At 47.0% G+C, this 131423-nt stretch overlaps 9 protein-coding genes across 13 annotated transcripts; 4 read left to right on the top strand and 5 right to left on the bottom strand.

The window, feature by feature from the left end:
* Positions 1-17665: 17665 nt before the first annotated feature.
* MMP19 (matrix metallopeptidase 19) lies at positions 17666-23591 on the top strand. The gene is made up of 9 exons (XM_022571915.3): positions 17666-17938; positions 18231-18316; positions 19211-19341; positions 19588-19803; positions 20268-20513; positions 21097-21222; positions 22037-22201; positions 22364-22491; positions 22672-23591. Exons 1-9 carry the CDS (start codon positions 17849-17851, stop codon positions 23104-23106), a joined length of 1623 nt encoding a protein of 540 aa, XP_022427623.1. The 5' UTR covers positions 17666-17848; the 3' UTR covers positions 23107-23591.
* LOC111173902 (transmembrane protein 198-like) lies at positions 23389-28236 on the bottom strand. Its single transcript, XM_022571919.2, has 5 exons — positions 28059-28236; positions 26785-27044; positions 25605-26186; positions 25002-25159; positions 23389-24879 (listed from the first exon to the last, which is right to left on the bottom strand). The coding sequence occupies exons 2-5, from the start codon at positions 26957-26959 to the stop codon at positions 24742-24744; spliced, it is 1053 nt and encodes a 350-aa protein (XP_022427627.1). The 5' UTR covers positions 26960-27044; positions 28059-28236; the 3' UTR covers positions 23389-24741.
* Positions 28237-28749: 513 nt separating this feature from the next.
* Positions 28750-35941, top strand: DNAJC14 (DnaJ heat shock protein family (Hsp40) member C14). The gene is made up of 8 exons (XM_022571913.3): positions 28750-28974; positions 29121-29638; positions 30085-31550; positions 34251-34357; positions 34565-34684; positions 35037-35197; positions 35301-35403; positions 35613-35941. Exons 3-8 carry the CDS (start codon positions 30141-30143, stop codon positions 35821-35823), a joined length of 2112 nt encoding a protein of 703 aa, XP_022427621.1. The 5' UTR covers positions 28750-28974; positions 29121-29638; positions 30085-30140; the 3' UTR covers positions 35824-35941.
* An 846-nt stretch (positions 35942-36787) lies between these two features.
* Positions 36788-39417, bottom strand: ORMDL2 (ORMDL sphingolipid biosynthesis regulator 2). Of its 3 annotated transcripts, none has more exons than XM_022571926.3 (4): positions 39289-39417; positions 38202-38376; positions 37881-38032; positions 36788-37275 (listed from the first exon to the last, which is right to left on the bottom strand). In XM_022571926.3, the coding sequence occupies exons 2-4, from the start codon at positions 38373-38375 to the stop codon at positions 37140-37142; spliced, it is 462 nt and encodes a 153-aa protein (XP_022427634.1). In that variant the 5' UTR covers position 38376; positions 39289-39417; the 3' UTR covers positions 36788-37139. The 3 variants fall into 3 exon arrangements, with proteins under 3 accessions (XP_022427634.1, XP_022427632.1, XP_030618920.1); XM_022571924.3 differs by having other exon boundaries at positions 38202-38482; positions 39289-39414; XM_030763060.2 differs by having other exon boundaries at positions 38202-38457; positions 39289-39381.
* A 97-nt stretch (positions 39418-39514) lies between these two features.
* SARNP (SAP domain containing ribonucleoprotein) lies at positions 39515-91657 on the top strand. Of its 3 annotated transcripts, none has more exons than XM_022571923.3 (11): positions 39517-39756; positions 52695-52794; positions 55442-55488; positions 55715-55782; positions 59421-59472; positions 60312-60385; positions 60836-60864; positions 64049-64074; positions 65586-65654; positions 79554-79622; positions 88353-88442. In XM_022571923.3, the coding sequence occupies exons 1-10, from the start codon at positions 39721-39723 to the stop codon at positions 79575-79577; spliced, it is 525 nt and encodes a 174-aa protein (XP_022427631.1). In that variant the 5' UTR covers positions 39517-39720; the 3' UTR covers positions 79578-79622; positions 88353-88442. The 3 variants fall into 3 exon arrangements, with proteins under 3 accessions (XP_089776972.1, XP_022427631.1, XP_022427630.1); XM_022571922.3 differs by lacking the exon at positions 79554-79622 and adding an exon at positions 91365-91657 and having other exon boundaries at positions 39521-39756; XM_089920846.1 differs by lacking the exons at positions 79554-79622; positions 88353-88442 and adding an exon at positions 73464-74460 and having other exon boundaries at positions 39515-39756.
* Positions 91658-97737: 6080 nt separating this feature from the next.
* GDF11 (growth differentiation factor 11) lies at positions 97738-105332 on the bottom strand. Its single transcript, XM_022571916.3, has 3 exons — positions 104885-105332; positions 99549-99946; positions 97738-99020 (listed from the first exon to the last, which is right to left on the bottom strand). Exons 1-3 carry the CDS (start codon positions 105330-105332, stop codon positions 98640-98642), a joined length of 1227 nt encoding a protein of 408 aa, XP_022427624.2. The 3' UTR covers positions 97738-98639.
* An 11543-nt stretch (positions 105333-116875) lies between these two features.
* CD63 (CD63 molecule) lies at positions 116876-120066 on the top strand. Its single transcript, XM_089920833.1, has 8 exons — positions 116876-116946; positions 117498-117607; positions 118540-118728; positions 118896-118970; positions 119073-119168; positions 119275-119412; positions 119657-119740; positions 119910-120066. The coding sequence occupies exons 2-8, from the start codon at positions 117542-117544 to the stop codon at positions 119973-119975; spliced, it is 714 nt and encodes a 237-aa protein (XP_089776959.1). The 5' UTR covers positions 116876-116946; positions 117498-117541; the 3' UTR covers positions 119976-120066.
* Positions 120067-120928: 862 nt separating this feature from the next.
* Positions 120929-124090, bottom strand: RDH5 (retinol dehydrogenase 5). Its single transcript, XM_022571932.2, has 4 exons — positions 123763-124090; positions 123337-123595; positions 121879-122042; positions 120929-121583 (listed from the first exon to the last, which is right to left on the bottom strand). The coding sequence occupies exons 1-4, from the start codon at positions 124070-124072 to the stop codon at positions 121360-121362; spliced, it is 957 nt and encodes a 318-aa protein (XP_022427640.2). The 5' UTR covers positions 124073-124090; the 3' UTR covers positions 120929-121359.
* A 1963-nt stretch (positions 124091-126053) lies between these two features.
* Positions 126054-129717, bottom strand: BLOC1S1 (biogenesis of lysosomal organelles complex 1 subunit 1). The gene is made up of 4 exons (XM_022571933.3): positions 129571-129717; positions 128764-128836; positions 126537-126669; positions 126054-126254 (listed from the first exon to the last, which is right to left on the bottom strand). Exons 1-4 carry the CDS (start codon positions 129629-129631, stop codon positions 126144-126146), a joined length of 378 nt encoding a protein of 125 aa, XP_022427641.1. The 5' UTR covers positions 129632-129717; the 3' UTR covers positions 126054-126143.
* Between the last annotated feature and the right edge of the window lie 1706 nt (positions 129718-131423).

Here is a 131423-nt window from a genome sequence, read left to right as displayed (position 1 = left end):
CCATAAACTTCCCTCTTAGAACTGTTCTTGCTGCATCCCATAGGGTTTGGATCGTCGTGTTTTCATTGTAATTTGTCTCTAAGTGTTTTTTGATTTCCTCTTTGATTTCTTCAGTGATCTCTTGGTTATTTAGTAACGTATTGTTTAGCCTCCATGTGTTTGTGTTTTTTATGTTTTTTTCCCTGTAATTGATTTCTAATCTCATAGCATTGTGGTCAGAAAAGATGCTTGATATGATTTCAATTTTCTTAAACTTACTGAGGCTTGATTTGTGACCCAAGATGTGATCTATCCTGGAGAATGTTCCGTGTGCACTTGAGAAGAAAGTGTAATCTTCTGTTTTTGGATGAAATGTTCTATAAATATCAATTAAATCTATCTAGTCTACTGTGTCATTTAAAGCTTGTGTTTCCTTATTAATTTTCTGTTTGGATGATCTGTCCATTGGTGTAAGTGAGGTGTTAAAGTCCCCCACTATTACTGTGCTACTGTCGATTTCCTCTTTTATAGCTGTTAGCCGTTGCCTTATGTATTGAGGTCTCCTATGTTGGGTGCATATATGTTTATAATTGTTATATATTCTTCTTGGATTGATCCCTTGATCATTATGTAGTGTCCTTCCTTGTCTCTTATAACATTCTTTATTTTAAAATCTATTTTATCTGATATGAGTATTGCTACTCCAGCTTTCTTTTGATTTCCATTTGCATGGAATATCTTTTTCCATCCCCTTACTTTCAGTCTGTATGTGTCCCTAGGTCTGAAGTCGGTCTCTTGTAGACAGCATGTATATGGGTCTTGTTTTTGTGTCCATTCAGCAAGTCTCTGTCTTTTGGTTGGAGCATTTAATTCATTCACATTTAAGGTAATTATCAATGTTTATGTTCCTATGACCATTTTCTTAATTGTTTTGGGTTTGTTTTTGTAGGTCCTTTTCTTTCCTTGTGTTTCCCACTTAGAGAAATTCCTTTAGCATTTGTTGTAGAGCTGGTTTGGTGGTGCTGAATTCTCTTAGCTTTTGCTTGTCTGTAAAGCATTTGATTTCTCCATCGAATCTGAATGAGATCCTTGCCGGGTAGAGTAATCTTGGTTGTAGGTTCTTCCCTTTCATCACTTTAAGTATATCATGCCACTCCCTTCTGGCTTGTAGAGTTTCTGCTGAGAAATCAGCTGTTGACCTTATGGGAGTTCCTTTGTATGTTATTTGTCGTTTTTCCCTTGTTGCTTTCAATAATTTTTCTTTGTCTTTAATTTTTTCCAATTTGATTACTATGTATCTCCACGTGTTTCTCCTTGGGTTTATCCTGCCTGGGACTCTCTGCACTTCCTGGACTTGGGTGGCTATTTCCTTTCCCATGTTAGGGAAGTTTTCAACTATAATCTCTTCAAATATTTTCTCGGGTCCTTTCTCTCTCTTTTCTCCTTCTGGGACCCCTATAATGTGAATGTTGTTGTGTTTAATGTCCCAGAGGTCTCTTAGGCTGTCTTCATTTCTTTTCTTTAGTCTGTTCCACAGCAGTGAATTCCACCATTCTGTCTTCCAGGGCACTTATCCGTTATTCTGCCTCAGTTATTCTGCTATTGATTCCTTCTAGTGTATTTTTCATTTCAGTTATTGTATTGTTCACCCCTGTTTGTTTGTTCTTTAATTCTTCTAGGTCTTTGTTAAACATTTCTTGCATCTTCTTGATCTTTGCCTCCATTCTTTTTCCAAGGTCCTGGATCATCTTCTCTATCATTATTCTGAATTCTTTTTCTGGAAGGTTGCCTATCTCCACTTCATTTAGTTGTTTTTCTGGGGTTTTATCTTTTTCCTTCATCTGGTACATAGCCCTCTGTCTTTTCATCTTGTCTATCTTTTTGTGAATGTCTCTGGGTCTATTTTTATTGTCTGATTTTTCTGCTGGCTATAGATCTCATTTTCCCTTTTTATGTTATTTATTTACTTATTTATTTATTTGATGGTTGCAAGGAGTATGTCTAGTAATTTTTTTTTTTTGCGGTATGCGGGCCTCTCACTGTTGTGGCCTCTCCCGTTGCAGAGCACAGGCTCCGGATGTGCAGGCTAAGAGGCCATGGATCACAGGCCCAGTCGCTCTGTGGCATGTGGGATCTTCCCAGACCAGGACACGAACCCGTGTCCCCTGCATCGGCAGGTGGACTCCCAACCACTGCACCACCAGAGAAGCCCTATCTAGTAATTTTTTATTAGATGCTGGACATTGTGAATGTTACATTGTTGAGTTTCTGGATTTTATTTCCTTCCTTTAAAGAGTGTTGGGCTTTGTTCTGACAGGCAGCTAATTTACTTGAATATCAGCTTGATACTTTTGAGGCATGTTTTTAAACTTTGTTAGGGTAGGTCTAGGGTAGCTTTACTCTCAGGCTTGTAGGTGCCCTACTCCTAAGGCATAGCTTTTTTGAAGTCTCTACTGAATACTCTGAGTATTCAACAACGTCTCTTCAGTCTGACTGGTTGGAAGTCTAATTTTCCCATCCCTGTGTAAGTGCCAGTAATTATACACTTTGTAATTCTTCAGCAGTCATTTTTTTACCTGATAGTTGATTTTTGGCCAGTTTCATGGAGTCTCCCCTCTCACTCCCATTCATGAGCAGTCTATTGTTCAGTCAAAGACTCACAGGGCCACTATGAAAATTTGTGGAGCTCTTTCTTCACATAGCTCTCTTCTCTCTAGTACTCTCTTCCACAGAATCACACCTCTTCAGCCTTCCCAAAATCTGATCTCTGTCCCTTTATCTCAGCAGAACCACTGTACTCTGCTTGGATTTCCCATTCCTGTGATATTGTCTGGAATGTATCTCTAGTCAGATAGTTGGGAGAATTGAAAGGCTCACATAATTTGTTTTCTTTCCTTTTCTCTCACGGATTGTAATCCTGTGTTGCTTTTGCCCAATATCCGAAAACAGTTCATCTATTTTGTACAGTTTTCTAGTTTTTTTTTTAATTAAATGGTGGGACGGCTAATTTGTCGGATTACTTTGCCATGTAGAAATAAACAGACAATTCAATTTTCACTGGATATAGAATTATAGGTTGACATTTTTTTTTTCAGTACTTCAAAGATGTCATTCCATTGTCTTCTGACTTGCACTGCTATCTTTGTTTTTCCAAATATAGTGTGTCTTTATCAGGAATGAAAAGTAAAACAACAATAGGATATACTTGATTATTATGTTGTTAAAACAAAAAAAGAGTATAGTGTTCATAAGTACCAGAGAAATGGGCACAGTCATACTTCTGCTGGTGCAAATTGTTAAAGTCTTCTTGTAGGGACAATTTGTCAAAAATATTAAAGGCCTATAGCCAAAAATCAGGAAAAGCCCAAGTTTCCATCAGCAGATAAATGAATAAAGAAAATGTGATATATACATATAATGGAATGTTATTCAGCCATAAAATGAATAAAATTCTGACATATGCCAAAAATGGATGAATCTCGGTAACATCACGCAAGTGAAAGAAGCCAGACACAAAAAAGGACAAATATTATATGATTCCACTTAAATGAGGTACCTATAATAGGAAAATTCATAGAGATAATAGGTAGAGTAGAGATTAACAGGGGCTGGGAGAAGTGGAATGAGGAGTTACTGTTTTACGGGTAGAGAGTTTTTGCTTGAGTTGATGAAAAAGTTCTGGAAATAGATAGTGGTGATAGTTACACAGTGTTGTAAATGTACTTAATGCCACTGCATTTTTACTTATAAAATGATTAAAATGTGTATATTTTACAACAAATTTAAAAAATGTTAATGAGAGGCCTAAAAATGATTTTTTTTTTTGGACAGAGAAATTATTCTTGCAAGAAATTGTCCTAAGGAAAATACAAGGAGGTATGTAGAGATTTAGTCACAAGGATGTTTTGTTAACAGTGTTTTTACAAAAACAAAATGAGAAAAAATAACACAAAAATAAAGAATACAATTGTTTTTTGGCCGTACCACATGGCTTGTGGGATCTTAATTCTCCAACCAGGGCTTGAACCTGGGCCCTCAGCAGTGAAAGTGTGGAGTCCTAACCACTGGACCACCAGAGAATTCCCAAGAGTACAATTTTAATGTCCCCGAACAAGCCATTGATGAAATATACTATGATGTATAACAGACTGCCATAGAGAAATTTAAAAAAACAACTATGTTCTTTTTAAGAAGAACAATTGATTACATGGAAAGACTAAGAGGAGATACTGCAAAATGTTAGTGGTGGTTATTTCTGGGCAGTGGGATTATAGATGATTTTTCTTTTCTTTTATGTAATTTTTATGTTCTAAATTTATTACAGTAAATATGCATTTTTAATAAACTAAAAATTGAAGTTTGTTTTATTATTTATTTATTTATAGCTGTGTCAGGTCTTAGTTGCGGCACAGGGGATCTTCATGAGGTATGTGGGATCTTTCGTTGTGGAGCAGGCTCTTCACTATGGTGCACAGGCTTCTTTCTAGTTGTGGCTCGTGGGCTTCTCTCTAGTTGTGGTGTGCGGGTTTTCTCACTCTAGCTTTGGCTGGGGGGGCTCCAGGGCATGTGGGTTCTGTAGTTGTGGCGCGTGGGGTCCAGAGCGTGAGGGCTCTGTAGTTCGCGGCAAGCGGGCTCTCTCTTTGAGGCGCACGAGCCCAGTAGTTGTGGCGCACTGGCTTAGTTGCCCCTCGGCACGTAGGATCTCAGTTCCCCCACCAGGGATCAAACCCGTGTCCCCTGCATTGGATGGCTGATTCTTTACCCCTGGAGCACCAGGGAAGTCCCTGAAGTTTATTTTAAAATGTTTTATCCATCCTTCAGAGATCAGCTGAGAAGTTATTCATCTGTTAACTGTTCTCAGAATCTTCCAACTGAAAATGGTTGTTTCCATCTCCAAATTCTATAGCCTCTTGTATGTTTATCATGGTACTTATCAAATAGGCCCATGTATTAAAGTAATTTAAGAGTCTGGTTTACCTCTCCTGCTCAGCACACATGAGACTACCCTACCAGGCACTACCTAAATCAGGAATATTGGTCCCCAGCCTTTTTGGCACCAGGGACCGGTTTTGTGGAAGACAGTTTTTCCACGGATGGCAGGGGTTGGAGGATGGTTCAGGTGGTAATGCGAACGATGGGAGCGACAGATGAAGCTTCGCTCACTAGCTCACCGCTCACCTCCAGCTGTGTGGCCTGGTTCCTAACAAAACTACAGTGAAGTATCACCTCACACCGGTTAGAATGGGCATCATCAGAAAATCTACAGACAACAAATGCTGGAGAGGGTGTGGAGAAAAGGGAACCCTCTTGCACTGTTGGTGGGAATGTAAATTGATACAGCCACTATGGAGAACTGATCTAGAGAAAGGGTTGGGTCTTCCTGAGTTCAGGTATTTCTAAGGTTAATGATATTTGAATGGATTATTTAACCTAATTTAGAAACATGAAATTATTGGGAAGAACAACACTTTATAAACTACTTATATATTCAGCAAGCAGTTAACGTAGACAGACATAGAATTAGTTCCAAGTGTGTTTTTGTTTAATGTAAATCCCTCTGCTTAGAGTTCCTCTCCTTGGGTGGCAAGCTTGTTTTAATTGGATTGTACAAACAATATTTTATCTAGCAATAATGTCCCAGATAATAATGTGCAGGCTGTAACAATGCTAAAACACTCAAATACAAACACAGATTCAGTGAATTATAGTTCCTAATGTGCAACGTAAGGTACAGTGATTTCTGGTCCACTTGTTTCTGCCCTTGGTATAAACATTTTTGCATTTTTTACATACTTATTCCTGCTAGATTGGAAGCCCCTCATGGCAGTAGAAACAGGGCTAGTTTTATTCGTATCTGAATTCCTGGTTCTTGGTACCTAGTGCATAATGAAACACAATATAGATGTTTGTTTGTTGAATGACTCTAGTCACTAGGGTTCAGACCTAGAAGACCTGGGTTCAAATCTCAGTTCCACTTGCCATGGGCAAAACTTAGTTGATCTGAATGTTACTTTGCTCCACTATAAAAATAAGAATAATGATAGGGCTTCCCTGGTGGCGCAGTGGTTGGGAGTCCGCCTGCCGATGCAGGGGGTGCAGGTTCGTGCCCCGGTCTGGGAGGATCGCATGCCGCAGAGCGGCTGGGCCCGTGGGCCGTGAGCCAGAGCCTGTGCTCCGCGGCGGGAGAGGCCACAGCAGTGAGAGGCCCGCGTACCGCAAAAAAAAAAAAAAAAAAGAATAATGATAAAACCTAGTCTGCAACATTGTTATTATGAGAATTAAATGAGATAAGGAATATGAAGGCTTTTTAAACTGTCAGTCCCACGATAAAGTTATTATTAATGAAGTTTTGAAGTAGAGAACTGATGGTAAGATCATGGAATAACCAGGAGAGACCAGATATATGCCTCTCAAAAGACCTCAACAAGATGGTATTAATTTTCTTGGTGTGTTTACCATGGCCAGGATCTTGCAAATAACCCCACAGGGTCAGACATCTGGTTTTGTCAGCACAGAGAGGAGATCTTGGGGTCAGACTCATATTAGTCAAGCTCACAAGACTTGCATAAACCAGAATATATAAACTATAGTGTCAATTTACCAATTTACACATACTACATCTGCCATGAGAAACAGAATACTTGGGTCAGCACAACCAGCCCTCTACCTTCCCACAAACATTGCTCCTGATTTGGTTCACCAAATTATATTCAGAAGGTCTCTTGGTGAACATGCATGTTTCCCATGACTGCTGTAACAAATTGCCACAAACATGGTGACTTAAAACAGCGAAAACTTATGCTCTCACAGTTCTGGATCCCAGAAGTTCAAAATCAGTGTCACTGGATCAAAAGCAAGGTGCAGCAAAGGAGCACTCCCCTCAGAGGCTGTAAGGGAGATTCTATTCCTGGCCTTTTCCAGCTTCTGGTGGTCGCCAGCATTCCCTAGCTTGTGACAGCATCCCTCCAGTCTCTGCCTCTGTCTTCGCACTGTCTTCTCTTATTTGTATGTGAAATCTCCCTTTCTCTCTGTTTTGTAAGGATACATCTGATTGCATTTAGTGCCCACTCAGATAATCCAAAATAATCTCCTCTTCTCAAAATGCTTAATTTAATCACATCTGCAAAGTCCTCCCCCACTTTTTTTTTGCCGTATAAGGTAATAAGTTCCAGGGATTCAGAGATGGGTGTCTTTTTCGGGAGGCACATTTTCCAACCTACTGCAGGATGGAAATTGGGATTTGAAAAGTAAATTATACTACTAGAAAGACTGAAGGCATCAGACTACACTATGTGGTGCATTTACTTTCACAGTAGGAATGGCCTTGTCAAATGGCCTGAATACTCAAGTCTATTGCCAAGATTCATTTTCTCAATACAGTTCTTGGATGGCCATTGCCAGTGTCTGCTTCTGTGACTGCTATTTTTTAAATAATTTTTTAAAAATTAAAAAAAATTTTGGCTGCGTTGGCCTTTCGTTGTGGCATGCAGGCTTTCTCTAGCTGCGGCGAGCGGGGGCTACTCTTTGTTGCAGTGCGCGGGCTTCTTGTTGTGGTGGCTTCTCTTGTTGCAGAGTACGGGCTCTAGGCTCGCGGGCTTCAGTAGTTGTGGCACACGGGCTCAGTAGTTGTGGCTCATGGGCTGTAGAGCACCAGCTCAGTAGTTGTGGGGCACGGGCTTAGTTGCTCTGCGGCATGTGGGATCTACCCAGACCAGGGCTTGAACCCGTGTCCCCTGAATTGGCAGGCGGATTCTTAACCAATGCGCCACCAGGGAAGCCCCTGTGACTGCTTTTTAATGCCTCCATGACTAACAAAACTCCTTTCGATGGGCCTACTTTTTCTTTCCTCTTTTTCCTTTCTTTCTTTCTTCCTTTCTTTTTCCTTCTTCTTTTTCTTTCTTTTTTCTGTCTTGCCTGGGAACTATTCTGTTTCTTTAATTGGTGGCCTTGCCTACCTCTGTTATGATCCACTACCTGTCAATGTTTATAGTTTAATTCTTTTTTTTTTTTTTTTTTTGCTTCACTGCGCAGCTTGCAGGATTTTAGTTCCCCGACCAGGGATTGAACCTGGGCCACGGCAGTGAAAGCGTGGAATTCTAACCACTACGCCACCAGGGAACTCCCCTAATTCATTTCTCTTTAAATTGAAGTATAACTGAACTACAGCACTATGTTAGTTCCAGGTGCACAAAATAGTTTCCATAGTTCTGTATGTTAGAAAGTGATCACCACTATAGCATAGTTTTTAAAAATTAATTAATTAATCTATTTGGCTGCTCCAGGTCTTAGTTGCGGTATGTGGGATCTTTGTTGCTGAGTGCGGGATCTTCGTTGCAGCATGTGGGATCTTTCAGTTGCGGCCTGCGGGATCTAGTTCCTTGACCAGGGATCGAACCCAGGCCCCCTGGATTGGGAGCAAGAAGCCTTAACCACTGGACCTCCAGGGAAGTCCCATTAGCATGTTGAACTTTTCTTGTTTAAATTGCTATGTGGTTTCTCTTTCCTGGTTGGACCTGGACTGATACAATAACTCATCAGAACTATCAGGCAAGGACTTTAAAGGAGCTATTATAACAATTCTGAATGAAGTAAAGAAAAATATGCTCATAATAAGTGGAAAATAGAAAATAGCAGAAGACTAGAAACTATAAAAAAGTACCAAATGAAAATTCTAGAACTGAAAAATACAGTATTTGAAATTTAAAAATCACTGAATGGACTTAATAGCAGTTTGGAGATAGGAAACATTCAGTGAACTTGAAGGTAGTTCAAGAGAAATGGTCCAGTGTGAAGAATACAGAGAAAAAGAAAACACTGAAAAATGTGAACAGAACTTCAGAAACCTATAATATCAGAAATCTAATATACATTTATTTAATTGGAGTCACAGGAGAGGAAAGAGAGAATGGGGTAGAAAACTCTGTGAAGAAATAATGGCTGAACACTTCCCAAATTTGGTGAAAGACATACATTTTCAGATCGAAGAAGCTCAGCAACGGTTAGTGGAAATGTAAATTGGTCAGCCACAGCGGAAAACATTATGGAGATTCCTCAAAAAACTAAAAATAGAACTACCATGCTACCCAGCAATTCCATGCTTAGGTATATATATATACACCCCAATGTTCATAGCAGCACTATTTGCCATAGCCAAGATGTGGAAGCAGGGCTTCCCTGGTGGCGCAGTGGTTGAGAGTCCGCCTGCCGATGCAGGGCACATGGGTTCGTGCCCCGGTCCGGGAAGATCCCACGTGCCGCAGAGCGGCTAGGCCCGTGAGCCATGGCCGCTGAGCCTACACGTCCGGAGCCTGTGCTCCGCAACGGGAGAGGCCACAACAGTGAGAGGCCCACGTACCGCAAAAAAAAAAAAAAAAAAAAAAGATGTGGAAGCAACCTAAGGGTCCATCAACAGATGAATGGATAAAGAAGATGTGCATATATATGTATACACACACACACAATGGAATACTACTCAGCCATAAAAAGAAATTTTGCCATTTGCAACAACATAGATGGACTTGGAGGGTATTATGCTAAGTGAAATAAATCAGACCAAGAAAGACAAATATATCACTTACATGTGGAATCTAAAAAAATAAAACTAGTGAATATAGCAAAAAAGAAACAGACTCACAGATATAGAGAACTAACTAGTGGTTACAAGTGGGGAGAGGAAAGAAGGGAGGGGCAAGATATGGATAGGAGATTAAGAGGTACATATTACTTTGCATAAAATAAATAAGTGGGACTTCCCCGGTGGTCCAGTAGGTAAGACTCCGTGCTTCCTATGCAGGGGGCCCGGGTTTGATCCCTGGTTGGGGAACTAGATCCTGCATGCATGCCGCAACTAAGAGTTCTCATGCTGCAACTAAAAGATCTCGCATGCTGCAAGTAAGAGCTGGTGCAGCCAAAATAAATAAATATTTTAAAAAATAAATAGGACGTCCCTGGTGGCGCAGAATCCGCCTGCCAATGCAGGGGACACAGGTTCGGGCCCTTGTCCCGGAAGATCCCACATGCCGCGGAGCAACTAAGCCCGTGTGCCACAGCTACTGATCCTGTGCTCTGGAGCCTGCAAGCCACAACTACTGAAGCAAGCCTGCACACCTAGAGCCCATGCTCAGCAACAAGAGAAGCCACTGCAATGAGAAGCCTGCGCACCGCAATGAAGAGTAGCCCCCTCTCGTTGCAACTAGAGAAAGCCCGCAGCAACAAAGACCCAACAAAACCAAAAATAAATTAACTAATTAATTAAAAAAATAAATAAAATAAAAAAAGAAGCTCAGGGACTTCCCTGGCGGCACAGTGGTTAAGAATCCTCCTGCCAATGCACGGGACACGGGCTTGAGCCCTGCTCCCGGAAGATCGATCCCACATGCCGCAGAGCAACTAAGCCATTGCGCCACAACTACTGAGCCTGCGCTCTAGAGCCAGCGAGCCACAATTACTGAGCCCATGTGCCACGACTACTGAAGCCCGCGTGCCCAGAGCCCGTGCTCTGCGAGAAGCCACTACATTGAGAAGCCCGCGCACTGCAGCGAACCACATTTAAGCACGTCACAGTCAAACTGTTGAAAACCAAAAATTAGAGGCAATCTTGAAAGCAGTTTGAGAAAAATGACACGTTACTATATAGAGGACCAATGATTTCTTTTCTTTTTTTTTTTCTTTTTGGCTGCGTTGGGTCTTTGCTGCTGCGCGTGGGCTTTTTCCAGATGCGGTGAGCGGGGGCTACTCTTTGTTACGGTGCACGTGTTTCTCATTGCGGTACCTTCTCGTGTTGCAGAGCACGGGGCTCTAGGTGCGTGGGCTTCAGTAGTTGTGTCTTGCGGTCTCTTCAGCACAGGCTCAGTAGTTGTGGCACACAGGCTTAGTTGCTCCGCGGCAGGTGGGATCTTCCCGGACCAGAGCTTGAACCCGTGTCACCTGCATTGGTAGGCAGATTCTTAACCACTGCACCACCAGGGAAGTCCAGGACCAATGATTTGAATTACCATGGGTTTCTCAACAGAAACTATGGAGATCAGCAGACAGTTTAAAGTACTCAAAGGAAAAAAAAGAAACATATTGACATAGAATTCTATATTTAGTTTTACATGGCATAAACATGGCTGCTGGAAGTCACCCATTTGACCCTGTGGAAGGGGGACAGAGAAGGGGTAATCATTGTGAGATGGACAAATACCCTGAGGAAGTAACCACCACAGTTATGTACATACACCTCTATCCTCTACATATTCATTTTCATGATCTATCTGGGAATTTTGGCAGAAAAGGTTTTTTTTCCCGGGGTTTATGATATACTTTATTTTTTTAATTTTTTTTTTTTGGCTGCATTGGGTCTTTGTTGATGCTCGTGGGCTTTCTCTAGTTGCGACGAGCGGGGGCTACTCTTCGCTGCAGTGCGCAGGCTTCTCATTGCTGTGGCTTTTCTTGTTGTGGGGCACAGGCTCTAGGCACTCTGGCTTCAGTAGTTGTGGCACGTGGGCTCAGTAGTTGTTGCTTGTAGGCTCTAGAGCGCAGGCTCAGTGGTTGTGGCGCATGGGCTTAGTTGCTTCTCGGCATATGGGATCTTCCTGGACCAGGGCTCGAACCCGTGTGCCCTGCACTGGCAGGCGGATTCTTAGCCACTGCACCACCAGGGAAGCCCCTATTTTTTAAATTTTTATTGGGGTATAGTTGATTTACAATGTTGTGTTAGTTTCAGGTATACAACAAAGTGAACCTGTTATACATATATATATCCACTCTTTTTTAGATTCTTTTCCCATATAGGCCATTACAGAGTATTGAGTAGAGTTCCCTGTGCTATACAGTAGATCCTTATTAGTTCTTTATTTTATATATAGTAGTGTGTATGTGTCAATTGGCAGAAAAGTTTAAAAAGCGCTGACAGAGTCAATAAGTAAAGCAATGAACGACAGCTGAATACTCATTCCTTATATTTGTCTAGTCAGAAAAGCAACTTTCAATTTGCCTTCAATACATGACCTTAATCTAAGGTGGGTTTGGTTTCATGCGCTTCTTCAGCTCCCCAACCTGATTGCCCTTTTCTCTTGCTTCTCTTTTACACTCTTTTTGCCACTGGCCACCACAATTGGCCTCACGTTGGCCTCTTGCCAACTAGTTCTTTCTGATCTTATTGATCACCATGGCTACTCTGGTCAGTGGCCAGCCTTACTTTGTGGCCAGCGATCAACTGGATAGTTTTCCACCTGTTCCAGCTTTTGGTTTTCAAAGATCTCTCTGATTTTTCCTCCCAGTGTGCTTCCATCCCATCAAAATCTGGCTTCCTTTTTGAAAGTAGTTACGTATCATCCCAATTTTTTATAACATAGAAGCATCGCTCCTGTGATAACACACACGTGCACACACACACACACACACTAGGGGTCTTACAAAACTGGGTAACAGGCAAGCACACATTCGTAGGAATAGCTTCTGTATGAAAAAAAAATCTGAGAATACAGTCTTCCTTAGGATCAACGGTCTTCTTCCTCAGCTATCTTTTCCTATTTCCCTTTTCAGAAACTTCCTTCACAGCTGAGGAGTGGCGCTCCCTATGCCAAAGCAGCTCCAGCTCAGGCTGGAATATGGTGTCTCTGTCACTTTCAAGTCCTTGAGCTCTTTTGTCCTCGCTCTGTGCAGGATATACTTGTAATCTGTCAGTGCTTCCCCTGTGGTCAAACTAATGAGCTCACTACAAAGCAAAAACAAAACTACACTGGTGAACACCCACTATTTTTCTGAAGTAAGTTAGGGGCAAAACAGGATGCAGAAGAGAACCGTCTCCCTACATACTCCCTCCACCCAGGTCAAGGGCAGCCTTCTCGCCCCAACATCCCTCTCCTCCGCAGTTGCTGCCCTGACAGAAAACAGGGAAACTTGTGTCTTTCCCAAGGTCTCCGTCCCACATCTAGTTACTACCTTCTTCAAAAGGGGAAGTCAGTGTTGAACTCCTTCCCTGGCTAACCCCCTATCAAACACTTTTGCCAACACCAAAGGGAGCCAATGTGGATTTTCCAGGCCCACGGCAGTCCCCAAACATTACGGCAGACCCGGGGTCACAGAGTGAGGGCAGAAGGCCAAATTGCTCCCCAACATCCCACTTCGCTTGGGAAAATCAATAAAGATCAGTTTGGGTTTTGTTAAGGAAAAGGCCGCCATTCCCAGAAGGAGGAAAAATCCTTTGTGTTACCATCGTTTCCTTATCATCCCAGATGCTGAAAGAACACTTACACTCATTCCTCTACTCCCTTCCTTATTTCAGATGCTAGATTTTATCCTCTCATGCAGCCCTTTGGCACTGTGCTGGGTAATGGGACCACCAGCAGAAGCCTCCAGCATCTCCAGGGGAGTCCTGTGGGATAACACCTTTGTATGTGGATTGGAGAAGGGGAGCAGACCTTGGTCTCCCCAACACTTGACAGGAACCAAAGAGCTCAGGGATTTGGGTCTGATGTCCTCTCAACCGAGCCAGTTTAGGCCAGTGCCTGTGCGGGTGGGAGGGAATGCCAGAAAGTGTTTGTAATGGGGGTTGAGGAAGTTTGGGGTATCCTGGGAACAGAATATGCTGGCCCAGGCCTGAGCCATCCCCAAGCCCCTCCCACTTCCCGGTTAGTAACCAGATCCAGCTGTGCACAATCCTGGCCATCGCTTCCCATCTGGCTTCTAGGAACTCATAACTAATTAAAGAAGTGTGTGTGTTTGTTGGGGGAGGGGTCCTCTTAAAAACAGAGGTTTCCAAGATAACAGCTTGGCGAGAACTCAATCCCATTCAGCCAGGCAAACTGCCCTCTCTCCTGACCCCCCGAGGGCTCTGAGGGGAAAACAGGCCAGAGGCTGACACTATATTTCTCCCACGTTTCTCTAGATCAAGAGCAGTATCTAGGCCAGCCCTAACTTGGTTACACCCTACGTTTTTCTCACCTCCAGTTTCCAGTTTCAGACCCCAGACTTGCTCTTTATATACCAGAATGTCCAGCCTTCCAGGTCACCCCGTTAGGGTGAGGATGCTGTCAGAGGGGGGTGGGTGATGATTCGGAGATTGGCTTCTCCTGGGCTTAGAGACCTCTGCCAACCTTTGCCCTTCACCCACAGCCCCATAGCTCCTGAACATGAGAAAATACTCTCAGAATCTTACCTACTTCCTGCCGCTACAGTTTAAAATATTTTAATTAAAAATATTTCTATACAAACTCTTCTCCCACAATCTGTGGGCAGAGAGGGAAAGCAGTTTGCAGGATGGGAGCAAGCCCGCCAAAGAACCCAGGAGTTCTTTCTCTCAGACTCAAGTTCTCTGGGGCAGGCAGACCGCATGTCCTAACCCTTCGCACACATTCACACATGTCCCCCAGTGAGAGATGACAAATTCAGAGGGAAAAATAGCTGGGTCAGCTCGGCTCAGGGGGTGGGGACTGGCGGAAATGGAGGTCATTATGCCGTTATGGGAACTGTTAGTCACGCAGTCTTGCACACATGCCCAGCTTGCAGTTCCTGGCTCTGAGGGGTTTGTTTGGGGGCCTGTGGAAACTCTTGGGAGACTGCGAAGATCATAGCTTGGGCCTGAGGCTCTGCTGCTTCTTCCTAGCTGTGTGACCCAAAGTAACCTGTTAGAGACTCAGTCTCCTTTTCCATAGGTGATAATACCAGCCCACAGGGCTGTTGTCGAGATTTAAATGAGATAAACTATTTGGCAAATTTTACTGTTTCACTCTGTTCTTTCCCTGGCCCCTTAGTGTCTAGAATGTGGCTCTGAGGCCAGCGTGAGTGCCCACCCTTTACCTTTTATAATAACCATTATCTCTCTCACTAACGTACTAACATACACTCCTAAGCATTCTTCCCCCACCCCCGCTTGTTGTTGTTGTTGTTGTTGCTATATGAGGTGCCCAAGGGGAGGGAGTAATCTGCTATCACATTCATCTTACTTTACTCCTTTCCCTTTCCCCACACCCTTCTCAGCTCCTGTCCCCCCCCCCCCCACTATGCTCACTCCTTCCTTTCACTTTCTGTCTCATCCCACGCACAGTCTCCATCCAGGGGCTGGGGCTGGGCTGGCAGAGCTGGGGCTGAACTCTGAGCCACTGACAGTTCCAAGTAAATGCATCAAAATATTACTAGTGGTTTTCTTCTGGGTAGAATTTACTGGTGGTTTTCATTCTCTTCCTTGCTTATTTTGGTATTTTCCAAATTCACTATAATGAGCAATGGATATCTTATTCAGAAAAAAAAGAAATAGAAGGCTTCCCTGGTGGTGCAGTGGATAAGAATCTGCCTGACAATGCAGGGGACACAGGTTCGATCCCTGGTCCAGGAGGATCCCACATGCCGCGGAGCAACTAAGCCCGTGCGCCACAACTACTGAGCCTGTGCTCTAGAACCTGCAAGCCACAACTACTGAGCCTGCGCACCTAGAGCCCGTGCTCCACAACAAGAGAAGCCACCACAATGAGAAGCCCGTGCACCACAACAAAGGGTAGCCCCTGCTCGCCACAACTAGAGAAAGCCCGCGTGCAGCCACGAGGACCCAACACAGCCAAAAGTAAATAAAATAAAAATTTTTTAAAAAGAAAAAAAATAGAGAAGACTTTAATCAGAAAAAATATATATAATTTTCAATTGGCCCATGTCCTCTTCTCAAAAGAAGAGGGATTGAGGGATGGAGGGGTGGAAAGAGGAAGAGAAGGGCAGGGCTGAGAAGAGCCCTGCAGGGGGCTGAATGGAGCTGGTTCCCAAGCTCCCTCATTTCCTGGGGGCAGCAGCCTTGATCATGGCCTCAGTCACGGCCTCTGTTACTCATCGGTCAGAGGCTATGTCCTTGCTTGCCTGTCACTGGCCATTTGGGACTTAGTCACTTGATTATTACTCAGTTGCGTGCTGAGTGGGTCAAGAGGACCAGCATCATGGAGGGCAACGATATGAGTCAGGAGGATCCCCCGCCTCCATCCTGGGGTGTGAAGGGTTCCCCTGTGGCCTGCCAGCCTTGCAGCCTGGGATGTGGGGAAGGGCTCAGAACTGGGGTCCCACTGAAAACATGAGTTCAGTAACCCCTTCCCCCATTCCTATCCCTACTTCCCTGCGCATTTGAATGGTATGTAAGTGTTGGGTGATGCACAGGTGATGGTGGAAACTTCAGTGGCTCCTAACCACTTAGAGAGCAAAGCTCTAAGAGTCAGCGTGGTGCATGGAAAGAGTGCGGGTTAGGAGGTGGCAGAGGGATTTGAATATATGCCAGGCCAGTTAGGAGTTCCATGTCCTTAGTCAAGTTTCCCTCTCTGAATCTCCATTTCCTCTCTTAAAAAAAATGGCCAGAGGGACTGCCCTGGTGGTGCAGTGGTTAAGACTCTGCCTGCCAATGCAGGGGACACGGGTTCAAGCCCTGGTCCGGGAAGATCCCACGTGCCGCGCAGCAACTAAGCCCGTGCGCCACAACTACTGAGCCTGCGCTCTAGAGCCCCCGAGCCACAACTACTGAGCCCACGTGCCACAACTACTGAAGCCCGTGCTCCACAACAAGAGAAGCCACCACAATGAGAAGCCCATGCACTGCAACAGAGTAGCCCCCACTCACCACAACTAGAGAAAGCCCATGTGCAGCAACGAAGACCCAACGCAGCCATAAATAAATAAATAAAATTTAAAAAAAAGGTCAGAATAATTCCTCCCTCATAGGAGGATAGTGAGAATTAAATGAGATAATATATGAATCACCTAACACAAAGTAGTTCTTTAACCGTAAGGTTTTTCTTTTCTTTCTTACATAGTATTCAAGACCGTCTCTAAACTCTGGCTCCCAGCCACTCTCCCAGCCTGGTCATTCCTTTGACAGACGTATTAAGCAGCACCCGAAGTGCTGACCTAGCCTGGGGTAGGGACGTAGCACAGCCTCAGAACCTCTCACTGGGCACAGCTGGCTTTTTTCCCCTCTGCACTTTTGCTCAAGACCTGCACTGTCCCTGTTCCTCAGGACTCTTTTACTCCATCCAACTCATAGCCAGCCTTCACAGCCCAGCTCAAAGCCTGCCTCCTCTGCGAGCCTTCCCACAGCCCCATGGTCCTCAGGATGGGGCACCCCCTGCCTGGCACCCTGGTTCCCCTCATTTCAGATGCTTGTGTTGGTCTCACCCTATCTGTAATGTCCCTGCAGGCAGGCTCTGGCCCTTTATTTCCTTGTACCCTTGTTATCCCTCCCTGCAACCCACACATTCCAGGTACATTAAATGCTTGAAATGATGACTTTTTATTAAAGCAGACACAAGTAGGTTTCAAGAGCATCTGAATTCCCAACTTGGTCTTGGATGCAAAGAAACTGAGATCTCATCCTTCATTCCTTCACCTGAAACCCAAGCACCTAAGCAACTTGCTTCCTACCTCTTAGTTTTATTATTATTTTTCCTATCCTAGAGCAGTCAGGGAGACATGAAGGTTGCAGACGAGGGGTTTGCTACCCAAGGGTCACTGGGGCACAGGAATGTCCAGCTTCAGAGGATGGCCATGGTCCCTCTCCCTAGTCTTTGCAGATATTCTGCCTCTGATCCTGCCAGGATACCCACCCCCAGTACAATATGGAAAGTCTTTCGGTCTCCAGCAGAGGACCCTGGGGGATAGGGTTGGAGGCTCTTCTTGACTTCTGCTCTCTGGCAGGGTAGAGGTTAATGGTGAATTGCAACACATCTCTGGGCTGAGTCACCTCCTACTGACGCTTCCCCCAATTGCCCTCCTCTGAAATTTTATGAAGAGGACCAGAGACTAGAGAGTGAAAAGAACTGAAGGGAAGAGACCCCCACCTAGCCCTGCTCCCCCAGGCTCCCAGAAATCTGAGGGCAGAGGGCACAAACAGCCTCTGGAGCTCTTGCCTGGTGGGACCATGAACTGGCAGCGGCTGTGGCTGGGCTTCCTACTCCCCATGACAGTCTCGTGCTGGGCCCTGGGGCCTGGAGAGAAGGAGGCAGCAGTGGTGAGTGCCCTGGGAAGGTCAGACCCAGGCTGGGGGAGGGATGGAGGAACTGCTCCATGGTCCCATTCAAGCCTCCCTTCTGACCTACAACTGCCTTCCTTTCCCTTCCTTCCTCTATTCCATGATCCACCCCTACCCATCTCCACTCCTTCCCCTTTTTCCTCCCCTAACGTGCCTCTCCTTTAGTCCTTCCACGTCTGTCCCCTCCTGTCCTTATGGGCTGTTAGGTCACTTAGAGCTTCACCCAGAGACTAACCTCCTTTTATTCTGCTGACCCCTACCCTCATCATAGGATTACTTGTTGCAATACGGGTACCTACAGAAGCCTCTAGAAGGACCTGATGACTTCAGGCCAGAAGATATCATAGAAGCTCTGAGGTGAGAGGTCATAAGGTGCATGCCTTCAGGGTCAAGGTCACAAGGTCTCCTTTCTCTCTTCTAAACCCTTTCAGTCCCCAGGCCCACCTCTGCTTAACCCAGGTCCACGTTGGGGATCTAGGGAATGGGTGGTGGGGCCTGGGGTGAGATGGGGATTCAAAGATGAGGGCACAGTCATTGGATCTTCCTAGGCCCTAAGCACTTCTTTGGAGGCTCCATGCCATGTTATATCCAAAATACTATTATTTGGTCACATTCCACATGCAGTATAATTTATATGTAAAACTGTGAGTTGAGTTGGAGCTGAGTTGTTGACATGATGTTGCCTTTCGTAGACATTTAATATGGGATTTATTTACTTCTATTTTGAAGTTTTCATATTTTGGATCTAATGGGTCATTTTTCTTTCCGCTCTCAGATGTGTTCCCAGGCCCTTGAAAAGTCACAGTGCCTGCGGTGCCTGATGGATGAAATTGCCCCAGAGCAGGCTGGGCTGGGAGGGACGGGTCCAGCCAGGAGGGGAGAAAGCAAAGGGAGGACAGGTCCTCAGGTGGGAGCAGTGGTGGGAGAGTTTCCAGAGCGGGAGGCAGGACACTTACCTAGATCAGAAGGAGGTTAGACATTGCAGTAGAGGAAGAAGGCAACGCCAGATGGCACTTTACCCAAATAAGAGCATGAACACAGGAGGTGAAGCTGGAGTATTGCCTTTACGCAGAACAGAAGAGGAAGTCCCAATTATGAGGACTGGATCCTGGAGTGATCCCATCAGCTTCAGGGCTTTTGGGCCATTCTCAGCCACCACCTTGGGCAGCAGGGGGCCAAAGAGCTATCCCCGGTTCTCAGTCATTCCAGATGCCCCTTCCCTGCTGGACCCATCCCTCTCCCTCTTTCTAGAGCTTTTCAGGAAGCCTCTGAGCTGCCAGTCTCAGGTCAGCTAGATGACGCCACGAGGGCCCGTATGAGGCAGCCCCGTTGTGGTCTGGAGGACCCCTTCAACCAGAAGACCTTTAAATACCTGCTGCTGGGTGAGGGCTGAGCCTGGGAAAGGGAGGGAGAGGAGGGGTTGGCATGGCTGTGGAGCACAGGTGGCACTGGGACAGCCTGGATGAGCTCAGTGTTGAATGGATGGCCACCTGGTTACTAACTGATCATCACTTGCCTGGAGGGGTTGTTTCACAGCTTTGCTAAGTGAGTGCCCAGACTCAGGGGAACTCTTCGGAGCTGGCAAAAGTATCTGTGCTTCTAACCTATTTTCTGGTCCAATTAACCAGGCCGCTGGAGAAAGAAGCACCTGACCTTCCGCATCTTGAACCTGCCCTCCACCCTCCCATCCTACACAGCCCGGGCAGCCCTGCTTCAAGCCTTCCAGTACTGGAGCAATGTGGCTCCCTTGACCTTCCGGGAGGTGAAGGCTGGCTGGGCTGATATCCGCCTCTCCTTCCATGGCCGCCAAAGCCCATACTGCTCCAGTACCTTTGATGGGCCTGGTAGGCACCAGCTCTCAACTCTCACTTCACAGACCTCTGTCCCCTTGAGTCAGTGACTCTGGAACCTTAATGTCAGGCCACCCCCATGCTCAACTGCACCCTACACTCTCTAACCACCTTCTAATATTCCCTTGGGGAGCAGCATGTCACCTCCCTGGGGCCTTACCAAGCCTCTTCTTTGAAGCTTATGCCTTCTTTGTTGGTTTAAGTTCCTCTGCTCAAGGCATACCTCAGAGAGGACAGGGCCAGAGATGACAGAGTGGCTGGGAGGTAAAGGGACAGAGTGATGGGCATCCCTGAGAGAACGGAGTGATGACAGCGGAATCTGAACGGAGGGAGAGGTATCCAAGAGACAGTGAATATACATGGGGGAATTTTAAGGGAATGGAGTAATTGGAGTTTATAACATGCAGGGGATGCTCCACCCTAGGAGACTCTGACCTCCTTCCTTTGCCTTTGTCCAGGGCAGGTCCTGGCCCATGCCGACATCCCAGAGCTGGGCAGTGTGCACTTTGATGAAGATGAGCTCTGGACCGAGGAGACCTACCGGGGGGTGAACCTGCGCATCATTGCAGCCCACGAACTGGGCCATGCCCTGGGGCTTGGGCACTCCCGATACACCCAGGCCCTCATGGCCCCTGTCTATGCTGGCTACCGGCCCCACTTCAAGCTGCACCCAGATGATGTGGCTGGGATCCAGGCTCTCTATGGTCAGTCCTTTCCCCTAGGGATCATGAAGGTCAGTCTGACCAGTATCTCTTCAGGCATGAAGAGACAGGTCTAATCTTCATGGAGGGAAATGGCTTGGCTTCTTTCTCTTCCTCCTGCCCAGTTACTTGGCCTTCTTCATTTTCAGGAGCTGTTTTTCTTTCCTTTTTTTTTTGGCCTTGCCGCATGGCTTGTGGGATCTCAGTTCCGCAACCAGGGATTGAACCCAGGCCACGAGGCCGCTGCAGTGGAAGCCCAGAATCCTAACCACTAGGCCACTAGGGAACTTCCAAGAGCTGTTTTTCTGACACTTCCAGGTCTAATCTTTCTGCCAGAGCTCTCTCCCCTCATACCTGTTCTAGGGGATGAAGAATGAACATTCCAGCAAACCCCCTTCTCCCTTTCTAGTGCCTCTCAAAACTAAAAACATGTCTCCTGATGATATCAATATGATCTTTCCTCCCACCAGGGAAAGCTCTCTAGGTTTCCCTTTTCCTCTCTATGGGACCTCTGAGCTGAACTTACAGTAGAAGGGTGGGGAGGCCAGTGCCTTCTCTCCCTGAGCAGGATTATGTTACCTTGCAGGCAAGAAAAGCCCAGAGACAGAGGATGAGGAAGAAGAGACGGAGCTCCCCACTGTACCCCAAGTGCCCACAGAACCCAGTCCCATGCCAGACCCCTGCAGTGGTGAACTGGACGCCATGATGCTGGGTAAGACCCTTCTCCTCTAGGCTGTAGGCAGGCAGTGGGGTGGCCTGCTGACCTTGAGATGGGAGTGACATTGGACCTCGGCATGAGCAATGGCAGTTTACCACCAGACAGGGGTTGGTGGCCATGGAAGGAGGCATGTGGTATGGGGAGGGAGGATTCAGAACCAAATTAAACGTGGGCCAGGCTGGAATTTACCTCTGCTGCCACCCTATGAGGGCCACTAAAAACATCTGGAAATACAGCAGGATGGAGAAAACAGTCTTAACTGGAATGTCTATTAGAGAGGGTGTTATACCCACATGGAAGTACAACTTGGAAGCCACCTGGGGTAGGAGGGGAGGTCCCCAAGGGGGAGCAGCTACCTGCAGGGCTTTTGTTTTGTTTTGTTGGGCCAGGGCTGATTTGCTGTGAACAATAAAGGAGAGGCTGAACGCTGGGTCCTCCTTCTCTGCCCTTAATCTTCTCTCTGAATTAAAGTTGAATGAATTTTTGAGGAATCAGCCTGTGAGAGGACAGCAAGTGATTAGCCTGCCTGAGATACCCACAAGTCTTTATTTGACCTCTGTCTTTTTTTTTTTTTGCGTTACGCGGGCCTCTCACTGCTGTGGCCTCTCCCGCTGCGGAGCACAGGCTCCGGATGCGCAGGCTCAGCGGCCATGGCTCACGGGCCCAGCCACTCCGTGGCATGTGGGATCCTCCCGGACCGGGGCACGAACCCGCGTACCCTGCATCGGCAGGTGGACTCTCAACCACTGTGCCACCAGGGAAGCCCGACCCCTGTCTTTTTGACTTGTTGACATGCTTATGCTCTCAGGGCCCCGAGGGAAGACCTACGCTTTCAAGGGAAACTACGTGTGGACCGTGACAGATTCAGGGCTGGGTCCCTTGTTCCAAGTGTCTGCCCTTTGGGAGGGGCTCCCAGGAAACCTGGATGCTGCCGTCTACTCTCCTCGGACGCAATGGATTCACTTCTTTAAGGGTGAGGGGACTAGTTTACAGTGTGTTACCTGAGGAGGGCCTATAATCAGAGAATCCATAAAAGGAGGGAGGGATGAGAAGTTTCTGAGACGGTGGAATGGAGGAACTGAAAGCTATCACCTGGCGACAGAGGTGTCTTGTTCTTTCCTTACATGCTCCTCAGGAGACAAGGTGTGGCGCTACGTTAATTTCAAGATGTCTCCTGGCTTCCCTAAGAAGCTGAATAGGGTAGAACCCAACCTGGATGCTGCTCTCTATTGGCCTCTCAACAAAAAGGTGTTCCTCTTTAAGGTATAAAGTTCAGAGCAAGGGCAAATCCCTTCTTAGGAGGGGCGGGCTACCTCACACGGAGAAGCAGACTTGCTCTTGAAGGGAGTTCTTCTGCAGCTGCTGCGGGCTGAGGGTAGACCTCTGGGGGGTCCCTAAGCTCTCTTCTCATCCTCCTTTTCTCCCTGTCTGCCCCACACCTAGGGTTCCGGTTACTGGCAGTGGGACGAGCTGGCCCAAACTGATTTCAGCCGCTACCCCAAACCAACCAAGGGGTTGTTCACAGGAGTGCCAGACCAGCCCTCAGGTGCCATGAGTTGGCGGGATGGCCGCGTCTACTTCTTTAAGGGAAAACAGTACTGGCGCCTCAATCGGCAGCTTCGAGTAGAGAAAGGCTATCCCAGAGATATCGCCCACAACTGGATGCACTGTCGTCCCCAGACCCCAGACACCACCCCATCAGATGGGGACACCACTTCCTCAGCCACAGGAACAACCTTGGATACCACTTCCTTGGCCATAGATATCACTTTGAACACTGACCACTCAGCCAGAGATACGATCTTGGACATTACCCCCTCAGTCACAGCCTCCACCACCCTTTTATTCCTTGGCAATGTCACCCTCCCAGAGATCTAAGACCTCAATCAAACGTCTGCTGCAGCACGAGCATGAACCATGGACCTCACGCCTCTAAATGTCCCAGCTCCAGCCACCACTCCCCTGTATTCTTTCCCTCCTGGGCAGTGACTCTCTAACTCAGCCCCCAACTCCATCCATTTCTTCCCCATCTACTCTCTGGAGGACATTGGTAGAGGAAAGGCAGCCATTAGGCCTTTAGCTGACAGGAGGCCACAACTGGGAAAGCCTGGGTCCTGTTCTTCCTAGATAAAGTGCAAGAAAACAGCATAGCCAGTAAAATGAGCAACGGCTTTGTAATTCTTGAGAATCACATTTACTTGCTTACGACTTTGGGCAAGTTAATTAACCTCGTTAAGCCTTGGATTTCCCGTCTGCAAAATAAGGTTAATACCAATCCTGCAGGGTTGTTGCATTAAATGAAATACTACATGTGAAGTGCCTGGAGCATTTGCGCTTAATAAAGGTTAACTTCACGTTCATGAGAGAGCAGTGAACAACTCTTCCTCTGGCTGTGTGTGTGCAGCTCCTACGGTAGCCCAGTCTGATAAAGGTACCCTCATCAGATCTTTAAGGGACAGAGGACTTGTCAGTATGGCTAACCCTTTGTTCTGGGGTGCAAAGAAAGAAAAGAGCAGCAACAGTAGAGGCTGGACTCCCTGATTCAATGTTCAATGCCATTTTATTCACATGCTCCCGTGTTCTTCCTCCCTCCCATCATAACCCTGCTTCCCCGGGGCAGGGACATATCTTCCTTCATGTTGTCTGGGGAACCAGGGTACAGACTTTGGGCAGGAGAATCAGGGGTAGTGGAGAGTTAGAATGGGTTAGTGGCTGGGACAATGTTCTGGTTAAGGAGATTAGTGTCACCTATGATGAGAGGCAGAGAAGGCACTTGTCTTCCACGCAGCCCTGAAGACCAGGCTCCTTTGGGCAAAAGGGCAAGACTCTGGCATGTGGGCCAATGCTCTCTCCTTGGAGCAAGAAGCCAGCTTTGGGGGAAGGTGGGTGCTGAGCCAGGCACTGCCCTGTGGTCTTCCCCACATTAAGAAGAAGGGAAAGGGAAGCACCATGGAGGACAGTACCCCCAACTGAGGTAGGAGAAGGGGGCTTGAGCCTATGGGGTCCAGAGGGGAAGGCTAACCAGGAACCCAACTGCCCCCTAATGAGGGACCTGGGGATTAGGGACCCTTGAGCTCCTCTGTTGCCCTTCTCCCCATCAAAAAGCTATCAAGTGCTTTAGGAGGCTTCCTGATTTTCTCTAGGTCCTACAAAAACAAAACCCCTTATTTTACCATTGTGAGGCAAACTGAGGCGGGTATATAGAAGGCTATTTGGGTAACGGTCCTCCTTGGTTTGGTTTGGAGGGAATTAGGGAGTCAGTTACTTTAGGGACCAGGGCACCTCTATTATTGGACAGAGGTAGGTACTCATATTTCCATTCGTCTCCCTTCCCTACAAGATTCTTCTCTATCTATACCTAAAACATATCCCTACAGGGCTGCTCTGGGTTGGAGCACAGATTCCATCCCCAAGAGGTGGGGAAGTTTGTGTTGGATCCTGTGGGCCCAGGCCCTGCCCACCTAGTGTTCCCAGGCCCTTGCTAGGGGTGAGGGCATCAGTGGAGGTTTAGGCTCAGGTCCGGGTGGAACCAGAAGGTGTGGTGAGGGGTACAGTGGAACCACAGTCAGAATCCAGGTCCAGGACAGTGTGGGGAGCTGTGGCCTGGGTGCCTGGTCTCAGCTGGCGCTCTCGAAGGCTCTGGAGATAGCTCTGGAGGGGCACAGGGCAGAGAGGGCAGAAGAAAGGGCCTGGGTCAGAGCCCCCCTCCACCCTGAGCATCCCCATGTGCCCTCTCTCCCATGCCCCTGAGCACCCCCTACCCCTCCACTCACTGGAGCCAGACTGTCAGCAGGGCTCCGGGCGCTGGGGTGGAGCGGGCGCCGGTAGCTGCCCTCACAGAGCCCCACCCCAGGGGAGGTCCGGTGCCACTTAGCCTCTTGCTGACGGATCCGAAGGAGTTGGAGATGCCTTCGCTGGTGGCTCAAGACCACTGCTTGGGAGGGGGCAATACAGACTCAGGGAGGCCTCTTTAGACTCTGAAACCCACCCCCAAATACACTCATACTCTAGAGAAACCCATTCAGTGTCCCTGTTACGTCTCTCTCAAATCTCATTCCCCCTCCAGTTATTCTAAAGAAAGTTTTCTTTGTAATCCTCCTACCCTTTCCTTCTGGACTTCCCTGACACCTTCCTTTTCTTCCATATCAGTCCCCAGTAACTCTTCCCTGCACCCCCCTCCCCCGACAATGACTCTTCTCATTCTTACCCAGAACTTTGGCTCCTCCAACTCTGTCTTCAAAGCCCTGCCCCATTCACCTTAGACACCTCTGCCTTTTGCCTCAAGTGGATTTTCCCCCTTCCCCTCCTCAAGTCTGGGAACCGGGGACAAGAGAAGGCACAGGTTGGCTGCTTTCTGTACCATGGCAGTAACTCACCATTGGTGTGGCCTCCACGTTCCTCATCCATGAGCTTCCACTGGGCCAGGGCCCCAAGGGCCCCCAGGGCTGGCCAGGTCCCCAGCAAGACCCAGCTATACCAGCAGAGAGGAGGCAAGGCTGGAAGTGCCTGCAAGCGCTGGCCCAGCCGACTGCCCAGTGCCAGCCCCTCCAGGAAGTAGTCAGCACAGGCCACCAGCACCGCAGCACCCAGCAGGGCTGTGCCCAGAACTGTGAATGGACGTGGCCACCGAAGTGTGAGCAGGGCTCCCAGCAGTGCCAGCCCCACCAGCCCCCCGGCCGGCACCCAGGCTGAAGGTGGTTGGTAGATGGGCTCAGTGCCCAGCAGGACCCCGGCGCCCAGGGTTAGGCCTAGCAGGAGACCAGTCAGGAAGAGACCGACACTGCGAACCAGCATGGTGACTAGGCCGCAGAGGAGTCCGATGCCTAGCGCAATGCCCGCGCTCACCTCCAGGCTCAGCTGTGTCTCTAGCACACGCTCCTTGTGGCACAGCAGGAAGATCACCAGGGCTCCTGATAGCAGGCCGGAGAGAAACATCACTGCCTTGAAGCAGCGGTAGCCTGGGAAGGGAGGCAGGAGGCACTGAGAGGCAGAAAGAGGTCTCCAGGGATGGCTCTGATGAATCAGGAGGGAGAGGAATGGCTGACCAGAGGAGCAGAAGGCAGGAGCAGCACACACAGGGACCTCAAGGCAAAGGGCAGAAAGGGATCATCTAGGGAGGGTAGAGACTTTTCAGGAACTGAGAGGGGATGGGAGAGCAAATCAGCAGCTAAGACGGTAAGACGGATGCATTGAGGGGAATAAGTACAGAAACAAGGTTTCGTCCTTCCAGGGATGGTAGACGGGAAGAAATCGGCACAGGCTGGTTCAGATTATTGGGGAAAGGTGAAGAAGCCTTAAGCATAGAGGGTAATTTGGGAATGGAATCCTGAGGTAGGAGGCAAAGGGAGGACAAATGATAGTTGCCAAGGCTCACAGCTGGAGGGTGTGGGCATGGGGGATGAAAAAGAGCTGGCAAGAGCAGATCAGCCACACTGAAGGTAGGCATCCCCCGACAGAGGAGGAGAGGTGGCTCAGGAGCAGAGGAGAAAGCTGGCGTCATCCTTGAGGGTGACGGTCTTGGGCAGCTGCCCCCCAGAGCCCTGGCCCTGCCCTCACCGAAGCAGCAGTAGATGATTCCAAAGCAGCAGCAAAGGGCACACACCAGGGCGGGTGCCAATTCAGGACTGTCCTGGGGTTCCAAGACACATCTTGGGTCTGGAGGCTCTGGGAGTTGTTGATTAAAGGGCCTGGGGTCAGAGGTCATGGCCAGGGGCAGCAAGGCTTCCTCCATGGCCGAAGAGAAGGTGGTCACAGAGAGGGAGGTCAGTGTCAGCTCCTCTCATCCATCCATGAATGTCTTGAGGGGGCTGGGAAACCTGCAAGGGGGTAGGGGGCAGGAACTCAGGTGCCCATGAATCTTGAGGACTCTGTACCTCTATTTCTTTTAAAGAAAGGCCAATTTCAGGACGGAGCTTAGCCCTGCTGGGGTAACTGAAGAAACCTACAGGACCGGGTTAAGGCGAGCCAGCTGTCTCTTTATCACCCTCTGAAACAAGGACATTAAGTAGAACTTCAAATCTTATAAAGGTAATGAGTCTTTGTCCCCTGGCTTTTCAGGGTGGGGTGGGAGCAGTAGGAAGTCCTCGGTCTGTGGAGGGAGGGGCCCAGGGGTACTAGTGAGACTGGAGGCTAAAGACTCAGCAGCTTGTTCCAGCCGAAAAGAAAGCTTGCCCCATCTGCAGCTGGGACTCAAAATTATCACACTGGACTGGGAAGAATGGACTTAATAGAGGGGGGAGAAGGAGAAGGAAGGGGAGAGAATGAATCATGGTGGGGGTCTCCCGACAACTGCTCCAACCCAAGAGAAGGAAGAGGGGGAAAAATCAGACACCAAGAGTTTAAGACAAGAAATCAAGTAGAGACAGAAAGCCACACTTTATCAGGGTTTTGAAGCCTTGGCTTCAGGTGGAGGAGTTATTGGGGGAAGGGGCGTTCAGCCACAGTCCAACTCCCACGATCCCCCACGGACTAAGCAGGCATCTTGCCCACAGACAACATCTCACATCCTGGTAGTATTTTGCTCCTCCCCTCAGGACACTGGTGGGACTTTTCCTACCTCCCCCTTTCCCCTGGGGTGCCAGGGCTGCCAGTGGGATATGATCTCAGTTCCTGAAAGGAGAACACCAAGGAGGGGCTGGCAGTGGAGGCACTATGGGAGTGGGGTAGGGTGGGTGCAGGCACTTCCCTTCAGCTGTCTTCTTTTGGACATCAAGGTCTTAACAAGCAGGAGAGTTGGCTTGGGCAATCCCTGGGGTTTCTCTCCCCAATCCGCTTGGAAGTCTGGGGACTCTAAACAAGGAGAGGTTTGGGAGGGGGTGTTAACTACTCACCACCCTGTCAGGGCTGAGGAGAGGAGGGGGTAGATGTGCTTCCCTAGACCCCCAGCTGCATCCCTGCCTGGAGTCCTAGGCGTTCAGGCGGCTGTCGGGCGTGGGTACCCGTAGGGCCACTCTGTTCGTTGCCCCCTAAACTCTTGCAAGTCGTAGCCCAAGCCCCGTGAGCTAAAAGCAACCAGCTTGGGGGCGGGGTGGGGGTGGGGGTGGAGGAAGGGGACAGGGTGGGGGGGGTGACATCACGGGGCGGGACCCTCCAACTCTTTTCCGTGTGTGTGGGGGGACCCAGTTTGCCTACGGCTCTAGGCTGGGAACAGAGACCCCCTTCCATAGCAGGGAACGGTGTTGGGGGAACCACAAGAAGTTTGGGGAAAGGTCTCTGAATACTTAGGCGCTGGCTCAACAACCAGAAGCTTTCAAAACCCCTACTGGTGTCCCAGCGCCCCCCTACTCCGGCTTGGTTTCTTCCACTTCCCAGAGAATTGGAGTATTGTCTTCTGGAGAACTTGGTGGTCGGGATCGGGGACCCCGGGAAGGTGCTCTTACTGGTCTGGGGGCGCCGACGAGGGATTCATGGGTAGAAAAACTTGCGGAGCAAAGACGGGGTCTGGAAGGGGGACTAACGGAGAGGCGTGTGCAGAGGAGGGGACCGACAGAGAGGGTACCCAAGCCGGGTCTGAGTGGGGGCGGGGGCGCTTGTCAACGTCGACTGCACAGCTTGGTATGCAAACGAGATGCAAAGCAGCATGCAGATGAGTGCAGTGTTTTTTGGCACTCCGCTCGGGTCCTAAGCCCAGTGGAGCCACGCTCTCAGTCCTCCGGTCCCGCTTCGTGACGGGGACTGAGAGCTGCACCCAGAGGCGCGGATCCGGGCCGTGGGAGCTGCAGTTATACGGGGCAGTTCGCCAGCTGGGTCAGGCGCGGTGGCGGGGGGTGGGGAGCGAGGGTTGGTGGGAAGAAAGGGGCAGCGTAGGAGGGCCAGGGCGGGGCCAGGCCCGGGGCGTCCTCCCCTCCGCTCCACCCCCGCATGATACAAAAGGGCCTCTGTCCTCATTACAGCAAGGGATCAGTGCGGTGGCTCCCCTACGCTCCCTGGTTTTGACTGCAAGGGAAAAAGACTGGCTCGGTGGCTTTCCTCTATCTCCCGGTCTCGGCACAAGCCCAAGAATACAGCCAGAGGAACTTGAGAATCTGCCCCGAGTCCGCAGGCACTGCTGCAGCGCCCACTTGCTTCGCTTCCTGTGGCGCAACCTTCGGGGATCCCACTTCAGCACGCGGAGGGCGGCAGCAGAGAGCCCTTTAAGGGGCGGGGCCAGTGCTTCCTCAGGACCGCCCCCACTGGTTCGACTCCGCGCTTGCAGCACTGGCTCGCGCCTCCGCCAACCGCTTTTACTTTTCCTTCCCGTGTCTTCCCCGGTGACCCCGGAGGTGGAAGTAGCCCCAGGTCGGCGGCCGCGGCGGGGACGGAAGGCGGAAGCAGAGAGTGAACGGGAGGCGGAGCCGGGGGAGCTGCTCTCGTAGCTCCCCCTGGCCCTCGGCCCAGCTGCTCGAGGGGGAGGAGTTACCGCCGCTCTTCTGTACGTTACCTTGGTCCCCTCTACCCAGCCCGAGGGTTCACGGTTGTCTCTGTCAGGGGCAACCACAAGCTCCGCCCCCAGATTTTCCTTAAGGACCGCACGGTCCCCACCCTTTTCTGGCAGTCTGCGGCCCCCTTTCCGGTCGTCTTTCCCTTTTTCCCAAGAGTGACCCCAGGACCACACCCTTTGTGGTACCTCTTTTTTTCCCTGATTCAGCATTATAGCTTTCTGGGGAAAGAAAAAAATAAGGGGATTTGGAGGAGGGGGGAGGGAGCAGGGTTGTCGTTAATGTAGTATTGGCTTTATTGCTGGGGTAATGAATGCCCAAAAGAACTGGGGAAAACAAGGGAGGTGGGTCCGTTAAATATATCTCCCCAATTTAAGATTATGTAACCTCTCTCTTGATCCTATCCTTGATCATCCCCACCTTGATACCTTTGTTACAGGCATCAGAACTTACCATGATGGCTGTGACCTAAAATCCTCAGGAAGCCCTGGGGTCATGGCCCAGAAGCACCCCGGAGAAGGAGGGTTGTGTGGAGCCCACCACAGTGGTGGTGCCTCCCTCAGGACTTTAGGACCCTCTGTGGACCCTGAAATACTTTCATTCTCAGGACTCAGGGACTCAGCTGGGCCTGCTCCTAATGGTACCCGCTGCCTCACAGAGCACTCTAGTCCTAAGTACACACAGCCCCCAAATCCAGCCCACTGGTCAGATCCAAGCCATGGCCCTCCAAGGGGTCCAGGACCCCCTAGGGATGGAGAGGACCCTGATCAGAGTGAGGCATCTTCAGAAGAGTCAGGAGTGGACCAGGAACTCTCAAGAGAGAATGAGGCTGGGTACCAGGAAGATGGGAACCCTTCTTTTCTTTCCATTCCACCTGCTTGTAACTGCCAGGGAACCCCTGGAATCCCTGAAGGGCCTTACTCTGAGGGAGGAGACAGCTCTTCTAGCAACTTTTGCCATCATTGTACCTCTCCAGCTTTGGGAGAAGATGAAGAGTTGGAAGAGGAATATGATGAGGAGGAACCTCTTAAGTTTCCCAGTGATTTTTCACGTGTGCCCAGTGGAAAGAAACCTGCACCCCGGAGACAACGGCACCGCGTTCCAGCCAAGGAGGATACTCGGGAGGGTGGACGCAGAGATCCCAGATCCCCTGGTCGACATCGGCTGGGTCGGAAACGGAGTCAGGCAGATAAGCGCAGAGGACTGGGATTGTGGGGAGCAGAGGAACTGTGTCAGCTTGGACAGGCAGGCTTCTGGTGGCTGATCGAACTGCTGGTATTAGTGGGGGAGTACGTGGAAACTTGTGGCCATCTCATCTATGCATGCAGGCAGCTGAAAGGCAGTGATCTGGACCTTTTTTGGGTCTGGGTGGGAGTCTGGGCAGGGCGGCTGGGGGGCAGGGCCCAGGTGATGTTCCAGTTTCTGAGCCAAGGGTTTTGCTATGGGGCAGGGCTGTTCACCCGTTTTCTTAGGCTACTGGGTGCTTTGCTGCTCCTGGCTCTGGCCCTTTTGTTAGGCTGTCTACAGTTGGGCTGGCGGTTTCTGGTAGGGCTGAGTGATCGGTTAGGTTGGAGGGGTAAAGCCACCTGGCTCTTCTCTTGGCTAGCTTCTCCCACCTGGCAGCGGTGCCTGATTCTGCTGAGAGAGAGCAGGCCGTGGCAGCAGCTGGTAAGAAGAGTTCAGTGGGGTTGGCTGGAGTTGCCTTGGGTCAAGCAGAGGACCAGTAGGCAGGGGAATGCACCTGTAGCTAGTGGTCGCTACTGCCAGCCTGAAGAGGAAGTGGCTCGACTGTTGACCATGGCTGGAGTTCCTGAGGATGAGCTAAACCCTTTTCATGTGCTGGGGGTTGAAGCCACAGCATCAGATGTTGAACTGAAGAAGGCCTATAGGCAGCTGGCAGTGATGGTGAGTACCCTTCCCCTCTGTTTCCAGTTCTTTGTTCCCATATTTTATTTTCTATTACAATTTTTGAGAGAGTGGAATATAGGGAAGGCAGAGTAGAACGTCAACTTGAAGACGAAGAGCATCTTTAATTCTTAGGAAAGAGTCATAAAGACTTTCTGCCCCTTTACTATGGGATCTGACTTTCCCTTAAAGTTTTTTGTCATGAGATTCTTTTTCTTAATGAAAATCAACGAACCTGGTGTATTAGACAGTGTTGGACTCACTCATCTGGAATATCCAGGTGAAATCCTGAGTAGGGTGGAGAAGAGACCTAGTCAGAAAGCCTGGCAGTTCTTCTCTCCTAAACAAATGAGGGTTTTTTGAATACAGGGAAATCCAACTGTCTGTCGCAGTGAGGCAAGTGTGGACTAGTGTGGGAACGTTCAGGGAGTACATGTGAGTGATTATTCCAGGACCAGGTGAGAGAAAACAGCTGTTTCAAGACCAACAACCCAGAGTGGGAAAGGAAAGGAGAATGGGACATAAATCTTGGAGAGGCATGTACATACATTTTCAGGTCATACATGAAAATATGGTTGCTTTTACTGGTAAGCGGGTATAGGTGGGAGTTGTGACTTATCATGCTCGAGGGAAATGGTTTAATACAAGCATGCAATCAAATTGCTTTCAGAAATAGCTATTCAGGGACTTCCCTGGTGGCGCAGTGGTTGGGAATCTGCCTGCCGGTACAGGGGACACGGGTTCGAGCCCTGGTCCGGGAGGATCCCACATGCCATGGAGCGACTGGGCCCGTGAGCCACAGCTACTGGGCCTGCGCGTCTGGAGCCTGTGCTCCGCAACAGGAGAGGCCACGATAGTGAGAGGCCCACGCACCGCGATGAAGAGTGGCCCCCGCTTGCCACAACTAGGGAAAGCCCTTGCATAGAAATGAAGACCCAACACAGCAAAAATAAATTAATTAATAAACTCCTACCCCCAGCATCTTAAAAAAACAAAAAAAAAAGAAAAGAAGTAACTATTCAGATGCTATTTTTAGATATGCTATTTCTATACAAGTAAAGCTATTATGAATGTAAGTAGTGTGTGTAAATTGCATTGGAGGCCTATTTGAGTGTATGGAACTTGACTGGTAAAATATCACAGTGTGTAAATTATCTCAATGGTTGCATGACACTAAAGGGGAATGGGCAACCAAAGTTTCCATTAACCATTCAAGGCACAATAAAGTACCAGGCCTGTAACTTACCAGAGGACTAAATTATCAATAGTTTGGTGGGAAATGTATGCCCCTTAGTGGATGGCCTGGGCTATTCTGAGAGTGGGGAACAGTGTTCACACTCAAATTGTTACTAATGGTAGAGTTCTTTTCTCACCTTTATGTCTTAGCAGACATCCTCTCTTGGGGAGTATCATTCAAAAATTCTCATTTTCAACTTACTTTCTTGAAATAGAGCTGTAGTGAAGTTCCCTGATCCTCAGTAGACCTGCCCTACTATCCAAAGTTCTCCCTCTTGTTCTGGGCCACAGTATCTGTGGGCTTCTTTTTTTGACCGTGCCACATGGCATGCGGCATCTTAGTTCCCCGACCAGCGATTGAACCCGCGCCCCCTTGCGTTGAAAGCGCAGAGTCTTAACCACTGGACCACCAGGCAAGTCCCTGTGGGCTTCTTTTATACAACCTCTCACTGCCTTTAATAGGCCCTAAATTGACCATTACCCACATTCTATAAGTTTGGGAATGTGAGAGATTTAATAGCATTCTGTTTATTTGGCCTCAGTCAAGAGACTAGCTTTATCTCTGTTTTTGGTGTATGTGGATGGGAACAATCAGGAAGCTGTAGGAAGTGAGGATATTATTTGTCTTGGAGAAAAGGCTGAAAAGTGGATAAAAAGCCTGTGAGGATCGTGGTATGTTATCAATATTTCACTCCTGGGACAGAAAGGCAAACTACTGTAGGAAGTTTTGAGTATATATGAGAATTTCCTAGTTAGAAAATAGAGTTTGAGTACGTTGGAACTCTTAACTTTATGACTGACAGTAAAGTTAAAATATGAGGGTTTAGTACGTGTGTGCCAGGTAGTCACACACATACTAAACCAACCATCCCTGCTTGCCTGGGATTGAAAGGTTTCCTGAGACATGAAATTTCAGTGCTAAAACTGGGACAATCCCAGGCACACTGGGATGGCAGATCGCCATAGTGCCAGATTCTGTGCCATATGCTTCATGTGTTTTCTCATTTAATACTCCCAACAATCCATGATAGATAAAATATTCTACGTCATACAGCTAATAAGTGACAGAGGTGGGACTTAAACCCAGATCTGTCTGCAGAGCCACAGCAATTAACCATTAAGCTATATTGACTCTTCAAAAAGATGGTGAAGGAGAACCCTTTTTTTTTTTTTTTTTTTTTTGCGGTACGCGGGCCTCTCACTGTTGTGGCCTCTCCCTTTGCGGAGCACAGGCTCCGGATGCACAGGCTCAGTGGCCATGGTGCACGGGACTAGCCACTCCACAGCATGTGGGATCTTCCCGGACCGGGTCATGAACCCATGTCCCCTGCATCGGCAGGCGGACTCTCAACCACTGCGCCACCAGGGAAGACCCCGAAGGAGAACCCTTTGATATGAGGTTATTTTGACCCAAAATGGGGAGAGGGTTGGAATGGATATGTGATGAAATCTGTGTTTTGGTAGGTTCATCCTGACAAAAATAATCATCCTCGGGCTGAGGAGGCCTTCAAGGTTTTGCGGGCAGCTTGGGACATTGTCAGCAACCCTGAAAGACGGAAGGAATATGAGATGTAAGTTGGAGCTAGGAAATTGTCAGGTGGGGTAAATGAATAATCTTCAATAGCAGAGATCATTGGACTTGTGGATGGAGGCTCTCTGAGGCAGAGAGAACTGAGGTGGCTTGTCTAGCTGGCCAGGGGCCTCAAGAAGCCAATAGATCTGTCTCCCTTTGTCCCTCACGCAATACTCTCTGACTTACAAAGCCTTTTTTCTCTCAGGAAGCGAATGGCAGAGAATGAGCTGAGCCGGTCAGTGAATGAGTTTCTGTCCAAGCTGCAGGACGACCTCAAAGAAGCAATGAATACTATGATGTGCAGCCGATGCCAGGGAAAGCATAGGTATGACTTAAATAGGACAGGAGTGGGACAGCCACAGTTTAGGGATTGGGTAGCTAAAAACCTTCCTTGTATTGTCAGTAGTTGTGGGATCCAAATGGTAAGTAACAAGACCCTGAGGTTTCTACTTTTGCTATATTGTTAAGAGACTGAGGATTTGAATTAGCAAGAAGAAAAGATAATAGTTCTAGCTTTAAGATAGAAGGTTGAGGGCAGGGTGTACATAGGCATTTGTAACAACTGAGTCAGTAACCATATTTGTCAGTAATGATGAGATGTCAGTAATGGAGACTACAGCAGTGCTCTAGGTAAGCTTGATAGATGATTAAGGAACTGCCCTTTTGTTGGATTGCAGGAGGTTTGAAATGGATCGGGAACCTAAGAGTGCCAGATACTGTGCTGAGTGTAATAGGCTGCATCCTGCTGAGGAAGGAGACTTTTGGGCAGAGTCAAGCATGCTGGGCCTCAAGATCACCTACTTTGCGCTGATGGATGGAAAGGTGTATGACATCACAGGTATACTTCTGTCCTCTGGAAGTATGGGCTCATATATCCAGCCCATCTGTGATATCACAGCCAAAACTGTGATATTTTGGCTAATTATCTCTCATGCTTGCAGAGTGGGCTGGATGCCAGCGTGTGGGAATCTCCCCAGATACCCACAGAGTCCCCTATCACATCTCATTTGGTTCACGGATGCCAGGCACCAGTGGGCGGCAGAGGTAGGTGGTATTCCTCTCAATAATCTATCCACTATTCTAGTTCTGAACATGGTTTCATGACATGCTGTTTAGGACATGTAGGTGTCTCACCCTATAAGGAGCTTGGGAACTGACTCAGTATATCTTTAAAATAGGTATAAATAGGTAACATAGGTAACCATTTGACTCCAGTATCTCTTGCTTCATCATGTCTTCTGTTTTCCTGTCAGAGCTACCCCAGATGCCCCTCCTGCTGACCTTCAGGATTTCTTGAGCCGGATCTTTCAAGTACCCCCAGGCCAGATGTCCAACGGGAACTTCTTTGCAGCTCCTCAGCCGGGCCCTGGGGCCACTGCAGCCTCCAAGCCCAACAGCACAGTACCCAAGGGAGAAGCCAAACCGAAGCGGCGGAAGAAAGTGAGGAGGCCTTTCCAACGTTGACACCCCCCCTCTTTCCTCAAATCAATGTCAGGGAGTCAAAAGGGCTGTGTACAGCACAGGATGGAGTTTGATTTGTTTATTTTTAAATATTTAAAAAAGGGAAACTTTTAAGCTCAAATTGTTCACTCAGTACTTATAGGAAGCCCTGGAACCACTCTCCCTCCTCCACCAGCACCCAGGAACTGAATCTTGTCTTCTGACAATACCAAAGAAATAGGGGGTGGCTAGAACAAAGAACCTAGGGCCTGGACCTGGGCTGGACGATATCTCCCATAGTAGTGTGGGAACTGGGTAATTCCCTGGGATCTGTATGCCTTTGTCTTGTCTTTTGCTTCTACAGCAGATGACACTTTCCCCCCTCTTTTTAAACGTGTCTGTATTATTTCTTGACCCATTTCAGGAGGGAGCCCCCTCCTTTGCCCCAATATACTAGTAAAATGACAGAACGAGAAAGCATGTAACCCTAATTATAGGAGATACATAGAGTTCAGAGAGTGGGAACTCTCACCCAACTTCGTGCTTGTTGCTGCAGGGATGGCCAAAACTAATAATTTTTAAAAAACAGATTCACGCTCTCTGCCCTTGGGTGAGGGGGAAGGATAGAGGGGCTCCCGGCAGCCCCCTTATGATCCAAGGGTTTGTATTTTTTTAAGTTTGTTCATATTTGTATGTATATATCTATTTAAAGCCAGGGGATTATCTTTCTATAAATACATAACTGGCAACCTGTATCTTCCCTCTCTTCTTTGCCCATATAGCTGGAGCCCTTTTTTTTTCATTTGAGAATCTTTTCCCTCCTAAGTGTTAGCTGAGGGTGAAGGGCACCTCCTACTGGACCAAGGGAGAAGGGACAAAAAAACCTTAGAGAAATTTTGTAGTTCTGTAAGTCATTATTGCATCTTTCTTCCCCAGCCTTATGAATACATCTCCCTACCCTTCCTGCTGACCAAACTGTAGCCATATCTGAAAATACTTATCTTTATTATAAGGAAAATACACAGTAAAACAGAGCTGGATGGAAGGTGGTGGGAGTGGATGATATGGAAAAACTTAATCAACCAAAAAGCTGCCCCAACATGGCTTCCTGCTCTGGAGAGTGATTTGCCGCCTACCTCACGTGTCTTTCCTCAGTCAAAGAAACCTGCTCCTAGCAGGGCTGGGCCCAGGGAACCCCATTTTCCAATGAAAATTTGGGGAAGTTGAGTTTCCACTGGGAGTTTGGGAAACATAGTTCTCAGGCTTTCAAGATATAGAAGACAGTATAGAAAAAGGAGGGATGTTACAGCCCTTTGTTCCAATGTCCCCAGCCCCATCCCTCAGTATTTATTGATGCCAAAGAGACGGACCCCATGGAATTGGGGCAGCTTGGGCAGCAGTACACTCAGCAGTGAGGCTGTGTTGATGAGGAAATGAGCAGCATCATACTTGGTGTAGAAGCTGGCCAGGAGGTAGCTGGGGAGAGAAGAAATAGGTTGAATGAAGTTGGCCTTCCCCATCCATATTCAGGCCTTTCCAGCAACTTTCTCTTCAATTTTAAATGACCGGTTTTACTGCATGCAGTCCTAGGATATCTGAAAATATTCCAGCTATATTAACAGCATTTACTTTGGGGTTGGGGAGATAATCGGATAGCACCTGTAACTGGAGATTTATAAATTCGTTTTTTTTTATTGTTAATGACAGGTGGCAAATGACAGCTGAAGCAGTTTCAGCCTGCATGACTGTTAGAATCCTTTCTGCTTCCACTTCTCAGTTAGTTCTTACAGATTCACATCAGTTCTGCCTTTATTTATTCACTTCTTTTGGAAGTGTAAAATAACTTCTTTAACTTGGTGTTTTATCTTTTCTCAGTCCCGTCTCCATTCCCCTACCAACAAGGAGGCAGCAAGTAATGCTTGATTACTGTCTTCTACTTTTTACTGTTCTCTCTAGATTTAGACCTAGTATATCATATCTTCACAGGGTCTAAGTGAGTAGAAGTCTGCTTTTTTAAAGATTCCCTGTGGACCTTTGTACCTGGCTTTTGAAGGATCTCCCGTATCTCCCCCTGGACTCACAGTACAATGGGAGAGATGCTGAGGAATTTTCGGGAAGAGGTAAATTGGAGCCCATAGTCCATCTGTTCCCAGTGTGTCAGTAGCCGAGCCTTTCCTTGGTCAGGGGTCTCAAAGGGTGTCCCTTTCACCGTATGTAGGAAGACATACATAGCCTGGGAGGAGGGAAGTGGGTAGTGTGAGGGGGGCAGAAAGCAGTCCTTCAGCCCAAGAAGTATGCTAAGATCCCAAAAGGAAGACAAACCCCCAAATAATTGGTGATTTTATTTTGTTTTTGGTTGGGAAAAGCCTGGGGTGGGTAAAAGGTCACGGTTTAGTGCTCACCAAGTTATGGATGACGTTGGTCAGGGTCCAGACAACAGGAATGCTGAAGAAGGGGATGCTGAGTAGGACCACATGCAGCAGTCCTACCAAGATGATGTAGGCCAGCCAGATGCCCCGGCTATTCATCACTCGAGTGTTGGGGTTCACTTCGCTGTGTGCCACCCCGACATTCATCCTACCACAGCGGGGGATCAGGCAGGAGTCCAGCTTAATTTCTTCTCAACCCCTCTTTGAGTTTGTTCTTCGAAGTTGTACCCTGAATAGGCCAAATCCCCCGGACTCTATTGGGAATGAGAGAACTTCCCCATCATGCACAAAGGAAAAACTGAAGCCTTGGGGAAAAAAACTTAGAAGGCAAGAAGAGTCCTCTCTACATCTTAGAGACATATTACGGTAATCTTTCTTCTGATCCTTACACTTCAACTGTAACTTGAAGGAGTAAGCATAGGCTTGGCGCGCTTCAAGGAGCAAGGGAAACAGATGTGTGTCACTTTACCTTCCTGAAGAAGTTAATAAGGAACCATGAAGACGTTAGGTACACCCAAAATTCCAGAAGAGGGTCATGGGAAACAATCAAGGAACCACTAAGGAAGGTTGAAGGGATAAAGCTACCTTTTCTAATTTATTCTAACCCCACCTTTTCCTCTGGGGCTTGCCCCTCCTGTGTCATCTCCTTGGCATGTAAGCAGGCAGCATCCTAATTATTCCTCTCCAGCGTGGGGTGCTGCAAGAATGTGAACTAGGAAGGGACGTGAACTGAGCGTCTCGGGAGATGGAGCCCTAGTCCCGACTCCAGGGCGGCTCTGATCGTCGGAACTTGGCCGTTTTAAAATCGTGCTCGCCCTAAAGTTGATGACGCCTGGTTAGGAAGCAGCTCTGGCCCGCCCTCTACCTAAAATTCCCTAAACCCTAGTGCTGAATACGCCCCTTGCTCCCCTAGGCTCCCTCTCTCCTTCGTCGGCTCCCCTCAGGGCTGTCGTCTTCGCCCCTCTCTCGGTCTGTCGTTCGCCGCCGCTCCACCCCGCACCCCACTTTCACGTCCCACCATTTTTCCTTAGTACCGCTTCCCAGTCTCCCGTAACCCTACCTGCCAGCTTCGGAAGCCAGTCCAGCTGGGGGGGCGGCGCGGCGCTTGCTTCTACACCTGCGGTCTCCAGGAAGCAGCAGCCCCGGCCCATCTGCGCTCTCCCTATTGGTGAAGCGGAGTCAGCGTCGCCACCACCCATTGGCTGGCGGTCTGCCACCGGGACACACAATTGGTCACCATTTGCGTCCTTCGGAAGGTGCCGAACCCGCCCTTCTCCAGGTCCCAGCTTTTGAGAGAGGTGGGGAAAGCCGCCTGAAGGAGTGAGGGCGACTCCAGCTATTGACTAATAGAAAGAGTTGATGGTAGGAGGCGGGAGTAAAAGCCACAGCGATTGGCCGGCCGTGGCTGTCGGCGCCGAGGCGGGAGCTCCCGGAGGCGGAGGCGGAGGCGGAGGCAGCGGGTGGGGGCCTAGCGGAGTGAAGGGGTAACAAGATGGCGACTGAAATGGTGGAGCTCCATAAACTGAAGGTACCGTGAAGGTGGGGAGGGCCGGGTCGGACTTTTACGGAGACTGAATTCTGCCGGCTGGTTTGCGCCTTTTCCTTGCAGGCTCTTCCACTTCGTTTTCCGGCTCCCGCCGTAGTTCTGTTCTTTTGTGCCTCCCTTCTTCCCCACTACGCCTTCCCTAATTTCCCATTTCTCCTCACGGTTTTACTGTATCTTTACTTGTTATTCGGCTCCTTCCTCCACTGTGGTGTCGTCCGCCACTTCCCCATCGGGTTGTGTAAGTGCCTTCAACCTGTTCTCTCTTTTCCTTTCTCGTCAGACAGCATTACGTCAGTGGTCCCCTCCTCTTGGACCCGTGCCGGGCCCGGGACCCCTTTTTCTTCCCTGGGTTAATGCTTTCCAGTCTCTTGTCCAAAGCTGAGATTCACGGTGGCAGATGATGGCAGCTTCGTGTATTCCTGTCTGTCTAGGTCTCAAACTTGATCCAGAAAATGCTTCCCCTCCCTTTTTTTAGGTGGGGTGACGCCCCCGGGACAAACTTGGAAACCTGAGGAGAGCCCTCCGAAGATGGGCCTCCCCTTAGAGGCCTGAGGTTTAGGAGACCTTAAGAGGTAGTGAAGGCACAGATACCCCAGATTGAAAAGTTTTTCGAGTTCTCTCAACGCTCCGCCAGCCTTCTCCGCCCGTCAGCCTTCCCCCAACCCTGCCCTCCACCACCCAAGAGACAAGTCACTCAGGGCTGTAATATTTTGGGAAAACGTTTCCAAGGTTAGGGTTATCTCTGTCCCATTTTCTATCGCGGACGGACCCTGCATCTCTTGGTCTCACCACTGGGTGACACTCAATCACAGAAGCCGGTTTAAGTTGTGTCTTGGGAATCTTAATAAATGTTTCGTGTTTAGGTTATTATTTTCCTGGAAGAAAAGAGTAGTTTCTTTTAGGATGAATTAAGAGGGTATCTCGATTAGTTGTACATTTGTGGTTTCACAAGTAGTTTTCCCATCACATGTTTCGGTCATGTTTTGGTCACATCCCGGGAACCTTTGACAAACCAGGCTGAAAACTGATCCTTTAAAGTTTGATGAGCTTAAAAAAAAAAAAAAGTATAAGGAGAGTAAGGGCAGAGAGAGGTACTTGTAATCACTTATTAGTTGACACGAATTAGACTTTCTGTGAAAGTTGCTAGGTTTCTTGCTCTTGGATTCTAAGCTGTACTAGTGGGGTTTTGTGTTATCCTGGAGTTACTGTTAACTTGGTGGTGCTGAAATGTGTAGATTGTATCAGTGGTCTACTAATAGAATGACAGGTAGAAAAAGTTGAGCAACTACCTCCATTATGTGTATGCTTACTTGTATAAATTATGTACTACTATAGTGTTATGTATGTTATAAAATATACACAGAAAAGGAATTTTTGAATGAATGGGATAAAAAGGAAATATGAATAGAAGATCTAATACTTTCTTCCTATTAGTTCCAAAAATTTATTTATTTATTTATTGCTGCATTGGGTCTTCGTTGCTTCGTGGGGGCTTTCTCTAGTTGTGGCGAGCGGGAGCTACTCTTCGTTGCAGTGCGCGGGCATCTCATTGCGATGGCTTTTCTTGTTGTGGAGCATGGGCTCTAGGCGCGCAAGCTTCAGTAGTTGCAGCACGTGGGTTCAGTAGTTGTGGCACATGTGGGCTCAGTAGTTGTGGCGCACAGGCTTAGTTGCTCTGTGGCATGTGGGATCTTCCCGGACCAGGGATCAAACCCGTGTCCCCTGCACTGGCAGGCGGACTCTCAACCGCTGTGTCACCAAGGAGGTCCCCTTATTAGTTCCATTTTTGAAACCCCTAGAGTAAGTCACCAGCCTTATGAATTGCCTTTATGGATTTTATGTTGGTTTATGGAGTTCCACCTTACGTAAAAATCTGTATTTGTCAGTTCTATATTAAATTTGATTTTGGGGCTTCCCTGGTGGCGCAGTGGTTAAGAATCCGCCTGCCAATGCAGGGGACACGGGTTCGAACTCTGGCCTGGGAAGATCCCACGTGCCGCGGAGCAACTAAGCCCGTTCGTCATAACTACTGAGCCTGCGCTCTAGAGCCTGCGTGCCACAACTGCTGAAGCCCTCACGCCTAGAGCCCATGCTCCGCAATAAGAGAAGCCACTGCAATGAGAAGCCTGCACACCGCAGTGAAGAGTAGCCCCCGCTCACCGCAACCAGAGAAAGCCTGCGCACAGCAACGAAGACCCAACGCAGCCAAAAATAAAAATAAATAAAATAAAAATGTATTTAAAAAAGAAAATCTGCCTGCCAGTGCAGGGGACATGGGTTCGATCCCTGGTCCGGGAAGATCCCACATGATGCGGAGCCACTAAGCCCATGTGCCACAACTACTGAGCCTGCGCTCTAGAGCCCGCAAGCCAGAACTACTGAGCCCGTGTGCTACAACTACTGAGGCCCGCGTGCCTAGAGCCCGTGCTCCGCAACAAGAGAAGCCACCACAATGAGAAGCCTGGCCACCGCAACAAAGAGTAGCCCCTGCTCGCTGCAACCAGTGAAAGCCCTTACGCAGCAACGAAGACCCAACGCAGCCAAAAATAAAAACTAATTAATCTTAAAAAAAGAAAGAAAAGAAAAGGTGTATTTAAAAAAAAGAAAAAAATTTGATTTTGATTGGATAATGTTCTCTGACCTGATTTCAGGTAGTCTTAGAGAACATGAGGCATTCCTGACAGCCTAAAAAGGGTTCATCCTTTTAATCATATTTGCTTGTCTTTGCTTTTTCTCTAGAGCACTTATTAACCTTTTGGAGGTCCCAGATATCTTTGAAACTCTGATGAAAGATATGGACCCTTTCCCCAGAAAAAGGCATGTACACATACTTTGCATGCGATTTGAGGGGCTTCATCAAATTACCTTGTAGCCCTGAGGAGTCCCTGGACCTCTGGTTAAGAACCCATGCCTTTGATTCTGACTTCCAGGACGGTTAATGTTTGGTTCCACTGTTGCTCTTGATGGTGTGATCCTGACTTTTGGGTTGACCTAGGGTTTATCTCTTTTTTTAAAAAAAAAAACTTTCCATTTTTATAAAGGGAATTTGGGGCTTTAGCATGGGATCTCAGAGGAAAGGAACAGGCTTTGAAGTAGGAAGGAAAAATATTATCTATCTGAATTGATATGTAAATCCACATCAACTGCAAATTTCTGAAGATTTTGTAGAAATGGAGTCATTCCAACACAGTTGGAAAGAGAGACTGAATTGTGGGTGAAAATGCTCTGAACTGTAATAGTACCAGATTTCCAGTCTGTGTGAGAAAAGGGACTACAGAGGAGAGAACAGGAAGGGTGTACTAGTTTCAGAGTGCTGCGAACAGTGAAACATTGTAATATTGAAGCATATAGTGCATATATGTTGGTGTTTGAAGATAGTTTGGAAAGGAAAGTAGGTGAACTGTGCGACTGGAGGTATATTGGAGGGATACTGAAAAAGACTTCTAAGTTGTGTAAGGTGTTCGGTTTTTGTCATGTAGGCAGAAAGTGGGGAACCTTTGAAGATTGAAAAGGAGAGCTGATGTGATCAGTTTGTGTTTTTTGTTTTGTTTTGTTTTGTTTTTTTCTTTGCTGCATGGCTTGCGGGATCCTAGTTCCCCCACCAGGGATCAAACCCCGGGCCCTTGGCAGTGAAAGCGTGGAGTCCTAACCACTGGACTTATAGGGAATTCCCAGTTTGTGTTCTTTTGGCAGTAAGAAGGATGGGGTTTGGAGAGGAAGAAATGTCACCAGCTAGATTTTTATTACAGTAGTCACTCCCCTGCTTAAAACCCTTTAGTTATATCCCTGCCAATCTCTCCAGCTTAGTTTCTCACATTCCAGCTACAGTGGCTTTATTTCATTTCTCAGAATGGCTATTTATTAATTGCTAACATTTACATAGCATTTACTATGTGGCAAACACTGGTCAAATCTGTTTGTATACATTAATTGATTTAATTCTCATGATACTCCTAAGACAGTAAGGTAAATGCCTGTGTTGTCCCCATTTAAAACTGAGGAAAAATGGAAGCTCAGAGAGGTTGGATAACTTGCCCTAGGTTGCGCAGGTAATAAGTGGTGGCTCAAATCCAGGCAGTCTGTCTCCAGAATTCCTGTCCTTAATCACTGTGCACAACTGCCTTTCTTTACCTTAGTGCTCAGAACATTTACACATGCTTTTGGCTGCAGTGCCCTTGCCACCCCCATCCCCCATACCTTTGTCTAATTAACTGTTAGTTGCCCTTCAGATATCAGTCAAACATCATTTAACCGAGGAACCCTTAGGTAGGATGGGTTCCATCTATCCACACACAAGGTCAGACCACTTTTTAAACGCTTTTATAGGACACTGTACTTCTTTTTTTTTAAATCAGTTGAACATTATGTATATGATCATTGATTGCCTTGTTTCCCTACTAGAGTGTAAGCTCCATGTGGGCAAGAACTCTTTCTGTTTTGCTTATGATTATTTTCCTGTATCTAAGATAATGCTTGACACACAGTGGATACTCAGTAACTATTTGTCAAGTGAATAAACTTACTAAGACCTGAAATAAGGTAGCGGCTTTTAGAGTAGGAATGAATTTGAAAGAAATTTGGAATATAGAATTACAAGCATTTATAGATCAGTTAGATGTGGGAGGAATGAAAGATGACTCCAAGTAGTGATACCTTTAGTCTAAGTTGGGAGGAGGAGGAGAAGCCAGTTTTTTGTAGGAGAGAAGATAAGTTCAGTTTTGGGCGTAAATGTCTTTGAGATATTCACTTGGAGATATCTAGTAGTCATTTGGAAATGTGGGTCTCCTGCTTAAGAGCTGAGAGTTGTCTCCAAAGAAGACATACAGATGGCCAAGAGGCACGTGAAAAGCTGCTCAACATCACTAATTATTAGAGAAATGCAAATCAAAACTACAATGAGGTATCACCTCACATCAGTTAGAATGGGCATCATCAGAAAATCTACAAACAACAAATGCTGGAGAGGGTGTGGAGAAAAGGGGACCCTCCTACACTGTTGGTGGGAATGTAAATTGATACAGCCACTATGGAGAACAGTATGGATGTTCCTTAAAAAACTAAAAATAGAATTACCATATGACCCAGCAATCCCACTACTGGGGATATACCCAGAGAAAACCATAATTCAAAAAGACACATGCACCCCAATGTTCATTGCAGCGCTATTTATAATAGCCAGGTCATAGAAGCAGCCTAAATGCCTATCAACAGATGAATGGATAAAAAAGATGTGGTACATATATACAGTGGAATGTTACTCAGCCATCAAAAGGAATGAAATTGGGTCATTTGTAGAGATGTGGATGGACCTAGAGACTGTCATACAGAGTGAAGTAAGTCAGAAAGAGAAAAACAAATATATATTAATGCATATATGTGGAATCTAGAAAAATGGTACAGATGAACCAGTTTGCAAGGCAGAAATAGAGACACAGATGTAGAGAACAAACGTTTGAACACCAAAGGGGGAAGCGGAGGTGGGCGTGATAGTGGTGGGATGAATTGGGAGATTGGGATTGACATATATACACTAATATGTATAAAATAGATAACTAATAAGAACCTGCTGTATAAAAAATAATAAATTATTTTTTTAAAAAGAGCTGAGTGCTGATAATAAAGGTTTGGGACTTATTCAGAAATATTTATGAATTGCCTATCATGTGCCAGCTACCATAGGCACTGGAGATACAGCAGTGAACAAAGCAAAAAAAAAAAGACAAAATTCTTACTTTCGTGGAGCCTATATATATATATATGTATATGTATATAAATATATATGTGTGTGTATATATATATATTTGGAGCTTATATTAGGGGAAGGTAAAATTTATAGTATGTCAAATAGTGATTTGTAGAGAAAAATAGGAAGAGGGAGTACAGTGGGAAGAGAAGGGTACTATAATTTTAAATAGGATGACTAGGGGGAAGGCCTCATTGAAAAGGTGTTGTTTAAGCAAAGACTTGAAGGATGTGAAAGAGTGAGCCTTGTTCAAAGTATTATAAGAGGACCTTAGAGGTGATCATTAGGACTCTGGCTTTTACCCTTAATGAGATAGGAAACCAATGGAGGATTTTTGAATAGAGGAATGACATGTTCTGACTTAAACTGTCAAAGATCACTCTATCTTGCTGAGAATAAACTATAGTGAGGTTCAAGGGCTGAAGAGTTTTTACAATGATCTGTATGAAAGAAAGACAAGAGGGATTAGATTCTGGATATATATATATATATTTTTTTTTTTTTTTTGATTCTGGATATATTTTGAAGGTAGAGCTGACAGGATTTGCCAATAATTGGATTCTGGGAAGTGAAAAAGCCTTTGGTACAAGTGAAAGGATGAGAAGGCCGAAGTCTCCTTAGTGAATGCCTTAATGAATATCTGTATTTACAGGGTTGGGTGGAAGAAGAGCTAGCAAAGAGGCTGAGGAGGTGAGGTAAGAGGAAAATGGTAAGAGAGATAGAGTGTGCACATGAAAGCAGTCCTTCATCTTGGTATTTAAAATTGGGCTTGGGACTTCCCTGGTGGCACAGTGGATAAGGCTCCGCGCTTCCAATGCAGGGAGCCTGGGTTCGATCCCTGGTCAGGGAACTGGGTCCCACGTGTATGCCGCAACTAAGAGTTCGCATGCCGCAACTAAGGAGCCCGCCTGCTGCAACTAAGACCTGGTGCAACCAAAATAAGTAAATAATAAATAAATATTTTTTTTAAAAAAACATAAAATTGGGCTTAAATCAGAGAGCTCTGAGCTGGCACATTGGCTCCACTATTTTCTAGCTGGGTGATTTTTTTTAGCAAATTATTGAGTCTCTTTGAGCCTCAGTTTCTTAATTTATGAAATGCAGTCATAATACCAACCACATAGATGTTTTGAGAATTAAATGAGGAAATGATGTCCGAAGAACTTAGCCTTTTGCCTGGCATGTATTAATACTTGAAACTTGAGTTCCTATCATATGAAATGTTTAAATGGTGTAAAATGCCTCTGTCTTCAAAGGTTTACAAACTAGATTGAGAGTTAACAGATGAAAATGATTTGAATCAAAATTCAAGATTAGTAAACTAGAAATCACAGGGTGATGAATGATTGATGTCAAATGTATTATGTAGTCAGTTGATCAGTTTCTCTGCTGTTTGGATAGGTAGCATGAAAAATGCCTTATTAATACTGAGAAATGGGATTTTTAGATTGATATTGAAAATTTAATTTTTGAATAGGTAATTCATGCTCAACCTCATAATATTAAAGGTATAAGAGGGTGCATGGTAAAAAGTTTCCCTCCTACATGTGTCCTCAACAAACTTCTTCGCAGATTCAACTAGTGTTAACTTACCTGTTTCTTGTCCAGGCATCTTGTGTATACACATTTGAGTGGTGTGTGTGCGCATGTTATTTTTTACATTAATGTTAGTATCATATATACAATGTTCTGTAACTTGGCGTTTTTAAGTAGCCTTATTGAGATACAATTCACATACCATACAATTCACTCAGTATACCTTGCTTTTTAAATATTGAGTTGGCCAAAATGTTCCTTCGGTTTTTAAGTAAAAATAAAAGACATATTTTTCATTTTCACCAAGAACTTTATTAAACAATGTATTCACCATTTTGTTCCACTACCTTCTGCCATTTTTCAAGCAAGTTCATAATTCCATCTTCCCAAAACTTTTTTTTTTGGACGCGCAGGCTCAGCGGCCATGGCTCACAGGCCTAGCTGCTCCGTGGCATGTGGGATCTTCCCGGACCGGGGCACAAACCCGTGTCCCCTGCATCGGCAGGCGGACTCTCAACCACTGTGCCACCAGGGGAGCCCTTCCCAAAACTTTTTATCTTTTTGAGCAAAGAACTGTTCCAGGTGCCTTTGACAGTCTTCCAGGGAATTGGGATTTTTTCCATTAAGAGATTTTGTAAAGACCAAAATAAATAAAAACCCGAAGGTGCAATGTCTGATGAATATAGTGGATGAATCAGAACTTCCCAGCCAAGCTGTAACAGTTTTTGCGTGGTCATCAAAGAAACATGTGGTCTTGCATTATCCTGATGGAAGATTATGCGATTTCTATTGACTAATTCTGGACGCTTTTCGTCGAGTGCTGCTTTCAGTTCAGAAGCAGTACTTGTTGGAATTAATCGTTTGGTTTTCCAGAAGGAGCTCATAATAGAGGACACCCTTCCAATCTCACCATATACACACCATCACCTTCTTTGGATGAAGACCAGCCTTTGGTGTGGTTTGGTGGTGGTTCATTTCGCTTGCCCCACAATCTCTTCCATTCTACATTATTGTACAGTATCCACTTTTCATTGCGCGTCACAATTTGTTTTAAAAACGAAACATTTACGTTTAAGTAGAAAATCACATGCAGAAATAAGGTCAAGAGGTTTTTTCCTGCTTAAGTTATGTGGAACCCAAACATCGAAGCGATTTAACATAACCAAGCTGGTGCAAATGTTTTTCAACTCTTGATTTTGGTATTTTGAGTATGCCGGCTATCTCCTGCATGGTATAATGTTGATTGTTCTCAATTAATGTCTTGATTTGATCACTATCAACTTCATCTGGTCTGCCCGACCGTGGAGCATCGTCCAGCAAGAAATCTCCAGCACGAAACTTTGCAAACCACTTTTGACACGTTCGATTAGTCACAGCACCTTTTCCATACACGGCATAAATCTTTCTTTGCGTTTCAGTTGCGCTTTTACCTTTCTTGAAATAATAAAGCATAATATGCCGAAAATGTTCCTTTTTTTCTTCCATCTTCAATATTAAAATGGCTACACAAAAATTCACCAGTTTTGATGTTTTCTTTTAAATGCACACTGATATGACAGCTGTCACAATACAGTCTAACCAAATTGTTTCTAATGAAGTAAAAGACAACTAAGCACTACTAGAGTCATCTTACGGAAGAAAACTGAACGAACTTTTTGGCCAACCCAGTATGTTGTTTTAAAACATTTTGAAGTCAAATGCATATAAAAATGGGTAAGATTTGGGCTTCCCTGGTGGCACAGTGGTTGGGAGACTGCCTGCCAATGCAGGGGACACAGGTTCGAGCCCTGGTCTGGGAAGATCCCACATGCTATGGAACAACTAAGTCAGTGTGCCACAACTACTGAGCCTGCGCTCTAGAGCCTGCGAGTCACAACTACTGAGCCCACATGCCACAACTACTGAAGCCTGTGCACCTAGAGACCATGCTCTGCAGGAAGAGAAGCCACCGCAATGAGAAGCCAGTGCACCGAAACGAAGAGCAGCTCCCACTCGCCGCGACTAGAGAAAGCCCATGCGTGCAGCAGTGAGACCCAGTGCAGGCAAAAATAAATAAAATGAATAAATTTATTTTAAAAAGTGGGTAAGATTTGATATTATAAGTTATTTATTTATTTATTTGATTGTGCCGGGTCTAGTTACGGCTCAAGGGCTTCTCAGGCGTAGTGGCATGCAACCTCTTAGTTGCAGGATGCATGTGGGATCTAGTTCCCTGACCAGGGATCAAACCTGGGGCCCCTGCATTACGAGCACAGAGTCTTAACCACTGTGCCACCAGGGAAGTCCCTATAAATTCTTATTTGAGGCTTTAAAAGTGTTCTCTTCTACTAATGTAATTGTGCCCAAATGAAATGTGTGAAATGACTTCATTTTCAGCTATTTTGTTTTTACTCATCTATTTCCCTTTTGAAATAATGTCCCAGTATAGGAGCAGAACCCATAATATAATAATAAAGTAATACAACAGTGTGTAAAAACTACATGTAACATTCTCATTTGACCAGAGAAGGGGACGTGGAGGTGCTGAGAAGACTGCTGAATGAGCCAGAGACCTGAGGTTAGGGACTGGGAGCCAGTGGGGGACTGAGATTTCAGTGACCAACAGCAATAGCAAGGTCAGTGGTCAACAGTGGTGGATGCTATCCAAGCTAAACAACCAGTTGTACCAGTCTGTCAGCTTCAAGTCTACCAGATCAGCATCCTCTGCAAAATCATCACCGACTGTCTGTTTCCCTGTCGTCTGGAGGTTTTTGTAAACTTTTGTCCATATCTACACCGTTTTGGGAAGGAAGGAGAAGGGAGGAACAACCCTGTTAGAAAGTTGAATTTTGAATTGCCTGAGTATTTACATTCCTTTTCCCTAGGTGGTCTTAGTGTTACTTAAACGAGGAGAAGAAAGAAGGAATGGAGTCTTCTGAGGAAGATTAGGAGTTATAGGAAGTAAAGAAATTGTATTACTTTGTAAACAAACAACACCCTCTAAACATACACACACGCGCGCACACACACACACACACACACAGAGTAAATGATATATTTAAAATGTTAGGTGATCTCTAAGTGCCAGGGTTACATAAGACTTTTTTTTCCTCTATACTTCTCAGAATTCTCAAACTATTCTACAGTGAACATAATACTTTTATAACCAACAAAATTCTTAAAAGTGTAACTAAAATCAAAAGACTTGTTCTCCAGGAAACTGAGAAAAAATAAAGTACCAACATGGGAAAGATCAAGATTCTTGCTTAAGGTCCATTACTTAAGAAATGGACCTTAGAGATCACTTAGAATCTAGATTCTAGATTAATACTATTCACTGTATCATCTGTAGGCCAGTGCTCATCCATGAACTGTTACTGGTTAATGATGAGATAAGGTTAAAAAAGAAATTAAGCTTTTAGAAACTTTTATAGCAGTTTGACATCACTGCTACATCCAAGTGTATGATCATTTTTCTAGTAATTGATTTTATTGTTTCTTTACAAAAGTATTGGTCCACAACCTGGTTGGAATGCTATAAAAACTTGGCAGCCCTATCAGTCTACCCATTTAAAAATATATTGATCTATGAAATGCAGAAATCTGAGAAGCAGTCATTCTGTCTGATCTTGTCTAACCCTTCACCGGTGTCTGTCTAACACAAAGTGTTAGTAGCTGCCAAGCACTATTGTAAATGCTTTATGAGTATTTGCTGGTTCAATCTTCATAACAACCCTATGCTGTAGGTACTGTTGCATTATCCCCATTTCATAGGAAACTGAGGCACAAAGAGGTTATGTTACTCACCCAAGGTTACACAGCTGTAAGTGGTAAAACTGGAATTTGAACCCAAGGTAGTCTGACTTCAGAGGCCATGTTATGCTTTGCAGCCACTCCACACTTTTAATGGGTGATTACCTACCATGTTTCTCAATAGAGGGTGCTGTTGGCTTGTTGAGTAGAACAAGTGTTCCACATAGTATCCCTCCCTGCCTGCCTGTCCCACTCACTGAATGCCCAATGAGGAAAAAAAAAAAAAAAAAGCTCCCCTCTCCATTTCCAAATGTTTCCTTGGTTGAAAACCTTCTAGAACTGACCAGCATATTCCCTTAGTTGTAAGGTTCTATAGGAATCTGCTTTCTAACTTCTGGTTGGTCTTAGATCTGTACTTCGAAACTAGTAAAGTCTTTTTTCAGGACAAATATCTATCTGTGCACTGATCTGCATAGAGGATTTTTGGAGCCTTCCTTTTCTTGGTTGTTCTCCTTGGATCAGCATGTCATTACATTCCTTAAAACGAGAATATAGAGCCCAGTAAGGCTATTAATCACTTAATATAGATTCTGGGGCTTCCCTGGTGGCGCAGTGGTTAAGAATCCACCTGCCAATGCAGGGGACATGGGTTCGATCCCTGGTCCGGGAAGATCCCACATGCCGCGGAGCAACTAAGCCCGTGCGCCACAGCTACTGAGCCCGTGTGCTGCAACTACTGAAACCCACGCGCCTAGAGCCGTGCTCTGCAACGAGAGCCTCAACAAGAGAAGCCACCACAATGAGAAGCCCGCGTACCACAACGAAGAATAGCCCCCACTCGCCGCAAGCAGAGAAAAGCCTGCGCGAAGCAACAAAGACCCAACGCAGCGAAAAACAATAAATAAAATAAATAAATTAAAAAATATATATAGATTCTGTTTTTTTTAGTTACCCTTAACCTAGAATTACTTTGGTAGCAAATCATACTGTTAGCCCTCTTTGCACTTGTAATCATCTAAAACCCTGACTGAGGTCTGAGGTCTTTATCCTTTGAGTTACTGTTGAGCCAGATCTTGTTCATCTGGTTTTTTTAACAATTTAAGTTTTGAATATAAGTGTAGTACTTATAGGTATACCTTATTTCTTCTAAATTGAGTCTTCATTTTGGCTTATTGTTTTCCCTGAAGAGCCAGCAACACCCCCTGACATCCCCACCCACCCACCTTTAGTTCTGTCAGTAATCCATCAATTCTTCCTCCTCCTGTTGTCTGCAAAGTTGTTAAGTATACCTGTTGTATCTTTAGTCAAGTTACTGATTTAAAAATCTTCAACTCATGCCATGTCGTGGCATGCCATTACATATTTTCTTCCATTTTGGCAAAGATCCTTTATGTGATTCATTATTGACATTAATCTAGCTAACACATCTAATAATTCTGTGGTGGTCAAACTTGTATGCATGTATATGGTATGCATGTATATGGTAGATTGCAGTAAAGGATCTGGGATAATAGATAGTAAGGAAAATCTGCTTTTAGATAAGTAGATATTCTACTTAAAGATTCATTCTTACCTTATATGAGCTGGTACAGTAATTATTCAGGAAAAAAAGACCACCCCCCCCTCAGAAGTAGCTAAAGACTTATGTAATAAATGTATGAATAGATCAGAATTTGATTAAAGTAGGTTTATTCTTCACCATCTGTTAGAAAAGTCCTCTTGCATATTGAATATTGTTAGGGGGAAGCAGATCATCTTTGTGGACCTAGAAGCTTGGTGGGATTAAGACAGTAGTTTTGGGTGGATCTTTCGTTTCTTTTTCTTTCTTGTGAGAACTACCTCTTTTTTTTTTTCTCTCCCACCAGGTTCATTCTGTAAATTAAGGAAAAGCTTTATTCTTTTTTCTCAGCTTGCTGAACTAAAGCAGGAGTGTCTTGCTCGTGGTTTGGAGACCAAGGGAATAAAACAAGATCTCATCAACAGGCTCCAGGCATATCTTGAAGAGCATGGTGAGTTCTTTGCGGAGGCAAAGAGTGATGTGAGTGAGGGGATTAATTTTTTTTTAAATAAATTTATTTATTTTATTTATTTATTTTTGGTTGCGTCGCGTCTTCATTGCTGCCTGCAGGCTTTCTCTAGTTGCGGTGTGTGGGGGCTACTCTTCCTTGCGGTGCGCGGGCTTCTCACTGCGGTGGCTTCTCGTTGCAGAACACGGTCTCTAGGCACACAGGCTTCATTCAGTAGTTGGGCTCGCGGGCTCTAGAGCGCAGGCTCAGTAGTTGTGGTGCACGGGCTTAGTTGCTCCACGGCATGTGAGATCTTCCCGGACCAGGGCTTGAACCCGTGTTCCCTGCATTGGCAGGCAGATTCTTAACCGCTGTGCCACCAGGGAAGCCCGAGAGGATTAATTTTTAGGCTCTGCCATACAGAAGATTTCTTCTTTTCCTTTAGGTTGTTGATGATGTAAGATTTTAATTAACTCTATCAGGAAAACTCTTGTCATCTAAAACAGTGGTTACAATGAAAAGAAATACCCCCCTTTTAAAAAGACATTGTAATTTTATTTCAACAAATTATTTTCAAGGAAGTATGGGAAAGCAAGCATCATTAGACTGAGAATCGGAAGATTTGAAGTCTAATTCCTCTTGAGCCAGAAATTTACTAGGTAACTTTGGACAGCCACTGTTTTCATGGCTAAGTGTCTTTTGTAGTCTGTGAAGTGAGACAAGTGTCTGCACCCTTGAAATCCATAAACCTAAGTAATCTCTGGTCCCTTCTAGCTCTGACATTCTCTAATTCCACTTTAAAAAACAAACAAACACTTCATTTAAGGCATAGTATCATCCCTCTCTAATTTTAATTTATTCCCTTTTATTCCCATTCCTTTTATCCCAACTCTCTTAGGCAACTGTTCTAATGTGTTTGATATATATTTTTTGTCTTTGTCCTTATAAACCGTGTCGTGTTGTTTGGTCTACAGTAATTTTATGTAATTGGCAATGAGGCCATAGCCTTACTTTATTGCATTCTTTTTTCTCCAAGTACTGTGTGTTTTTTTGTTTGTTTGTTTTTGGTTTTTTCTTTTGTGGTACGCGGGCCTCTCACTGTTGTGGCCTCTCCTTTTGCGGAGCACAGGCTCAGGACGCGCAGGCTCAGCGGCCATGGCTCACGGGCCCAGCCGCACCGCGGCATGTGGGATCTTCCCGGACCGGGGCACGAACCCGTGTCCCCTGCATCGGCAGGCGGACTCTCAACCACTGTGCCACCAGGGGAGCCCCAGTACTGTGTTTTTTTAAGATGTAGCAGTCATCTAGTCTATTGATTCTAATTCCTGCATGGTATTCTATAATGTAAAGAATTCACCGTGGGCTTCCCGTGAGCCATGGCCGCTGAGCCTGTGCGTCCGGAGCCTGTGCTCCGCAACGGGAGAGGCCACAACAGTGACAGGCCCGCGTACGGAAAAAAAAAAAAAAAAGAATTCACCATGTTTTATTTAGTTCACCCAGTGACTGACTCCTGAACTACTTCTTTCATATTCCTTTATATTCCTGTGTGAGAGTCTTGGGGGTATGTACCCAGGAATGGGGTTGCTAATAAATATCTGTTCATAAATGTACACTTAATATGACTAAACACCACTAAATTGTTTTCCTCAATTGCTGTATAAATTTCATCATCAGCACATGAGGATTCACTGTCCTAACAAGTGGCCTAATTTTTGGTAATCTGTTAGTGGTTTCAGTTTACATTCCTCTACTTACTAAAAAGTTTAAACATGTCCTTTGTTCGTGGTTCTTTGGCTTTCTCCTTTGCCCATTTTTCTTTTGGGGTTCTCATCGTTTGCTTGTTAGTTCGCAGGCATATCATATATTCTAGTGACTCTTCCCATGTTGGTTTTAGATACAAATATCTTCTTTGACAGTCTTTTCTTTTTCTGTGGTATCCTTTCCTATTTTGGGGTGGGTTTTTTTTGTACTTAAAAAAAATATCATCTTAATCTTTTTTTTATTAATTATTTTTTGGCTGTGTTGGGTCTTCATTGCTGGCCGTGGGCTTTCTCTAGTTGGCGGCAAGCAGGGGCTACACTTTCATGGCATTGGGCAGGCTTCTCATTGCAGTGGCTTCTCTTGTTGCGGAACACGGGCTGTAGGCGCACGGGCTTCAGTAGTTGTGGCACACGGGCTTAGTTGCTCCGCGGCATGTGGGATCTTCCTAGACCAGGGCTCGAACCTATGTCCCCTGCGTTGGCAGGCAGATTCTTAACCAGTGCGCCACCAGGGAAGCCCCCTTTCCTAGTTCTGAAAAATAAGTTTTTTGCATAGTACTTTTGCTTCTGGGTTTTTTTTTTTGTTTTTGTTGTTTTGGAAATTCTTCCCCACCACTAAATTCTGCCACAGTACTTTTTAATTAATGTTATAGTTTGACCTCATCATGTTTAGTTCTTCAGTCCAGCTGGAGTTCAGCCTCTTAATTGATGTTAGTTAGGTAAAGAATATAGTTTTTATCTCCTCCACGTGGAGCAAATTTTATGAACATTTCTGCCTTCATTATTGAATTTTATTTTGGGAAAGCAAAATGATTATAATTTTAGCCTAGGTACAGTGATCAAGATGGTTTTGTAGCAGGGCTTGACCTGATTATTTTAATATTCTTTAGCTGAAGAGGAGGCAAATGAAGAAGATGTACTGGGAGATGAAACAGAGGTGAGTTGGAGAGAGTAAGGTTAGTCACTGGCCTGGCAGTGTGCCACTGCCTTGGTCACGTTGCTAAACATCAATCATTAGAGGGCTTCAATGCTAACTCGTTAGGGGAGCATAAAGGGGGAATGAAGGTTCTGAAAGATTGGTTCGTTTTGGAGTTCTTATATTCTTCTTTTGATAGGTATTTACTCTTGATTTATTTTAACCATCTTGTTTCATTTGGTTTTAGGAAGAAGAACCGAAGCCCATAGAACTGCCTGTCAAAGAGGAAGAACCTCCTGAAAAAACTGTTGATGTGTAACTATCCGTTTTGTATAATGAGGACAGAGCAGACGGTTTTGGATTTTTTAGTGTTACACTCTGTTGACCTCTTGTACATTCCCATTGGAATGTATACATTCCCTTTTTTTTTGTTTAATTTGGTTGCATCGGGTTTAGTTGTGGCTTGCTTGCTCCTTAGTTGTGGCATGCGAACTCTTAGTTGCGGCGTGCATGTGGGATCTAGTTCCCTGACCAGGGATTGAACTCAGGCCCCCTGCACTGGAAGGCGGATTCTTTACCACTGTGCCACCAGGGAAGTCCCCCATTGGCTTTTTCATTTCTCATTAGATCATACATTTTCAGAAAGGTCTTGTTCATTTCAAGTACATGGTCCCAGTGAAGCAAAGTAACTTTGTCTCTGGGTTATGTGATAGATACTTAGGACCAAGAGACTTCAAGCCCAGATAAAGTTTAGTTCTCTTAGCCTTTGTTGTATCACCGTAATAGATGATTCTTTTTCTGTATAGAGAATCATGCACATTTTCTGCATATAAGGAATTTTGTAAGGGAAGAGGGTGCTGAGCAAGGTTATGTCTCAACACTGTATTCTCTTTTCCTTTTTGATTTACAGTGGAGGAGGGGAGGACAAAGTACTAGAGTGAATAGTGGATCTTGATTTATTTAAATTATTACACAAGGTTGATCATAAACTTTTTTTTTTTTTTTTTTGCAATACGCGGGCCACACTGTTGTGGCCTCTCCCCGTTGCAGAGCACAGGCTCTGGAGGCGCAGGGTCAGCGGCCATGGCTCACGGGCCCAGCCGCTCCGCTGCATGTGGGATCTTCTCGGAACGGGGCACGAACCCGTGTCCCCTGCATCGGCAGGCGGACTCTCAACCACTGCGCCACCAGGGAAGCCCGATCATAAACATTTTTTATTTGGGGTTTCCCCGCAAATGTCCGGCCATCTTATACTCCAGCATGTCAAGAGCAGTTGAGTCCTTTTTAACATTTTTGTTCCTCGTAGCTGTATTAATCCATTTAATTATAAAAGACAAAAAAAAAAGACAATAGATGTAAAAAGTCAAAGTCAAACATTACATAGAGGAATATATAAATTGAAAATTAAGTATCCTTGTCTCCACTCCCACCTGACTTCCCAGAGGTTTTCAATATATTCTTTTGGAATATTTTATATGTGCATATACAGATACATATGTACATGCATATTGTCAGTTTCTTGATTTTTTTTCACATATGGAGATCTTTCTATATCATCATATAATGTCTTTATTTAAATATTAGTTATAGGGACTTCCCTGGCAGTCCAGTGGTTAAGACTCCATGCTTCCACTGAAGGGGGCACAGGTTTGATCCCTGGTTGGGGAACTAAGATCGTGCATGCCTCATGGCACGGCCAAAAAAAATTAGTTATATATAGGCAAGGTTCTAAGTGTTTTACATGTATTCTCACTTAATCGTCACATCAACGCTATGAAATGAGGATAATTATCCTAGTAAGTGGTAGGTCTCTCTCTTTTTTTTAGCTTGTTGTTATGGGATATTACAAGTATATACAAAACTTAGGAGAATAGTAAATAGACCCCCATGAACCCATCACCTAGGTTTAGTTGTTATCAACTTAGAATCTCATTCTTTCTGGCAGCTAACAGTACTCCATTCTATGGATGAACAGTAATTTCACCAGTCTCCTGTTGATGGACATTTAGATTATTCATAATTGCAAAAAATACAGTGCATGTTCACATACAACTAATTGTAGATTTATGCAGGTATATCCAAAGGATAAGTTTCTAGCAATGGATTTTCTGCATTAGAGAAGATGTGCATTTAATGTTTTATTAGATTTTGTCAAATATTACTGCTTTCTAAAGCCATTTAGTTATCATCCATCATAGGAGGTTTATGTTTAGATATAATGCCTTGAGGAAATGGCCGATGGGCTAGCTTTAAAATAGAGATGTTTTGGGGAGTTATGGGGCGAGAAGGAAGATGAAATAAATACAATGATAATTGGCCTGTGTGGGTTAAAAATTATGAAGTTTGAAAATTTGTAGTTTATTTTTATAATATGTAAAATGTGTAATTCCCTTGTTTAGAGGGCTTTAATTTTATCAGTGAATTTCTAAACAAAGAAATTGAAAATGTGTGTTTGAGGGGTTGTGTTTTTGCTTGTTAGAGGGATAGTAGTGGTTAGACTAAAGTATGTACAGAAAGATTCTGGGTCCCCATAGTATGGAGAATGTTTTGTATGTGACTATGGGTAGGGGCGAAACTTCTGAGTGAAGAGAAGAAATTTCACATGAGCCCCAGGATATGATGTTATTTATTGCTTGAGCTTAATTGTGCCTGAGGGAGTTGGAACAGAGCTGAAGGAAGCTTCTTCTTTCTGGTTCCCTTTCTGCCATGAAGTGTACTGATGGGAATGTGGAGGAAGTCATTAGCCTGGGGTTTGGTGGAGAGGACTGCTATTTTAATGGCATTGGACTTCAAGTAGAACATTAAACTTCAGTGTCCCTTTCTGCCTGAACAAAACAGAGGATTGGGGAAGGAAAGATGGCTGGGAAATGGAAAGAAATCGGAAATTTCTTTAAAAGTCAGAATGTACAGGGCTAATTTAGGTCCTCAGAACATTCAAAAGGAGATCCCCTTGCTTTGTCTTTTGCTTGAGTTTCTCCAAAAAGATACCTCTGTTTCTAGTTTGATTTTTTTCCCCCCTCCTCAAGCCACAGCAGTTAAATATTGCAGGACTTAGTTATGGTCAGCAGGGGGCTCCCACTGCTTATCTGTCAGTCCAGGGACCTCCAACAAAAGGATGGAGGAGAGAATAAGTTCCTGTTCCAGAATTGCTTCCTCTGAAAATGCCATTAAACCATTACTACCTTTCAGGGCATCAAATGGGAAAAGTGTCTGGGATATTGGAACAAAAGCCTCCCATGTCTCTAAATGAGGGACCTTAATGAGACTGGTTATGACCCACAGTTTTATGGGAGTTGTTTGGTGGAGGGTTAATGCCCTTCCATTTATCCTGAGTACTTCCGAACTTTGTCTCCCGCCCCCCTGGTCCCCCCTCTTTTGTTTTCTCTTAAACCTTTTGACTGGTAACTTACCATGTTTTCCTAATTCAAACTCCCCTTAGCCTTTTTTCTTCCCACTCCCTTTGGCATTTTTATTTATCCCACTTTGACTGTTCCAGCTGGAGCTACGGTCCCATGGGAGATATAAGGGATTTGTAAAAGAAGGAAACCAGACCTTGTAGAGCACTCATTAATTGTGATGAAAATTGAGAGCTGGTGTTTAAATGAGGGTTAGAGGAATAGTCATTAGTCCAAAAGTACATTTAAAGTTTCTAAAAGTAAATGAAATGATTTCCGGTGTACTTTGAGCATTTCCCTCAGTTCAGTTTATTTAACCAGACTTCTTTCCTTGTTACTTTCTTATACTCTAGCAAAGTAGCTTAGTCTGTTATTTAAACTCTTTTATCAGTAGACGACACTTCAAGGAACTAAAGGTCTAATGGGCTTCATGTTTTTTTGGTCTGAAGGGTGGTAGAGAGATATGGGACAGAGGACATGATTCAGGTGAATTCTTATACACTTCAAAGGTTTTGGTTTAGAATATCAGTCTTCTGATTTTAAAAATCCCTTTTCCAGGGCAGCAGAGAAAAAAGTGGTAAAAATTACATCTGAAATACCACAGACTGAGGTAGGTATTCTTTCAGAAGAGCAGTCTCTATATATATATCTTTCTGTTTCTTACCCTTTATTTTGTCTGTATCATCACTTTAAAATATTTACTCATAGGCAGAAAATCAGTATTGACAGATTTTGGTATTGATACATTTTTCTACCAGCCACACTTGGGAATATATTTGGGCTGGCATAGTCACCTTTGAGGCCGTAGTCTTTTTGTATAGTATTCTGGTCTTAGTGGTAACTCTTTTTAAGATGTTTACAAACTAAGATTAGAGTTTGAGAGGATTGTACCTTGGAAGAGATGAAAAGTTATAAGGGAAGATGTCACTCTTAAGTTACTACTAGCTAGCTGGTGAGATTGAAATTTCTCTGGATCCTATCTCAATATCTGTGAAAGTAGGTTTCAGTGAAGATCTGTGGGGTTTTTTTGTACTATTAAAGTAGAGATGGCATAGGACAACGCTGCCTCATTTCTAACTGAAAGAGTACAACTAGTGTTGGAACCAAGCTGTTCCTTTGATCCATTTTCAAAGGTCAGTCAAACACAGCTTTTGTCTTCTTGGCTTGATACAGAATGCGGGTTTTATTTTATTCCTTCCCTTTTGTTTTTGAGGACATGAATGTAATAATAGTCTTTTTGTGTTTGCTTTCTGGAAAGGACTGTTGAGTTAAGCCCTGGGATGGATACAACCTGATATCCTCTGTGATTGTCAGTATAACTCAGTTTGGACCTTAAGAAATTAATCCCGATGTTCTAGAGATACACACCTCTAAATGACTTTTCTCTTAAAAGAAGGAAACCAGAAATTGAATTTTTCTCTTTCCCTTCTTTTGTCTGTTATCACTTAGAGGATGCAGAAGAGAGCTGAACGATTCAATGTACCTGTGAGCTTGGAGAGTAAGAAAGCTGCCAGGGCAGCTAGGTGAGTGTTCCCAGCTTTTTAGACCTGAGATCGTGGTAATATGAAGGTGAGGGAATGTGTTCCTAGGTTTTAAATATAGTTGTTGATTTTAAGTAGAATAGAGGCCTTGCTGGAAAGAAATACTCTCTCGGCTCTATTCAGAACGTATCTGCTGATTGGTTGTAGTAGCTATAGATTGGGTTTTGTTATCAAGCAGGGTTTTTGTAATAGGTAAAAGTCAGGAACTGACTGCTACTCCCAGTTCTGATAAGGCTACCTTTTAACTTATTCTCTGGACACTTGGTGAGAAAAAGAGTCAACTGAACCTCTTTCATGGGGTTGTTAGAATTAGCTAATGATTGCAAGGCTTGAGATCACAAGCAAGAAGTGCCATATGTATACTTGACACGGAGACAGACAACCAGGAGTGTGAACAGCTTCCTAAAATTTAGCTTGTTTTTCTTTCTACAGATTTGGGATTTCTTCAGTTCCATCAAAAGGTAAGAGTACAGAGACTTCTGAGAAAGTTATCTTTATGTTTTTACTTTTTTGGCACAACAGATTCCATTTCTCCAAATTAAGGTAAACTTGTTAGCTCTAGAAGCCTGTAAGAGGTTATTATATCCACCTCTTTGCTCTAGGTAAAACCATACTTAAGCCTTCCTGGGCAATTTAGAGAAGGTGCTAAAGTTATGAGAGAATAGGAGGAAGTGCCAACATTTGTTTTCCTTTTCTTGGATCTCTTCAGAGAAGTTTCTAATACCTTCTTTATTCTGATGTCTCAAGTTAGCATGTAATTATTGTGTACCTGTCCAGTGTTATATTGCCTAGTGTGAGTGGCAAAAGGAAGAAAAGAGTCTCTTTTATTTTTTTTTTTCTCTTTTACCTTCTAGGAATTTACAAGGGAATAATCTTGGGTAAAAGACTTAGCCACAAGGATTATCACAGCGTTATTTATAGTGATCAATAACTGGAAACAATGTAATATACAATAGAGAATTGGTTGAGTAAATGTGTACCATAGTACAGTTAGAAGACCATGAAGATGTTTAAAATTATACTGAAGAATATTTGTCAGACAGATAAATGGAAAAAGCAAGTTATAAGATATTTGTAGTATGTTCCTATTTCCCAATAAAAGTGCAAGTATGGTTAGGAAAAAAGATTAGAGGGATATATACTAAATTGATAACATTCATTGTCTCTGGTGGTGGAATTTTGAGTGACTTCTTTTTGCTTGTCTATGTTATTAAAATTTCTACATTGACTATGTATTTGTAATAAATTAGGGGGAAAAGTTACTCTTTTTATTTTATTTTTATTATTATTTTTACTTTATTTATTTATTTTTGGCTGCATTTGGGTCCGTTACTGCTCATGGGCTTTCTCTAGTTGTGGCGAGCGGGGGCTACTGCAGTGTGCGGGCTTCTCATTGCAGTGGCATGTCTTTGTTGTGGAGCATGGGCTCTAGGTGCCTGGGCTTCAGTAGTTGTGGCACGCGGGCTCAATAGTTGTGGCTTACAGGCTCTAGAGCGCAGGCTCAGTAGTTGTGGTGCGTGGGCTTAGTTGCTCTGCGGCATGTGGGATCTTCCCAGACCAGGGATCAAACCTGTGTCCTCTGCATTGGCAGGCAGACTCTTATCCACAGTGCCACCAGGGAAGTCCCTCAGAGACTTTAAATGTAGTCTTCTGATCCAATGCAGTCTTCCTAGTGACCTGTTAGTAGTGTCAAGTCTGTTAAGAAAATGTCCTCCAAAGATCTCGTAGAGTTTTGCTATGCCTTTTAAAAGACCAGCAAGGGACTTCCCTGGTGGTTCAGTGGTTAAGACTCCACCTTCCAATGCAGGGGACGCGGGTTTGATCCCTGGTCGGGGAACTAAGATCCCACATGCTGCAGGGCAGCTAAGCCCATACACCACAACTAGAGAGCCCGCTTGCCCCTTAACTACTGAACTTGTGTGCTCTGGAGCCCGTGTGCCACAACTAGAGAAGCCTACGTGCCACAACGAAAGATCCCACCTGCCACAAATCAGACCCAATGCAGTCAAAATAATAAATAAGTAAAAATAAAAGACCAGCAAAATTCTGGTCACTGTCACTACATGCTTTAGAAACAGAATATTCTCTGACATTTAGTTATATCAAGAGAGAGATAATAGGATTGGTGATGGTACAACAGAATTTTTTAATATTTATTTATTTATTTGGCTGCACCAAGTCTCAGTTGCAGCACACAGGATCTTCGTTGCCACGTGCAGGATCTTTTTAGTTGTGGCATGCAGGATCTTTAGTCGAGGCATGTGGGATCTAGTTCCCTGACCAGGGATTGAACCTGGGCCCCCTGCATTTGGAGTGTGGAGTTCTAGCCACTAGACCACTAGGGAAGTCCCAAAAGTTTTTAAAGATATTATTAAATGGTGCTATTTGAAGAAAGGCAAAAGTTAAAATTAATACTTAGCCTGAAGAGGAAAACTGACCAATAAAATAATGTGTAGGTAACATTCAGTGTTATTCATATAATCCTAGAACTACAGAGTAGCTCTTAAAAGAGTAGAATTTGGCAACATGTAAAAGGAAATACTGTTTTATGAGTGAGGACATAAAAATATGTAACAGTTCCTAGTACATAGGTTATGGTAAAAGTTGAGTCCATACCTGAAAGTTTACAGTGGAAAGTTAGGGAACCAATTACAATATTGAGATTGCTTAAAATAAAATTCTGAGAAGTTTTAAGTAAATAATTATTGACTAGATTGGGGTTGGGCCTACAGGCTAATATACTATTTGCTTCTTAGTGATAATTTCAGGACAGAACATTCGCTTTAAGAAGCCATAATTTTAACTCATTATAATAGTAACTCTGGTCTTTTGTCCAGATAAGATGTTTTTCTCTTCTTTTTAACAGCTTTATTGAGATATAATTCATATATCATACAACTCATCCATTTAAAGTATATAATTCAGTGTTTTTTATATATTCACAGGGTTGTACAGCTATCATCATAGTCTAATATTAGGACATACTCATCATCCCCAAAATAAACCCCATACCCATTAGCAGTTTTTCTCATCTGCTCCCTCTGCCCCACCCCACTAATCAACCACTAAGTTTTTTCTATATATGTAAGTTTGCCTTCATATAAATGGTATCATACAATTCATGGTCTTTTGTGACTGGCTTCTTTCACTTAACATAATGTATTCCAGGTTTATCCCTGTTTTAGGATGTGTCATTACTTCATTTCTTTTTATTGTTAGATAATCTTAGGTTGTATTGATATATCACATTTTATCTACCCCTCAGTTGATGCACATTTGGGTTTTCATTTTGTGGCTACTATGGCTAATGTTGCTGTGAACATTCATATACAAGTTTTCGTGTGGATATATGTTTTCATTTCTCCTGGGTATATACCTCGGAGTAGAATTGCTAAGTCATATAGTAAACTCCATGTTTAACTTTTTGAGGAACTACCAAACTGTTTTCCAAAGTGGCTGTACTATTTTATGTTCCCAACAGCAGTGGGTGCAGACATGGTCTCTAGATGTAATCTGTGCCTTTTCTTTAACTTCATATATTTGTCCTATATATGATTTCTATGCTATCTAACTTGATTCAAAGACATCAGCTTCCTTTATGACTTTTAAGAATATTAAATAAAACTTTTAAATTTATTTCTTTAGGCCTGTCATCTGATGCCAAGCCTATGGTAAGAAATCTTTTTTTTTTTCTTAACCTTGAGAGCCAAATCTTAACTCTGTATAGTTAGTTAAGTTACAGATTTCCTTCTCCCCAGATCAGAGGAAGCTGAGATAATATGAGTTTGGTGACTGTTTTCAGTACAGTGTCTTATGTCCTAAATAGAAAGAATTGTTTGAGGCACTGAGAGGTCAGGAAAATTGCTGCATCTTCAAAGTCATTATAAACATCTTCCTTCCTACCACTCCTCTTGAAAAGGGTAGATTTTGTTAGCTAGAGGGCAATCCATATAACTCTTTGTTTTATGGTACTGGAGTTTTAGGGCCTCATGCAGTGGCTTTGGATAATGTCAGACTCTTAATTACCACAAGAGAATCTGTGGAAGCAACTTATGAGTTCTATTTTGTAGATACTGATAATTTTCAACACTACCTGTCAAATACCAGAGAATGAAGACTAGGATAGTACGCCTTCTGGACCATTATGACTTGTCAGCATGTTTAGAAAATGCAAGCAAATGCTGTGAAATATGTGTAGCTTTATGAAATCCTGCTCTTGGAATTACAGTTTAATAATATAAGTGAAGGTGAAATGTTTTAGTAGTAGTAGTAGAAGTTAGTAGCAGTAGTAGTAGTAATGATAATGTCCCAAATATCCTTATGATATGTCTTCTATATCAAGGCTTCCAAGAAAAAGGAAGGAAGAAAATTGAATTGGGTACTGGTAGTAGATTTGTGTTCTGAAGAACGGAGAGCTGCAGTGATAGTTTCTCTTTGCTAGGGCATAGGGTTAAGAACTACTTGCAAAGGCTATGTATAGGAATTAACAATTTGGGACTGTGAATGATGGACTTGTTTGGAGGTGATGATTTAGACATTTGTTTGCTTTTTCAAGCAGTGTTTGGCCTACTTTGATCTTAAACCCTCCCTAGGCTTTTGCCACCTTTGATGAATGAAAGAGGCAGGGCTGAATCTTTCACTGCATTCCAGGAGAGAACTTTTAATAATTAGTGGCATGGATGAGTGCTGCTTAGTTTCCTAATTTGGCACATAGGGTATCTTTGATGTTGTATAGGCTTATTTGAATTCTTAGCTTTGGACCATAGTTTGTGCCTTCTGTGTTTTCTGTTTTGATTTTTTTCTTTTTTAAAATTTATTTATTTTTGGCTGCATTGGGTCTTCATTGCTGCGTGCGGGCTTTCTCTAGTTGGGGTGAGCAGGGGCTACTCTTCGTTGCGGCACCTGGGCTTTTCATTGCGGTGGCTTCTCTTGTGGAGCACGGGCTCTAGGCGCGCAGGCTTCAGTAGTTGTGGCGCGTGGGCTCAGTAGTTGTGGCTCGCAGGCTCTAGGGCATAGGCTCAGTAGTTGTGGGGCACAGGCTTAGTTGCTCCGCATGTGGGATCTTCCTGGACCAGGGCTCAAACCTGTGTCCCCTGCATTGGCAGGCAGATTCTTAGCTACTTCGCCACCAGGGAAGTCCCTGATTTTTTTTTTAAATATTTTTTTCCTATGTTTTTTGTAGGTTAACCTGGATAAGTTAAAGGAAAGAGCTCAAAGATTTGGTTTGAATGTCTCTTCAATCTCCAGAAAGGTAAGGTACTATTTTTGCAACATTAGAGCAGCTTGGGGCTACATAGTTTGGAAATGACTGTCCTAAGAATAGAACTGGCTACTCAGCACTTCATTTAATGCAGTCCTTTGACTATCACCTCCTCTCACTGACTATTGATTACATTATGGCTATTGTTTAACAAAGTTAATTGTTTTTTTCTACAGATTGTTTGCATAGCTGCCATGCTGGCTGTTAGAACAAGGTTTATATTTCTCTTTGTTGAGTTCAGTGACGTTACATCTGCTTTAACTTCTGATATAGGCATAATGGAAATTAAATAATCAGGGGAAGACAGTCTTGTCTTTAGGTCAAAGGTACCTAAAAGTAAAATTTGGAGGTTCTTTGGAACAAAACTGAGAAAATTGTTTCATTCTTTCTGCCCCTCTGCTAACTGATACTGTTTAGTGTAAGCAAGATGACTTTGTTGACACCATGCTGTGGGGAGTGATCAATTCTACAGGGCATTGTTATGTTTGGAGTTTTGCTATGCACAATGGAGAAAATGCTAAGGACTTTCCTGTTTGCCTAGAGCCGGTAGTCTCTTAATCTTTGTTCTGTGAGAATGAGAGCACGTTTCTTGGTTGTTCAAGTGGTGGCAGGATTAAAGGAAGACTATTTCAAACCAGAAAAACCATCATTAGGAAAAAAAAAATTATTTCCCACTAAATATGCATTTAGCTCTCTAGAAATCCATTAGAAAAAACTTACCTGACGGTAGTTATATTTTTGCTTAGAAAAGAAAAATTGAGTATATAAAAATAAACATTAGTTGTGTCCCTGTGAGACTCATAACCTTGTACACAACTGTGCTTCATCTTCCTTCCCTTTGGGTTACATTTTTTGTGTTTACCAGAAATATAATATCATGTCTTTTTGCCCAACTTGATGCTGAGACCATCGGTATTCAGTAGGAGTATTTGGTGGTTTATGTGGAATAAAGTAAAGGAGTTGAGAGGTAGGCAGAATATGTGATTCTTAAACCACAAGCAGCTTAATAGGGAAGAATTATTATAAACCAGAAGTCATTTGTGTTTTGCAAGATGGTCAGGGGAAAAGGTGCCTTGGATCCGTGGCCCTTCTTATCATCTATCTCCTTGTTTTGTATATGAGGCCTAGGTATCTGAGAATCTCATCAATAACTTCACTCCATTAGGGAATTGTATGAGTTTGTGTGTTGGAGGACGGAGGGAACAAAAGGTACCCACTGAACTGAGAAGGTATCTTGATACTGAAAAATGAGGCAGGCAGCTCCATATATATAATCAATGGAGCAGTTTATTATAGGGTAACTTACTTACAGGGTAGGATGAGGTAGACGACAATCTGGAAGCATTCACAGCTGCACTCCACACTGCTGAGGGGCCATTAGGCCAATTTTATACTTAAGTTAACCCAGGGTTTGGGGGTACATGCTTGGAAACAGGAAGTGCATTCCCAAGTCAAGATTTATGAATGGGTAACTAGTCTTGTGGGCACCATGAATATATCAGTGAAGGTCGTCATTGTTGTTTAGAGACTAACAGAGTATAGAGACCACCCAGACCTAATGATCATTAAACAATATCTATTAACTACAGAGCCCTTGATGACAGAGAAGAGTTGTACTACACAGTACAGCCCTAGGTAGAGTCAGTGGAAGGACAGGAAGAACTGAATGGACACAAGATGGCATCAGTTATGCCAACAGCCATACATTGTGTGTTCTATCAAAATAAACAAAATTGAACACGATATCTCTTACAACTTAGCTCATAGGGACACATTCCTAAGAGGAATTGTCTGTCACTCTGTGCTGCCCACCTGAGTTATACAAGGATATCAGTCTTTTCCCTTCCCTTCCCTGGAATCTTTCTCTATATTTGACCTGTTTTCAGCCTCCACAGGAGGCTGAGTAAAACATGAAGGGATACATTTATTGATTTTGAGCAAATTACTAAACTTCTTTGATCCTCATCTATAAAACTGGGAGTAACACCTAACATCATGTTTGTGTAGAATAAATGTATATTTGTAGTTCCCTAACATAGTGACACTTTGACCCTCTATAAATTTTATTTTTGTTTTTATGTATTTTTAATGTATTTTTTAATGCTTTAAAATTTTTATTTATTTACTTTTTTTTTTTGGCTGCGTTGGGTCTTTGTTGCTGCGCGCAGGCTTTCTCTAGTTGTAGCGAGCAGGGACTACTTTTTGTTGTGGTGCGTGGGCTTCTCATTGTGGTGCGTGGGCTTCTCATTGTGGTGCCTTCTCTTGTTGCAGAGCTCGGGCTCTAGGTACACGGGCTTCAGCAGTTGTGGCACCAGGGCTCAGTAGTTGTGGCTCTCAGGCTCTAGAGTTCAGGCTCAGTAGTTGTGGCGCACGGGCTTTGTTGCTCCGCAGCATGTGGGATCTTCCCGGACCAGGGATCAAACCTGTGTCCCCTGCATTGGCAGGAGGATTCTTAGCCACTGCGCCACCAGGGACGTCCAGACCCTCAATACATTTTAGTTTCCTTCCTTGGTTTTCAGTTCTGGTTTTATCACTTTGAGTCAGTTAACTTCTGTGTTTCAGTTGATCATTGATAGGATTACAGTTCCCATTTTAAATTCTAAAGGGTTAAAATGAGATAATAGTAATTGGCAGAACTCTAACTGTATGAGCTCTGTTCTCTAATAACATTCATTGTCACACATATGTTCTAGAGTAGTGCTTTGCGAATTCTGTGACGAAAGACTAGTTTTTAAAAATTTCCAATTCATTGTCGAGAGGTACTTTTGCGAAATAAAATAAAAATGTCAAAGAAATGTTAAATTACTTGGAAGTTTCTAAACACTCTCAATTTCTGGACTTATTTCTAGACTGATAAACGGTTTAGGGATCAAGCACTAGGAGGCAGACCACATTTTGAGTAGCACTGTACTAGAGTATACACAGTTTCTTCCAAGGACCACTTTGCTTGGAGGCTTGTGACTTTCTGAGATGTCCTTTTTGAGTATAGGTTCCATTTACATTGATCATAAATCCTGATTTTCAGAATTATCCTAATTTCAATGGTTTGTTCTAAGTTGCCTCACAAACCATTAAAATGTCCCTGCTATTTTGCTATCTAGACCACCACTGTTCAGTAGAACCTTCTGTGATGATAGAAATATTCTACAAAATATTGTTCTATTAAATAATCTGTTATCTAATATAGGCATATCTCAGAAATATTGTGGATTCAGTTGCAGACCACCACAATACAGTGAATATTGCAGTAAAGTGAGTCACAAATAAGCAGTGTACATACCTAAATTGAAAACTACTTTATTGCTAAAATAAAAGTGCTAACCATCATCTGAGCCTTCAGCAAGTTGTGATCATTTTGCCAGTGGAGGGTCTTGCCTCTATGTTGACGGCTGCTGACTGATCAGGATGGTGGTTGCTGAAGGTTGGGGTGGCTGTGACAGTTTCTTTTCTTTTCTTCCTTTTTTTTTTGCCAAAAATGCATTTTTTATTTAAAAAGTTCTTGCTTTTAATGTCCTCAAACAACCAATGCAACCAAGTGGCATTCTGAACCTCAGACTGCCAAGGAGTGACTAAGATGCAGCTGAAATAATTGTGTTGTAAGATAATTTATGCTTATTATTTATTTTTAAAAATTCAGCTTTATATACGAAAACAGATGTTTCAGTTCCTTCCTAAATTTAGTACAAAATGCAGTGTATAGAAATATTATATCTATTCCTTGTTCCTGAATGTTACTTTCACATAATTAATAGATTCTCCAAATTACTTTGCATTACAAAATCACTTGAAGTAGAATTAAGGATGGGACAGATATATAAATTACATTATAAAATTAATTTTATAATGTAAAATTTTATAATGTAAAATAAATCATCTTTGTCCAGGAGTTGTACAAAATGAAGGAAATATTATATGTAGTTTAATATATATGTAGTAAATATAAATCATATGCTGTGTGGAGTTCTAGACAAATGTGTTTCCTAGGCAATTTCTTAAAATAAAACAACAATGGGGCTTCCCTGGTGGTGCAGTGGCTGAGAGTCCGCCTGCCGATGCAGGGGACACGGGTTCGTGCCCTGGTCCAGGAAGATCCCACATGCCGCAGAGCGGCTAGGCCCGTGAGCCATGGCCGCTGACAGCGCCTGTGCGTCTGGAGCCTGTGCTCCGCGATGGGAGAGGCCACAACAGTGAGAGGCCCGTGTACCGCAAAAAAACCCCAAAAAACAATGAAGTTTGCCACATTGATTGACTGACTCTTCCTTTCACAAATTATTTCTCTGTAACATGCAATTCAGTCCCATCTTCAGGCTCCACTTCTAATTCTAGTTCTTTAGCTGTTTGCACCACATCTGCAGTTACTTCCTCTACTGAAGTCTTGAACCCCTCAAAGTCATCCATGAGGGTTGGAATCAACTCTTTCCAAACTCCTGTTAATGTTGATTTTTTTTTTTTTACCTCTCTCCATGAATCACAGATGTTCTTAATGGCATCCAGAATGGTGAATCCTTTCCAGAAGGTTTTCAATTTGCTTTGCCCAGATCCATCAAAGGAATCACTACGTGTGGCCTTATGAAAAGTATTTCTTAAATAATAAGATTTGAAAGTTGAAATTACTCCTTGATCCGTAGGCTGCAGAAGGGATGTTGTGTTAGAAGGAGTGGAAACAACATTAATCTCACTGTACATCTCCGTCAGAGCTCTTGGGTGGTGACCAGGTGCATTGTCAGTGAGTAGTAATACTTTGAAAGGAATCTTTTTTTCTGAGCAATGTGTCTCAACAGTAGGCTTAAAATATTCAGTAAACCATGTTGTAAGCAGACGCGCTGTCATCCAGGCTTTGTTGTTCCATTTATAGAACACAGGCAGAGCCCTAGGATTTTCGGAATGGTAAATGAGCATTAGCTCCAACTTAAAGTCACCAGCTGCATTAGCCCCTAACAAGGGAGTCAGCCTGTCCTTTGAAGCCAGGCATTAACCTCTCCTCTCTAGCTGTGAAAGTCCTAGATGGCACCTTCTTCCAATGTAAGGCTGTTTCATCTATATTGAAAATCTGTTGTTTGGTGTAGCCACCTTCATTAATTATCTTACCTAGATCTGGACAACTTGCTGCAGCTTCTACATCAGCACTTGCTGCTTCACCTTACACTTTTATGTTATGGAAGTGGCTTCTTTCCTTAAACCTCAGGAACCAAGCTCTGCTAGCTTCAGACTTTTGCAGCTTTCTCACCTCTCTCAGCAGCCTTCATAGAATTGAAGAGAGTTAGCACTTTCCTCTGGATTAGGCTTTGATTTAAGGGAATGTTATGGCTGGTTTGATCTTCTATCCAGACCACTTAAACTTTTTTTCACATTAGCAATAAGGCTGTTTCTCTTCTCTTTCTAAAGTTCCTTGCAGTAGCACTTTTAATTTCCTTCAAGGACTTTTTCTTTGCATTCACATCTTGGCTAACTGTTTGGTACAAGAGGCCTAGCTTTTGGCCTCTCTCAGCTTTTGACATGCCTTTCTAGCTTTTGATTTAAAGTGAGAGATGTACAACTCTTCCTTTCACTTGAACAGTTAAATAACCCATTGTAGGGTTATTAATTGGCCTCATTTCCATATTGTTGTGTTTCAGGAAATAGGGAGGCCTGAGAAGAGGGAGAGAGATGGGAACGGCCGGTTGGTGGAGCAGTCAGAGCACACATATTTATTGATTAAGTTCTCTGTCTTTTATGGGCATGGTTTGTGGTGCCCCCAAACAATTACAGTAGTAACATCAAAGATCACTGATCACAGATCATCATAACACATATAATAACGATGAAAAAGTTTGAAATGTTGCAAGAATTATGAAAATGTGACACAGACATGAAGTGAGCAAATGCTGTTGGAAAAATGGCTCCAGTAGACTTGCTCAACATAGGGTTGCTGCAGACCTTCAGTTTGTGAAAAGTACAATATCTGTGAAGTACAAGTCGAAGCACAATGAAACAAGGTATACCTATACACTAGTCATTAGCCACATGTGGTTATTGATCACCTGAAATGTGATCAGTAGTCACATGCGGCTAATGATCAGTATAGTCACACAATAGCTAGTGTGACTAGGAACTGAATTTTTAATTATTTTAAATTTAAGTAGCCACGTGTGTATTGGACAACTCAAGTCCAGCTTACATCTCCCACACAGCTTTCATACTTGGAAGTAGAATAGAAATCTTATCAGACCACCTGTTTGGATCACTGTTTCCATAGCCCAGAGTTTTTTAGTACTTGTAGAATATAAGCAGTTTCAGAGTGAATTTGTAGGAGGAGAGAAATTGGAGGAAAGGGAATAAGAGATAAGCAGAGGAACTGTTCTTTTTTTCAAGTAACTTTTTTTCTAGAACGTAGTGTTCTAGACCCAAATCATGAAATTGCAACTGGCTGCGTTGTCAGTAAGAGTTGCTTTGTTCGGAGTCCTGTGTTTGACAGTTCTCTATCACCAGAGATGATTTGCAACCTAGTATTGGCTTGGCCAGAGGTTAGTGATATGATTAAATTTGTATTTATGGAACAGCCAGAGCAGCACAATTATGTCCACCTCATCCTGGGGTCCTGGGTTTCAGTATAGCCTCCCTGTGTAATTTGGTCATCTGTCTTTAAGTTTTACAGTTGTCCAGGCACAGATTTTATTCGGTTAGATATGGTGCAAATACTGGAGGTTAACAGGTGATATGAAGAAACCTCTTCTTCATCCTAGTATCCTAAAAGGGGCAATGAGAGAGACCCACTCTCTGTCACCTCATTGCATGGAGTTTGTGTTTGCTTGATCTAGCTTAAGGCCCTCATTGCATCATGGTTTCTCCTCAGTAGAATCCGCTGCATACCAGTGGATATGATAAAGAGAGAGAATGTGTGAGAGGAGTGAGCCGTAGTGTTTGTGACAGATTTTTTTTTTTTAATTTTTATTTATTTATTTATTTATTTTTCGCTGTGTTGGGCCTTCGTTTCTGTGCGAGGGCTTTCTCTAGTTGCGGCGAGAGGGGGCCACTCTTCATCTCTGTGCACAGGCCTCTCTCTATCGTGGCCTCTCTTTTTGCGGAGCACAGGCTCCAGACGCGCAGGCTCAGTAGTTGTGGCTCACGGGGCTAGTTGCTCCGCGGCATGTGGTATCTTCCCAGACCAGAGCTCGAACCCGTGTCCCCTGCATTAGCAGGCAGATTCTCAACTACTGCGCCACCAGGGAAGCCCCCAGATTTTTTTTTTAACTGTCACAATCTGACCATCTCCTCTTCATATTTTAGGTATATGGCTTCAGCATATTATAAATTTGAGGGTATCGAATTTCTGCTATTCTTCCTTGGCTAACTTTTGCATGACTGCTTATATATTTCACTTTTCAGCTCCACTAGTATACTGTACACATTAGGCAGTACACAGAAACTTCAAGAAATGTGCCCCCCCTCAACCATCTTCCCTCTCTCCCCCTACTCAAGAAAAAGACCTGTCTGTTCATGTTTCCAGCTCAAGTCTCAGTAAATAGAATCCTGTTAGTTTAGGATAATGGGAAGTGACAGGGCAAAGAATGGCACTGGCATTTATGGACATTTTTTACACAAGAGGCTGTAAATTGTCCCCTCCAACTCTTTCGACTATTTGAGGATAGAATGGCATGCCTTTTCTCCTATAAGCTTCATAGTGACAGTGGGCTGAGAAACCTCCCAGCCCCTCAAACAAAACAAAACCCAGATAAATAACCTCTGCCTGGTTGGTTCTGATTGATCACCAGCTAAGTTTTCAGTCTTGTGCTTAACTGGTTGTTTTTTTTTCTCTGTCAGTTTTCCATGCCTCCCAAGAGAAGCAGCGTTTGGGTCAGTCCTCTTGGTGAAGGACTTGGCCTGGCACATAAGAAATTCATCTCTAAAAGGAATGGGTAAGGGAAATAGATGGGAAGCCAGCTCAGTTAATATATGATGGTCATAAGACATTAGTTTTGGTAGAAACTAGGTCTGGGCTTAGAGATGTATTGTTAACTGATGTAGCTAATTTGCATGGATTGTTTTTTTCGTTTGTTTATTTTCAAACATTGACACATTTGGGAAAGTGAAACTTGATACTTGAGGAAGTTACAGGAAATCCAGCTAGGTAAGTATTACAAAGAAACACAAACGAAAACACCAGGCCCAGGCACTAAGCAGAAAACTGGAGTGTGGTTTATACTTTTCTCCCTTCCCGAGAATGTGAGGGGCATGTGTTACTGCTTCTTGATTCTTGATTAGTAGTAGTAAATGTTGACATTAGTACATCTTCCTTACTTCTCTACTAGGATATTACTGAGTTTTCCGTACTTGTAGTTCTTCATATAGGTAACTGTCCTAATGAGTTATCTTAAGGGGCCTGTAAACCCTAAAGGCTACGTTTTCCATGTTCATGCTTTTTGCCAGTTTTCTTCCCTGATGAATGTTCTGTGATACACAGTGTTAGAATATATTGATAAAAACGAATTAAATATTCCTCCACTGACTATATTCTTATTGCTGAGGCTGGTAACTAAAAGAGTCTTGGGTGGCTGCAGTGATTAGTTTCATGAACCTTTCATATAATTGTATATTTTTGCTCACCATTTGTTGGGGATGGACCACTTCAGAGTGAGAGAGACATTGGACCTATTGTTTTTGAGGAGCTTGTCGCTGAAATGTGTTGAGATATCAAAGAGGAAACTGGGACAAAGAGTCAGTTCCAAGCACAGGAGGGCACAAGTGTCTTCTGTCATAACGGGTCCCCAACCTTTTTGGCACCAGGGACCGGTTTCGTGGAAGACAATTTTTCCACGGCCGAGGGGGGTGTGGGTGGGGGGAGGGTGGGGGTGGTTCAGGGGGTGATGGGAGCGATGGGGAGCGGCAGATAAAGCTTTGCTCACTAGCCCGCCGCTCACCTCCTGCTGTGCGGCCCAGTTCCTGACAGGCCATGGACCGGTACTGGTCCGTGGTCCAGGGATTGGGGACCCCTGTTCTAGCACACAAATTTCGTTATGGCTTGTCTCCATTCACTCTCTTCTGGAAGGCCTATTTGTTTCTATCGAGATTCCCTTCCACCATCTGAAATAAATGAAGAATGTTTCTTCCCTTCAGCAGTGGGTTTTGGTACAGAGGTTAGTCAGTGGGATATGGAAAGAAGGAAGTTCACACTATAGATTTACTTTCTGTTTTTAAAATTATTTATTTAATTCATTTTTGGCTGTGTTGGGTCTTTGTTGCTGCGTGCGGGCTTTGAGCGGGGGCTACTCTGTTGCGTTGCGCGGGCTTCTCATTGCGGTGGCTTCTTTTGTTGTGGAGCATGGGCTCTAGGCGTGCGGGCTTCAGTAGTTGCAGCGTGCAGGCTCAGTAGTTGTGGCTCGCGTGCTCTAGAGCGCAGGCTCAGTAGTTGTGGCGCACGGGCCTAGTTGCTCCATGGCATGTGGGATCTTCCCGGACCAGGGCTCGAACCCGTGTCCCCTGCACTGGCAGGCGGATTCTTAACCACTGCGCCTCCAGGGAAGCCCCCACAGTATAGATTTAGAAGTTGAGGGAATTCCCTAGTGGCCTAGTCATTAGGACTCTGAGCTTCCACTGCCGGGGGCCCGGGTTCAGTCTCTGGTCGGGGAACTAAGATCCTGCAAGCTGTGTGGCATGGCCCCCCCAAAAAATTTGGTCACCAGCCTTCTCAGAGGGTCTATAATTGGGACTTGTTAACTAGTTTAGGCATGTATATACGAACCTGTTCCAAAGGAAGAACTGTGGGACTGTGCATAGGACATTGTCAACGTGGAACTGTAAGGACCTGAGGAACCATAAGCTATGGTGAGGAGTTTGGTAGAATATTTTTTAAAGAGGTAGGAGATTTAGATCCCAGGAAAAGTAGCATGCTGAGTAGGATTGGGTTCTTTCCAACCACATATATTCAAGCAGCGGTACTTAGGCCAAGGGCAACACTTAATTCTCTATTTCCTTTTCTCATGGTGCCCCATGAGACCAAGAAAAATGCAGGTAGTAGGATTGCAGATGGAAAAAACTTCAGTGTAGATCCTCTCAGTCATCGTATTTCATTGATAAAGGGCTTTGGGGGGAAATTTCCCTCCCCTCCTCCTTCATCCTAGATTGTCATTTTCCCCAAAAATGCTTCTTCCACTTGAAAAATTGTATTATTTTAACTTACATTAACCAACAAGAAAAGACGATAAGAACAGGTTATATAGTACATAGAGATGGCAGTTGAGAGTGGCTATTAGAGAAGATGAATTTCAGAAAAGCCAAGACCCAACCCCACATAGTCCTCAGCATTTCTGAGAGCATTTTTGGGCCCAACTAAAGTCTAACCAGTCCTTTAAATCCCCTTCTTAATTCATAATAATTTGAAAATAAATATTTGGCTTTTTTTTTCTTCTACCTCCTCCTCTAAGATAAAAACACATACGCTGCTGTTTCTATACCCATCCTTTGGAACAAACCTTGAGGGAGTGGTGAAGGAGCTGTTTAAAGAGGAAACAATAGGGAAAACTCTCTGACCTCAGTTTATCCCTTCATCTGGTTCTTCATTTGTCCCTGCTGAGGAACAGAACTTGTCTTTTGTCTGTAACACAAATACATCTTTACCTCCCTCCCTTCCCACTTCCCCCCCACACCCGCTCTTCTCACTCCCCTCTATTATGATTCCAATCAATGATGTCATTATGTGTGCCATTCAAATGCTGTTGAACCACTTGGCTATAGGAATTTGGAAGAGCAAAGAGGCAGAATGGAATTTTTCTCTCCTGCCCAGGGCTGTTGAAAATGGATTCTAATTTTAACTAGAGAAATAGGAATCAGGTTTTTCTTTGCTCAACTTCTACCCTCCCTCTATACCCTAAACCTCAAACACATACTTTTTACCTGGCCATGGTTGAGAAAAAAGTTGGACAAGAAATGTTAGGAATATAAATTAACCACTTCAGAGGAAAAACTTTAAAAATTGGGGGAAGCAAGATAAAATTTTTGGTGCTATATCAGCATTTGTGGCTGGTGTTTTGCCCTGCTCACTGTAAATTGGATCTTTGAGAAGTTTGTGATGGAGGGTTTATACTTCCCTAAGGTATGTGGTTGAGACCACTAGGATATTGTACCACTTCATTTTATTTTTCTCTCTGATTTCATTCATTGAGTTTGAACCTAAAGAACTAGAGGCACAAAAGTTTGTAGTAAGAAAAAAAACTTACTCTCTTTTCTGTTTCCTCTGCTTGATACCCCGCCCCCACTAATGTCTTTGCATTCCTTCTTATAACGTGTCAGAATTGATGACTTAGATAAAAAACAAGTTTTATGCCTCTCTGTGGTCCCCCTTAGTCTTTGCCCCAAGAGTAAACATACCCTGGAAAAGGAGGGGAATACTGCATTCTGTTAAGTCTGTTTTACTTTTAAATACCTTCAGCTGTTTTTGCCAGCCAGGTTCTTCGGGTGGGGTCATTCTCTGAGTGCCAGTTTTAATTTTTTTTAAAAAAAATTTTTGGCTGTGCTGCACGGCATGTGGGATCTTAGTTCCCCAGCCGGGGATTGAACCTGTGCCCCCTGCATTGGAAGCATGGAGGCTTAACCACTGGACTGCCAGGATAGTCCCTGAGTGCCAGTTTTTTAAAAAGTGCCACTCTTAGACTCTTAGCATGTAAGGTTTTTAAAACCCACCTGTAAATCATATCTGATTGTATATCTAGTTGTATGTCTAATTTTGAGGTGACAGGTAGCTAGCTGGCTCTCTAAACAGAGCAATATCTGTCTGATCACTCCAGATACTCTCCCTAGCTATGGTGAAATGTGAGCTAACCCTCTGAATCCAAGTCTGTCCATCCTTCAAAATCTGTATGGGAGGAAAAAGTGTGGGGTGTTCTTTTGTTGTTCTTTTGGTTTGTGTTTGTGTTATTAATTTTTTGGGGGGTATGAAATTTTGGTGTTCAAACGCTCCTCATGATGTGAGCAGTAGCAGTATAGGAATGTTTAAGATGTATTTTAATACTTGAGAGACTAATACTTGAGTAATACTGTTTGTTAGGCTGACACTGATAAGGAGAGGTAACATTTTAAAGAATACATATGGGTTTGGTTCAAGTAAGGTTTAATAATAACATGATAGTTCATCCTCTTATGTACTCACTAAAATAGTAAAGTTGCTTTTTATGCCTGAAAGCTGAAACAGGTCAAATAAAATCCTATAGATTTTGAAGTTGCAAATGGGAATGAGACAGGGCATCAGATCGTGAGATGTTTTATAGGAAGATACTTGGTAGTGATTTTTGCAAACTAGCAAAATCCCTGTTTTTAATAAAATCTGAGGCCCCTTGTTAAGATCTAGAAAATGTTAACTCCTTTTCTCCCTTCCTTTTCCTTTGCTATTCTTTTCTCATATTTTTAAAGATAGTATTTTAATCCATTTTTACCTTCTCATCCCCAGAGCAGATTGTCAGGACAGATATAGAAATGTATTTTCAGAGGGTTCCACATTTGGATTTTATATCACATATTGAATCTTTAAATCCCTAGCAATGAAGATATCTTATTGAGAAGGAGATTATATTTGAAATGCTTGGTGTCTGGATGTTAGAAAGTATTTATTGGGTGAAAAGTTTATTTAGGTAGAGTAGAGGGGGGCAGTTTCAGAATTTTCACTGTCATGTTCATCTTGGGTATGAAATGTTTCAGGAGGAAGAGCAACTGGAAATGAACGAACAGACTCACGAGATGAGAGGTTTTATATGGTGGACCTGTTTAGTGCTCTGTATGTACAAGTAAAACACATGAGCCTTAAGACAAAAGCCGTCTGTTCCCCTGTCTGTTCTCCACTTTATTGATACTCTCCCTCTTTCTCTGTATCAGTTCAACAGAGAAAAAAAATACCTTTGTGTGCTTGAACCTGGTTGCCTCTCTCTTTTCCCTACGTATCTGAGGTGTTCCCAGATCTTGCTTGGGCATGTTCTTCCTGTATTGAACTCCCCTGGTAAAAGAGTTTCTGTTCCTCTATTTGAATTCTAGGAAGGCAGCAAGACAGGTGTGCCTTAGAGCCAGCTGTGATTCCTTAATAGCTTTCTTTTCCCCTTCACATTCCTGCAGCTGAGATAACCTGTTTGTAGGAAGCATAAGCTTTTTTGGAAGGCCCCTAGTGCTTTGGGGGGAAAGTTGGAGTGGAGTAGCAGCCTATTGGGTTTTTGTGAGAGTTTTTTTTGTGTGGGGGTGGGGTGGGGGTTTGTTTGTTTGTTTTGGTTTTTTGGTCTAAACTGCCTCGAAGCTATTTGCAATTATTCTCAACTGTTGCTGCACATAAGGGTCACCAGGGGTCCCTTACAGTTCTCTAGGCTCTTGCTTTTGAGATTCAGATTTATTAGGTTGGGGCGAAGCCAGAAATCTGCATTTTAAAATGTCAGGTGAAAAGAATCTGCTCTCCTAGCGCTCATTGTAAATTTCTGAATGCTCAGGTAACTGTTGTCCTTCATTCTCTGTATATTTTGGCTAAGACAGAATTCACCTCCCCTTGGAAGGTTTTAGCTTCCCTCTATTGACTTGACATTTCTGCCAAGCTCTGCATCGCTTATCCTTAAAAGCAGCAGCTTCCTGACGTTTAAGGGAGGGAGGTGGGGACTTTTAATAGAAACTTGGTTTCCAGGGGTCTCAAGTGTGAAGCCTTCATTTCCTCCACCTTCCTTGCTTTGTCCTACAGTCAGCTAGAGCAAGACCGAGACGACCTCCTCCGGGGTTGGACAAGAGTGGGGGTTGGGGAAGAAGCTTGATTTGGACAAGAGAGAAGAAGTGATGGGAGCTAGTCAGAAGAGTGTTTGGTTTTGAGCTGACTGTGTACTGGGGCTTCAAATACTGTAAAGATAGGAGGAGATACAGTTCCTGGTAGTCTCTAATTCTGGTGTTGCTTTACAGTTCCTGGCATCCTCCTGGCTCTAGAAGGTTGAATCTGATCTCAACAGTTAAAAAGATTGTTGAGAGTAGGTAAGATTGTTGTACTGGGAGGTGTGTTATGTGTATATGTGTGGCGGTATTAGAGTATCTCTTTACTCTGTGTGTGCTAAGATGATGGACTAGACCCTCTGCTAGTCCAGTCCTTCACCTTTAGTCCTGCTTAGGCTCTGTGCATTGGTCTTTAGGACCACCTCGTGTTCTGTGGTCTGGCTGGCATAAATGCTGAGGAATAAACATGTTCAAATGAATTTCAGAAACTGGGGCAGGGAGGTGACAGCTGTGTGTTTAAGCATTAAAGTGTTTCTGAGAGAAAAACCATCAGTTGCTGTCATTCACCCTGAGAGTATGAAATTAGAAGCCCACTCACCCTGGAGTGTTTCATAACCTTTACCTCTGGGAAGTCAAGGCCATGTCATTATTAATCTACCATTGCCTGAAAGCCCCCAGGCACTGCTTTTCATCCTGCCATCAGTCACGTGGCAGTGAAAGTCAGGAAAGTCACCAGAAGGCTCCCTGTCTTCCTTTTTGCCTCACTCTTACCTTACATTCCCTTGGAAAATCAAATTGGCCTGAGAACTATTAACATCTTATTATGGTAATTCAATTACAAAAGGAGGCAATTATTTGGGGTTTTTTTTTTGCTCACTATCAGCCTCTCTTCCATCACTCCAGGGAGAAGACTTCTGAGAAAATAACTGTTCACGTAGGATAAATAAAGTGGCGTGGTTTAGGTCCTGTTGGGAATATATATGAGACTCTTACACATTGAACAGTGTTGGATGTGGGCAATAGCTCAGTCATTAAAACAGCTATAGGAGAAGGGCCAACTCCAACTCAGCAGTACCTAAGCTTCCCTGAAATGTCCCTTTCTACTTGTAAGGATATCTCTGACTGAATTGTTTAGATTGGAATTTCTGCTTCTCATACATAGTGTAAGAAGGAATGATGTGGGTGAGCTCGTTGTACTGACCAGAAAAAATACCTGGCTTGGTTAATTCTTTTGGTCTCCTATAAGAACAGTGAGGATATCTTTTATTTGAATTCAGTAAATACTCTTGCTTTGTGTTTTGGGATTTACTGAGTTCAAATTCCCTACATAAGCCTGGTTACATTTGGGTCACTGTTTTGTTTCTCCTAGTTTATCTCTGTGATCCAGAGTGGCACTGGTAAATAAGCTTGAAAAAGGTGAATGCTTGGGCTTCCCTGGTGGCACAGTAGTTAAGAATCTGCCTGCCAATGCAAGGGACACGGGTTGGAGCCCTGGCCCGGTAAGATCCCACATGCCCCGGAGCAAGTACGCCCGTGCACCAGAACTACTGAGCCTGCGCTCAAGAGCCTGCAAGCCACAACTACTGAGCCCACGCACCACAACTACTGAAGCCTGCAAGCCTACAGCCTATGCTCTGCAACAAGAGAAGCCCGCGCACCACAACTGGAGAAAGCCCGCGCACAGCAACAATGACCCAACACAGCCAAAAATAAAAACAAATAAATAGGACTTCCCTGGTGGCGCAGTGGTTAAGAATCTGCCTGCCAATGCAGGGGACACGGGTTCGAGCCTTGGTCTGGGAAGATCCCACATACTGCGGAGCAACTAAGCTCGTGTGCCACAACTACTGAGCCTGTGCTCTAAGAGTGCCCATGAGCCACAACTACTGAAGCCCGCACGCCTAGAGCCCGTGCTCCGCAACAAGAGAAGCCATCACATGAGAAGCCCGCACACCACAATGAAGAGTAGCCCCCGCTTGCCACAACTAGAGAAAGCCCGCACACAGCAACAAAGACCCAACGCAGCTGAAAATAAATAAATAAATTTATTTATTTAAAAAAAAAAAAGTGAATGCTTTAGCACAGCCCATGGGGTGCTAATTAAATCAAAGTAGACTCCTTTTGGCAGAGCAAATAACCCTAGCACACTAAGCTTGAAGCAGTATTCTTTATTGTATTCAGGATAAAATAAGTAAGTTTTGAAAAATGTTCACCTGAATTTGAATCTTGAAGACACAAGTTGGGTTTGGAAGGTAAAGCTGGAACTCCATTTTGGGTAGAGATTTTATTTCATTTATTTTATAAAATTATTTATTTATTTGTTTAGGCTGCACTGGGTCTTAGTTGCGGCACACGGGATCCTTAGTTGTGGCATGCGGGATCTAGTTCCCTGACCAGGGATTGAACCCGGGCCCCCTGCACTGGGAGCATGGAGTCTTACCCACTGGACCACCAAGGAAGTCCCTGGGTAGAGATTTTATCTATGCTTTATCTTTGCTATAAAAAGAGGCAATCACTTTAGAAAGCATCTGTGTGATATTCACGCTGCCACTTGTTGCAGCTGATCTTCCACTTGGGACTTAATTCCTGGCTACAGTGTATATGCCATGGAAACCACTGACAAGAGCCCTTCCTTAATTTAAAATTTTGAGCTATAACTTTGTACTTCCATTCCCTCTCCTTTTCCTTCTTGGGGCACTGAGGTTGTTTTGGGTTTTTTTGTTTTTTTTAAAAAATTAATTCCATTGTATTTAGAGAGGAATAAGTTCTTAAAGGACCAGTACCAACCTTGTGACTAACTTTATGTCATCTTGTCTTCTAAGTTTCTACCTCTGGATCTGGGTGTTTGATCTCCATCTCTCTCTCTCTCTCTCTCTATCTCTCTCTCTCTCTCTCTCCATCTCTCTCTCTCTCTCTCTCTCTCTCTCTCTCCATCTCTCTCTCTCTCCATCTCTCTCTCCATCTCTCTCTCTCTCCATCTCTCTCCATCTCTCTCTCTCCATCTCTCTCTCTCCATCTCTCTCTCTCCCTCTCTCTCTCTCCCTCTCTCTCTCTCCATCTCTCTCTCTCTCTCCCTCTCTCTCCATCTCTCTCTCTCCATCTCTCTCTCTCTCTCTCTCTCCCTCCCCCTCCCCCAACAGGGATTGAACCAAAGGCCTTGGCAGTGAAAGTCCCAAGTCCTAACCACTAGACCACCAGGAAATTCCCTGATCTCTGTCTCTTGATCTCATGTTTCTCACCTCAATACTTCTGGCCTCTCCTTTCCAATAGAAATATTTTCAAAACCACTTGCCAGGGACAGACCACACATTTTGCTCCAAACTTTATAGCAGTCAGTAGAAACAGGAAAACACAATTGTACTGTTTACAGTGATTTTCAAAAGGTAAAACTAACAAGTTGTTCAGCAAAAGCATAATTATTTGGGGTCTGGGAATCAGGAAGAAAATTTCCCCATGAGTCCTCAATATGCAGTAATGTAATGAACAATGGCACACATCTTTATAGTCATTCAGTTGTGAATTCATAAGCCCTGTGAGGTTAAAGATTTTTGTCTTATTCATCTCTCTATTCCCAATGCCAGAAAACAGTGCCTGACCCAAAGTAGGCTCTCAGTGGTTATTTGAATGACTAGTGGATGAATGGTTTAATATTATGGTTTCAGTGTTATTGACAGTGTTGATAGAAGCTGATGTTGTGTAATTCAGTGAAGGCAATTCCTCAGGGGCCTTTAGAGTACCTGGAATTGGATCTACAGTTAGAGGTCGGATCCTTGCTCAGTTCCCTTGGACATTACCTTATATAGATATCTCTTTTTGTAGTCATTAATTGTTAGGGATGTTGATATCAGTTAAAGCCTGACAGCATAGTTTTTTTTTTTTTTTAAGGTCCCAGAAAGAGAAGGTGGTTAATAGTACCTGATGGAGAAGACTGTGGTTTTGCTGAGTTACTGTTCTGCTACACTTAACCTTAAATCTGATCCTCTTTCCAAATATCATTTGCCTTGCAACTGAAGGGAATTTCCTTGTTGCCTTGGTAATGTCTGTTTCTTGACAACTTTTGATGACTTCACTTGTAGTGTAGAAGAAGAATGAATGGCATTGTTAGTTTCAGAATTCTGTTGGTGGTCTCAGACTTTGTTTCAAGGACCAGAAGGAAGCAATAGAAATAATGGCTAACATTTATTGAATACTTATATGATAGTTCCTATGTACCAAGCATTTTCACACATGTAATTTGTATCTTGGGGCAACCTGGAATGTCTCCGTCTTTTCTTTCAGCAGGTATCATTTTCTTTATATTGTCCAAGGATGTGCCAAATGTGAAAGGGAAACAAGAAGAAAAGTGAATTTTGAAAAGTTGAAGATGTCTTCTGAAAGGTTCAGTTAGGAACTATCTTATTCCATGATGGAAAATACAGTGATAGTGATTCATGGGGGCATTTGGCTTTATTAAATATATATCATGCTTTCTCCCCTGTGCTTCTTTAGTAGTTTTTTTTTTTTTTTTTTTGCGGTACGCGAGCCTCTCACTGTTGCGGCCTCTCCCGTTGCGGAGCACAGGCTTCGGACACGCAGGCTCAGCAGCCATGGCTCACGGGCCCGGCTGCTACGCGGCATGTGGGATCTTCCTGGACCGGGGCACGAACCCATGTCCCCTGCATCAGCAGGCGGACTCTCAACCACTGCGCCACCAGGGAAGCCCTGCCCTGTGCTTCTTATATGACCTCTCTCCTCTTTTACACAGTTCTCTTTCTTGTTTTTATCACCAAACTTCTGAAAAGAAAACAAGGCAGTTATTGGGAGATAGGAGTGAGGATCATGTATGCTGAAGTTATTGGCGTCGGTCAGTTAGTTGGCTTGCTCTTTAAGTCTTGAGTGGGAGAATGAGGGAAGTGAAGTACATGGATCAATCTGAATATCCAGTGCCTGTGTTTAGTCAGTGAGGACAGATTTCTCTTCTGATTTTGGATGCAAGTGGTGTGTTTTGAAGAGTTTTCACTTGATAGCAAATAAGGGCGTTTCAGATTCCAGCACTATTCTTCCCACACGGGAGCAACCCTGGGAAGAAAAAAGATTTGTTAGTGGTTGAGGGTTTGTGGGAGGGAAGTGGGGGAGGGATGAAGAAGGGAAAGGTTTGCAAATGCATATGACACTGAGCTAGAGGGGTCAGTGCTGCCTGCAGATGCACAACCCCATTTGTGCACTTGAGCATGGCCTGGGGGAGCATTGGCCTGATGAATGCAGAGGGAGATGCATTTTGATCGAGGTAATTTCCTTCAGATGGGTCTCACCATCCCATGAATCAAAACCTGTCAGCAAGGAGCTAAAGATGGAGTGAAGTTTATTGTACGTTTGTTTCCATGCGACACCGTCACGCTAGAAGGGTCAAGTGAGAGAGATCATTAGAACTGTGTTGATTTACTGGGCCTGTTGTGCACTTTCCCTGCAGGGCAAGGAGGAAAGAGGCTTTAGGAGGGGAGCTGAGGGGCACTGGGTAGGAGAGAAGGGCAGGCATGCACAAAATAAATAAAACCCTCGCTGGTCTCTGCGGGTGAGGGGTGGGCAGGCTCTTCATAGGGGGTGGGAGGTGGGGGCATCTGTATTGTTTTTTTTCCCCCTAGAGCCCCTGGTATACTTGGAGCAGATGCTCTGCCTAGATCTCCAGGAGAAGGCACCAGAGGATTAAAAAAGGAATCTCAAGGGGAAATCTCTGATACTAGCCTTAATGGCTAGAGAAATATATCCATCTGACACCCCCCGCTTCTTTTCCTCCCTCGTTCTTTCCTCACCTTTGAGCTCAAAAAGAAACACAGGAAATTTAATTTAGAAGTCAAACTCCCCATTTTGGGATACAGTGAAGTAGAGAACCAGAGGAAAGGCTGTCCCACACATTCCAAATGGATGTAGGCTTTGTGATGAGATTTGTGAAGGGAATGGCCCCAAGATTTGTGCAGAGAGAGTAGATAGGTTTCAGCAGTAACATCTCCCTCTGTGATGTGAATGTGCTGAAGTATCCCTAGCGCTGAACTGAATGAAGAAAGTAAATAGTGGTAGTTCAGCAAGATACGATCTAGTCCTGCCTATCCCCAAGAAGGGTAGGTATGGTATGCTCCTTTTATTTCCCTTAAAGCTGTTTCCTCCTTGGCCTGGAGGCTTAATGAAGTGGAGAATTTTTCATCTAGAATGTTCTATAGAGGTTCTTATTTTGAAATCTCCATTTATATCCCTTATTCACTTTTTATCTTAGTGGTGGTAGACAAAATCAAGAAAAGCTTCCTAGTGACTTTGGTAAGGAAAAATATAGTGAGGCCTGTGTTCATTGGAAACCCTAATTCTTTTCATACAGTTCAACAGATGGAATAGCCAATTAGCCAAAGTTAGAAACAAATTGAGTTGAGAAAATCTTTAGTATGAGACTACTAATTGGAGCCCTAGTTAGTTATGAAGTAGAGGCATATGGTATGGTAGAAAGGGGGTAGGATCCTTGCATTGACCCAGTCATTTGAGTGATGTAGAAGTTGTTGAAGTAGTTTACAACTACTTTTTTTTTTAATTTAATTAATTAATTTCTTTTTGGCTGCGTTGGGTTTTCATTGCTGCGTGTGGGCTTTCTCTAGTTGCGGCGAGCGGTGGCTTCTCTTGCTACGGAGCACAGGCTCTAGGCACGCAGGCTTCAGTAGTTGTGGTTCGCAGGCTCTAGAGCGCAGGCTCAGTAGTTGTGGCGCATGGGCTTAGTTGCCCCGCGGCATGTGGGATCTTCCTGGACCAGGGCTCGAACCTGTGTCCCCTGCATTGGCAGGTGGATTCTTAACCACTGCGCCACCAGGGAAGCCCTACAACTACTTTTAGCTAAGGATCCTAGTGATCCTTCTTCCCTTGGAAATTAAGCACTACTTCCATTCTGCTACTCTTCTTCCAAAGAAGTGCTTATGTAAGATACCTGAGGTTTTGGTAAAGTTAAGAAAGTGGGTTCTCGAGTAAAATGTCTTGGGTTCCATTTCTGGCTCTGCCACTTAACTATTTGTGAGACTTGGGCAAGTTACTTACTCTCTCAAAGCCTCAGTTTTCTTATCTATAAAATGACCTGCTACGTATGTCATGGTACCTGATATGTTTAAGATGGTTAAAACAACTAAATGAGATACTGAATGTAATGAACTTCATATAGTACCTGGCACATAGTAAGCACCCAAATGTTAGTGGCTATAATATAATCATTATTATTTTAATTTATGATTATTAAAGACAGGAATACTTTTTTCCTTTGGAACCTGGCTCAGTGTTTTACAGTAGTTTAGATTACATTAATTATGCACCTACTATGGATTTGCTGATGGTTATAATGAAAAAGGCAGAAAAAGTATGTAGGCAGTATTCTATTCTAGTAATACACTGTGATTAAGGGATAACTTGTGTGTAGGATTCTTCAGTCCTTCAATAGCCACCAACCTTTCTTAGCTTCTTTCTTACTTGCTAGAAGGCAGGTGGCGCAAAAGCGAGAAAATGAACGTTTCTCAAGCTGAAAGAGCCAAAGTAAGACTGAGAAAGTACTCCTGACTACTGTGTTCAGAGAGCTGCGCTAGGTAGACAGATTGAACACAGAAGGCTGTATAGCTGCCCTGCTTTTGACCAAGAGGTGGTTCCTGTGGTCGTAGGGACAAAGGCAGCTCCATGGTCGGCATTGAGAGTAAAGGTATTTTAAAAGTTCTTGTGTCTCTGTAGGCCTCTTGGTTGCCTTTCCTTTTGACTCTGGTTTTTGGGACACTCAGAGACACAACGTGCCTATGTACGTCAGGAATATGAACTTCTTGGGTTTTTAAAAAAAAAAAATCCAGCTCAGGAGCACCACACGTAAGCTTGCTCAAAAGTTTGTTTAAGCAACTATACCCCAGTTTAAAAAAAAAAAAAAAAAGTTTGTTTCAGCACGTTTGACCTGACCTTATGTTGGTTAACTTTTGTAAATAAAGTCAAAGAAACTGTCCTGGCTCATGATTAGGGTGTTACGTGTGTATGGAGTAGAGGGTCCCCTGGGATATCTGAGAAGATAGGATCTTTGTCTAGATGTGTCAAGTTCTAGGAAATGCTTTTGGGGGAGAAAAAACACCCAGGAAGCCCACATACTTTTAGATGTTTCTAATCCTAGGGCTGGGCTTTTGATTGCTGGTGACAGGGTATTAGGGGAAGGTGGAAAAGGAGAAAATAAATAACTGTTAAAGTGGGATAAATAAAGTGGCAGGGTTTAGGTCCTGGTGAGAATATAATATACATGAGACTCTGACATTGAACAGTGCTGGATGTGAACAGTAGCTTAGTCTTTAAAATGCTATAGGAGAATGGCCAGCTCCAATTCATAGTATGCTGGAACATTCTCTCCAATTACAGGGCAGACACCATGAGTCTCTTGGATGCTTGGAAAAGGTCCAGAGCATCTCTCTCAGAGAGATGACTGCAGCTGTTTCCTTATTTCAAAATCATTTCAAACTCTTCAGAGCTTTCTATGACTTTGCTGGGTATTCATAACACTTAGCTTTCTTTGTAAGTTCTTCAGAAACACCAGTCTGGCCCCCTTCCCCTTCCCTTTTTTAGCAAGAAAATGGAACTTGAAAGCAGTGTTCAACAAATAGTTTGGGTGCCTTCTACCAACCTGCTCTCTGCAGGTATTATTAGTAAAGCCTCAGTTTTCCATATCTCTGAACTACAAAAATTTCTTTAGCACAGAAATTTGTTTTATGGGTGTTTCCTACTGTTTTCTTGACTCTCCTTGTCTTATGAGTATTGAAGCCCTACTTAACATTAAGTTTTTAGTCATTCTAGGGACAATATGCTAGCTTATTCAGTTTCCTATCTGTTTTTTTTCTGTGGGTGTGATCCTTAGTTCTTGACACAAGGTTGGCTAGCATATTGTAGCGAATGAGTTATAATTTCATTCCCATTTACCTTGTGAATGGAGGGATAGCTTGTTTCAGCCCTTTTTTCTTTGTCCCTGAACAGTCTGAGGATGATGAGAAGCTGAAAAAGAGGAAGGAGCGATTTGGGATTGTCACAAGTTCAGCTGGAACAGCAACCACAGAGGATACAGAGGTAAAATATACCTGGAATGCTTCACAGGGCCCTTAAAGGGAAAATGAAGACAAACAAACAGAATGGAGAAACATTGTTATTTCCCTGGCCTACTTCTTAAGTGCCTAAATGACAAGATTTTTGGTCCTTTGCTTGATATCTGTTTTCTGGATAAAGTGGCCCCACTGAATTCCATCAGTATACTTAAGTAATTCACTATTAAGAGCCAGTTAACCTAGTAGGAAAGAGCACAAGATTTGGAATCAATTAAGCTTGGATAAGTGACTGTGCCACTTAGTATTACTATATTTCTTACAAGTTATAGTAATTTTCTGAGCCTCAGTTTCATCATCTGGAAAGTGGAGATAATAAAACCTACCTCGAAGTGGTATTTTAAGCATGAAATGATTCTGTGTAAAATGTCAATTATTCAGTAAGTAGCAGTGTTTCTGATTATCTGCCAAGCAAATTTCTTACATCATTTAACGAAGACCATATCCAACCCAGACACAAATATAGTTGTGCGGCATGTGGCATCTTTTAGTTGTGGCATGTGGGCTCTAGTTCCCTAACCAGGGATCGAACCTGGGCCCCCTGCATTGGGAGCATAGAGTCTTACCCACTGGACCACCAGGGAAGTCCCTGAAAGTGCAGAGTCTTAACCACTGGACCGCCAGGGAAGTCCTCAAATGTGACTTGTTCTTATCACTTTATTTACAGATAGTTTCTCAAAATGAAAGAATGGCTTTTTGTTTGTTTGTTTGTTTCTTTAAGACTTGTGTGCATCTATATCCCAGCATTTTCTGGAGTAACATTCATTGAGACTCTGAGCATTGGCAGACTTCTCAGAGCATTGACAGACAATATTGATTTGCTGGTTTGAGAGTATCTATAATGGAGACCAAGCATTAGCAGAGGTGTACATGAACAGTTGAAACAATGAATATGTTTAGGGACTTCCCTGGTGGTCCAGTGGTTAAGACTGGAAACTCCCAAGGCAGGGGGCCTGGGTTCAATCCCTGGTCAGAGAACTAGATCCCACATGCCGCAACAAAGATCCCGCACATGACAGCGAAGATCCCGCCTGCCGCAACCTAGACCCTGTGCAGCCTATGTTTAGAATTATAGAAATTTCTTAGGTGGTGAGGAATTTGAAATGTTACTTCTTCCATTTAATCCAAATTTACTTCTTTCCATCTGCTTCTAGAGATGGCCTCTGAAACTCTATTACCTGACACACTCAAAATCTTTTTATTATTATTTATTTATTTTTGGCTGCGTTGGGTCTTTGTTGCTGCACGCGGGCTTTCTCTAGTTGCGGCGACTGGGAGCTACTCTTCTTTGCGGTGCGTGGGCTTCTCATTGCGGTGGCTTCTCTTGTTGTGGAGCATGGGCTCTAGGCATGCGGGCTCAGTAGTTGTGGCACACAGGCTTAGTTGCCTCGCGGCATGTGGGGTCTTACCGGGCCACGGCTCGAACCTGTGTCCCCTGAATTGGCAGGGGGATTCTTAACCACTGCACCACCAGGGAAGCCCTCAAAATCTTATAGTCTCTTTATGAATAAATATCAGAGTCAATCTTGTAATAAACCCTGAAAATTTCAGAATCTGATCAGTTTACATTCTCCACTATGAAAAAACTAAAGGGTTTTATATTCTTCTTTGTGCTACTAATTCAGAATAAAGCATTACCTGTTGTAAGTAAATGTCTGCTTACTTGCTGACTTGCCAGGATGAGCTAGAAGTAAACTTAGGCTTGTTTTAATTCTAGTTAAAATTTCTCCCTCTTTGCCAAGGAAACTGTCATCAGACCAGGCACGCTTACTGAGTTGGTACATTTGACCTCCAAGATAAGGCAGATGAGGATTTTGTTGAGTAGAAAGGAATAGTGGCTTTTATTGGGAGAGTTAGTATATGTAGTATATGTAAGGGAGTAGTAACTTTTGAGGCTGATGGAGTTTATATGAACCAGATGACTTTCATTTGATTCCAAAGAATTGTGTCAGTAATCCAGGTGGAAGTGAGCTTGGCTTGTATGCACTCAGCTTTTCTTTTCTTTTCTTTTTTTTTTGGCCGTGCACAATGCGGCATGTGGGATCTTGGTTTCCCCGACCAGGGATCAAACCCGCACCCACTGCATTGGAAACGCAGAGTCTTAAGCACTGGACCGCCAGGGAAGTCCCACTCAACTTTTCTTTTTAATATAACTTTAACCTCCTCTGTGAATGGAATAAAAAAAAAAAGCCCCCTCTTTTCTGGGGGCAGTGGTTAGAGTGAGGACTCAGTAGTGTTTTATGAGTCACTCCCAGAACAAAAATATCTTTCTCTCTTTCTCTCCCCCACCCATTTTGTGCCCTCTCTCCCACACTGCCTCCCTTAAGAGATCCATGTTGGGGCCTCCCCGCCCCCCATTTATTCTGTTGGCATTGAAGATTTATATGCCTCTTTGTGGATTTGGAGGCCGAAGGAATAGTTGCTGATTGGGCCTAACTGCCCAGAAGGGCACCCCCTTCACCTTCTCCATGAAATAGCATTGGTCAACCTTTTGTCCTTTGAAATTTCCCATCTCCCCACTGACTGGAAGACTTTTCCCAGCCTGTTTAAGGATCCATTGTTTCCAGGCTAACTTGCTGTAAGGCTGAGTGGCCCTTTCTCCTTCAGGAATCTTTCCATTTTCTACCACTATTCTCTTCCTCCTCTCCCTCCCCCACCCCCTACTCCCCACAGTATTCTCCCCTCCTTATTCTCCTTTCCCATCAAACCAGCTCTAACTGGATAACTAGAGAGATTCAGACATTAAATCTCTGGCTGCCAAGCATAAGCCTGGCTTTCCCTCCTTCTTGGACCTTGTGACAGTCCATGTGAGTTTGGATTAAAGCAGCCAGGAACCCAGGCCACTGTTGTCTTGCAATCTAATTTTTTTCTTCTTGCTTCTTCCTTATAGGCAAAGAAGAGGAAAAGAGCAGAGCGCTTTGGGATTGCCTGATGAAAAGCTTTTGATGCTTTCTATTCTCCAGTGGTTTCCATCTCTTCAACTCTTCCTGGTCACATATATACCTAAATGCACAGTCATGTGCCTAGGTCCTGCCTTGCAGTGAGGGAGCATGTACCCCAGGTACATCTGTGAACTCCAGCAGCAGTTTGACTTACTGCAGTTCCAACTTTAAGGTTTTTGTTGTTGTGTTGTTGTTTTTTAATTATTATTTTGCTTGTTAATAAAAAAAATAGAAAAAAGAACAGTGTGTTTTATCAGGTGCTCTTTTGAGTTCTTAGTGCCAGATTAGACCAGATAAGGAGAGCTTCAGGGGCAAATATTATAGCGAATTAACCATAATGCCTTTATCCTTTAGAAAAGAGAACAAGGAAAAGGATTGAGTATGTCCCTTTAAGCCTGTTTATTTCCTTCTCTCATACTCACAGGCATCCTTTTACTTCTTTATCCTCCATGAAGAGGCCAAGTTTCACCCTGAATCTTTGCTTTAGCAGGTTGACATGACCCACTGGAATAAGATAGGGAAAACACTGTGGGTTTTAGGAGGTGCAAAGGATATAAACACAAGGACTAGTGATTGGTAGTCTATAACGGAATGGAGTCCAGAGTCCCTCCCTATTCTGGAGTCCGGAAGGGCCCTATTTTCAAGAGTGACTTGTCTGGTTTCAGTCGAAGCCAATATGTGGGATCCTGTTGGTTATGCAGTTCAGGAAAGGAGATTGGCTGGGTACCCCTCAGAGCTAGAAGTATGGGGATGCAGAGTATGACAGGATGTAAGAGGTATTAAGCATTATTACCTACATCATTGGGAACGTAAGCTGTGGACTGGAGGCTTCTATTTTCTAGTCAAGCCTTATGCTAGTTTAGTTTGTCTTCTATTGCAGAAATATACTTTTGCAGTTTTGGTGGCAGTGTTTCTTAGATACTACTAAAATCCATTTTCCTTGCTGAGCCTCCTATTTAGAAAGATTTGGCTCTCCCTAAGCAGGGTTGCTGGTTTGCATTTGAAGTTTCATGTAGATGTGAGACCTGCTACTTAATCTTTTTGGACATGTTGGTATAGGGTTTCTCCTCTTAATCTTTACTTCTGTACATCTTTATAAGGTTGGGTTTTGTTTGGTTTTCTGATAATAAAACTTAAGAGCTTGGCACCATACCTGAAGACTTTGGTCTCATGATCGGATCCCACGTTGCTGTGGTGTAATTCCTCGTTCCCATTTCTACTAACACCTCTGTCTGGTTTTGTAATTAATAGAAAAGTAATGGTTTGATCACCTTCCTAACAAGAATCTCTTTCCACAAATTCTCTTTGGTTGCTGGAGGACAAGGACCTAAGTTTAGAATGAGGAGATCCAAAGATTGCCCATTTGTTGTGAATTTTGCCCCATTCTGAAACTTTGGAGGAATGAACAAAAAGGAATGCCGGTTAAAGTTCTTCCTCCTATCATCTCTGGCCTATACTGTCTGCCTCCCTTTTCTTCAGGCCCCGATCCTGAGGCTAGCTTTTCCTTTCTCTTACTCTGTCTCTCTGAAAACGGAACCAGAGAGAATTAGTTCAGTTTTGTAGCTTTACAGAGATCATAGATTCAGGAAGGGTTTTCTACCCAAAATAAAAAAGAGGTAAAGGAATAGAGCAGATGCTGATAACGGAGTGGAACACTAGGTCCTTCAGAAGTTTTCTTCACTTTGTCTCCTTATCCTCTATAATGTTCCAGAAAGGGATTCAGCCTCCCCACCCCCAACCCCTGCCCCCAGGATTCTCTTCCTGAAGCCTAAATCAGTCTTTTCCACACTTAAACTGGCCTTCCCCATATCTATGACACAGTGTTTCTCAATTTGTGTGGATTTTTTACTAGCCCTTTTCATCCCATCCCAGCAGCTGTTCTTAAGTTGGTCAGAAGTCTCTTACCTCCAACTCCTCTTCCTGTCTCATTGTAATCATTCCACACATATTTTTTGAGTGTGAATAGTTCAGGATGCCTATGTCTTTTTTACTAATTCAGTCTTAAAATAGTTAAGTCCCTTGAACGGCAGAACAGGCATCCAAGCTTGCAGTTCTTTATCTGGGATCCAAGTACCCTTCCTTCTTATCCCCCAGTCTCTTTAGTGTAGCTAATCTGAGATCCAGATGTAGTTAGCTGACTTCAGGCTTCTTTTCCCTGTTCTGAAGCTGTGACATTCTCTGCATACCTGGAAGCTCTTAATGAGGGAGTCTATAAAGATGCGGAGGGAACCAGCTCCGTCAGCTGTAAATCTGCACCTTTTTATGGTTCTCTAGGATCATTCTCTTTTTCTCCACCATCACTCTAAACTGCCCTTCCCCCAACCCCAAATCCTGGGAACTTACTTCTGAAGATACAAGGCTAGAAGCTTCTGTGGGGATGAGGGCTATAAGGAAGGAAGATGTGAATAAGAGCAACACTTCTTGGTGTTGAGTCCTGTTGCCATATCTGACATGAGAAACAGATCAGGGGGAAGGAAAGACCTTATATAAATAGGTGAGAATAGCTATTTTTCCCTGTTCTCTTTTATGAGGGACGCTGACAGTGTCACTCACCTCTGATTATTGGAATCCACCAAAATCTAATGTCCCCCCTCTCTTGCAACATGTCCACACTCTTCTTGTTTTCCCTTCCAAAGGGACTGAAAAATGTCAGGTTTTACAACTTTGGGGATCCTTTTTGAGCCCAAAGTACTCCCAGCTTTCTCTTTCTTTTCCTTTCTCAGTTGTCCCAGCTTTTAATTTTTCCACCTCTCAGATCACTGTTAATAGATTAGAATGAAATATTGTATAGCAACTACTTTGGTGTAATTCCTTGTTCTACCACACTCGCTAAACTGGGTCCAAGACCCTGGGCGAATTACTTAATCATTCTTGACTCTTTCTAGACTCTGTGCCAGTAGCACACCTATTGTGAAAGTTGCCGTGAGAATTGATATTATCATATTTATGTATGGAGCATAATTTTCTTACCATAGCTTGCAGAGTAATCATTCAGTAATTACTGGCTCTTAATTTTACTAGGTGACTTACAATAGAAGTATTTTCTTTTCCTTGAGTAGGTTCCAGCTAGAGGGTAGGGGTCTGAGTGGACTAGTTTGCAAGTGTGTATGTGTATTGCATACCACATATACAGATGCATTTGGGAGTTCAGAGAGTGGGAAGAGGTAGGAGGAGTGCCAATTGCTCCCTTACCCCCAGCTCACTGGCAGGAAAGCTGACGTTGTGGCTGGGGGCATCGACTTCCCTGCTTCTGCCTCACTACACACCAGAAGCTCTAAGTGCCACTGCCTGCTGGTTCTTAGCTTGGGGCCCCTGGCACAGGCAAAGACCGAGTATAGGTCAGCTCCTCATCCATTAGGTTGCAGGATGTTTGGGGATAAACGTCATCTTGCAGTCTCTTCTGTGTGTCCTCTCAATGTAGGAAACAATGAGCAATGGAGGGGGGGAAGCTATTTTTAGCTCAGGCCAAAGTTAAGGGTAGATGTAGATAAAGCAGTTCATTGGGGAGAGGATACAATATGTAGCACTTCAGTCCTCCCTCAACTTGTAGTTGGTCTGAGGTGGGGTCAGTCTGCTGACAGAACTGACAGGACGGGGAAAGCATGGTGGCACACTGAACCCACATTGTCCCCCATTCTGGATCAGATTGATGTTACAGGAACTTTCCTGTCTGTTCAGTTATAAAGCAAGATTCCTTTGCTACCCCCCACTCTCATGCCCTGGGACGTGTGCCCTAGGTATATGGGCAACATTTTTATAGTAGAATCAAAGAATACTTAAGATGCTTAACCACTCTTGGTACACTGGAAGTTCAAAGTTGGGTTGGTTTGTGGATTCTGTTGAAATTTTGCTGAGGAAACCTAGGGTCAGGGAACTGCAGGAGAATAGGATAGATATTAGCTGGACCATCTCAAGAGGACTTTTAGATCTTCTGTTCTGTGGAGGCTGGGAGAGGGTTTTGTAGTCTTTGGGACTGTTTAGGATCAAGCCTCCAGTGAAGCGTTGTACTAGGTTCCCTTTCTTTCCCATCCTCTGCCCAGCCTCCCTTGGGCTGCACGTCCCAGCCCTCGTCCCAAATGACCCTAGTGTTCATTGCTTCCAAGACCCCCATCTTCTTAGTCCTTGAGCACAAAGTTTCATTCTCCCTCAGATCCTCTGCTTCCTGGTCTCCAAGGTGTAAACATGGCGCTTGATTACGGAGGAGAGCTCATCACTGAATTCTAAACTCTTTGACTGCTTTTATTTTTCTTTTTTCAGGTTCAAGTGCTGGATTGTGTCATGTGACCATCCCAAAACTCAGAGCACCCTATGGCCATCTTTGCCCTCTGTCACATAACTTGAAAACTGCCTGATGGCCTTTTTGCAGTGGTTTCCTCCAGGAAGCCTTGATCTCAGTGAAGAAGTCCTTTCCCGGCATTCCAGTGCCCCTGTCAGCCCCATACTCCTCAGACACCCTTAACAAACAAAGGCAATCACGCACACGGTGTAACAAATACACAAATAATAATTACACTAATTATGATCAGAGGGGCACTGGCCAGGTCCACACACATCATAAGGTGGGAGAGGGGAGTACTAGTTCCCACTAGGTTGCTGGGCTGTGCCCCCAAGCCTCTTTGCCCCATGCCTCTTTGGGGGTGAGGAGGACCAGGGGAATGAGACTTCAACTCATAGATTTATGTTCATAAGAGAAAGACCCTCCCCCAAAGGTCTTTATTTGGTGGCATTAAAGGGGCATATTCTAAGTGTCCCCCAAGTCTAATGCCCCAGCTCTCTAGAATTTGTAGAGGGAAGTCACCTGATGCCTATTGCCCAGCCCCCACCCTGTGCCAAGATCAAGAGACACGGGCATTTGCCCTTGGAGGAGGCGTCTTCTGTTCTTCACTTCTCTGTTCCGTTCTTTCCACCAAGGAAATGTGAATGGTGTTGATGGTCAGGTGTATCTTGTTCTCCAAGATTGGGGCATAAGGAATGATGAAGAACGGGGCCAGAGAGGAGAGGCTGGGGGTTAGTATAGCTGCTATCTGGGAGGAGGCAAGTTGAAACACTTAACAGCCCTTGCCCGTTCTGGTACCGAAATATCTCACTTTTTCACTGTGGGAATGGGAATAAGATGCCAAAACTCACCAACATCACCTTTCCAAGGGTGGCCACATACCTTTGCCCCTTCCACCAGCTGGGCCAGGCAGGAAAGTCATGCTCTTGGGAAGAACAAGCCTTCCAGGTCAGCTCTCCAGCTTGGGCTTACTTTAGTTCAGTACTGTTTGCATCAGACCGACAACTGCTGGCTTTACTTAGAGTGACTATTTTGCTGAAGGTTCTTCCTCCCTCCTCTCCTGACATGCTCTAGGCTCTTGCCTGGAGCCAAGAGGTCTGGAGGTGAGATATGGATAGGGTATGGATCAGGAGGTTCTCAGCTCCTTGTCTTCAGGCACTGTCCAGCTGGGAGGCAGAGGGGAACTTGTACTCTGAAGCCTGTGACTCCTCTAAGCCTCACATCTCTTCACCACTACTCTGGTGCCCTGGTTATCTGTCCCACAGCGAGAGGTATTTTATGTCCATAAAGTGCCCGTGGTAAGTGCTCAGAATTCATCTCTTGGCTGTGGCGGGTGCTGCTATTTCTCATTCCATCGAGGGGAAGAAACTGAGGCACAGTGAGTCCAGAGGAGGGTGGGTCAGGATTGTGGGAGGAATGAATAGGCCCAGCTAGTGACCTGGAGTGGCAACCAGTCCCTGCCTGCTTCCTAGCTTTCCAAACCAGGGAGTCTCCATCCTTCCCAACCTCTGCCCTAACTGGCCTTGTCAGGTGCTTTTCCCCACTTGTATTCTCCCCTCCCTGCTGCCAGGTACTGCTAGATTCCAAAAATAAAAGATAAAAATAATTATAGACACTCTGCTCCTTTGTTCTACCCCCTTCCACCCTGAGCTTTGGGGTTGGGGGACTAAAATGTCCCCCTTCCAGAATCCCTTCCACCTTGGTCTGCTGGCTCTATTCCCTAGCCCAGAGCAGTGATTTGGATTCAAATGCCCTGTAACCTTCAGCCTCCTTACAACTCCTTTCTTGACCCCTCCTGACCCTTCCCAGACCTGGGGACTCTGGGCTCTCTCTACTCTTCTTTTTATTGACCTGAAGATAGAGGCTGGGAGCAGAGGCATTCCACAGGCTCTTTGGTCTCTCTCTTGGCTGGGGGGAATTTGGGCATAAGCAGGCCACACCTGTGCCTAAGTCAGTACTATGAGGGTAGACCTGAGGGTTAGTTTCGTGGCTCTCATACAGATACTGGATGTTGAGCCCCTCCCTCCCACCCCCCACCCCCCCAGCTCCTAAACCCTAACCTCTTACTGTTTCTGTGACTGCTGGAATTCAGTTCAACCCGTTTGGCTCAGGAAGGTTAAGTAGGGTGATTTTGGGTTGGAAACTTCCATGTGTCAGCCCTCTTGCCCTCTACTCGCATTCTCAACCCTGGAAGCTTTAAACAAGTGCTTAAGTAGGTGAGTATTGAGGAAGAACAGGGTTTGGGAGATAAGGGACAAATAGGGCACAGTGGGCAGGGGCCCATCTATTTCAGTAAAGCCAAATACCAAAAAATGAAAAGTCATAATAAATAAATAAATAAAATTCCCAAATCCTCACTTTTGCCCCTGCCCTCACTTTCCTTCCCCCACCCACTGCTGGAGGGAGAAAGGGAAGAAGCTAAGAATGGGTTTTGATTTTCTCTCTTACTGAGAATGGTAGTCAGGGGATCTCCCCAGACCATACCAAGCCCCTCACCTTGCCAGTGGAAGAAAGGAGGCTTGGTGTGGGGCTTTCTCAATACTGCATTTCTGTCTCCTTCTCAGGGTTTATCTCTGCCTAGTCTCTGTCTCTTCTGCATCTATCCCTTTGCCTTCTTCTCACTGCTGCTCTTTTTGTTCCTCTGTCTCTATTCCTCTGCACTACCTCTGTCTCTACGTCTCTCTGTCTTCTTGCCAAACCTTCTCACCTCAAACCTCAAAAACTCCCCACCTGACCATGCCCCCTCTTCTTCCCCCTTTCCCCCAAACCCCTCACCCCTGAATTCCCCACCTGCCTCCCTCGGTTGTATTGCACACTGCTTGGGCAGGGAACAAGGTGTGATGTTCATCGGAAGAGGTGGAGGGAGCTCTAGGGCCTGGGGGGAGGGGGCCAGGGCTGGGGGGTCTAGGGGTAGGGTCTGCTGGGGAGGCATCCTCTGTCCCCCACCTTAGGAGCAGCCACAGCGGTCCACCACCATGCCAGGGATCTTGCCGTAGATAATCTGCTGCTTGTCATTGAAGTAGAGCATGTTGATCGGGGACATCTTGGTGGGGGTACAGCAGGGCCCAGCAGAGCCTCTTGGGTTAGCCTGTTGCACCAGGTGGGTGTGCGGATACTTTTGCATGAACATGTACTCGCACTGGCCGGAGCAGTAGTTGGCCTTGTAGCGTTTAGGTGCGATGATCCAGTCCCAGCCAAAAGCCTCAAAGTCCACAGTGAGGGGGTATCGGCAGCAGCGGGACTCACTTGAGTGCTCATCGCAGTCCAGGCCCAGGTTCCGCCGGGACCGTTTTGTGTTCTCTAGCACTCGAAGCTCCATGAAAGGATGCTGGGGGTGAGGGAGAGGAGAAATAGATGTGATAGAGCCTTGCAGAGCTCTTACTCCCTGTTTCTTCTCACCTGCCCCTCAACAGGGGCATCAGAACAGAGACTATTGATTTCTCAGCTTCTCCAACGCTCCCATCCCCAGCCTGCCTTTTACCCACTTTTCTTGCCAGCTAGCCACCTCTCCCTCAACTCACCTTCCCCAATTCTGTCTCTTCTGGCAACCTGATCCTCATCAGCCCCTTGGCCCAAGGTCTCAACAACAGCCCATCTTTGTTGTCCCATGAATCTATTTACTCAAATAGATTTACTTCACCCCAAATCCAGTTTTCAACTGTTGCCTCCTTGGATCTCTGAAAAGTGATATCACCCCATTACCACCACCTAACTCTCCTCTAGAATCAGCTCCGGGCCCTAGAAAAATAATGCTGGTCCCTAACCCACTTTACGTTTCTGGTCTACCATTTCCAACACCCCACCTCCTCAGGGCCAGGTTATACATATCTGCCAATATCTCAGGCTCCCTGCTCACCAGCCCCTCGGCTCCCGGCCCCAGGGAGGTGACAGCCAGGTCTGTGCCACTGGGATCAAAGGCGTTGATCTCGATGCCCCAGTTGCTCTGTGGCTGGCGGAACCAGCTATGTAGTACTTGCTTGAAGTCGATGCTTTGCCAGTGGCCGGAGCGTGAGTGCAGGTCAATTTTGAGCGAGCGGATACGGATGTGACGCCGGCCTCCGCCCCCTCCCCCTGCGGTCCCTTCCCCAGTTAGGGGTTTCAGTCGCAAGATCTGCAGGTAGACTGTGGCTGGACGGGGCACAGGCCGGAGATAAACCCACAGCTGGGCCTTCAGTACCTTTGTGAACATCACCTTGGGGCTGAAGTGGAAATGGCAGCAGAGAGGGCTGCCATCTGTCTGCACCGCAGGGTCAGCTGATGAGAGAGAAGGGGGCACAGTATCAGCAAAGGGTGTCTGTGGAGGGGGACACTGGCAACTCAGACTCCTCAGCCTGTGTTTTCCAGTTCCTTACCCTTCTTCCCTGCCTGTCTTCTTGACTACCATGTCACTGGTACCTAGAACAGCACCCCTGCTCTCCCTGTAAGATAACGGCTCTATCAGGCCTTACTGATCTACACCCCTTCCTTAATCTGTCAGCCCTAATGCAGAGGTTCCTCTCTACCAGATAACCTGCAAAGATAGTTGTTAGGGAATTCTCCCACCTGCAGTCTTCCCTTCCTCCAACTTTCCCTAGCATGTAGGGCTCCAACTTTTCCTGAACCTTTGATGCTCTCCATAAAAGCCAAAGCTCATATCACACCTGCTGTCCTCAGGTCACCTTGCCCCATTTCTGCTCTGTTTTGTCTGGTGGCCAGGTGGAGCCCGGCACACCCCCCGAAACAGATGGCCTCAGGGAATGGATAACCCAGGGTCCAGATAGGGAGTGTGGGCTAAATTTATTCCATGAAGTAAGCCAGAATTCAAATCTAGGCTTCTTCCATCATTCCCAGCAGAAATAACACACCCAAGAGAATGGAACTACTCAAACACTCCCCATGCATCTGACTGCTCAGTCCCTTGACCCTGAGAAAAGTTCCCTCAGCTGCTGCTTCCTCATCACCATTAATGCCTCCACTTTTAAGAAAGGGAAGCACTACCTCCGTGTATTTTTCCTCCTACTTTCCCAAAGCATCAGAAATAGTATTCAGCACATCAGATCAACTTTAAATCAGTCTTCTCTCCCCTAAGCTTCCTTTGGTTTCTCAGTCCAGTGCCAATAAGTCTTTACAAAGGTTTAACATCCCAACTTTACATTTTGGCCAATTTCCCCTTGTTTTGGATCGTAAACTGACCCTTCTTGAGTTTAAAGGATGATTCTCAATGTCTGCCTCTGCTTCCATTTCATCTCCTCTCAGCTCCCCTTTCTAATCTCTTAAATCAGTTGGGAGTGCCCTAAATCATGTTTCTATTGGATATTAATATCCATTCTCACGCTAAATAGCCTGAGGAAGAGTCAGGAATGAGCTTCCAGAGCGATGTAAGGATGATCAGGAAGTCCAAGCCCTTAGTATCATGCCCAGGTCTGCATAATCATGGAGAATTTCTCATCTGTTGTTTCATCAGCCCTCCCCCACCCCCACCCTAGGAGAAGGAGGATACTTCAAGCGACTTGGGGAGGAGTACTTAAAGATCTTCACATATTCGGGGCACAAGACAAAAAGTTCCTTTGCAGCTTTCCCTTGGTTCTTTTCCAAAGTCCCAGGGCACTGGTAGTCCAGTTATCCTCCAGCTGGAGCTTCAGTGAGAGTGCGGTGGGGTAGGGTTTGGGGAGTGGAGAGAGGGGATTAGGAGAGCCCCTGGGGCAGGGTAGCTGCTGGTGAGATGGAGAGTGGCAAGCAACAATCCAAATAGCGTGCTATGCCTAATTTCAGTATAGGGGTGGTTTTATTTCCCTGCCTGTCTTCACCATTAGGTACTAACCTCCATGAGAGTAGACACTGTGTCGATGCTGTTTCTGTTTTGCTCACCATTGTAGCATTACTGCCTCCCATAGCACCCGGGCAGTGTTCAGTAAGTGCATGCTGAATGAACTCCCTAAACTCCCAATCTTAAATTATATAGGCAAGTGCCTGAAAGTTCTTCCTGGCATCTAAACACTGTTCTTTGACTACAGTTGCAGTGGGTTTAATCACTGCCTGACTCGTTAACCAGTATCTGACCTTATTCACCAAGCTTCTCAGTGCCGCCGACAATAATCCTTGCTTCACAGGAGTGCTGAGCATTAAATAAAGAATGCGAAAATAGCAGTAGTTTCTCAGCTGGTTCATCTCTAGTTTTCTAAACTCTAAACATATGTCCCTATGTAAGTTGACCCAAGGCTTAGTAATGGGGGACTGGGCTCCAGGGCCCCATCTCTCTAAGTCTTTGGTTCCTTCAGGCAAAGTCCCCCATCCTCACCCCCGGGAATCACCATACACTTCTCCCCCACTGGATATGAGGACAGTTGGTATCACAGGGGGACAGGATGAAGACATTTGGAGAAAGAAAAGGGAAAGGAGAAGAAACAGGGGACTGGAGATGGTGAGGGAGATAAGAATAGAGGAGAGACAGAGATGAAGGCATGTTAGAAGAGGCTGGCAGAGAAATGGAGAAAAGAAGGAAGAGAGTGGAAGATCATGGTAGGGGGAGAAGAAATAGGTTTGGGAGCTGGAGAACACTGGGAGAGGAGGAGGGATGCAAAAGGAGTGAGTGGGGGTTAAGAAGCTGAAAGGAGGGAAGTAGCTAAGACTAGTGGGGTTGAGAGAAAGGTTGGAAGGAAACAGAGGGAGAAACAAAGAAACAGGTAGAGCCACAGAGGGAAACAAGGGGCTTGAGAGAGTCCCCAACACACACACAGGCCCAGCTCCCAAAGGGAGGGGAAGGAGCCACATCTGTGTTGGATTGATCCGGGTTGGTGGCAGGCGGCAGGTCAGGTTTAGGAGGCGGCTCTGTTCTGGAGAGAGGTCATTGCACTATTTTCAGCCAAAGCCCAACCCCCTCTCTGCTCACCACCTCCTCCTCTGCCCTCACGCCCCGCTCCCAAACACCAAACACACTTTCCTTACCCTGGCTGGAAGGCCTAGGGGCAGGAGGTTGGACTGAGAGGGCAGGGGCCTCTTGGTGTAGGGAGGAGAGAGAGAAACTGAGGGGCTGGGCTTGGCTCCCAGAAGGGCAAGGGGGCTGGGTTCCCAGGATGAAGGCTGTGGTGGGAGAGCCTGAGAGGGTGGAGGAACTAGGGCAGGCACTGCAGCCTAGGAGAGGTGGGGGCTGGGGTCCAGGGTTGAGGGCTGGGGGAGGGGAGGAAGGGGGAGGGGAGCAGAGGCCATCGCTGCTGACAAACACCTCCCCCGATTAGCAGAGCACAAGTCTCTTATTAAAGCGGGTCCCTGGGGATTAGACTATAAAAGTCTCTTTTTCCTTTTCCCCTCTCTCCCTCCCCGCCCCTCGGCTCCCCCTCCCTCCCTTAAGAGCTCAGCTTGGCTCTTAAAGGGGACGTACAATACCTGGATGGAGACCCAGTTCCCTAGTTATCCAAGTCCTGGGGTGGCAGAAGGGTAGAAGCCGAGGTGGGACCCCACCTGCTGGTGTCCTTCCCCGTCCTCCCCAGCCCCTGAGTCTAACCGGCATTTCCCAAACTGTGTGTGCAGTGTCTGTTCACTTCCTGCATCCCCATTACCAGAGCTAACTCTGGGCTCAGGCCTATTGGTTAAGAGATGCTAGGGATAGAATGAGCAAGGGAAGTCCTCAGCTCCATCACTCATTCTGGAAATCCTCACACACTGCACCACACAGACCAAAGTATCTTTTTCCTCTGCACCCTTCACCTTCTTCCAGCAAACTCTTTTCAGAATCCCTCTACCACTCTCTGTTTCTAACTCTGTTGGTATCCCCGCCCCCACCCCTGCCCTCAGCCAGTCTCAGACTGACCCTAGCTTCTATAAAGCAGACGCCTTAAGAGCAGAAGGGAGACTGAGGAACTCAAGACCAGATCCTAGGCCTTCCCACCCCCCACCTCAGGTTAGTTTCCTAGTCCTCCGAGAGTTCTTTACAGCCCTGACCGGTACTGTGGAGTTAGGGTCACAGAAAAACTGGTGGCAGTGTGAGGCACTCAGCCTCCCGGATGCACGCCTGGGTTCCTGTGCCTCTCCCTGGGGGTCGGGCCACTAGGACTCCCCTCAGCCCCCGGCTTTTTATGACCCATCTGCCAATAAACCGGTCTCCCCCTCTTCTGTTCAGAGCCATAAAACAAAACAGTTGTGGGGTCGGGGGCGACTTGCCAAACCACTAGGGCATAAGGGAGGGCCTGGCTCCCTAGAGTTGCTGGGATGGGGGAGACCTCAGTGGGGGAGGGGAAAAGGGAGTCATCTGACCTTAGGGGGAGCTGGGGGGTTTGGGGGGGGTGGACAGTGTTGGCCTGGATTTTCCAGGCCATAAAATTTCAAAGCAGCTCAAGTCTATTAACATGTTCATCTTCCGTTTGGCCAGGGACTAGGATGCCTGGGTCCCCCCCTCCCCCCCCATCTATTGCTTTCTTTATCCCCCTAGGTCTTCCTCTCTCTCCTCAAGTCTGGTTTCGGCTAAGGGCATGTGAACATGCGATACAACACTAAGGTTTGAGCTGCCAAATCGGAGCCCTAAGCCCCAGCGCAATGGAGTTGAGTTCTCTGAGCTCGGTTAGTACCAAGAAGGCACAGCTCTCCCGGCCCCTTGGGAGACCTGGTGTCAGAAGGGCTCCCGATGGGACGGGTGCCAGCTGGGCTGACGGGAGAGATACAGGGCTCTGGGATCTCATTCCTGGGAGAAGGAGAGGAGCACTAGGTTTTCTGAAGCCCGGGGGGCGCGTTGCAAAGCCCAAAGTGGAAGGGGTGCTGAGTTGGTGCCAGGGCCATTGGGAGGCGGAGAGCACGGCAGCCCGGCTGGGACTGCGGGGGTTCCGAAGCCTCCCGCTTCTGTTCTCCAGCCTCTCCACCAGGGTCCTTCAGGACTGAGTTGCTGTCCCTTGCCCTCTGCTGCAGGGGGACCCCAGCTTCCCCGAACCCCCCACCACCACCACCACACGCACACACACACAGGGTGGGAAGCGGTATCTCGCAACCCTTTCCGTTTGCCCCCTCACCTCCGGGAGCGGGGCGTGCACACAACTCCGCAGCCCATCTCCACAGCTCGAAAAACTTGTGGAGCAGCCCCCGCCCCCCAATCCATCAAGTTTTCGCAGAAAAGGCTTTCCGGCCGGAGCAACCGGGAGCTCCCCGCTTCGGAGCGGGAGCCACTCACTTTCCCGGAGCCGGAGTGGGAGCCAGCACCCCACCGCTCATGCCCCGCCTCCCACTTACTCTCCTGGGCCATGCTAATGACAGTCTCGGTGGTGGCGTGGTACTCGTCCTCCTCCAGGAAGTCCTCGGGCTGCAGAGCGTCGCCCTGGAAGTCGTGCAGGTCCAGGATCTGCTGCAGCGGCGGCGCCTTGGGCAGCAGCTGCTTCACCACCTCGCGGCTGATGTTGGGCGCCTCCTTGAGCCGCAGTTTGCTCAAGATCTGCGACTTGATGCTCTCCAGGCGCAGCTCGCGGCTGTGCTGCCGCCACACGCACACGGGGCAGCCGTCGGGCTCGGGCGCCACGGACGGGGCCGGCCGGCTCGAGCGCTCCCCCCCGGCCCCCGCCGCCGCCGCCGCCGCCGCCGCCGCCGCCGCCGCCGCCGCGGGGCCCTCGGCCGCCTCCCCCCGGGGCCTCAGCTCCAGGGCGAGGAGCAGGAAGCCCAGCAGCAGCGGGGCCGCGAGCACCATGCTGGAGGGGAGGGGTGGGAGGACTGGGGGGCGGGGACGCCGGAGTCCCGCGGGGAGGGGGCGGAGGGAGGAGGGAGGGAGGAGGAGGGGGTCCGGGCGGCGCGGGATTGGGGGCTGCCCGGCCGAGGGGGGGCCGGGGGGGCCGGGGGCGGCGGGCGCGCGGGCGGGGCGGGCGGGCGGCCGGGGCGGGCGGCTGGGGGGGCCCGAGCCCGGGCCAGGCCCTTTATAGCCCCGGCCCCCGTGTCGTCAGCGGCCGCGATTGGCTGCGGAGCCAACAAAAGAGGCAGCGCTGTCATCCGAGGCGAGAGAGGGAGCCGGAGAGAGCCGAGGAAAAGAGAGAGAGGGAGGGAGCGAGGGCTCAGAGAGACGGAGAGACAGAGATATTGGGGTGGGGGAGAGGAAAGGAGAGAGAGAGAAAGTCAGAGTCAGAGAGACCAAGGAGAGACTGAGAGATAAAGGGGGGAAGACACAGACCAGAGGCACAGAGATAGAGCGGGAGGAAGAGGAGGGAGAGACAAAGGGGGGAGGGGGAGAGGGTCAGAGGGGGGAAGACACAGAGAGGAGAGACTTAACTAGAGACAGAGAAGGAAAGTGACAGGCATAACTAGTGGGGGAGTCATGAGACAAAGATAGGGGAGAGAGACTAGAGGGAGGAGAGAGGGTATGGCTAGACAGGGGGGAGAGCTGGAGGTCTACAGATCCAGACCACAGGAGGTCAGGGGTGCATAGAGATGGGAACAGAGCAGAGGAGCTGATGGGACGGAGACCAGAACCCTGGGAATGAGAGAGGGATAGAAATCAGGAGGGGGAGGCGGGGGAAGCCCAGAGACTGGGCAGTACCAAGGGAGCCCCTTGGTAGACACAGAGAAGGCAGACACAGAGGATCAGGGGAAGGCAGAGATGGCAAGACAGAGACTCCTGAGGGAAGAGACAGAGACAGCCCAGCGACGAGAGTCAGCGTTGGTGGGAGCATTGAGAGCCCAAGGGGGAGGAGGTGAATTTGAGCCCAGAGGAGCCCCAGCTATCAGAAGTAGCCCAGTACCAGAAGTGGGGAGGGTGTGGAGGGAAGAATCAGGCTGGGCTCATCAAGGGGATCAAGAAGCAAGAGATGGACATGGGGGTTAGTGAGGAAGAATAGGAGGAGAAGAGACCAGGGACAATCTGAGAAGGTGGAGAGCTGGTGGGAAGCCCTGAGACCAGAGGAAGACTTAGAGCTGGGAAGAACGTGTACTTGAAACTGAGGGTTGATAAGGGGATAAGGGAGTCAGTAGGCTGGAAAAGGCAGGAACTGGGGACCCACTAGGGGAGGAGTGCGAGGAAACAGGGCCAGAGACCACTGTGCTTGCAGAGGAATCTGGACCTCTGGATTTTTGGATCTGCAGGGTCTTGGAAGTCTGAGAAGGGGCTTGTAGTTGCAGGGGTGAGGATGAGAGAGAGGTCTGCCTTCAGATGCCTTAGTTGGAGAACGTAAGTCCCAAGGGGAGAAACCCAGATGTAGGACCAGCCCTAGTCTTCAGGTGTAACCCTGGGTACAGCCAGAGGGCAGAGTATAAGAGTGCCAAGGTATTAAAATGCTCCTGAAGTGCTTAACTTCTTCTGGTTCTGCATACCTCTTCCCAGACCTCAGTTTCTTCAGGCTGATTTCTTGAGTCTAAAGCCCTAGAGGTCAATAGACAAATAACCAGTAGATTGAAAATATTTGAGGGGATCAGATCAGATCTTGCTTGCTTCCTGGCACACACAATGTTTACTGAATACGTGGATGAACATTATTGGGCTTCTCAGGCAGAACAGAGAGACATTGGTTTCTGCTTTGCTTTAGATGGAGCACTGGGTGTAAGGACAGAGTTGGTCTGGGGAGCTGGAGTGGAATGAGGTTAGAAACTGGGGGTCCAGGTGTGAAGGAAGAAGGTTGGGTAGGGATGAGGAGGACCAAGCTGGGGAGCTTTGAAGAGATGATCCAGTCCATGGAGAGCAGGAACTAAGACTGCAGCAGAATGAAAAAAAGCAAAAAAAAAAAAAAAAAAAAAACTTAGACAGCTGGTTCCCTCCAAGACACGAGCATCTCAACATTTCATCAAGTTTTTTCATCTATAAAATAGGATCACATTGCTTGCCCTCAACTAGCTGTGAGGATTACACAACAATCAATTAATAGTGGCCTTCATGGGCTTCTTTTTCAGGATGATTTGCTTTCCTTTCTGATTTCCCAGAGCAGTGATTACCTTCACCACATATTCTGGCATATCCTGTTCTCCAAAATGTTCCTCTGATGTCATTTCCTCAGCAAAATTGCAAACTCCTTGAGAGCAGAGGTGGTGTCACCTCTTTCTCCCTCAGAGGAGGTGGCCCAGCTTTCACTTCCCTACCAAACATGTAGCTAGCGGCAGGTCTATGAGAGATGCAAAGGTAAGTAAGACTTGGCCCCCTTTTTCAGGGGCCAGATGCCTCCTCGATATCACCATCTGGACACACCCTCAAATATCATAGATTAAATATGGTAAACAGAGAACTTCTCTCCCCTGAACTGTGCCCCCATCCTGCTCTGTTTGGTTTTAGTGAATGACAATCACCCAGGTCAAAAACCTGGATGTAGCCTTCACCCTCTTTCTCTTGATCATTTCCGAATCTTTGCACAAGTTGTTTCCTCTTCTTGAACAACTCCCCTTCCTACCTCCACTCCCTCCCTCCACCCCCCTCAACTTACTCTTTCTTCAGGTCTCAGTATAGATGAGATTCTGGACATGTCTTCCAGGAGTCCATTCCTGACTCCCAAGACTAGAGTAGATGCTACTCCTAGCTATACCTGCACCATCCTGTGTGTCATGGAGGTTAATCACATAGCTTCTAGACTCAAACTAGGCTGCCTGGGATCAAGCCCCAGAGCTCTCCCCCTTTTCTGGCTGTGTGAACTTGGCTCTATGCCTCAGATTCCTCACCTGTAAGGTGGAGATAACAATACTGTACCTCTTTCATAAAGTTATGAAGATTAACTGCCTGACACACAGTTTTAAATGAGATAATTAGTCATTACTACTACCTAACTTAGCCTCACACTGTGAGACCCAAGAGAGCGGGAGCTTTTATCACCAAAGTATTCCTTAACGGCTTTGAATAAAGAATGAATGAACCCTGCTCACTGGCTCTGGTCAGAGCCAGGTTAGGGAAAGAAAACTGTATATTTATGGCCATAAGGAGTTATGGGTACCTGCCAAATACTAGAGAGCAAGAGTCTGGAACTTGTGAGACAGAAAGGATTTTCTGCCTCCTGGCTTCCTCCCGCTGGTTACAGGACTGCATTTAATCCAATGAGTGGGCAAGACTGCCATCTGGTGGTCGAGTCTGGAATTTCTGCTTGGAGGTGGGTCTAAAACGACTTTTTTTTTTTTTTGCATACTTTGTGTATTTTCACTTTAGATTTCTAGTCCAAGAAGTTCTATATCATAAAGTATTAAGCCTTGTTTCTCTCTCCACCCCCTCCTAGATCTTGCCACTTTCCTTGAGTTCCCTCAGGCTTGGTACTGTTGGGTTCCCTTGAGTTGTAGGTAAACCTTGGGAGGTCTCTTTCAGGAGCTTCAGACTTCCAGCTGCCCTAGACCCAGTCCCGAGGAGGGGACCCTGCTGGCTTTAAGGAAAAGGAATTTGGAGAGATGTGGACATTTAGATCCTTCCTCATCACGACACTAGCTAACCAGGGTTTGGGGCCCCGCCCACTGCCCTGGTCTCCCAGGCAACTGTCTTCCTGCCAAGGGTGCCCCTCTCCCGGTGTTACCCAGGCAACCTTCAGGCCCGCCTCCTTCAAGGTCCTGACTGGTTCATAGCAAATGTGGGTTGGGGCGTAAGGGAGGCACTGAGCTTTGAAGGGTGTGAGCTGCTGGGAGAGAAGGAGGGATGAGGTTTCAAGAGCTGCTGTAGGCAAGATGTGCTTGTGTAGCCCTGGGTAGAGGGTCCCTTATGTTACAGCCTCAGGAAAAGGAACTGCAGGTCCCAGGAGCTGGTCACCAGGGTCCGAGGCCAGAGACACCTGGACCACTTTCAGAGCTGCAGACCCCAGCACTGGGAGCCACTGTGAGGAGGAGGGGCTCCTGCTATCCTGCACTGCTACCATGCACCAAAACTGCCTTGTCCATCAGAGCTGGGCTTAGTGGGCAGTAACTCATGACCTCTAATCCCATCTCTTCTTGCTTCGTCCTCCTAAAGACCCTATTACTAGGGTCAGTGGACTCATTCCCTGGCACTGCAGGTCCTTCCAAGGAGGGGAAAGGCTGGGCCATTGAGAAGCAGCTGGGAAGGGGGGGGCTTCCCTAGGAGGGGCTTTCCCCTCCTGGCCCTCCCAGCAGGAGCCTCAGGGAATGTGGTGTGGGGAGGCTATTCTGGGCTGGCGAGAGTTTGTTTGTGGAATGGGCCCCTCCCAGGTCCCTGCCCACAAACCCTGAAGCCCTCAGAGAGAACCTCCCTGTGTAATTACCATCTTCTCCCACACCACTGTTCTAAACCCTATAATTACCCTGCCTGGATTGTCGGGCAGGCCTGTTAACCTCTTTAACCTCGAGGCCCTCTAGGAGAAGTTGGAGGTTGGAAAGAGGGAGCCAAAGACTTAGCGTTTTGGAGGGAGGGGGTGGAGGTGGGTGGGATACAAGTGGGGAACCCTGAGAATCACTAGGACTCACATCTTCCTCCAGTGCCTCTGCCCCCATCCGCTCCCCCTACCTTCTCAGGGCAGGCCCAGCCCTCTCAGTCCTTGGGTGTGCCCTCTTTCTACCTTCACTCTTAGTCTCCCCAGGCCTGCCCACCTCTTCCTGTCTTTCTTTCCTGTTTCTCCTTCTCCAGGCCCGTGGTAGGGTCCTGCTGGTGGCGGTGGCCAAGGCTGGCCCCTTGGCCCAACTATGCTGGCAGGAGGCACCACTATTCCAGCTGTTGGTCAAAGAAAAGGAGGGGTCTGAGCACAAAGTCTGCTTCTCCAGGGACTTCAAACCCCTGGTAGATGTGCTGATCCAGCCCCAAGGAACAGAAACCTGGGCTAAACACCCCGCCCCGCATTGCCTCTTTCTCCTTTCTTGCAGATTCATTTATTTTTTTTTAAGATTATTATTTTTTTGATGTGGACCATTTTTTCAAAGTCTTCATTGAATTTGTTACAATATTGCTTCTGTTCCATGTTTTGATTTTTGGCCGCGAGGCATGTGGGATCCCAGCTCCCCGACCAGGGATGGAGCCCGCACCCCCTGCCCTGGAAGGCAAAGTCTGGACTGCTAGGGAAGTCCCTCTCCCAGATTCTTGTCTGCTACCTCTCAGGAGAAACTTTAGTTGTGCTGACTCTCAGGTGGAGACCACGGCGCTCCCGAGCAGGCCCTGGTCCAGACCCACACAGCAGCCGAGCTCCTGGCCCAGGTGGTGCATGGAAGGCCAGGGGCTGCAGATGCCTCTCCTGCCCGGTCACCAGCTGGGCGTCTGGATTGACCCTGTTGTAACAGTGACACAGGCTGGGAGGAGGCTGGGACAGAAGTCAGGCAAGGGTAGGGGGAAGGAGTGGCCAGAGGTCAGGGGCTGGGGGCCCCAGGAGCAGTGAAAGAAATGGGTAAGAATGTGGGGGGAGAGCTGAGGATGCAGCCTGGCAGTGGGGCTGGGGTGGAGCCGGAGCTGGAACTCTGGGCCAAGGCCAAGTTGAGTAGGACCTAAAGGAGGCTGGGTTGTCCCTCCCAACCCTTTCCTTGGCCATCTCAAGTGGGGCGGCGTCCAGATATTTCTCAAAGCGAAGTCATCGTAACTCCCATGAGTCTAAAAACAGGGTATGATCAAGACTTTATCATTCTTAAGGTAACAAAATTGATCCCCTTCATTCTCCTCTGATCCTCCCAGCTACCCTGTGAGGTGAGGGAGTAGTCTCCCTCCTGCGTAAGTGGCAGAAAGCTGAGGCTCGGGGAGGGCGAGAGTTTGGTCCAAGTCACCCACTCACGTGGAGGAGAACGTGTCTCTCACCAAGGCTTCTGACCTCAGGGCGCTGCTTGCTGACGGCGAACGTGGTGCACCCAGCCCCGGAGCTGGTGTGTCAAGACCCTGGTTCTCATCTGCGGGTGGTGGCTGAGTCGGTGGCTTCATCTCTCTGGGCCTTACTTTCCTCACAGTGAGGAGGTAAGCTGACTTTGGCAGTGATGATGTTCTTCTGGGTACCATGGTGCGCTGTGACTGGAGGCCCCTCTCTATGCCCACAGACTCCAACAATCAGAACATCTCCAACCTTGCCCTTGTTTTGATCTAACCCTACCATCTAGGAGCTGCTATCAAGCACCCATGCCTCCCTCATATCCAAAGCTGGGGCCTCTGGATTGAAATCTCAGGCCCCCAATTCAGACCCAACCTCTTGACCTTAAGTCCCAGCATCACCCTTCCTACCTTCCCCAGTGTAGAGATGCACCCTTTTCCTTTCTCTCTCCCATCCGTGTCTCCTCCCCTTCTTTCTCTCCACCCCCTCCTTCATGTCTGTTTCCCCTCTCCTATCCCCCAACCTCTCCCTTGTCTTCCACTCTCCTCTATTTGCTCCTGTATCTCTGTGTCCCTCTCCAACCCTCCTCAACTCTTCCCTCTCTTTCCTCCTCTCCTTCCCCATGCCTCCTGGCTTCTCTACCATGCTCCCCTGCCCCCAAGGGCTTCTGCAGGTAGAAGTTCCCAGTTCACTGGGGCCTCTACTACCAGGGCACCTGCATCTTATCTCTGAGCCGGCCCCTCCCAGTGGGGCTCAGGCAGGGGTCCTGCTGAGTGGAGGGAAGAAGGTGTCTGCAGCAGGCGCTGGACTCTGTACGGATCTGAGCTTTGGGAGGCCTTGGGCGCTGGCTACAAGCTACTGTGTGTTGCACTGGGTCTGGCCGATGCCTACATGCTCTCAGATGGCAACCACCCTTGCTTGGGACACCTGAGGCCCCCATGCCCTGCTGCTGGCCCTGGTTGGAGAGCTAGAGGGCAGCCTGGCTCTGCTGTGTGGGCAGGGGACAAGCCCACCCCACTCACCCACCACCAGCCAGTGCCAGGCGCTGAAGGGACAGAAGCCTGAGCTAATCAGGCGGCTTGGTGGCATTTCTGGACACTAGCACTTGGAGTTGGTGCTGAAAGCTCTGAAGGCCAAGTCTGAGGTCAGCCTCCTCCCCACTCAGAGGTACACAGGGCTCTATGCCTACTTCCCAGGCTAGAGGGGTAGGCCATTCTCTTTTAAAAAATTGTGTTAGGGACATAGAGAACAGACTGGCGGTTGCCAAGGGGGAGGGGGCCGGGGGAGGAATGGAGTGCGAGGTTGGGGTTAGCAGATGTAAACTTTTTTTTTTTTCACTTTTTTTTTTTTTGGCCTCATCAAGGGATCTCGATGAGGGATCTTACTTCCCCGACCAGGGATCAAACCCGTGGCCCCTGCAGTGGAAGCACAGAGTCCTAACCACTGGACCGCCAGGGAATTCCCCAAGCTTTTATATATAGAATGGATAAACAACAAGGTCCTACTGTATAGCACAGGGAACTACATTCAATACCTTATGATAAACCATAGTGGAAAAGAATATAAAAAAAGAATGTATATACGTGTATAACTGAATCACTTTGCCGTACAGCAGTAATTAACACAACTTTGTAAGTCAACTATACTTCAATAAAAAATTGTGTTAAATAAAATAAAAAAATAAATTAAAAATTATGCATACATAACACAAAATTTACCATTTTAACCATTTTTTAAGTGTTCGGCGGCTCTAAGTATATTCACGTGTTGTGCAATTGTCACTACCATCCATCACCAGAACTCTTCCATCTTCCTAAACAGAAACTGCATACCCAGTGGGACAGTAACTCGCTATTCCTCCCAGGCCCCGGCAGCCACCACACCAGCCTCTGTCTCTGTGAAGGTGACCAGGAATGGACTTTTCTTGCCCTCTCCCTTCCAGCTCCACACAGGTCTGTTCTCCAGGGTTTCCCGGGCCCCATTCTTTCTCTGCCATTGCGTGACCAAGCTGCTGCAGTACTCTACACTGGCCACAGTTTGCTCCCTGCCCTTCCCCTGGCGTTCCTCTAGGAGGGTTCCATTCTCCTGACCTTCACCTCAGCTCCACCCCTGCCTACCTGGCTGCCTCCACTCCCCACTCAGCAGGTACGTGGGAGCCTGCCCTGACATTGCTCTGGAAAAGGCCACCTCATCCAATGGACTTCTCTGGCATCTCACCTTTCTTTACTATTTGGTGCTTCTGGCCACTGTCCCCTCCTCCTGTCATGGAGTTCTCTTTTCTCTTGGCCTCTGAGAGAGAGAGGAAAAAGCACGGGCTTTGGAACCCCCAGAGATATGGGTTCAAATCCTAACACTGCCCTTTACCTGCTTGGACTCTGGGCACATCACTCCCTGTCTCTGAGCCTCAGTTTCCTTATCTCTAAAACAGGACAAATCATACGGACCTCACCAGGTTGTCATGAGGATTAAATGAACTCATGGCTCTAAGTGCCCAGCACAGTGCCTGGCAGAGTGCAGGGGTCCGGCTCCGCAACTTCCTTTCCCTTTCAGCTCCTTTACTCCCCCATGTTCCTTAAACATAAGGGTTTCCCAAAACTCTGTCTCTGTTTTCTTCTCTTGCTCTGGCCTTCACCCATCTATGGATTTAGATATCACTTTACATATATATATATATATATATATATATTTTATAATTTTATTTATTTTTGGCTGCGCCGGGCCTTTGTTGCTGCGTGTGGGCTTTCTCTAGTTGCTGTGAGCGGGGCCTACTCTTCGTTGCGGTGTGCGGGCTTCTCATTGCAGTGGCTTCTCTTGCTGTGGAGCACAGGCTCTAGGCATGCAGGCTTCAGTAGTTGTGGCGCATGGGCTTCAGTAGTTGTGGCTCGCAAGCTCTAGAGCGCAGGCTCAGTAGTTGTGGCCCACGGGCTTAGTTGCTCCGCGGCATGTGGGATCTTCCCGGGCCAGGGATTGAACCTGTGCTCCCTGCATTGGCAGGCGGATTCTTAACCACTGCGCCACCAGGGAAGTCCTAGATATCACTTTTTATCTCCAGTCTGACTACTCCTCCCTCCCGAGTTTCACATCCCCAATTCCAGGTGGGACATCTCCACCCAGCTGCCTCTCATGTGCCTCCTGCCTTGGGTGACAACCACCTCTCCCCTGGGCGCCCAGGTTTGGAAACTCTGAGTCATCTCAGACTCTTCCCACTTCCTCTCCTGCTCCCACAGGTAAGCAGTCACCCCATTCTTTGATCTTCCCTCTCTGAAGGGTTTTTCCAAGGATTTTCCCCTCCTTTCCCTGGTTCTGGCCTTCATCAGCTCTCCCTTGGACCATGATGTGCCAGCTACCCTCCAGACACTCATCTCTCCTTTCACGATAGGGCCAATCCCAAGAGAGTTCACCCACCCTCTCCCCTCTGCCTCTAGAACACACCCCACACAGCCACTAGGTTCTCAACAGTCCTGTCACCTAGACTGTCTTCTTCTTTTGCTTCATCTATTGTTTTATGAAGTATTCCAAAATAAATTACAGACAGGACATCTCACCCTTAAATATTTTAGTATGCAACTTTAAAAAATAATTTTCCTGTATAATCATACTATCATCACAGCTAACCAAATTACTTTCTCATGTCTAATCCTCAGTTTATATTCAGATTTGCCTAGCTGTTCCCAAAATGTCTTTCACAGTTTGTTCAGGCAAAGATTCAGTCAAAGACCAAGCATTATACTTGTTGGTGAGGTAGCTAAAGTTTCTACATCTTGACTTCAGCCCACCTTCCCCCACTTCCATCTGTCACCACATCCTTCCCCAGCCCTGTGAGCTGGCCAACCCCAACGTGTCATGGACTTTTTTAAAAAAAATATTTATTTATTTATTTGGCTGCGCCGGGTCTTAGTTGCGGCATGCATGTGGGATCTAGTTCCCTGACCAGGGATCGAACCCGGGTCCCCTGCATTGGGAGCTCGGAGTCTTAACCACTGGACCACTGAAGTCCCCATGGACTTTGAAAACTACTCCTGTTTTACACTTGGCCCTTTCCTTGTCCCTGGAACGGAGCGACTACCCTTTTATTGTCTAAGGTCACCTGGGAGCGCACCACCCACCTCTGTGAAATCTGTTCTTTTTCTTTCTTCTCTGGGGCAGAGGCACCACCTGTTCCTCCCTCTGCGCTCATCCAGCTGCCACCAGGGGTTTCTGCCTCTGTTCACAGTGTGGGCTCGGTTCTGCCTGCTGGCAGAGGACGGGGCCACCAATTGCCTCACCTCGCTGGCCCTGCGCCCAGCACGTGCTTGGCAGAAACAGATGAAACTCCTTTCTTCAGCTTCTTTGCTCCTCCTCCACGGCCTGCCTGCCGTGATAATTGGGAAGCAAAGTCCAGAAGGGGCTTGGTGTGTCTTGCTGGAAGATTGTGATCCTGGAAACTGGTCCTCGGCCCAGCCCAGATCTCCTTCCTTCTGCTCTTACAGTTTCCTTCCTTGTGCACACATACTGAAGGCTCAGGAAACGGTTCTTCAGGCAGGACCAGAAGAACCTAAGGGGTTGGGTCCAGGCCAGGGGGGCAGGGGTGTTGTGGTTGGTTCTGTCCTTTGCTTGTTCACACAGCTCCTTCTGCGGACCACCACGGCCCACAGAGAGGGAGGCAGCTTGAGACCAACCCCCTCACCTTCCAGTCCTCTCCTGGCCTTGCCCTCTGGGCTGTCCGCTAGGATGGGATGGAGAAATCCAGGGGATATATGCCATGCCCGCCTTAGTGTCCTCCCCACGCCTCTACCGTTAACAGGCTGATCCAGGAGGGGTGGGAGCTGACCTCAGCAATCCTCTCCCAGAGGGAGGGACCTGACTCTGACGTGCCATGATTGGGTGGAATGGTGCTAGGAAGCGCTTCCTCCACTTCTCGGCTCACTACTCAGGAGCCCTAGACAATGGAGAAGGGACTAAGAGAGAGAGGGACAGGAACACCCACTCTAGAACGCTGGGGGATTCCCAGGATGTGAGGCTGGGGACCTTCTGAAAGTTTATTCTGCCCCCACCCGATTCCAGAGAGCCAGCAGCGCCCTCTGCTGACTCGGGGAAGGGGTGGAATGGAGCTGGAGCGAGAGGAAGGGAGTGGGCTCTGGGTGGAGAATGCAGGCCTCTTGAAGACCATCTTGTCACCTCGACTCAGCTCTGCCGCCCGGCCGGGCGCTCAGAGAGTAACTTCGGGCCGCTCATCCCTCCTTTGGCTCTCACACGTCTCCTCCGTTTCCCTGAGCCAGAGAGAACCAGGCGGCGCCGGATCCCGCTCTCCTACCCCGAGGTGGCCCCCTTCTGGCGGCGCCAGAAGGGCGCCAGGCACCCCGAGGTCCTGCCCTGGGCGTCCTCTCTTTGCGGGGGTGGGCACTGTCTTACGGGCAGGGGCCACGTGGCCTCGACCGGGCTGGGGGCTCGGCCTTCCCCACGCGGGCCGGGTGACTCAGGCCGCAGCTGTTCCCGTGTCACATGAGGGAGGCTGGGGCCACTCGGCGGGGGAGGGGGCTGTGGCTGGAGTCGGGGCGGGGCCGCGCGCCGGGCGGGGCCAGAGCCGGGGGGCGCAGCTAGAGAGCCCCTGAGCCGCGGCAGGAGAGCAGCGCACAGCCTCGGGGAGCCCAGGTGAGGCCTCGGGGCTCGCGCCAGCTTCCGTGTGGGGTGGGGAGGGGCTCGCCCCGGGCCTCCGAAGATCCGCCGCGCTCCTCGCCGCTCCCGAGGCCCTTGCAACTTTGCAAAGTTCCGGAGGCCCGGGCGGAGTGGGGGTGGGGGGGCGCCGGCCGCACTTCTGTTTGGCGGTGGTCAGAGCCCAGGGGAAAGGGCCTGGGGGTCGGGCTGGGGCTGAGGACTGTTTCTCGTGACTAGTTGGGTGGGGAGGGGGGTGTTTAACGCCTGGGGGCTGGAGGGTCGAGGGTGGGCGTCCGGCGCTGGCCCCCGCCGGCGCCCTGGGTTGGGTCCCGGGCCGCGGAGGCGGCGGGGCGGGGTCCGGGCTGGGCGGCGGGCGCCCCCACCCCTCTCCTGCGGGGAGAAGAGGGGGCTGGGAGACGTGGATCTGACCGCGGGTTTCCGGGTGGGAGGGGCTTGGAATGGGGGCCCCGCAGGGAAGGTCTCGAGGGCCGGCAGGGAGCTCGGAAGCCGAGATCCCCCTTCGACAGGTTCTGATCCCCCTTCGACAGGTTCTGATCCCCCTGCCGTCCCGTCTGCCCCAGGCCAGGCAGCCATGGCTGTGGAAGGAGGAATGAAATGTGTCAAGTTCTTGCTCTACGTTCTTCTGTTGGCCTTTTGCGTGAGTGGGGAGCGGGGACGGTGAGGGCGCGCTGGCAGGGTGCGGGGAGATCTGGCTCCGGAGTGGTGAGGGCTGAGGGGCCAGGAATGAAGGCAGCTGGGGACCAGATGTGGAAGGAAAGCCCGGGAACGACCGAGGCCAGCGCGGCCGTCCTCTTCTCCTCCAGCTTTCAGGAACCTCTGAGGCTGGTTTGGACCGACAATGGCGGGCCACCCTCCCCGTAACCCCTCCGGGCCCTTCCTGTCTGGTGACCCAGTCTCTTGTGATATGGGGCAGTGGGGCAACCAGCCAACCGCCTGATGCTATCGCCACCCTCCTCTCTTCCCCTCCACTCCCTCATTTCTTGCCATTCCCTCATCACCCCTCCCGGCTGCTTGGGGTGGGTACGGGCTCTGCCCACCTCCACTGCTCCCGTCCTGGACTCCGGGCTGGAGAGGCTACTGTTTGTCCAGGAAGGGGCAGGCTACTTTTACCCCCTTTTCCCCCCTCCCTTCTCGCCCCTGGCCTAGTTGGCTTGAGGAGCCCTAGTCACAGCTGATGAGGATGTGGGGGGCATTGGAGGACAGTGAGAGGGCGGTTCTGGGCGCCCTAGAGGCCCATAGGAAGAGGCTCAAAGGAAGCACTGCTCTTTGTTAGGAATATGTGCCCTGGGCTCAAGGCTTTCTGGGAACTTCTCTGTTTGCTTTTGGTGAGGAGCTGTTTGAAGGAAGGCATGGTTCCTCCTGGTTGCCTTCTCCCAGAGAGCCTTGAACAATTTCCCAGCCCTCACTGTGGGGCAAGGATGCGTCCTCCTTCTCCCCCATAGTCAAAAGTTTCCTGGAGCTGTGAGAATCGGTCTGTATGGCACGGGGTTCCGCCTGTGTCCTGGGTACACCACCGTGAAGGGCTGATGGGTTGTGGGTCTTCTGAATCCTGACCTTCCCTCCTCCCAGGCCTTTGCGGTGGGGCTGATCACTGTGGGCATAGGGGCCCAGCTCGTCCTGAATCAGACCATCACTCCGGGGGCCACCCCTGGCTCCCTGTTGCCCGTGGTCATCATCGCAGTGGGTGCCTTCCTCTTCCTGGTGGCCTTTGTGGGCTGCTGTGGAGCCTGCAAGGAGAACTACTGCCTTATGATCACGGTGAGTGGGTACGGGCCAGCCTGGGTGCCTGGGACTGCGGAAGGGCATTTCTCTGGAGGGGGCTTGTCGGGGTGGGTGGGTGAGGGAAACCTTGGTGAACGTTCCCAAGACCGGCAGGCCCCTCTCACCCAGACTCCAAACGTGACTCCCGTCCTTTGCACCTGCAGTTTGCCATCTTCCTGTCCCTTATCATGCTGGTGGAGGTGGCTGCAGCCATTGCTGGCTATGTGTTTAGAGACAAGGTAAGCAGGGAGTAAGGGGAGGGCCTTGCCTCAGAGGCCTGGATGCTCTGGGACCCAGGTGCCCTGAATTCTGGCCTCAGCAGTGCTCCTCCCTACTCCCAGGTGATATCAGAATTTAATAAGGATTTCCGGCAGCAGATGCAGAATTATCCCCAAAACAACCACACAGCATCGATCCTGGACAGTATGCAGGAAGACGTGAGTGGGGTTGCTGGGAGCAGGGGTAATGGGGGAAGGAGATTCTCATCTACATGTTGAAGATAGAGGTTCACCTAACAGCCTTTTCCCCCATATCTTTCCGCAGTTTAAGTGCTGCGGGGCGGCTAACTACACAGACTGGGAGAAGATCCTGATTGTGACCAAGCGAGTCCCTGACTCCTGCTGTGTCAATGTCACTCAGGGCTGTGGGATTAATTTCAACGTGAAGGATATCCATACTGAGGTAGGGAGGGGGCTGAGATAGTAGGGGACTTGGGGAAGCTGGGAAATGTTTCAGGAGGAAAGAGGGACCCGGGGTGGAGGTGGAGAGGGTTGGGGCTCTGGGAAGTTTGGCGTCAGGGGTGGGGAGGGAATTTGGGAATACTAGGGGTGGGGTTAAAGGTACAGAGGGTGGGGGAGAGACAGATGGTCCAAGGAAGGTGGGTGGGAAGTTTCTGATGGTGTCTTGTGTGCCTGCCACCCTTCAGGGCTGTGTGGAGAAGATCGGGGGCTGGCTGAGGAGCAAAGTGCTGGTGGTGGCTGCAGCGGCCCTGGGCATTGCCTTTGTGGAGGTGAGAGACGCCCTTGAGCACCTGGGATCGAGGGGCAGTGGGAGGGTGCTGAGCAGGAGGTGCTGGCCTGGGGAGGGGAGGCCTGGTGGTGTTTGGGGTCTCTTGGGTGGGCCCCTGGTACCTTGCTTCCCTGACTCCTCTTCACCCCCATCTCTGTCTTTGCTTCTAGGTCCTGGGTATCGTCTTTGCCTGCTGCCTTGTGAAGAGCATCCGAAGTGGCTATGAGGTGATGTAGGGGGTCTAGTCTCTTCAGCCCCCTCATCCAGGGGAGTGGGTAGTATACTCCAGGTTTTTCAATTAAACGGATTATTTTTCCAGACCGAAAAGAGAGAGAGTCTCAGTTTGTCCTAAAGAGTGATACTTTATCCCTTCCCCCTCCTCATCCATGTTCCTGTCCTCTGGGACCTCGTTCTGTTTGCACCTCTGGAAAGGCAGGCCTACTTTGGGGGGTGTGGAGGAAAGGAGGATTGTGCTGAAGGCATTCGTTGGGCTGGTAGTGAAAGTGGGGATCCCGAGGAGGCTGAGGCCCACTGCCCTCCCTGTCTCCTAGTCTTGTTGCTGCCAGGCTCAGTGCTGAAGGGTTCGTGAAGCCATTTCCCACGTCAAAGGGATTCTCTACAAAGGTCCTACCTGGGAGAGACCAGCCCACATCCACTGTCGACATCTTCTCCCTGGCCTTCTGCCCACCTCTGAGGGCCCAGCAACTCCTTGCCACACTGACCCTCAAGGGGGCCTGGCTCCTTTCAGGATGGTGACAAGTTGCTTTTATACCTGTGTGGCCAGTGTCTATCCTTCTTGACTTACGTTAGATAACAAGAATTTAAGAGGGTATTGGCTTTTTTCCCATGGAAACCACCCAGCTTGGCCTTGACCCCTCTTCATCACCTCCCCATGCCCCCCTTCCCACTCCAAACACTGAATTTCAACCTTACTCCAGGAAGAAAGGAAACATCCAACAGTGCCCTCTAGTGGCCACCCCTCCAGGTGCAGCTTCAAAGATGCCTTACAGATGCAAGACAATCCCCTTGCACCCCCGAGTGGGTGCTGGTTGTTTTGCAGGTACTAAATGGGCCAGAGACCCTGGAGGATGTGAGCCTAGGTTAGTTAGGAGTTACATGGGATCTTCCACTGGGCACCTTCATTTTTGCCCACCTACAGTGTTTTTTGTTTTGTTTTGAACAACACACATTTTAATTAATTAATTAATTAATTTTTGGCTGTGTTGGGTCTTCGTTGCTGTACTTCGTTGCTTTCTCTATTTGTGGCGAGCGGGGACTATTCTTCATTGCGGTGTGCGGGCTTCTCATCGTCATGGCTTCTAGTGTTGCAGGGCACAGGCTCTAGGTGCCCGGGCTTTAGTAGTTGTGGCACGTGGGCTCAGTACTTGTGGCGCACGGGCTTAGTAGCTCTGCAGCATGTGGGATCTTCCCAGACCAGGGCTCGAACCCGTGTCCCCTGCACTGGCAGGCGGATTCTTAACCACTGCGCCACCAGGGAAGCCCCAATACACATTTATTGAGTGCCTGTTTTGTACCAGGCACCAGGCAGTGCCAGGGTGGGGGACAGAAATAAATCAAAGTCCTTGCCTTGAACGACAACCTCTTGCTGGAGGGCTGAGTTCAGTAGACCGCCTGAGCAGGCTTGGGAAGGACCCAGGTGAGCACAGCATCCACCAGGCTGGCTGGCAGGTAGGAGGCTGGCAGCCAGAGCAGCTTGGCATCCCAGCCTGGGCTGTAGCGGGTTCTGGGGTGACGGGCAGTCAGGGCATGCTCCAGGCACTCGCTCACCTTGGTCAGGTCCGGGTCACAGATCAGGTTCATGATGCGCTGCTGCACTCTCAGATCTGCGGCCCAGCGGACGGTTGTAATCAGTGTCCCTGTCCCATTCCAGCCTACCTCAGGCCCTATCTCCTGGGGCCTGGGGCTTGCTGCCCAGTAGAGGTGAGAGGGGTCCTCAGTCCCCTCCCCAGTTTGGGGAGTGGGCAGGTTGCACATGGCCTGGGTGTTCTATGGCATCCCATTCACCCTCACCCCTTCCCTGACTGCTCTACCCACCTCCTCCCAGCAGGCTGGTGCAGGCCTGGCCTTTGTGGCACTCTCATTTCCCTTCATATGCCCCTGCGTGGGCCCATCACTCACATTTGGTGAGGAAGGTCTCCCCATAGAGGGCCTGTGTGGCTGGAGGCAGCCGTGCCCAGCAGGCCTGCAGGCTGTCCTCCAGACTTTCCAGGTTTGTCACACGGGTTCGGAAGAAGCCAGGCTCCACGATAGATACTCGTACCCCGAAAGGAGCCACGTCCCGCCTGGAGTGGGGGCAGAGGGAGGTTCCTGGGTTCTTGTCTTTATAGGGAGAGGACTTCAGGGACATGGGTAGGGAGGCTAAGATAGGAAAGCATCACAGGGTCAGTGGTCATGACAGGAAGGGATATCCCCGCTGCCCTGGGATGAGGGGCAAGTGGGGCAGAGGGAAGGAGGTATTTTTGAAGTTTGTTTTCCTTTGTATTCTCTTCTAGAATCTAGAGCAGGGACTTGAAAACTTCTTAAAGGGCCAGACAGTAAATATTTTCCACGTTGCAGATCTAAAATTAATGATATTATGTAGCTACTTATATAACCATTTACACTGTCGCCGTTTAAAAATGTAAAAGCCATTATTAGCTTGTAGGCCAGTGGCGGGATCTGGCCTGAGAACCACAATCTGCCAGCTCCTGAACTGGAAGAACCACAGTCCCCAGATCCCAAAACACAGGGTTGAGCCCCAACTGCTGGATATGGAGGGTGTAGACTGGTGTTTGCTGGGGGAAGGCGGGAGTGCTCGGCACAGATTGCAGAAGTCCAAGTATAAAGTACATGTTCTGTGATGCTGATTGGAAGATTAAAAGACAGGCATAGGGACAAAAGTAGATATTGATGTCATTTGCTGAGTGATGGTGACAGAGGAAGACTTCCTTCAGGAGGTGGGCCCAGCTTGGGGGAATCGAACTCTGCTCCTGTGTCATCCTTAAGTCTCCCTTGTGCTCTCGTGGGACTTTGAACGTTATTGTCTAAAGATGAGGGGCAGGAGAATGTAATGACCAGGGTCTGTAGGCAAGCAGACCTGGGCATACGTGGCAGTGCCCCCACTAACTGTCATGTGGTCTTCGGTAACTTACGTTACCTAAGGGTGTTAACACCGACCCTTACAGGATTTTGGGGAGAATCGAATGAGAAAGTGTTCAGTAGAGGTACTAGCTCATGGTAAGTAATAGTTGTTATTAGTAATAATAACATTAATAAGAATGAGAGCGGGCTTCCGGGGGCATTTTCTATGTGCCAGGCTCTGTTGAGGCCTCACATATACCTCATTTTACTCACCCATGAGGCGGGCCTTCTCATCCTGATTTAACAGAGGAGGAACAAACTGGGGAAAAGAGAGGTAACTGACTAAGGTCACCAAGCTCACATGGGAGAAGGCTGGGATTTGAACCCACAAACTCAAGCCCTAAACTGTCTCTAAGTTTCCACCACGCCCTGCTTTCATCAGCTCTGCAGGGCAGATGCTAACCTGCTTGTTGAGTGGGCTCCCCCGGACTGGGAGCAGGGCCCTGCACCCCTCACCTCAGGCTGTCAGAGAACGCCTCCAGGCCAAACTTGGAGACACAGTAGCCCCCTCCATTGGCTGCCAGGCGGCCCAGGACACTGGTGATGTTGATCACCCGGCCCTGGGCCTGCCGCAGCAGGGGCAGCAGGGCGAGGGTGACCCCGATGGGACCCAGCGTGTTCACATTCAGCACCCGCTGGAAATCCTCCCGTGTCTGCCAAGGTGTGGGCCCGATGATGCCAGCCGTGCCGGCATTATTCACCAGACCAAAAAGCCCTGTGGGGGGGTGAGACAGGCACAGGGTAGGTGAGGCATTCCAATGGGCCCTCTCCTTTCCGGGAGGATCTGAGCCCTGCTCCTCCCCCGCAGTCCCTCTAGCTTCCCACAGCCCCTGCGAGTGCACACCTTACGCCCCGTTCCCGGTGGCCCCCTGCCATACTCACCTGCTTCCCCGACGTGTGTTTCCACCCACTTGGCTGCCTGCCGGACGCTCTGGGGATCTGTGACATCCAGCAGTGTGGTGTGGAGTCGGGAGGAGGCCACCCGCTCAAGGTCCTCTGCCCCTGAGGGGGTCAGGCAGCTGGCCAGGACTCGGAAGCCTCTCTGGTCCAGCCTCAGTGCCAGAAGCCGCCCAAAGCCCGAGTCACAGCCGGTGACAAAGACGAAAGCATCGCTGGCAGGCAGGCTCTGCCGGTCCCTGAGCAACCACAGTGCTGCCCAGAGCGAGACTCCAAGAAGCAGAGGCAGCCACATGGCCGGACCCCAAGTGACCTGCAGGTGGCAGCCGAAGCTGGGCAGGGAGACTTGTCTAGTTTACTCTGGCCCACCAGCCCTCGGCCCTCATATCTTCCCCATAACTGGAAGTCTCTGGTTTGAGCAGACTGAGACTCGCAAACTACAGTTCATCTAAGTAAAGCGAAGATCTGGGCAGACCCTGTATCTGTGGGTAACTTAACTAAAACCAGATGAGCTGGGTCCTGTGTGCAGACCCGCCACACAGGAGCAGAGGGATCTTGTTATCACCTCTTACCTCCTGCTAAACCAGCTGGGCCTTATTTTTGGAGACACATACGGAGCCCCTGCATTTTAGTCCTGCTGGCTCCAAGCTTACTGTGTGAGGCCGAGCACCTCACTGTGTCTCGGAACCTGTTTTCTCATCTACCAAGTGGGACTAACACCCAGCACACCCACCTGGGAACCGCGGGGGATCAAAGGGGATAAAGTGTGAGGAGGCGCATGAAAAGCTTTAGGCTTTGAGTTATCAATACATGAACATCTTGCCAGTCTTCTCATAGCCCCCAAGCTCCCAGTACCCTGCTTACCTTCTCAGGGGAAAGCTAGCAGGCACTACGACACCTGAAGTTTCTTCTTTTGCTTTGCTTGAGAAACTTTGCTCCAGGGCTTCCCAGGCTCCCACTAGCTACCACTGAGGCCAAAGTCCGAGGCAGGTGGACTGGGTGCCAGAAGTATTAAGTGCATGTGGGGTGGGGTGGGGGAGGAGGAGCCAGGGAGGCTGAGGCCTGTGGGTTGAAGCCAGAGCTTGCTACAGGCCAGAAGCACCCAGTGCCCTGCTTGGCTCTCTTTTCCAGTGGGGCTCCCTGACCACCTCTGTCACAGATTCTTTTCTTTTTCTTTTTTTTCTAAATTTTTGAATTCCACAAGGCTTAGTTGTTTTTTTTTTTTTTTGCAGTACGCGGGCCTCCCACTGTTGTGGCCTCTCCCGTTGTGGAGCACAGGCTCCGGACGCGCAGGCTCAGCGGCCATGGCCCAGGGGCCCAGCCGCTCCGCGGCATGTGGGATCTTCCTGGACCGAGGCACGAACCCGTGTCCTGCAGGTGGACTCTCAACCACTGCGCCACCAGGGAAGCCCCATTTTTTTTTTGTTGTTGTTGTTTTTTGTTCTTTTTTTAAATTTATTTTTTGGCTGCGTCGGGTCTTCATTGCTGTGTGCAGGACTTTCTCTAGTTGCGGCGAGCGGTGGCTACTCTTTGTTGCGGTGCGCGGGCTTCTCATTGCAGTGGTTTCTCTTGTTGCAGAGCACAGGCTCTCGGTGCCCGGGCTTCAGTAGTTGCAGCTCGCGGGCTCTAGAGCGCAGGCTCAGTAGTTGTCGCGCACGGGCTTAGTAGCTCCCCGGCATGTGGGATCTTCCTGGACCAGGGCTCGAACCCGTGTCCCCTGCATTGGCAGGCGGATTCTTAACCGCTGCACCACAAGGGAAGTCCTGTCACAGATTGTTAAGAGGAGGGATCTATCAAGGATGGCAGCTGCCCCTCTCTGTTGGTGACCTTGGACCTGTCACTCCTCCCCCTTCCCTGCCCTGAAGTGCTCCCATGCCCAAGAATTAATCTCCCAACTGGTCCAGACTCATGACACTGCTTAGCACCAGGCTGGGAGAGGCCGTGAGCACGTGGAGAGGCAGAGAGCCAGAGCTGGACCAGGCCTGCTCCCTGTCTTGTTTCTCCTCTGTGGGAAATGGAAGTCCTGGGTTAGGAAGCTTGGGACAGGGCCCCCTGCCCTTCTCTGGGGAGGGGTGGGAAACTCCCACCCTCTGCTTACCCAACAGTAACCTGCATCAGGTACCAGGCCCAAGGAGGAGAAGAGAGTTGAGCTTGTAAGAGGAAGCTAGTTCCAGCCTCTACCCAAAAGGTACCATTGCTCAGAGGAAGAGTCTTCGAACCTTCCATTCCTACCCCCCACACTGAGCTAGTAGCTCCTTGAGACAAACACAGAGAAATGGAGGCTTGTGTTTTATTCATGGCCTGTCACCCTCCTTCCTGCCCGCCTGGGGGAGGTAGGAGGAGTGCGGGAGGGGAGGGCAGTGGGGCTAGGAGGGGGCCGACTGCAGCTGCCCTTTGTAGACGTACTCCAGCGCGGTGGCAATGGTGCGCATGTCCAGCTCGATGCTCCGAGCCCAGTTCTCCACATCTCCGATTTCCTGGAAGGTGGTGGTGGGGTGTGGGAGTCCGGGAGTCAGGGTGGGTGGGGTGTGGCTCTAGGGGATGGATGGGGGCACTTTCATTCCATCCCCTAGAAAGGGCTTTGCGTGGACCCACCAGCTGCTTTTACTTCTCTAGCTTCTGTGACACTGGGGCCATAGATTTCTGGGGTTTCTGGGATGATCCCCACTTCCTCCTCAACCCCAGGCCTGAGGTGACCCCACTGGAGGCAGCCAATGGGGGCGCAGGATGTGGCTGGAGACGTAGGGAGCGTGGCCTACCTTGAGCGCCTGGTTGAAGTTCTCCACCATCCCGATCCACTGGCCTGTCTGCTTGGCAAACTGGGCAGCCTGGACCTGTAGGGTCTTCACCTCGTGGTCCAGCTTTCTCTGGTTCATGTAGGCCTGGGCCACGCTAGAGGTTGCAGGAGGAAGGAGGTCAACTCGCCCAGCTGGTGGGGAGTGGTCTCCAGAACTGATACCCCACTGCCAGAGTGGGAGGCCGGTCAGGAGTCAGGCTGGAGAAAACCATGTGATTTTGGCCATTCCTGGATGTGAGGCAAATGACTACGATGTACATGCAAATGAGCCCGGTCCCTTCCTTCCATTCCCAGGATTCCCAGGAGAGCCTAGCCGGGAGCTGACCAGAAACATACCATTTCCTACCCCCAGAGGAGTTCTTGAAGCTGGGTGAGAAAAGGGAGGGTTAACCTGGTGGGGCTGAGGGGTATCACTGAGGAAGAAGCTGGGAGGGAAAAAGGGGCGTGGGGAAGCTTGGGAAATCCAGCGGCAGGGACACATCTGGCAATGATTGGAAGGCCAGGGATCCATGCGAGAAGTTGGGAAGGGAAATTGGGCTCCTCCCTGAATCTGGGGTGGGATGGGAGAGCAACCCCCTCCCCAGGAACTCAGGGTCAAGGGAAGATATCCCAAGGGCTGCTTCTTGGCTCTCTCTCCCAGTCCTCCTCTCGCCCACACAGATGAACGAACACACACACACTCTCTCTCTCTCTCTTCCTTCTGCTCTAGGCAACAGGTTTTCTATTCTCCTTGATCATGGTTGCCTGCAGTTACATTACTGCCCCAAGGCTGGTATCCCCGCCCCCCGCTCACCCCCCCCACCCCGCAATAACTGTGCAATAACTGTTCCCCCTTGTTGGCTGATGAATCTTTCATTCCCCACCCCAAAGCTCTGGGTCAGCTGAGAGACTCCACATCCGCTGCCCCCACCCACTGGAATCTGTGGAGACTGGAGGGGACAAGGGGATGGGGCGGGGGGGAGTCTAGAGAGTGGGAAGGACACCTGACAGGGGCTGAGATAGACTGAGCCTTTGTTTTCCTTTCTGGGGAATGAGAGGAGCCGTGGGCAGCAACACAAAACCCTTTCTAATCTGGCTTTGGCTTAGCTGCCCTCTAAGCTGAAAGAGGGGTGGCCCCTAGCAAAGGAAGAGAAGCAGGAGAAGCCTGGGCCAACCACAGAGCAGAGCCCAGGAGGCACCAATGTGGGAGGGAGGGAAGGCACAGACCCTGTCCCTTCTCTCTGGGGGACAGCTGGGTCACAGTACGGGGTGGAGGAGCTGAAACAGTCATAGCAGGGTGCTCCCAATGCTTCAAGATTCCCCTGGGAGTTCCTGAACTCCTTATTTTCCCTGTTGACCTCTTGCTTTCTCTCATTCACACTGCGTGGAGGGAGAGGCCTGGAGGGAAGGGAGATCAGAGGCCCCAACCACAGCCTTCTCTCCCTCTAATCTTCCCGAGATGAGCAATGAAGGTGACAGTTCCTGCCTGGCTCACTTGGGTGACTCAGTCTCTGACTTCACAGCCAAGCTATTCGACTTGCCCTGGGGTGGAAGGCATCATACTGCCTCCTTTCTCCCAACAGATGGCCTGGCTATCAGATCATCATCTCTCCACTTTTCTGGGTCACTCAGGGTCAAGAGACAATGTTCTTTGCTCCTTCCCAAGTCACTGGTCATTACTGGCATCCTCACTTAGGACCAAAGCAAGGGGTGGTCTCTGGAGACCCAGAAGGAAGGGAAGTGACAGCCTGGCTCTAAGGTGGCTCCTGGCATAGGTTCTGCCCTCACCCTCACCAGCTGTGCCATCTCTTTCCTGCCAGCTGCTCTCCAGGTCTGCCAGAGGGTGGGAGGTGGAGAAGGAGGAGCTGGGAAGCTGTGGTGAAGGACGGTGCTCTCCCTCCTGCTGGAAGTGACAGCTGGACTTGGACGGGTGAAGAGAGGTGGCCAGACGGCATCAAGTTGTGAGCACCAGGGAAGTTATTGTTGGGAAGGGGAAATCTGGCTGCTTTTCCAACCACCGCAGCTGTTCCTCTCTGCCCTTGTTAGGGGTCAGAGCTGGCTCAAGCCTCTCTCCATAAAAGTTAAGCTGGGTGGGAGGAGGATAGGGGAATGAGCAGAACATCTCATCTCAAGAGCAGTCTGAGGGCTAGACCTTGCCAGTGCCTAAACTTGGGGGGGCAGGGTTGGTGTTGATGGGAAGAGGTTCATACCCCACATTGAGGTGATCCACCAAAGCTTCTGTCAGGCAGGTCGCTGCAGTGATAGCCTCTCGCCTCCTCTTCTCTGGGTGGAGGGGGAAAAGGGATTAGACTGGAGACTTGGTTTTTTGAGGGGTGGTGCTTAAGGTTCCCCCACCCATTCATTACTATTCTGCTAGTTGTGGGAACATTTCAACTAATCTCAGAGTGCCAGAGCTGAAAGGACCTTGCAAAACATAAAGCAAGCCCTTTCATTTTAGCCGTGAGGAAACTGGTACCCTGAGAAGGGAAGCGATTCGCCCGGGGACGCTAACGAGCCTGTGGCAGCGCCCAGGACTCCAGCCTCTCAGGCACGCTTTTCCCAATGTCTTGGCTTTAGGATTGGTAACTCCGGGATTCCCAGCCCGGATTCAGGAAACAAGGGCCCCACCCCCATTTCGGTGGTTTCAGGCCTCCAAAAATCCCAGCTCTGCCGGGACCCCAACACCCGCTTCCTTTCAGGAGCGTTCCTTCCCACTTCCAGGATGAGCGGCTCACTGGACCAATCGGCACAGCGTTCCGTGACAGAGGGCGGGGCTAGGATGCCGCGGAGACAGCGTGGGGGGCGTTGCCGTGGGGGACTGGAGCGCTGCTACAGACCAGGGCCCGTTGGCAAGAGAACGGAGCTCCCCAAAAAGCTCCTCTGATTCCCTCTCCCACATGCCCGCGCCCACTGGCCTGCGCCTTTCCTTGGATTTGGGCCGTTACTCAAGGTCCAGGCTCCGGGCTGAGGCTAGGCCGCGGCGGGAGGGAAAACGGCGGACTGGATATTTAGCTCACCCTGCAGCTCCTTGCGTTCATTCTGCTTGGCCTGGTGTTCTTTCAACAGGCGGGACAGCATGGTCGCGGCGGGCTGGGGGCAGGGCGCGCCCGGCCCCCTCCGGCTCCCGGAACTGGAACGAGCTGCTCGGCTCCCGCTGGGCCCGGGGTCACGTGACTGCAGTGTCACGTGAGGCCCGGAACCGCCCTCCTTTTGAGACTTGGGGTGGTAGGTAATGAGGATCTTGGCTGGGAAGGGAGGGGATAGTAGGGCCAGGTGAGCTTTTGTCTTTATTGGGAGCTCACTTTTGGTGAGTGTGGGAATGTGGGTTTCGTACCCAAATTGCAGAACCAGTTTTTAATCTCCTCTGGATCTCAGGCTCCCAGGAGGGTTGTTGTTGCCAGGCTGTCCATCACGGTTCGGTTGTTGCGGGAGCAGAGGCTCCCAGGACTCATTGAAATTCTTTGCCTTCTCTGGCCGTTCCCTCCTGGCAGCTCTGGTCGGTTTTCAGTTGATCCTCAGCTCCTCCCTCTAGGGGGGGAATGCTTTCCTCTCTTCCAGCTCTCTCTCTTTTCACCACCCCACCAAAGTCCCTCAGCTCTGGCTGCTCATTGTTCAGAAGAAACATTTTAGGCCCTTCCAGCGGCCTCCTAGGGAGCTTTGCTAATTTGGCTGGCTATGTGTGGTGAATGTGCAATTCCATCTCTGTCCTTTTGTGGTCAGGGAATGCAAACCCATTTATTTCAGTCTTACCAGTAGAATAAGCTGCTGCCAACATAAAAGGTAAATTATATAACACCTCTGAACTAAAGAGAAATGCTTCTGGGATTAACCCCAACAAGAAAAAATTATAAACATCAGCAACGTATTCTTGCTGTTACAGCATTCTCTCTTGGTGTTCTGTGCACTGACATGCCGGGTGACTTTGGGCAAGTCGCTTATCCACTCCGGGTGTTGGTTTTCTCCTTAGGAAAATTAGAAGATCGGATTAAATCAGTGGTTCTCAGCCCCGGCTATACATTAGAATCATCTGGGGAAGTTTTAAAAAATATGCCTTGGTCGAAGACCAATTAACTAGATCTCTGAGGGTGGAGGCCTGGTATAATTATTTTTTAAAAAGCTGTTCAGGTGATTCTTTTTTTTTAAATAATTAATTTTTTGGGCTGTGTTGGGTCTTCGTTGCTGCTCGCCGCGGGCTTTCTCTAGTTGCTATGAGCGGGGGCTACTGTTCGTTCTGGTGCGCAGGCTTCTCATTTTGTTGGCTTCTCTTGTTGTGCAGCACAGGCTCTAGGCGCGCGGGCTTCAGTAGTTGTGACTCGCGGGCTCTAGAGCACAGGCTCAGTAGTTGTGGCGCGCGGACCTAGTTGCTCCGTGGCACGTGGGATCTTCCTGGACCAGGGCTCGAACCTGTGTCCCCCCCTGCATTAGCAGGCGGATTCTTAACCACTGCGCCACCAGGGAAGCCCTGTTCAGGTGATTCTAATGTGCATCCAAGGTTGAGAATCACTGCACTAAACCATATCTAAGGCTATTTCCAACTTTGGCATTCTCTCACTTTGTGATTCAGTTACATAGTTGGAAATTGACTTTATTATATCTACTTGCAGGGGGAGGAGAAATGGATGCTGATTTATTTATTTATTTATTTATCTCTGGCTGCGTTGGGTCTGAGTTGCTGTGTGCGGGCTTTCTCTAGTTGCGGTGCACGGGGGCTACTTTTCGTTGCGTTACGTGGGCTTCTCATTGCGGTGGCTTCTCTTGTTGAGGAGCACGGGATCTAGGCATGCTGGCTTTAGTAGTTGTGGCTCGTGGGCTAAGAGCGCAGGCTCAGTAGTTGTGGCGCACGGGCTTAGTTGCTCCGCGGCATGTGGGA

This window comes from Delphinapterus leucas, chromosome 11 (assembly GCF_059928025.1).
Source record: "Delphinapterus leucas isolate spDelLeu-1000000601 "Yukka" chromosome 11, BTC_Dleu_Yukka2, whole genome shotgun sequence".
Classification (NCBI taxonomy): Eukaryota; Metazoa; Chordata; class Mammalia; order Artiodactyla; family Monodontidae; genus Delphinapterus; species Delphinapterus leucas.
This window is presented reverse-complemented; position numbering and strand designations above follow the sequence as displayed.

Bases quoted from the DNA above. Each gene is read 5' to 3' on its own strand.
- MMP19 (XM_022571915.3), top strand. From the start codon at position 17,849: ATGAACTGGCAGCGGCTGTGGCTGGGCTTCCTACTCCCCATGACAGTC. The intron at 22,202-22,363 runs GTGAGGGGACTA...CATGCTCCTCAG, and splicing joins ATGGATTCACTTCTTTAAGG to GAGACAAGGTGTGGCGCTAC. The intron at 22,492-22,671 runs GTATAAAGTTCA...CCCCACACCTAG, and splicing joins AAAAGGTGTTCCTCTTTAAG to GGTTCCGGTTACTGGCAGTG.
- LOC111173902 (XM_022571919.2), bottom strand. From the start codon at position 26,959: ATGGAGGAAGCCTTGCTGCCCCTGGCCATGACCTCTGACCCCAGGCCC. The intron at 26,187-26,784 runs GTGAGGGCAGGG...CTCCCTTCCCAG, and splicing joins AATCATCTACTGCTGCTTCG to GCTACCGCTGCTTCAAGGCA. The intron at 24,880-25,001 runs GTGAGTGGAGGG...GTGCCCCTCCAG, and splicing joins CTGCTGACAGTCTGGCTCCA to AGCTATCTCCAGAGCCTTCG.
- DNAJC14 (XM_022571913.3), top strand. From the start codon at position 30,141: ATGGCCCAGAAGCACCCCGGAGAAGGAGGGTTGTGTGGAGCCCACCAC. The intron at 31,551-34,250 runs GTGAGTACCCTT...GTGTTTTGGTAG, and splicing joins ATAGGCAGCTGGCAGTGATG to GTTCATCCTGACAAAAATAA. The intron at 34,358-34,564 runs GTAAGTTGGAGC...TTTTTCTCTCAG, and splicing joins AGACGGAAGGAATATGAGAT to GAAGCGAATGGCAGAGAATG.
- ORMDL2 (XM_022571926.3), bottom strand. From the start codon at position 38,375: ATGAATGTCGGGGTGGCACACAGCGAAGTGAACCCCAACACTCGAGTG. The intron at 38,033-38,201 runs GTGAGCACTAAA...CCCTCCTCCCAG, and splicing joins CCAACGTCATCCATAACTTG to GCTATGTATGTCTTCCTACA. The intron at 37,276-37,880 runs GTGAGTCCAGGG...TTCTCTCCCCAG, and splicing joins AGCATCTCTCCCATTGTACT to CTACCTCCTGGCCAGCTTCT.
- SARNP (XM_022571922.3), top strand. From the start codon at position 39,721: ATGGCGACTGAAATGGTGGAGCTCCATAAACTGAAG. The intron at 60,865-64,048 runs GTAAGAGTACAG...TTATTTCTTTAG, and splicing joins TTCTTCAGTTCCATCAAAAG to GCCTGTCATCTGATGCCAAG. The intron at 65,655-88,352 runs GTAAGGTACTAT...GTCCCTGAACAG, and splicing joins TCTCTTCAATCTCCAGAAAG to TCTGAGGATGATGAGAAGCT.
- GDF11 (XM_022571916.3), bottom strand. From the start codon at position 105,332: ATGGTGCTCGCGGCCCCGCTGCTGCTGGGCTTCCTGCTCCTCGCCCTG. The intron at 99,947-104,884 runs GTAAGTGGGAGG...CTCTCTCATCAG, and splicing joins CATTAGCATGGCCCAGGAGA to CTGACCCTGCGGTGCAGACA. The intron at 99,021-99,548 runs GTGAGCAGGGAG...CCTCACCCCCAG, and splicing joins GGCCGGGAGCCGAGGGGCTG to CATCCTTTCATGGAGCTTCG.
- CD63 (XM_089920833.1), top strand. From the start codon at position 117,542: ATGGCTGTGGAAGGAGGAATGAAATGTGTCAAGTTCTTGCTCTACGTT. The intron at 117,608-118,539 runs GTGAGTGGGGAG...CCCTCCTCCCAG, and splicing joins TTCTTCTGTTGGCCTTTTGC to GCCTTTGCGGTGGGGCTGAT. The intron at 118,729-118,895 runs GTGAGTGGGTAC...TTGCACCTGCAG, and splicing joins ACTACTGCCTTATGATCACG to TTTGCCATCTTCCTGTCCCT.
- RDH5 (XM_022571932.2), bottom strand. From the start codon at position 124,072: ATGTGGCTGCCTCTGCTTCTTGGAGTCTCGCTCTGGGCAGCACTGTGG. The intron at 123,596-123,762 runs GTGAGTATGGCA...ACCCCCCCACAG, and splicing joins AACACACGTCGGGGAAGCAG to GGCTTTTTGGTCTGGTGAAT. The intron at 121,584-121,878 runs GTGAGTGATGGG...GCTGGGCCGCAG, and splicing joins GGAGACCTTCCTCACCAAAT to ATCTGAGAGTGCAGCAGCGC.
- BLOC1S1 (XM_022571933.3), bottom strand. From the start codon at position 129,631: ATGCTGTCCCGCCTGTTGAAAGAACACCAGGCCAAGCAGAATGAACGC. The intron at 128,837-129,570 runs GTGAGCTAAATA...CCCTCCACCCAG, and splicing joins TGAACGCAAGGAGCTGCAGG to AGAAGAGGAGGCGAGAGGCT. The intron at 126,670-128,763 runs GTATGAACCTCT...TGCAACCTCTAG, and splicing joins GTGGATCACCTCAATGTGGG to CGTGGCCCAGGCCTACATGA.